We start from the raw sequence: 115,929 nt of genomic DNA on the forward strand, positions 1-115,929 counted from the left end.
TGCTCTAGCATCAGGATTTTTAAAAATTAATTTATATCAAGAGAGCAATAGAGAGTCAGTGTTTCACAACACTTTGCTAAAACCTTAAGTTGTTTTCCATCGTCCCAAAGACAAAGGCAAAGTGTCTTAAGATTTTAGGATTTGGCTCAACCGTTTTCAAGAACACTACCTTCAGCCTTTCTTTAACAAATCTTCTTTACAGCAGTACCTTCTAGAAAGTGGCTTCCCTTTCTTTTTCAATCTAGCTGCTTCTACACCTCAAGACCTACCTCTGTGAAGCCTGCCCTAACCACCCAGACTCTAGCTTTTTTCTAGATTCCTAGAAAAATGTTTTCTCTCATTCACCAGCTAGATATAAAGGTTTTTAGTGCTTAGTACCTACCCAATACAAAGTCATACAAAGTATGTGACTTACACTCATATCAGACAGAGACTTGACAGAGTGGAAGTTTAGCAAAGGTAGTTGATGGGTTAGTCAATGTGCAGAAATTTTCAGAGCCGCCAGAGACCATACGTTATTTCTAGCCTCATCAGCAATCAAAACTGAGGAAACAGCAATGCTCTAATATAGGAAAGCCCGAAGCATTGATATGTGCATGGAAAAATCCCCCCAGATGAAACCAACCTATGTTTTTCATCTTGATCCAAGTCGGCAAGATGCAAAAAAGGTATGAAATGCCAATGAGTGGGAAAGACTAGAAGGGTTTCTTATGAAGGACTATATCTCGACCAGATCACCTTCTTAGCACAGTTGGAGGCACCGTACGTGTGTGTTCACACTAATCTTTTATCTCAGGCAATGCACACCGTGCAAGGATTCTGCTAAGTGTTACTATCCGGGGTCTGCTGGGCAGTTCACAGATGCAGTTCTCATACAGATGAGTCACTGAACTCTATGCCATTGGTTTCTCTTGGCTAAATCCCAAAGCTATGTAAATCTCATTCTCTGCCTATTACTCTGTCTCCAACCCTGTGGCTGGTCATGGGTGGAGAAAAGCCACAAAACCTTACTCACTGGTCTTCCTTTAAATTCATAAGTATGAACTTCAAGTGGTCCCTACACTGTCACCTGCTAATCAGGGTACATTTCCCAAGTTCTAGTCATTCCCCTACTGTCTAGATGACTGCTCACACCATTCCCTCTCTCCTCAGACTTCCAGTATCTTCTTCCCTGCCCTGAGTCTTAACGGATAACATTGCTATTTTCACTGAAAAAATAGGAGCCATCGAATGAAGATTTCTTTTTTTTTTTAATTTTTTTTAACATTTATTTATTTTTGAGACAGAGAGCATGAACAGGGGAGAATCAGAGAGAGAGGGAGACACAGAATCTGAAACAGGTTCCAGGCTCTGAGCTGTCAGCACAGAGCCCGATGCTGGGCTCGAACTCACGGACCGCGAGGTCATGACCTGAGCCAAAGTCGGACGCCCAACCGACTGAGCCACCCAGGCGCCCCCGAATGAAGATTTCTACAAAGTTCTACAAAGTTCTTCCCCGTACCATATACTTTGCATTTCCTCTTGTTACCACGGATGCACTCTCTGTGTTCGAAGGCCAACCCTTCCACATGGCTTTGAATATAATCTCTTGTCAACCAGGGCCATTGCTCCCTCATTTCCCTTCTTTCTTTCCTTCTCTTCCATCAAGTCATCCGGTGTTTTATTTTTTCCCCAGCTTAGGCAACTCTTCCCCAAATCCCACCTCTCCTTCCAGCCATCACCTTATTTCTCTTCTCCTCAAACTAGTCATACGTGATTTCTGTCCCTAGTTGCCCTCCTCTTGATTTCCTTTGAACATACTCCATGTATGCTTCCCTTTCATCACAATCACTCCACCAAAACTGCTCCTATTAATATCACCCCTGACCTTCACATTGCTAAATTCAACGGCACTCATCTTACTTGGCCAACCTATAGCACTTGACACTGGCAATCTCTCCCTCCACTCATCTGTCCATTTCCAAGATATCATACTCCCCTGCTTTCCCTCTTACCTCTCTAACATACTTGCCCAAGCTCAGGCTTTTTTTTACAGGCTTTTTTTTTTTACAGGCTCTCTAACATACTTGCCCACGCTCAGGCTTTTTTTACAAGCTCAGGCATATTGCTACCTCGTGAATGAGGACTGGCCACGGTCACTTAAGACAGTAAGTGGTCAGTTCCTTTTTAGCATAAAGGTGATTTCCTTCCCAACACAGGGCATGTTTGTACTTCCAATGTCATTCTTCATATTCTTGACCTTTATGTCAGTTGATCTACCATGAAGGAAACTAGACAAACATTTGCATTGGTATAAACAAACGTAGGTGGACTTTTGGCTTGAGTCTTAACTGGATTCACCAAAAGACAACTATGAAGGACTGAGGAGTCCCCTGGGTGTAGGTTTATTAGAATTAGCAGGTATAACAAACACAGGACATACAGTTAAATTTGGGTATCAGATAAACAACAAATTCTTTTTTAGTATTCATATGTCCAGTAAAATATTTGTATTTTTTCTGACAATCCTACCCGGGACAGGACTAATCCATTTTTTTTAAATTTGTTTTTTTAACATTTATTTATTTGAGAGACAGAGCATGAATGGGGGAGGGTCAGAGAGAGAGGGAGACACAGAATCTGAAACAGGCTCCAGGCTCTGAGCGGTCAGCACAGAGCCCGACGCGGGGCTCGAACTCACATACCGCGAGATCGTGACCTGAGCCGAAGTCGGACGCTTAACCGACTGAGCCACCCAGGCGCCCCAGGACTAATCCATTTTCAAGAAAGAGCTTGGTTCTGTAGCAGATCCTTAGGTGATGGGAAGAAGGTTTGTTTTCTCACTACGACAACTTCCTCCCAGTTCTGCACCTGCCCATATCTGTAATGAACTCATAACAGAGTCCAGAGGAGGTGGAGGTGAATGCCTTGCTAGAGGGAAGAAAAAAATTCTCAATATACCTGAAGAAGCTTTTGCACTAACAGGATATAGTCAAAAAAGTGGGGGAGGGGGGCAGAAAGTTCTGTGCGCATTCACATCAGAACAGCTTTGGTATCTTGGAGCTGTGCCCTCTGGAAAGTGTTGGTGCTTGGCAAGAGATACTGGAACCAGTGGTGCCCAATGGAAGCCCTGTCAGTGCCCACTAAAGAGAGTAAGGCCTTAAAGGAAGCAATGGTGCCCAGTAAGATATGGCAGTTCCTTAAAGAGGCCGTGCTTTATTTGATTCAGCATAAAGTAACAGTCAAGGGACATCATGAAGAATAGGCCAGATTTCCTTTGTTTCAGGCTTGGAAATAATCTTCTGAGAACTGACAGCGAAAAGAGTGCGTGGATGGTCTACACCGGGCACAACTGACTAATCTGAAGGTCAAAGACCCAGAGGGTACCAAGGCACCAATTGCTGCATCATGTGCCTGTGTCTATCGGCTTGAGATGAAGGATCATGGTTGGTTACAGTATGACTGTCCCATACTTCCCTGAAAATACAAGCAAGCCAGCCCCAAGTAAAGCATAAAATAAAATAAAAAAATTATTTAAAATTCCACGTGCCAGTTTTTCATATATTATCGCCTTTTGCTAACTTCAGAGCAAAATTTGGCATTCAGATGGCTGGAGGACTTTTTTCTGTGCTCTCCCATCACTGGGAGAGTAATGAGCATTATTGTGACCAGGGGGCACTGTTTTGCACACAACAGTCCGAGTTTATACTTGATGTCCTAGTTTATACCTGTTTATATCTGATAGCCTGTTATTAAGGCTCCCTCATTTTACTCTCAAGCGTCCCAGTGTGGGTGATAAATTATATGACCATTTTCATTTGGAGTTACACAGCCATATTACAGAAAAGTTCAGACAAAAGAGCCAATATAGTGGATCAAAAGATTAGGATAGGCTTCACAGAGGGAGGGCTTAAGGTAGACCTCAAATGAGGGGTAGAATGTTAAAATCAAGAGAAAAATGGGGAAACAGTGTGGAGGTTCCTCAAAAAAGGGAAAAATAGAACCACCATACAATCTAGCAATTCCAATTCTGGGTATATATATACGAAGGAAACAAAATCACTATGTCAAAGAGATATCTGTAGCCCCATATTTGTTGTAGCATTATTCACAATAGCTATGATATGGAAACAGTTTAAGTGTCCATCAACAGATAAATAGAAGAAAATATGTTGTACACACATACACACTCACACACATGTACTCACACACGCACATAATGGAATGGTATGCAGCCACAAAAAAGAAAGGGAATCCTTCCATTATGACAATGGATCCTTCCATTATGGATCTTAAGAGCATCACGCTAAGCGAAATAAGTTGGACAGGAAAAGACAAGTACTATAAGATGTGGACTTAAAAAAAACCTCATAGAAAAAGAGATCAGATTTGTAGGGAGTGAGAGAATTGGATGAAGAAGGTCAAAAGGTACAAACTCCTAGTCATAAGATGAGTAAGCGCTGGGGGTGTCATATACAACATGATACCTATAGTTAATTCTGATGTGTGGTATGTTTAAAAGTTGCTAAGAGCATAAATCCTAAAAGTTCTCATCACAAGAAAAAATACACTTTTCCTTTTCTTTCTTTCTTTTTTGGTATCTATATGAGATGATGAATGTTAGCTCAACTTGTGACAATCATTTTTCAAGGCATGTGAATCAAGTCATGCTGTGCACCTGAAACTCACGCAGGGCTGGATGTCAATTATACCTCAATAAAACTGAAAGAAAAAATAAAATTAAGAGTGAAAAGAAGAGCAGGTAGTCACAATGGGGTGAGTAACCTTTGATAATGAAAGATTGCTTTGGGTGGAATAGGTATACCAATATTTTAGAGACAGGACAGCAATGGTAGTTTTTGGCTACATTAAGCAGGATCTTGAATGCAGACTAAGTGATTACAACTTTATCCTTGAGATAATAGAGAGCTTCTAAAATTTCTTAGATAAAAGAGCGATGTGGTAAGACACTGGCCCCTTTTTCAGGCACTTAGAGCTTTTTTCCAGAAGTCTGTCAGGCAGTCTGCCCTGGGAATAACCAGTGGCACACTTCAACATTTTCCCTGGAAAGTCTTCCATGATGGCGCCACTTTTATCATTCTTTATGAAGACTTCATGAGCGCTCTTTCTTAGAGACATGGTCTTCATGGTCCTGATGTTATATAAATAAAGACAGAGACAGTTATTAGGGGAGTATTCAGAGATGGTACTAACCTCCTGGTGTGTCTTATACCATGGAGATAAATCAAGAATTAATTTCTTTTTATGTTTTACATAAAAAAAATGAATACACGTGTTACGGTCCAGTATTTTCTTCCTGTATTACAACATGGTGTCTTATATCCCCCCATTTGGGGATCATGGTCTTTGAAAATGGGAAGTGATTAAAGATTTTAATCAAGGAAGAGAAGAGATGAAATTAGTGTGCTGTGAAAACTATTGTGTGTGGTATGGGTCGAATGGATTAGCATTGGTTGAATTTGCATTGGGTGAATTGGGAAATCCTCGATTACAGAGAGATAAACAAAGGAAGCAATTAACTAAATAAAGGCAGTGGCAGCACTAGTAAAGTTTGTTTTAGTCAAATATGAGAACAATAAGGAAACATGAGTCAAGACCAGTGGTTTTAAAGACTAAGGTCACAAATTTATAGGAAACCTTAATATACAATATTACATTTGAAACTCAGTGGGGGATAAACAGAACAAATACCAGTATCTGATTGAGGACAAAACTATTAGATCTTAGTCATTTGATGAAAGGCATGGCCACAGTTACCAAGGGCACGAGTCAGGTCTAGGACTCAGGTCTGTCTGACTTTTATTCCAGTGGCCTTTCTACCACACCACCCAGCCTGTTGCTTTCTTGGATGCTTATCTTGGCTCTGTGCTGCTGGTTCTGAGATGTGCTTAGTGATTAAGGAACAATAGAAAGTCACAACATACTGGTGTGAAAATGTCAGTAAGGTTTCTGTTGCTTTCCCTGAGAGTTTTATAGACATAGCAATCTCTCAGTCAACCAGACTAAATTAAGAGCCTGCGCCTAAGTTTCACTCGGAATACATCACGGTCACCTCCTTGCAAGAAACAAACGCACTCTACAGATTGATCATTACCTGTGGTAAGTGAAACCCAAAGGTTTATGATCAGGGATCTGTTACCGACTTAACAGATAGGATGGGTGGCATTTTCCTTGAATCTTGGGTGTAGGTTGTTAAAAGACTGAACTCACTCTTTAGAGAATTCCGTCTCAATCATACAATTTAAAACTAAAGTACTAACCTGCATGAGATTATTTTACAAGATGCCATTTTTTAAAAGTGTGCATAGAGCATATGGTTTACCTTGGTAAGATGAAGTTTCAAAGAAATTTAACTGATGGCGACCATTAACAGGAAAAATATTGACTTTCAAAGCTTTTATCAGTTTCTGAGCCAGCTTCACATCTGGCTAGGTCATGTAGCTCCATGATTTGGAGCTCTGCTTCTTGGGGTACCGTCCATAATCCAGCAGCATCAGCATCACCTGAGACTTGTTAGAAATGCAGACTCTTCTCCTGCCCCAGAACCTAGAAATGGCGAAGCAGGTGCTCAATAAATGTTCAATGAATTAATGAATTAACATGCTCCCAGGGTCCAGTGCTTTTTCACAGACTAGTCCTTCCTGTTAGCACTCAGCTCTCTGCAATTCCAACCCCACTCCTCAATGAGTCTGATGAAAATCCACTTATCTTTGAGTCCGAGGTCAAGTGTTATCTCTCATGAGAAGTCTTCCCTCACTAGCCCGAAATAATTTTTCCACTATGCTGGCACTAGCTCAACACTGACTGCCATTCTGGCCACTCTCCTGTTGCATGTGACTAGTTTGCTTGCATATTTATGTAAGGGAACTGGTAATTCCCCCTAAGAAAATAAAACCCCTGGCCTTTACGACTGTTAGAGATCTAGTTACAACCTAGTTAGAGAAAGACTCTAGATCTAGAGATTGTTACGATCTAGTTAGAGAAAGACTCTAGATCTAGAGGTTGTTACGATCTAGCTAGAGAAAGACTCTAGATCTAGAGGTTGTTACGATCTAGCTAGAGAAAGACTCTAGATCTAGAGGTTGTTACGATCTAGCTAGAGAAAGACTCTAGATCAAGAGATTGTTACGATCTAGCTAGAGAAAGACTCCAGATTGAGAGATTGTTACGATCTAGTTAGACAAAGTCTCTAGATCAAGAGGTTGTTACAATCTAGCTAGAGAAAGACTCTAACTAGAGAGAGGAGGGGAGTGTTCTAGCATTCCCCTTTTTAGATATAGGTTAGTCATCTTCCACTTCTGGCTCCCCATAGCCTACCTCCACTTGGCAGAGGTCGTCTGCCCCTTCAGGACTGTCTTAATTCTTGAAGTTCAGAGCCAAAAGAAGAAAGGCAAAATTTTCTAACTCTGTGATCAATCTTCCAACTTCTGTTTGTGTCTGAAAATCTACCAAGTTGCCACCAGCTGATTGATACTGGGAAATAATCAGTATCAATCCTTTCCCCCTTCCATTGTCTCCCTTGTACACCCCATTACAGGCATATGGTCTTCCTCTACAGCTCAAAGGACAAGCTTGTCAGGAGCCTACCCAGAATGTATAACATCTACACAAGAGGTTCAGTAATCGTGTCACTATTTCCACCCTAGATCGGAAGCTCGCTAGAAGCAAGTGACATATCATTTTATCTCATTTTCAAGCTCGGTGCCATTTTCAAGCTTAATGCCTAACACATAATTGGAGGCTAATACTTACGGAGTGGTTTTTCTTTCAATTACAACTTACTCCACACCATTGTAAAGTTAAGGATAGTGTTGCAGTGGGTTGATAGAAATAGGCTCACCCAAATCGGTAAACTTTTGAGAGTGCAGGAATGTTATTTTATTTTTTATTTATTTTTTTAACATTTTTTAATGTTTATTTATTTTTGACACAGAGAGAGACAGAGTACGAGCAGGGTACAGACAGAGAGAGAGAGGGAGACACAGAATCCCAAGCAGGCTCCAGGCTCTGAGCTGTCAGCACAGGGCCCGACACAGGGCTTGAACTCATGGACCGTGAGATCATGACCTGAGCTGGAGTCGGACGCTTAACCGACTGAGCCACCCAGGCGCCCCTGAGAGTGCTGGAACTTTAAACCAGACGGGACAACAGGCATAACCCAGGACTGCTTCAAGCATCCTGGGATGTATGGTCATTCTATGTATAAAGCTCAGCAGTGTAGTCCCATAAACCAACACTGGCTAGGACGAAATGCTGTGGCCACTGCAAGGTCATTTGGGCTGGCATTCAATGCTTCTCACTGGCTTCTTACCTTAGTCCCACAACCCAACCCTGTCCCTTGACTGGCTCCTCTGCCATGAGTCACCAGCAATTTCTCCTCTACTCATTCATTTAAAAGTTCAACTACTGGGCAAATTCCAGGCAACTCTTGACTCCCTGATTGTCTGAACTTTTTCCTTGAGTTCCGCCATCTTACCTTTTCCAGAACTCTCTCTGCTACTCTAAATTTTAATTCATGTAATTCCCTGTTTGTCTCACTATCATTCTTAATTTCTCCCCTCTCCTTCCCTGGCTTTGTTTGCTTATTTGCTTGCCTGCTGTCGTACATCTCTCTTCTTCTGAGTCTTGAGTCCAAAGCTACCAGTTATCTAGATTGTTCTGTTTCCTGTTAGTTCATCTCTGATCCCTCATTAATTAAATTTGACAAAGCCCCTTAATTAACGAAGGAAATGCCCAAGTCACAGTAAAAGGGGTACACAGAAGTCAAATATATTTGGAGATTTGTCTCTTCATCGCATCACTTCTATAAAGATCCAGGAGAAATGGGGTGTAACTGGAAGTGTGTTCAGTTACTACACGACATGCAACTTTTCTTCCAAGCATTGCATTTCTTTAACAGGAATTATGATTTTTAAAAAAAATTTTTTTAACGTTTATTTATTTTTGAGACAAAGAGAGACAGAGCATGAACAGGGGAAGGGCAGAGAGAGAGGGAGACACAGAATCCGAAGCAGGCTCCAGGCTCTGAGCCATCAGCCCAGAGCCTGATGCGGGGCTCGAACTCACGGACCGCGAGATCGTGACCTGAGCTGAAGTCGGACGCTTAACCGACTGAGCCACCCAGGCGCCCCTAACAGGAATTGTTAAAGACACAAATTGTCTTCTCTGTACCAAGTAAGTACTTGGTGAATTCTTGTTGGAATGAGAACACATTAAGGCTTTAGAGTAGGGCAGAATGCTCTGTGATTTCCAAGTGTTGGAGAAAATTCAACACGAAGGGGTTGGCACCCAGGAGGGGTCAATTCTTCCTCTTGCTAAAATATTTCCGAGAGATAGAAAACTTGTGCATACCTGTTTATATATGACCAAATAGTGGGCCCATTCAGGATGTCTTTTTAAACCATTTTGGGTAAACTAATTTTTATTCAGGCTTTCACATTTGGCTTGTCATTTATTTTAAGCAATTGAGTAAAATGTCTATGTGATAAAATGGATGACAGCAAAGTAAAATTACTAGAGCCATGAAAATCTCTAATGATTTTCACTTTAACTAAGGTTATTTCTCTTTATGCTAAACTACAGGACTGCAGGAGACAGGGAAGGAGAATTTCTAATGTTGGGAGGTCACAGAATATGATCTTTTTCCCACTCTGGAAAAATAAAAAAATAATCGCAAAGTGAAGAGAGTGGTGGCTTAATGTTTAAAATACAGGTTTGAACATATTTCCTGTTAAAGGAACTAAAATTGAGAGCATTAGAAACATCTGTGCCACTCTTCCTAGAAAATGTTTCTCTGGGGTAGTTTCCTTAGAACAGAGAATCTTTCTGGTTCTTATTGTAAAAACTCCTGGAGAAGCTTGAAAACAGCAAAGGAAACAGGAAACACAGCTCAATTTGTGGAAAGCTCTGGAGAGAAATTCAAATCACTGAAAATGCGACTCCCTCTGAAGATTCTTAAAACACAGAGGCTGGATAATAAAAAAAGCTGGCATAGAGATGGGTTAATGAGAATGTGGTGTGCCAGTGACCAATTGGGTATGGTTTGAGTTTGTAGGCTTTATTCTAACTTTTCACACAAATTCTCCCCTAACAAATGCCCCCTACCCCAAACAGTCTTCTTCATGCTATTAAAAACAAGTTCAGAATCAAGTTGGTAGAGATCCACCAGAAGTTATTTAGCCTAGGCTAGCAGAGACCTAGAAGAATTTTGAGTTCTAGACATTTTAGACACAAATAAAGAATCTGAATGAGCCAAGACCTTTCCCGCCTCAGATTTCCATGAACAGAATGAGGATAATATTTTTTTCTATGTATCTCATTGACTGAGTAAATTTCTCAGAGCGGTGAGTTTATTGTCACGTTCTAAGGCATATTGACCTGTCCTTTGTAGCCTCAGATTGAGAGATGGCTGAATGATGAATGTCTGTTACACTGGGAGCAGGAGTTGGCCCTCGCTGGTGGCAGCCTGTTGGAGATGTCAGAGTGGGCTGAGGAAATTGCTAGACCTATACGTGTCCTTTATGGCTAGCTGGAGATGTTAGGTTTCCAGAATTGTGCGCCAGGACAATAGGGACGGGTTTCAGTAGCCACCTGACTGCAGTGCCCCTTCGATGATCAGCGCTACAGTGTCCAGTGTCCAGGGGGAAGTCGCATGGGAATACTTGTCTCTGTAGCTCTAACCACCGGTTCAAATATTTCAGATTCTGAGCAAGGGCCGAAAGCCATCTGTGCCACTGTGGAAATGGAGCTAAGGATCCAGGCATGTCTGAGAAAGGGGAAATTTAAAGGCAGACACAGATTATGTGGGGCTGAGTTTTTAGAAACAACTGCACAAAATGTATTTTTCTTCATCCTTAAAGATCTGCAGTGCCAAAGCATCCGAAGACAGGAACTTAGAAACTGCAAGGTGAGGGGGTGAGGGGTGAAGGGAGAAAATGGAGGTTGGAATGCTCAGTGCAAGGTCTGGAATTTACTTGTTTCTCCAAGTTCTGAACTGGGATTTGTAAACTGTAAAGGCACAAACCCAGTTAAAAAAAAAAAACAAAACAAAACAGGAACAAGGCCTCATATTTGAGAAAACGGGATGACTAAATATTATGAGACAAAATAATAATTTCCGTTTATACAGGGAACCATTTGGAAGGAACCACGATAAGTGCTCAATATTAACTATTACTTTTAAAAAGAACTCTGTTAGGGAGACACTATTATAAACCCTGCTTTACAGATGAGGAAACTGAATTTTAACCCAAGGTATTGGACGCCAAGACTCATTGTCTTAATGTATATGCCTCTTTGGATGATTAAGTTAAACTCTTTAGATTAGAAAGCTTATTATGCATCCTTAGTAGCCGTAATTTATATCTTAAGTCTTTTTTGTTGTGATATTTACAGTAATGGTACCCCAGGCACTGGGGTACTACGTCTTCTCCGTCACTACACCTGTACATTGACCTGATAAGATAAAAATTATTTATGACTTTCTTCATTATTGTTTTATATACATACATATGTGTATGTGTGTGTGTGTGTGTATATATATATATGATGACATATACATAGGGATTTATGTAAATCTGATTTATTTATTTACATTCAAGTTAGTTAACATGTAGTATAGTATTGGTTTCAGGATTAGAACCGCTTACATATATGATTCATCTCTTACGTATGACACCCGGTGCTCATCCTTAATGCCCTCCTTAATGCCCATCACCCATCTAGCCCATTCCCCCCCAACACCCTGCCAGAACCCTGTTTGTTCTCTGTGTTTGAGAGCCTCTTAATTTTTTTTTTCTCTTAACATTTATTTATTTTTGAGACAGAGCATGAACTGGGGAGCGTCAGAGAGAGAGAGGGAGACACAGAATCTGAAACAGGCTCCAGGCTCTGAGCTGTCGGCACAGAGCCCGACGCGGGGCTCGAACTCACGGACCGTGAGATCACGACCTGAGCCGAAGTCGGACGCTCAACCGACTGAGCCACACAGGCGCCCCAGAGAGTCTGTTAATTTTTAATGATGTGTGTAAATACGCTTAACTATGACTTCTGTTTCAGGATAATAAAAGGGTGCTAAGGAACATTTGTGATGAAAAACAGGCATTGGGAAGGTTAAGAGCACTGGGTTGGTGAAAAGAGAAAAGCTTTGAAGAAGATTTCAGTTACGGGGCACCTGGGTGGCTTAGTCAGTTGAGTGACCAACTCTTGATTTCTGCTCGGGTCATGATCTCAGGGATGTGAGATCGAGCTCCTGGTCAGGCTCTGTGCTGAGCGTGAAGCCTGCTTCAGATTCTCTCTCTCCTTCTCTCTCTGCCCCTCCCCTGCTTGTGCTCTCTCTAGCTCTTTCAAAAAAAAAAAATAAATAAAAATAAAAGATTTCAGTTAAGATTCTGGCTCAAGGTGAGGAATGATTGGGATCAAATCACCTATTTCCTTGAGTCTCAATTCCTTTATAAAATGCAGATAGTAATTATAACCTAATTCAGGGATGTTATGAATATTAAGTGTTAGTCTATGTAAAGTTCTTCAGCCCAGCGTATAGTAAATGCTGAAAACTACTTGCTAACTACCAAACTGGGGATGATAATATACTTCACAAGGTTATATGAAGCAAGATGGTATATAAAGTGCCTACCTGATGTCCGGTAAATATCATGTTTCATTGAGGCCAAGTTGTAGTTTTATTTTAGGTACAGCCAAGAAAAAAAAAAAAAAACACTTATGGTATAGTTATAGATAGGAAGGCAGATCCCAACTTCAGGAATGTCGAATGTGAAAATTTTCACCCTAGGACCAAAATGTGTTTGTCTCTTCTTTCCTATTTAACTAGTAAGGAGACCATGCTCCCCAGTATCTGGGGTTTTCCTTTGCTAGTCTTTTTCCCTCAGGTCTCCTACTTATTTGGCTATACGGGGTTAATCATAAGCATTACAAGTTTTTTTTAAACGCTATTTAACAACAAAAAGGAAAAAAAGGAACAAACCATGGATGCACGCAATAGCCTGCATGAATCTATAGAATATTATATTGACTGAAATAAAGCCAATTCTGAAAGGTTACATACTGTAGTTCTATTTGTGGGACAGTCTTTAAATGACAAGTTACAGAGATGGAGAACAGGTCAGTGGTTTCAAGAAGTTTAAGGAAGGAACCAGAGAGGAAAGTGGGTGTGGCTTAAAAAGGGCAACAGAAGGAATCTCTGTGGTGACGATACTCTTTTATATCTTGACAGGATCAATGTCAGTTTTCTAGTTTGGATATTGTACTATAGTTTTGCAAGATGTTACCATTGGGAGAAAATGGGGGAACAGGTGAAGGTTCTACGAGATCTCTTTGTATTATTTTTCACATATATTTCTTGCATATGAATGCATAGGTATCAAAATTAAAAAGTTTGATTTTCAAAATCTTGCTTTAACACTGTGATACAGAGATTCAAAGGCCTAATTCTAAGTTCAATATATTTCTTTTTCTTTTTAAAAATTTTTTTCTTAATTTTTTTTTTTTTTTTTTTTGAGAGAGAGAGAGAGACAGACAGAGTGTGAGCAAGGGAGGGGCAGAGAGAGAGGGAGACACAGAATCCAAAGCAGTCTCCAGGCTCTGAGCTGTCAGCACAGAGCCTGACATGGGGCTTGAACCACAAGTTGGAGATCATGACCTGAGCCGAAGTCAGACACCTAACTGACTAAGCGATTCAGGCACACCCCCCCCTTTTTTTTAAATGTTTATTTTTGAGAGAGAGAGCAAGCAAGTGGTGGGGGGAAGGGGTAGAGAGAGAAGGGGACAGAAGATCTGAAGCAGGCTCAGTGCTGACAAAAGAGAACCAGATGCGGAGCTCAAACTCACGAACTGTGAGATCTTGACCTTGACCTGCGCTAAAGTCAGACACTTAACCAACTGAGCCACCCAGGTGCCCCTCTAAGTTCAATATATTTCAATATTTGTTTTTATGCCTTTTAAGGTTGTAAGATGCTTTTCAGATGCACGGATGTTAGAGTAGCTATCAAGAAAAAGACAAGAGATAACAAAAGTTGGTAAGTGTGTGTGGTGAGGGTTTGTTAGGGATTCTATTGAATTGGTCAATTTGGGGAATTAACAATAGTATGTCTCCCAACCCTGAGCACAGTGTCTTTTCGTTTAGTTAGATCTTGTGTAATTTCTTTAAAACACGTTTCATTACTATAAGGTCATTAGTAATATCCCCTCTTTCATCATGGATTTTAATAATTTGAGACTTCTTTTTGTTGATTGGTCTAGCTAAAGATTTATCCGGTGTGTTGATCTTTTCAAAGACCCCACTTTGGGCTTTGTTGATTTTTTCCTATTGTGTTTCTATTCTCTACTTATCTCTGTTCTAATCTTTAGTTCCTTCTTTCTGCCTCTGTTGGGTTTAGTTTGCTCTTCTTTTTGTTTTCTTAAATTTTTTTTTTTTTTTGCACTTATTTGTTTTTGAGAGACAGAGACAGAGAACAAGTAGGGGAGGGGCAGAGACAGACGGAGACACAGAATCCAAAGCAGGCTCCAGGCTCCGAGCTGACAGCACAGAGCCCGATGCAGGGGCTCCAACTCACAAACTGTGAGACGAAGTCGGACGCTTAACCGGCTAAGCCACCCAGGCGCCCCTTCTTTTTCTGTTTTCTTAAGGTGAAAGTTTTGGTCATCAACTTGTGATCTTTTTGTCTTTTAAAACATTTTTTTAATTTTTTTTTAGTTTTCTGTGTCACTTTAATACTACCATGACTCCCCTTTATTTCCTCCACCTTAGTGTGAATTCAGCTGCTCAGCATTGTTAGTATACGAGATAAATGAATATAAAAGCAAAACAAAAATTTCTTCCTAGTTACCTAAGGCCTTCAGTCTAATATTTAGGTCCACTAGCATTTGGTGATGTGTATGTATGCCCTTAGAATGATGGGCATGGTGATCTGACCAGGCACTTCATGTAAACAGACACTAATGAAGCCTGGGAAGAAACTCAAACTTGAAATAAGAAGTGTCAGTTTTCTCTGAAAACAAATTTATGTAACGTGAAAGGTGGTAGAAAGGTCAAATAGAATGAAGGTGGGGACAGAAAACTTTCCCACAAAATAACCTCCTAGATCTCATCAAATGCTCGGGACACTATTTCTCGTCTCACTTAGTGACTAGAGTTAGTAGATAGCTGGTATATTACTTGGATAAGCAAACAAATATACTTTCAGAAAAAATAATAGCAAAGCAGAAATCAAACATTCAAGACAAGTTTTTGATTATTCTCTTTATTTCACTTAGGACACTCAGTGGATATTAACTGGGTTACTTAAAAGTCATTTCAATTAGGTATCTCTTTAGTCCTTCTTCAATTATTTCAAGTGTTCTAGTCTCAAATACATTCCTTTCTTCTACAAATTTCTGAAAGAGATGAATACCTCCACCTACACCAAAATAATGTGCTTTGCTGGCCAAAAGCACCCGTCCGTTTTTATCTAATAATCTGAGGAATGTCTGGTGCAAAGAACCATAGTAATCTGGGTTGTAAATGGTTTCTGAGGTAAGAATGAGATCATATTTTTCAAAGAATTCTTCACTACTTAGTACAAGCTTACAAAACTCAGACCACTCCCCTGAAAAGAACCGGCATTTACATAATTCTTGTGCTACTTTGGATTTCCTGCATCTTTTCACATCTGGTTCGTTGACATCATTTCCTTCTTCTTCCAAAGTAGAGTTAGCCACTACATTAGGTAAGGTTACTTCATCAATCACCATACTGTTGTAATCTTGAAAATGAATTTCTTTGGCCCCTCCCTTGAATGCACGTATACCCAGCAACCCTGCTCCACAGCCAAGATCCAACACTTTTTTCCCAGCAAATTTCACTTGGGCCTTTTTGCAATAAGCCAGCAGGTCAAAGGTACATTCCCAGATTTTTAAGCCTCCTTCATAAACACCTGTAATCAGATCAGAGTGAGAAGAACAACTTTGCGAAACTATGTTTTCTCCAGGGCAGTTCTCTCTCAACAAGACGGTTTTCACTACCGATACATTAACATGGGGGAGACCTGGTAACCTTTCTAGGACTTTATTTTCTAACACTTTCTTGAAATCTTCGGGCATAGCATGCTCTTTGGCAACTCTCATGCAGGGATGTTTTTCACATGGCTCTAAGTTACTTGAACTGTTAGCTGCGCTGAGTGAGTTCTCTGTGTCTTGAGAGGGAGCTGCATTTCCCACTGGCTTATGTTCCAACACATGATCCTGAGGCAAGTCAAACTGTTCGGTAGAACATTTTTTGTCCCTACCTTTTTTACTTTCTGAGACTGAAGACTCTTTGGAGGAATCCAGGGCCAAAACTCCATGTCCAACGGGTGTTAATTCATTTTCCAGATTGTTTTCTATAGTGAAATTAAATTGAAAAGTCATTCTCTCACGAAATGTACACAATCCTTAAATTCAGAGGAAGATTCTTCAGCTTCTGGACAGAACTGATGACACATACATAAACCTGCCTCAATTATTCAATTAGTTTTGCTGTGGGTTAAGTTTTCTTTAGCTGCTTATACACAGTTACAAATATTTAGAGATGTTTCCAAATGACTTCTTAAGAGATCTCTGCTCTTCTTTTGAATTAGGTCTGCAGAAAAAAAAGAAAATTAAAAAGTAAAATGAGGAGTGCCTGGCTGGCTCAGTCCAGAGAGCACGTGACTCTTGACATTGGGGTCTTGGGTTCAAGCCACACATAGAGCTTGCTCACTTTAAAATGAACAAACAAAAAGACTAAGAAAAGGTAAAATGCCGTATTTCACTAAAATTTAACATTAAACAGCCCCCCTCTCCACCATACAGCTGCTTTTGCTGTAAAAGCTGTGAACGGTGAGGGAGATAAAATGATTTGGAAACACAGGGGTGCCCGGATGGCTCAGTGGTTAAGCATCCAACTTCAGCTCAGGTCATGATTTCACCATGCCTGACATCGAGCCCGGTGTGAGGCTCTGTGCTGACAGCTGGGAGCCTGAAGCCTACTCCGGATTCTGTGTCTCCCTCTCTCTCTCTGCCCCTCCGCGGCTCGCATGCTGTCTCTCTCATAAATGAATGAATGAATGAATGAATGAATGAACAAATATTTAAAAAGGTTTGAAAACACAGACACACACCCTTCAGGGTCCAAAAAATGGAGAAGAGAATACACTGTAAAAACTGAAGGACAACAGATCAACAACTAGGGGGGAAAAAAAAAGTCCAAAATTCTCGGGCAGGAAATGACATGCCTGATTGAGTCTTCCACTTAATCATGACCTTGCTCAAACATGTTTACCTCCTAAACCGCCAGAATCTCTTCACTTCAGTCTGTAACTGTTTCAAGTAACAGGTCTTCAAGATTTGATTTTGGCAAATGAGCATCCCTCATAAGAACACGCACAGGGAGGCTCTGGTGTGTGTCAATTCCCCCAAATGAGCCCCGCCTACAAACATTTAGCGAAGACCAGCAGCCCTGGGTGTACGGGAGTAGGAGAATTTTGGAGTACTTAGTAAAGATTCGTTTGGTGGTAGAGAAACACAAAGTAAGGGCACTGACCGGAGAGGCCCCTCGAAAGTGGAAGCAATGTACTGAGCCCCCTCACGGTATCTACCGCGCTGGGTACTTTATACACCATCAGCTTCAATTTGCACAACTCCGGCAGGCGGGGTCTCTGTCCCCCTTAACACAAAATGTACAAAGCCGGGCTGCCCCGCGAAGCGGGTAAAAAGGTGCCTGTTTCGACCCCACCGCGCCTTGGGGCTTGGATTCATTTCTGGCTGCAGGGCCCACGGCCACCCCGGCCGCAGGTGCGCTGTCTCCACGCCCCCGGGGGACAGACGCGAGCAAATCTGGGGGCTTCCGCCCTCACCTCCCCAAAGCGCCTCAGTGCAACGTTTCCGGCACCGCAGCCCTGAGAACGCTCGCCGCCTAGGAAGGGCCCAGCTCGCGGCGCAGACCCTCGGGACCGAGAGCGGGCACCTGTGAGTCGAGTCCTCCGCGGGCCAGACAAGCCCGGCTCTGTTCCCGGCCGGGCGCGGCCCGAGCTCACCGCGGAACGGCAGCAACCCGCCTCCTCTCTATGGTCCTGGTGCCGGCGGAGAGCTCGCAAGGCCCGCCGGGACGGCGGCGGTTTCCGGTCTTGGCGTTGGCGGGACGGGTTTGAAGGCGTGTTCCTGGGCGAAAGATGTCGCAGGAACGCGCGGTCGCGGCGAGCGCCGTCCGGCTGGAAGAGTTAAGTGGCTGGTCGCAGGAGCTATGCCGCCGGGAACTGCCGTCTGTCCTGCCCCGGCTCCTTATATCCTTTGTCACCTCCACCTGGAATGGGGTGTGGGGCGGCCCTTCCAGCCTTTCTCCCGCCTCGTCACGTTCGCCGCTGGGCCGTGTTGTGTTCCTGCGGCCTGAACCCTCTCCTTTCCTCGTCGATTGGAGAGATGAGTGAAGGAGGGGGAGCCCAGGGGACCGGGGCTGCCCAGGCCGAAGGCACGCCTCCCTCCGGCACTGGAAGGGCTCGCAGTGGACCCGATGATTTTGGCAGTGGATGTGGCGGGTTTTTTTCCGGGCGTTTGTGCCTTTGGGTTTTTCTGTGCTCGTCACGTGTAACTAAATGTAAATACCTTTCCTTGGGGTAACGGGGGGGGGGGCGGGGGGGAGGGCAGGTGCTCAGACCTGAGCTGTAAGGTGAGCGCTGACTCCCTAAGAGGTAGATACTCTGACCTCCTGTCTCTCGAATGGATGGGGCATCGGAATACCTTCCCCAGTATTAGGAGAATTAAAAGATGTAGTTCTGCCATGGTGCAGAGTTCCAGTCATTAAACATGTTACTCTTCTTCTCAGAACTCTGTTCCATTATTGCTGGTTAGGAGTTGCTTCCTTTTGTAATTGGCTTTCATCTGCCAGGCTCGAATTAGTTAATGCCTCCTTTGCGCAGGTGCATACTGTTTTGTAGTCGTCCTGCGGTTGTAAATGGCGCCTGGAATCCTACCCCTCTGTGTTGAAAGGTAATCTTTTTTTTTTTTTTTTTTTTTAACATCTTTGAGCTCACCTTCAACATAAAGCCACACTGAAAAGAAAAAAATGGGCTTCACTTTAGAGAGTCTCAAATAATTTTTTACAACTAAAGCCAAATGTAATGTATTACCATTACGCAGAAGTCATTCACATAGGCAGTGGCAAAATCCCACTTAGGTACCAAAGATCTTTCTTAGTCATTGTGCATTGCCATCCTCAAGGATGTTGACTTGGGAAATATAGCCATCCTCCCACCCCAGAACATCTACTGGGCACATAACACATACCCCGCCAGGGTGTTATGCTTTGGGGGAACAAAGATAAGGAACAGGGCTCCTCTTTTCCCCCTCAGGTTTATGGATGACGTCAATAATTGGAAGTCAACATTCCCGCTTGGTTTTGCATCTCAAACTTAACGTTCCAAAGAACCTAAACCTGTTTGTTCTTCCCCCAGTTTTCAACACTTCTTTTTTTTATTATTAATTTTTTTTTAATGTTTGTTTATTTTTGAGACAGAGACATAGCATGAATGGGGAGGGTCAGAGAGAGAGGGAGACACATAATCTGAAGCAGGCTCTGGGCTCCGAGCTGTCAGCACAGAGCCTGATGCAGGGCTTGAACTCATGGACCGTGAGATCATGACCTGAGCCAAAGTCGGATGCTCAACCGACTGAGCCACCCAGGCGCCCCAGTTTTTAACACTTTTCAACAAACGAAAGTTAAGTTTTTAATCTATAGTACCATCATCGAAACCTAATTATTTTCATGTTTTGCGTTTTACATTTATTTTCCAGTCTTTACTTGCATGTCCAGGTAAGCATAACTTATGTTTAATTTTGGAAGAGGCTGGAACCTTTTGGGCCTTTGCTGAAATTTTTCCATAAGACAAATCCAACCCTACTGAACTAAAATGGGTTAGGGGGGTGCCTGGGTGGCTCAGTCGGTGGAGCATCCGACTCTTGGTTCCAGCTGGGGTCATGATCTTGTGGTTTGTGCATTTGAACCCCACCTCTGGCTCTGTGCTCACAGTGCCTGCTTGGATTCTCTGTCTCCCTCTCTCTCTCTCTGTCCCTCCCCTGCTCGCTCTATATCACTCAAAGCAAACGTTGAAGCAAGAAAGATTTAAAATGAGTTATGCCTCATTTTGATTGCTGCGGTAAAATCCATATATGCAAAGTAAGGTGTCAGAAGAATCCATTCTTGTATTAGTGTGATGGGATTATACTTTATTCATTTTTCTTGCTGACATATTCTTTAATTATTATTACGCAGTAAAACATTTCCAACAATTCTTGAGGGTTATAAGTGTACAGTTCATAATGCGATTATTGTTAACTTTTGTAATGAACATAGAGTAATTTTTGGTCACTTATTTGCAAGCATCTGCTGTGTGCAAAAGAATCTCAGACTGATCAGGTTGGTAAGATAGGTCCACAAGTAATATGAAAAGAAGGTAGAACGTGTTGAGTGGCTTTAGACAGGTGCAAATAAAGTGCTGGAGAGGTGCTCAGCAGAAGAAATTTCTTTCCTGTGTTAGAAACCAGAAGCCTATGGATTAGTATAGTATTGTTCCTCATCTGTCAAAGGTATGTCGACTACATGTAGTTGGAAAAGACAGTTTTATCCCTGAGCAATTTTGAAAATATTTCCTTGGGTACATTCATTATATTGTAGTTTATTTACCTAATAACATTACATTTTTAAAAGCAAAATTAGGGGCGCCTGGGTGGCTCAGTCGGTTGAGCGCCCGACTTTGGCTCAGGTCACGGTCCGTGAGTTTGAGCCCCTCGTCGGGCTCTGTGCCGACTGCTCAGAGCCTGGAGCCTGTTTCAGATTCTGTGTCTCCTTCTCTCTCTGACCCTCCCCCGTTCATGCTCTGTCTCTCTCTGTCTCAAAAATAAAATAAAAACGTTAAAAAAAAAAATTAAAAAAAAAAAAGCAAAATTAAGCCAGTCTAATTTCAGTTTGAGTCTAATTTCAATTTCTTACTGATCATTGCTTCAACTTCAAGAAGGCTACTTTTTAGATTGATTCTTAGTAGTGAATATTCTATTACTGTGATACTCGTATCTTCCTTAATTTTTTTACTCTATGTATCAGCATTCTGACAATTGGATCGAGCATATTCGTAAGTAAAATTATCTTAATTGTTTGATTTACCTTGATGTCATTAAGGTCTGAGTCGTATGTATATCAGTAACAGTTTCATATTCCCTTCAAGTGTCTTCTTCTTGTAGTGCTCCAGCCTCTGTAAATTTCAGCTACTTAAAATGACCAATTCCTTCAAATTATTTAAATTCTATTTTGGGTGGATACCAAATCTATTGATAATGCACATGTAAGAAGCACGTTGTAAATTTTAAATGTTAGTTGTGACACTGTTCAGACTTATATAAAACATAATTTGCGGTCTGCTTTCAGGGTGACTTTCTCATCTTCATCTCTGTTCTTAATCTTAGTTGGCTTATTTACTTATTTAGCTGGGAGAAGGGATGAATTAAAGTCTAGACTCCACAGTTTACTCATATATTTTGAGTTAGCTTATTTACATTTCACTTGGTTGTGGAATATTTATAATTTTCAATCTATGTAGCCTGTTGGGTTTAATTTTTTAAAGTAATAATTACTTTTCATCCTGAGTATAAGAGTTATTCATTGTAGAAAATTTGAAACATGCATGAAAACAGAAAAGATAATGGAACACCCATTAATTTAAAGTGGTCAATAAGATTTTGGTATAGAACGTTCTCATCTTGGTTCTGTATATTCTTCCCAGGCTATCTATTATTCATGTTTATATGTATTAAGATTGGGATTATACTATTTTGGAAACTTTTCACTTAACCTTAAAGTATTGTGAATTTTTTTTTATGGTTTCAAATGATCTCTAATAATAATTTTATTTATTTATTTTTAATAATTTAAAGATACCAAATCCTATTCAGTAGATGTACGCACATCCATTAAGTGGTCCTCAGTGGCTGGACATACAGGGTTGTTTTTTTGTTTTTTTGAGTTTTTGTTTTTGTGTTATTATTTCAGCTACTTAATAGTTTCTCTACATAGAATGTGGCATTTTGAAACTGTACAAAGTTCTGGATTAGTAGTACTTACAGATTCTTGGATTTGGGGAAGGAGCAGTGATCTTTGTTGGCTGATACAACTTAATTTTCTTACAAAATATGTTGCTATTTCACTTTATAGAAATTCTAAAAATTATCGTGGAAATGTTTTTACCTCATATGAACCACCTGACATTGGAACAGACTTTCTTCTCACAAGTGTTGCCAAAGGTATAGTACTATTATTATTTTAATCAATGTACATGTTATAAAGGCTGTTTATATCTAGCCTCAATTTTAGATAATTTATTCTTAACTGTGGCTCCATTTTTCCAAGCGTATCACACATATTTGAAATACAAATAAGGTAGTAAGAAATAGATCTCCTGTGAGAACATGGTGTTAGGGTGATCATTAGGTGATTAAAAACTTATATTTTCAAATAGTATAGATCTTTCATTAATTGAATTTATATTATTTGTAGCTACTTTAAACACTCTTGTATTTTAAAGCTATTCAGTGAGGCCTTCCCCGAGTATCCCTGGAAATGGCATACTCAATTTATGAAAACAACGAGCAGAATATATCTGAGGAGGCATTAGAGGGAGAAACTGTGGTGCTCACGTTGGTTCCAGTTAATGAGGAACCTAAGGAAGAACATCAAATGGAGCCAAGTGTTTCTTCAACCTCAGAAGTTGTCATGGAGGTGCCTGGGACAAACGATAAAGTTTGTCATCCTCAAATGAGTGAACAATTCAAGCCTTATCCAAAACATAGCTGTTGTAATACATCGATCCTTCCCTTGCCAACCAGTTTGTCTCCGGTTAATAAAGTATGTTGGGACACATTGCGGAGCTGGTGCCAACAATTTAACTTGAGGACCGATGGCCGGAAAATGGATGTTGATCTGAGGCTCCAAAAACACGCTTACTCTGAAATAAACGAGAATATTCCTAAAATATCACGAGGCCAGATTGCAGTTGTGTTCGACAGAATGCAAGATAGCCTACATTGCCTGCATGTACCTCGGGTTGTTTATTCATTCACATATTAAAAGTCATCTTGGGTGCTTCCAACTTTGGGCAATTATGAATGAAGCTGCTTTATTGTGTGCAGGTCAAAAAATAAAAAAGCTATTCTGTGAAAATTTGGAGATGAATGATGAAGTTAGCTAAGTATCTTCTCTGTAGAGTTTATTAATAATTGTTAAATTTTATTGCCTAGAAAAATGGAGCCAAATTTTATTCAGGAAGGCTTAGAATAACCAAGAGAAAACACTAAGTTCACCATCTACATTATTACCTTTTAGATATAGATATAGATATAGTATACTTTTTCTTTGAAAAGCACAGGCAATTTTCTTTTTTTTTAACTTAGGAAATTAAAGGTATTTTGGTTCCAAAATTAAACATTTTTTGAATGATACCTTATCTCTTATTAGAATGGTTTTCTAAATTTACCTTTGAAGCAGATAATCATCAAAATTCCTGTTACTCATATTCACTTGATTGTTCTCTATCTAAAAGTTTCTTAGAATTTGTTCTTGGCCACCAGAAAAAGATCCAGCTGTTATATAGATTAAAATAAGGATGTTGAGTGTTAACTTGCCTTTGGGAAATAACATCCTCTTTAATTACATTGTGTTGTTATTCTTGTAATGTTTGGACCATTTAAATTGTGAGTATTAAGATCTTAGGATAGCTAACTTCTCACAGACCAAAAAACTTAGTTCTGAGGTCACGTACTGTAGCCCTAACCCAGGAATGGTATTTTGAGTTGCTCAAAAAGAGGAACTGGTTAGAATACAAGTGAACAAGTAGTTCACCAATTCATCATCACTAGCAGAAAATACCCTTGTAAATACCTATATGAGTGTTGATTGGTTAAGACCATCAACTTTTACCGTGTAGAGGAGCACTTACCTTTAATGGATGTTATTAAATAGATTCAAACCACAGAAATGGAAAGCAAATAAATTTCTGTCTGAGGCTTTTTTAGAGAGATTATATCATATGAATACTTTATATATATAAAAACATATATTTTTACTTTAATAAGTGCAGTTGTTAAGCTAGATAATATCCCATGGCTGTTAGTAATGAAAAATTGCCTGTCATTTTTTTCACTTTAAAACTATGTCTTTCCCTTTCTTGTGTTTTCTGTTACTCCTATTTATAATGTGCTTTGTTTTCACAGACTGTGAAATCATTCGATGACATGATGTACGAGTTAACCAGTCAAGCCAGAGGACTGTCAAGCCATAATTTAGAAATCCAGACCACTCTAAGGAATATTTTACAAGTATGTCAAATATATTAGAAAGGGTATAGAGGAGGAGCTTAAACAGTATAAGAATTTTTGTACTGATATTAATTAAGTGATATATCCTTTGTGTAGTGGTCCAGTGCTGGAATTAAACTTATAGAATTAAAGATACGAATGCAAAAAAATAAATGTTGAATTTTTTAATACAGTTTCATGCTGAGTAAACATCAAACGTGTATAAGACAGCAAATAATCAAGATAGCATGACCTACCTGTAATTTCCAAGTGTATATGGAGAACACCTACCATATGCTTTGATGTGTGGGTTAGTATTCCAACTTTTGTTTTTTAACCAAATGGCTAGCTAGTTGTCCCGATAACGTAGTTCTGATAGATTGAAGTTCAATGAAAGAAGGAACAGAGTGTCCATTGTGTTCACTGCTGTATCCCTAGTACCCAGCGTATCATCTGATACCTTTATATGTTTGTGCACAAAAACGTAACTGAATGAAACCTCTTCCCTTATTTCCAGACAATGGTGCAGCTCTTAGCAGCTCTTACAGGATGTGTTCAGCATATCTGTGCCACACAGGAGTCCATCATTCTAGAAAATATTCATAGTCTTCCTTCCTCAGTCCTACATGTAATCAAAAGTACATTTGTACATTGTAAGGTGAGTAATGAGTGTAAGTGTACTTTAAATGGCCTAGAATCCACAGGCAAAAGGGCTGAAGAAAATAGTGTTTGTACATAAGATTTTACATATTAGCCTATATTATTGGAATAAACTTTTCCATAGAACAAAGAACCACGAACAGGCATACTTTGTTTTATTGCACGTTGCAAATAGTGCGCATTTTTGCAAATTGGAGGCTTGTGACAACCCTATGTTTAGCCAGTCTGTTGGTGCCATTTTTCCAACATTTGCTTGTTTCGTGTCTCTGTGTCACGTTCTGGTAATTTTTCCAATATTTCAAACATTTTCATTATTATATTTGTTATGGTGATCTGTGATTAGTGATTATAACTTGCTGAAAGCTCTGATGATGGTTAGCATTTTTTAGCAATAAATAATTTTTGATTAAGGTACATACATTGTTTTTTTGGACATAATGCTATTTCGCACTTAATAGACTACAGTGTAGTGTAAACATAATTTTTATATCCACTGGGAAACCAAAAACTTTATTTAACTCATTTTATTGCAGTAGTTTGGAACTGAACCTGCAATATTTCTGAAGTATGCCCGTATGTAAATATTTGCTTCAAAATAAGTGGTTATAAGGAAGTGATTAAAAATGGGCTTTTGCGGTTTTATGTTTGTTGTTTTATTCTATTTCCTTACTATAAAGAAAGAAGAGAGATGGATTTGTGTTGAATCACAGGAATCCCGAAATTGTTGTGTCATGGCATTGGTGGATGAGATGAGTTCCTTAATGATTGGGTGCCTCTGAAAGGACACCAGCCCTTTTTCAGTCCATCTCTACATTCCTGAGGCAGCTTTAAAGCACCAAAGCTGGCCTACAATTTGTGGGTCTCAGGCAGTTTTGATACTGGTATGGTTCGGTGAATAAAAATCACTAGTTTAACACTTCTCTTTGGTGACAGGGCTAAAAGTCTGCACCTGACCGAATGTTGTGTATCTCCCTTTTAGTTTTTTTTATATTTGCAAGGTCTCAGAAGTCAGAAATCCTATTCTAGGGGCACCTGGGTGGTTCAGTTGGTTAAGCGTCCGACTTCAGCTCAGGTCATGATCTCGCGATCCATGAGTTGGAGCCCTGCGTCGGACTCTGTGCTGACAGCTCAGAGCCTGGAGCCTGCTTCGGATTCTGTGTCTCCCTCTCTCTCTGCCCCTCCCTCGCTCGCACTCTCTCAAAAATGAATAAATGTCTAAAAAAAAATCCTATTTTATATGTGCCTGCATCTCTTGAAGTACACTGTTCATAATGAATGGTCATTTGTTTAATGAATAAATACGTGGTTCAGTAAAAAGCACTAAAGTTATGAGCTCTGATAGAATGAGTTAAAGTAAATTTGGCTCTTGAGCTTTTCATGATTTGCTGTTTCTTTTATTTTTATTTGTGATCAGGATAGCGAATCTGTCTATTCTGGGCATTTACACCTAGTTTCAGACCTTCTCCAGGCTCTTTTCAAGGAGGCCTATTCTCTTCAAAAGCAGCTAATGGAACTACTGGATATGGTTTGCATGGACCCTTTATTAGATGACAATGATGATATTTTGAATATGGTGATAGGTAAGTGAAGAAAACTTCCTACTTAGTATATGACATATATTGACTAAATTGCATATACATTCAGTTACTGGACCCAACGTTGTTTCAAATGATTCATGGTATCTTATTATGTATAAAAAAAATTAAGTACTACCTGATAAGTTTTTAGTCTTCTAACTTTTAGAACTTATAAAATTACTATGTGATGCCTTAACATAGATTTGTGTATTGTCAGTGTTCGCCATACATGATTTTTCCAAGAAAGTTGTGCAACTGTATACCTTGTAAAATAATTTAGATTTTGAGGCAGTAGTTTTTAGAGTGTTTAAAGCATTAGCACAGTAGGAAATGAAGTTTGCATTTCTTCCCAGAACACATCTAGTTACATATATATGTACATGTTTCTAAATGTGTATGTATGCATGTTCATTTATTATACATAAAATAATAACCTGTTTTACATGTTTCATTTTTAAAGAATTGCTGATTGCTACCTCATAATTCTACCACCCAGAGTTTGAAAAACAGCAATATCAGGGCAAAGATTGCATACATAGCTTCAGCATAAAGAGATAAGTTGGTTTTGTGCAGTATGTCAGGAGTACCTCTTGGTCTGTAACAGACCACCCCAAAATCTAGTGGATTAAAACAGCTACTGCTTTATTTATTCACGGTTCTGTGAGTCAGCAGTTTAGACTGGGTTCAGCTTGGACAGCTTTCTCTGCTCCACATGGTGCACCTGTCTCACTTGTGTTTTTGTGGTCAGTGACCTCACACGTATCTGGCTTTTGGCAGAGGCAGAAGCACCGAGCCAGCCCTGTGTGGCACATCGTCCAGGAGACCAGTCCAGGCTCGGTCATCAAGAGAGAATAAGCCCCAGTGTGCAAGCACTTTTTAAGTCTTTGCTGTCCTTATAGTCATTATCCTGTTGAACAAAGCAAGTCATGTGGCTAAGCCCCAGATCAGTGTAGAAGGAAACTGCCCAAGAGTGTGGACACAGAAGGGGAAGTTACTGGCCATTTTTACAAATAAAATGGAAGAGTAGAAGCTTTCCTTAAACACTGTGCAGATTTACTTTCATTCTTCCTTGTTGGGAGTTCTTTCCTTTGCAGCTTATTTTGTCATTTTGGATTAGAATATCTATAGAATATTTCAGTCATAATAGGGCACAACTTTTATTCCACCGAACATTTTAGTTTTATTTAGATCATTTAGTTTTATTTAGGTAGGTGTAAATGTCAAAAATTAATTTTCTGTATTTATAAAAACAATAAATCAAAAGTGTGATACTTATTTTTAATAATGATTCTGAACCAGTTTTTTTCTAATTGCATTACCTAATTTAACAGATGTCAAAATTCTTCGGTAGATATGTTTAAATAGAGGGCAAACTCACCCCATATGACATTTGAATGTCCTAAGAGTTCTGTTATCTTTTTTTTGTAGTTATTCATTCATTGTTGGATATCTGCTCTGTTATTTCCAGCATGGACCATGCATTTCATGCTAATACTTGGAAGTTTATAATTAAGTAAGTTGTTTTTCTTTGCTTTTACTTTTTGTAATGTATTTTCTATATTCCAATTCTTAATTATTTGTAAGTTTTTGTAGATTGCATTTTAAAACATTTTTGTATGGGTATGTATAAATAATGTTTACTGGCGCTGCTGTCTGATAATTCACATATTGTACATGTAGCTTCCACACCAAATTGGACTTATCCACTCTGCTACTTCTAAAATTAAAAAAATATTTAGACTTTGTTACTAGTACTTCTGAAATAATGGGCCGTGGGCCTTAACCACTTGACTACTGCTACTGTAATTTAACCCATCAAGTGTTTTGTTTCCAGGCTTAGGTAAATAGTCATAATTAGAGCTAAATATAATCCCTTTGTTATATGCCTTTGAGTTGTTGAAGTTTAATTTCACTTATAAAGTAATTTTAGCTAGAGTGTTACGAAGGGTTACCAGGGAGAGTACCCATCAGATTCTCGGGGGTGGGAAGAGGTAGACTTGAGATGTAAAATGGCTAAGAATCTCTACTTTATACACACGCATAAAACATTAAAGGCCAGTGTAGTATTTTTAGGTCTTAGATACTTCTCTTGCACCACCAGGAGGTTACTAATTTGCCAACAAGTAAAGGTGCAGTGGTTAAAAGTGTCAACCCAGAGCCCATACTGCATGTGTTTGAATCCATTCTGAAATCACTTCCTCTTCCTGAGCACTCGGACAAGATGGTTAACTTCTCTGAGCCTTAGTTTGCTTATATGAAAATGGGAGTAATAACAATAGCACCTTCTTGGTGGGTTTATAGTGAGAGTTAATTTGAGTGTATCGATATGAAATGCTTACAACTCTGCATGGCACGTAGCAAGTGCCTAATGAACTACCACATTATCATCATTATCAAATATTTTCTACTCCTGGACCCTTCCAATTCATTTGCTAGCCAGTGTTCAGTCTGATCTTTTGAAAATGTAAATTAGATCATGTCACTCTACTGCTTAAAATCCATCCCAGTTTACTAAGAGATACAACTTCATCCTCTCCAGCCTCTGCCTTCTTCACCAGCTCATCTCTGCTGCTCTCTCCCTGCTCTTACTTCCTCAAACATACCAAACTCTCCAATCCTGGGGCCTCCTCATGCTCTTTCCCTCTGCCTGGGATGTTCCTCTCCCATAGTCCACACCTAGCTGACTCCTGCTTATCTTTTCAGTTCGCAGCTTCAGCGTTACATCCTCAAGATAACTTTGATATTCTCACCCTGAGAATAAGTTATTTCAGGTCTCTTTTTTGTAGCACCCTGGACTTTTCTATCTCAGCATTTATCACAACTGTAATTATTCTTAAAATTATGTGATGTTCTCTCTTGTGCTAGACCAGAAGTTCCATGCAGGCAGGGCAGAGATTGTGTTTTCATTCACTTCTCCATCCCCAGGGCCTAGCAGAATATCTGGAGCATTAAATTCAATTAACATTTTATAAGGAGCAATAAAAAAATAGCCACTTACTAAGCTAACATGACACCTTCAGAAGTAGCATCAGCATATCTTAATTATGCCATGTCTAATATATATATGATCCATTGTGATTTTTACATGTTACTTCAAGTCCTAGTTCTTTTTTTTTTTTTTTTTTTAATTTTTTCACGTTTATTATTGAGAGACAGAGAGCATGAGCATGGGAGGGGCAGAGAGAGGGGGAGACCCACAATCCGAAGCAGGCTCCAGGCTCCGAGCTGTCAGCACAGAGTCCGACGCGGGGCTCGAACTCAGAAACCGTGAGATCATGACCTGAGCTGAAGTCGGACGCTCAACCAACTGAGCCACCCGGGTGCCCCTCAAGTCCTATTTCTATGGTCCTGTGTTACTTGATGTATTACTTGCGATTGTTTCTTTTTATTCATTTAGGCAGAGCCTTAAGCACCAGTCGGTTATAAAGAGTCAGCTGAAACACAAAGATATAGTTACCAGCTTGTGTGAAGACATTCTTTTCTCCTTCCATTCGTGTTTACAGTTAGCTGAGCAGATGACCCAGTCAGATGCACAGGTAAAATAGTGTCTAAACAGCACGTTGAACAGTACTTCTTTTTTCCTTTGGCAGTTAACTAAATCTCACTTGAATCTATGGATCGGTTTACCTTAAAGGATTTTCACTTATTTTGTTTTTGTTTTTTTCAATCTAGGATTATTTACAGCCCGTGATTACTTTTCACCCCAAACATTGCATTAGACTCTGCCAGCTCTTATTCCCTCTAGAGACTAGTTGTTCCCTTTATACATAATGACTGGTGGGTTGAGGCACTCCCCTCAGAATCCTTTGATTCTTTTCTACCCTCGGACAAAAATCTAACTCCTTAGTCCTGTGTTCACTTAAGGTCGTCTTGATACAGCCACAGTCAGCCTTTTTTTCACCAATCCATCGCAACCTGTAATGATGTGATATATAACTTTCCTGGGCATATGTATGTATCGGTGTTTTCAGACGTTTATTATGATTTCAGAAAGTCACAGCGTTGAATGGGCATCCCATTCATGAAACATACTGTACTCTAAAAATTTGTAATAAGCTTATTGGGAATTATAGTTCATTTTCCTAAATCGATTTATACATAGTGCCTTTTGTTCTCAGACTAGCCCTTTAAATTTTATTTAACTCATAATGACCCTAAATTATAGGACTGATAGTGGTCAGGACCTGAGAGTTGTATGTAATAACTTCAGTGGGAAAATGAGTTAAATATTTCTTCCTTAAAGTAACCGTAACCTCCTTTCCTGCTGTGGACTTGCTAACTGATACAGGCAATTCCTTTGTACCTGTGCTCCTTCCTGCCTTGCCTTCAGGCGGGTGGGCATGTAAGGATTCATCCCTTTCCTAAGCACTGGTTGCAATTCCTGGGGCAGAGATGATCTGGAAAGACAGACCCTAGGGGAGGATGGGAGTTTGAAACTGAAGTTGGTAAGAACGAACTGAGGAGTGGCTTTAGGAAGGGGCTAACCTTTTCCTTCTTGCTTCTCTTTCTCTTATCTGTTCTCCCCTTACATCCGTTTTCCCCTGTTGTTTTCCATCCCCACTTCTGCCCTTCTAGTGCCCTTGCCAATTCCCCTCACCTTCCTGTGAGGAGGAGACATTTGGTTGGGTATCTTGTGTCAGTAGCAGGAAGGCTGTTTTCTTCTCCACCTTTATCCTCAACCCCGACCTTCTCTTTTCCCAGTTTCCTTCTTGCTTGACTTGACCCCACAGACTCTCCAGCTAGTGCTGGGAAAGTAATAGAGATTGCGGGACAGGAGAGAGACAGGGAGAGCCCAAGCAACAGTATAGTGGAAGAGAAAAGAAGTCCTGAGGCCTGACTAGGGTGGCTCTTTGTACACAAAGTATTTAAGTTCAGCTTGTTAGAAACGGCTTGTATATAGAAATCAAAGAATTTAAATTATATGGAGCGCTTGGGTGGCTCAGTTGATTGGGCGTCTGACTTCGGCTCAGGTCATGATCTTAAGGTCCGTGAGTTCAAGCCCTGCGTTGGGCTCTGTGCTGACATCTCAGAGCCTGGAGTCTGCTTCAGATTCTGTGTCTCCCTGTCTCTCTGCCCCTCCCCTGCTCACGCTCTGTCTCTGTCTCTCTCAAAAATAAATAAACATGAAAAAAAAAAACTTTTTTTAAAGAATTTAAATTATAAACTTTCCCAACTGCCCAAGGAAATTTTCATGTATTCCCTTGTGAAAATTTGGGACTGGTAAAGTGACTAACACTACTGACTGCCCACTGCCTGAAAGGGAGCTTTGAGATGGTCTGTGTAGGTTGTCCGTTTTGAACTCATAGTTTTGGTCAGCAGCGCCCTCTGCTGCTCACTATTGATATTTATTGAGGAATTGACCGATTTATATTAAAGTCCTGAAGCAGTTTTCTCACTTCGTTTTCAAAAACATCAAAATAAAACCACCAGATTTAATAGCTAATATACTACTTTTGGAAGCATACAGATGTATCAGTCCCTGTATCAGGTTCCCTGCGCTGCCATAACAAACCACAAACTGGGTGCCTTGAAACAGCAGGAATTTATTCTCCCATAGTTCTCGAGGAGAGAAGTCTGAGATATAGCAGGAGGACCATGTTCTCTGGAAGGCTCTAGGGTAGGGTCTGCTCCATCTCTTAGTTTCTGGTGTCACTGACATTCCTTGGCTCGCAGCTGTAGAACTCCATGCTCCGCCTCCCATCGTCATGTGGTGGTCTCCCCCAGAGTCTTCGCCTCATCTTCATGTAAGGACACCAGTCATTCAGAATTGAGGGTACACCTACTCCAGTGTAACCTCATCTTAACGGATTCTATCTGTGATGACCCTGTTTCTAAGTAAAGTCACATTCTTCGGTACTGGAGATTAAGCTCCAACATATCTTTTTAGGGGACACAGTTCAACCTATAACAGCTCCTAAGATTGATATTTATTTTCTGGTAAGTCTTGAACAGGTTCAAAAAGAGAATGCCATATTAGATTTTTTAACATACAGTTTTTTAACCACAAATGATTTAGTTTTTCTGTAAAGATAAGGAAATTTATTTGTAAAGCTCTTAAATATAAATTTAATTTCCACTGTAAATGCTACTTTTGTCTATATAATGCTTGTAAAATTTGTATTTAGAGAATATGCTTTTTTACATATAAATATATGGCTTACTCTAAATATGTAAATATAAAATACCTTATTTTTAAATGAAGTATCGTTGACTTACTGTTTAGTTTCAGCTGTACAACAGTGACTTGACATTTGTGTATACATTATGAAGTGCTCAGCACAATAGAGTTACCATCTGTTGCCATGCAGCGTTATTACAATGCCATTGATTATATTTCCTGGGCTGCACCTTTCATCCCTATAACTTTTCATTCCATAACTGGAAGCCTGTGCCTCCCACTGACCTTCACCCTGTTCGGGCATCCTCCTACTCCCCCTCCCCACCCCCACCTCTGGCAACCACCAGTTTGTTCTTTACACTTATGAGCCTGTTTCCGTTTTATTTTGTTTGTTTTGTTTTTTAGATTCCACATATAAGGGACATCATATGGTGTTTGTCTTTCTGTGACTTCACTTAGCATAATATTCTCTAGTCCATCCATGTTGTCCCAAAGGGCAAAATTTCGTTCTTTTTTGTGGCGGGGTAATATTCTGTGGTATATATATTTATATACTACATCTTCTTTAGCCATTCATCTGTAGTTGGAAACTTAGGTTCCTTCTATATCTGGGCTATTATAAATAATACTGCTATAAACCTAAGGGCGCATGTATCTTTTTGAATTAACATTTTTGTTTTCTTCAAAAACCCAGACATGGAATAATTGATTGTATGGCTTCTATTTTTAATTTTTTGAAGAACCACTCTACTATTTTCCATAGTGTCTGTACTGATTTACATTCTGACCAACCCACACTGTGGTCAGTTTGTGTTCCCACCAACAGTGCATGAGGATTCCCTTTTCTCTGTATCTTCACCAGCCCTTGTTATTTCTTTTCTTTTTTTTTTTTTTTATACGAGCGTTTCTGACAGGTGTGACATGATATCTCATTGTGGTTTTGATTTACATTTTCCTGATGATGTGTGATGCTGAGCATCTTTTCACGTGCCTGTTGATCATCTGTACGTCGTCTTTGGAAAAGTTATCTATTCAGGTCCTCTACCCATTCTTAATCAGTTTGTTTGTTTTTTTTGGTGTTGAGTTGTAGGAGTTCTTTATGTGTTTTAGATATTAACCCCTTATTGGTTATATCATTTGCAACTATCTTCTCCCGTTCAGTAGGTTGCCTTTCGTTTTGTTGGTAATAAACGTGTACTTTTATATCTATATGCCTATGCTTAACTTTATTGCACGCTGCATTTAGATTTTATTAGTATTTTTGTTTTATTTAAAGAAAGGATGCTCAGTATTTTGAAACACTGAAAATGATCTTCCTTGCTTATATCTTCACCCCTTTTCGTTGACACTGGGATGCAAACTTTTTGTTTTGAACTATTGAGTAAATCGAGATGGGATAATCAGTTGTACAGTCACTTTTGAAAATGTCAGAATAAAAGCTTTATATTTAACTAGTATGCTTAGTACTGAAGGAAAACTAGATCCTTCAACCAAATCTGTACAATGTCTCCTTGAATGAGAAAGAAAAATTGAAAGTAGGCAAACATCATAAGTAGTGTGTCACTGGCCATTCATTTCATAAGCATTTCCAGAGTGCTTATTCTGTGTAAGTTAGATTTTCTGCCTTCAACAATTTATCGTCTAGGGCAGGAGAAAAATAAACAGGTAATTATAGAATAATTATCTTTGGAGAACTGGGTGCTGGCTTGTGGGAGTAAAGGTAGGAATCCAGTCATGAAGTCAGGGAAGATTTCTTGTGAATGACATCTAAGGTTAACATTTCTTTTTCTTTTTTTAATGTTTGTTTATTTTGAGAGAGAGTGTGTGCAACTTTGGGGGAGGAGCAGAGAGAAAGGGGGAGCGAGAATCCCAAGCAGGCGCCACACTCCGCGTGGAGCATGTCACAGGGCTCCATCTCACACCCGGTCTTACGACCTTGAGAGCATGACCTGAGCCGAAATCAAGAGACACTTAAGCCCTTAAGCTTAAGATTTCTCATTGAGTGTAGGGGTACTGGGTGGCTCAGCCAGTTAAATGTCTGACTTCTGCTCAGGTCGTGATCTCATGGTTTGTGAGTTCGAGCCCCACATTGGATTCTGTGCTGATAGTGCAGAGCCTGCTTGGGATTCATTCTCTCTCTTTTTCTCTCTCTCCCTCCCTCCCCATCTCTGTCTCCCTCTGCCCCTCCCCCACTTTCCCTCTCTATATCTCAAATTAAATAAAACTTAAAAAAAAAGATTTATTAAGTGTATTATAAGGTCAGTGTAGATTCATAGCACTCTGTTAAGAAAATTCATGTTTGTTATTATCAGGAAGGTAAATTTTCATCTAACCTATTTCTGCTGAGGACTGTTTACTGTTTCCAGATATTTTTAATAAAGGTCAAAATGAAGGGTTGTATTTAATTAACGAATCATCCATTTCTGTTTTGATTGGTTTATTTAAGGTTTTGCTGTATTGGAAAGGAATCCAATGTAATCGATTAACATGAAAGTTAGTATATGCTATTTCATATGAAATTATTCTCAGAATTAAAGACAATGAGGAATCTGTTTGGCTTAAGTTTATGGTACTGATTAAAGCTTTTTGGATTATACTGTGTATTACACATTGGAGTGACAAAGCAACCCACGTTTATTGAGTTAAGTTGCCCAAAGTGTCGGGCACTGTGTAAACCTCACTTTAAACTATGGTATAAGCCACACACCGCAGCCTCATAGAGAGGTTTAATAACCTTCTCAGGGTATGTAGCAGTTGTGATAGGGCCAGGATTTCAATCCAGGCAGGATGACTCCGTAGTCTCTACCTCCCCTGCAAGCACATAGCTAACTTGGCATTACCCACTGTTGTATCATTTTACAAATGTAATATATACTCACAAAATCCTCACATGTTACAGAAATATTTAACGTGGAAAGTGAAATCCTACTTTCATCTTCTAGAGAGAACCGTAGGTAAAGTTTTGATTTATTTTTGTGGGGTTAAGAAGCAAATATTAACATTTTATAATGCATTTTAAAATAATAATAGGATTATATACAGATTGTTTTGCAACTTGATATTTTACTTAATTACCTCAGGGCTTTGTATGTCTGTGAAGATAAATCTACCCAATTCTTTTCTTTTTTTAATGAATTCATTTTTAAGAGAGAGCAAGTGGGAGTGGAGCAGAGAGTGAGGGAGAGAGAGGACCCCAAGCAGGCTCCGCACTGTTAGCATAGAGCCCTACACAGGACTCGAGCTCCTGACCTGGGAGATCATCACCTGAGCTGAAACCAAGAGTTGGCCATTTTACTTGACTGAGCCACCCAGGCGCCCCACCCCCAATTCTTTTATTAATAGCTTTATGCAATTATTTATGAAAATACCTTGAATTTATTTACCCATTCTCTAGTTGATGGATACTTGGTTTATTTCAGTTTTCACTATATAAAAATGTTGCATTGCATTTCGGTGCTAGCTAGTATGTATTTCTTCTGTTTTCTTTTTTCTTTTTTTGAGAGAGAGAGCCTGAGCGGGGGAAAATGTCAGGGGAAGAGAGAGTTGTTGTGTTTTAATTCTTGTTTTGTTTTGTTTATCCGTTTTGAGAGAGAGAGAAAGAGCAGGAGCAAGGGAGGGGCAAGAGAGAAACCCAGGCAGGTGCCGTGCTGTCAGTGCAAAGCCCAACGCCAGGTTTGAACTCACACCGTGAGATCATGACCTGAGCCAAGAGTCAGGCTTAACTGACTGAGCCACCCAGGTGCCCTGAGAGAGAAAGAGAGAGAGAGAGAGAGAGAATATGAATCTTAAGCAGGCTCCCTGCTCATTGTGGAGCCCGATACAGAACTCCATCCCATGACTCTGGGATCATGACCTCAACCAAAACCAAGAATTGGACACTCAACTGGCTGAGCCCCTTAGGCGCCCCTGTGCAAGCTGGTATTTCTGTAGGATCTAAGTGGAACTACTACTGTGTCAAGGGAATTCAATACTTTAGCTTTTAAAAATAACAATGCAAAGACTGTATTTTATGCTCCCATGAACGATAAAGTGGGTGTTACCCCACTTCTTCAGCAACTTTTCGATATTATCAGTCTTTTTTATGTTTGCTAATAGTCCGCCCCCTTTCCCTTTAAAAGATATCTAATTAGGTTGTAAATTGAATTCTTTCAATGTTAGTTTATTGGCAACTTGTATTTTCTTTTCTTTGAACTGACATGAGTCTTTTATCTGTTTTCTTTCATATATCATTCTTTTATTGGTTGGAGACTTTTTTGATCATCTGTTTGCTCTCCATATAGCAAAACATAATAAGGTAGTTAAATTTCTTTTACTTTCAGATCAACCAGGGATGACCACCCCTTTTGCTATTATAAAGTAAAATTTATTTTCAGTAGAGTTTAATTTTTTGAAATGTCTGTATCATTTAATGTTTCTGTTGCTCCTAACGATTCAGAGAGTTATGTTTACTTATGCTTATGCTCTGTTTATTAAGAAATCTTCTTAGAAAATACTGTCTACTTATGCTTATGCTCTGTTTATTAAGAAATCTTCTTAGAAAATACTGTCTCATTTACAAGCTTAGCTAATTTCTTACTCTTTTCTTATTTATTATGCTTTTTTCCTTTTTTGGAACAGGATAATGCTGACTCTAGATTATTTCAGAAAACACTCAAATTGTGTCGCTTCTTTGCCAACTCCCTTTTGCACTATACTAAGGTAAGGCTTATTTTGTTAAATGTGTAAATGTGAAATCTATAATAAGTTATAAATTGTCCTGTTTTTATCATTCCTGCCAAAAGATCAATCTGTTGAAGTTATTTTGTGAAGAATATGTTTTATAGGTTTTTTAAAAATACTGTTATTAAATGTTGAGCACCTGTTATATCATTTAAGTTGCTACCATCATCACGTTACTATTTTTATTCAATTCTCTGGAAAAATCAGTTCTTTAAGTATAAATACAAATAAAATTACTTCTATAAGCACAAGTCAGTTATCAGAAGATAATTCAATTTGGCTTTAAATACTGTTCACAAATTACTTTTACTATATTTCTGAATTTTTTAATTATTAAAGTTGAAATGTTCAAAGTTGTAAAGCTGTATAATAATTTAAACTAGACTTGCATATTTGGGAGTCCTTAAGATGGTAGTGATAGTTGAAGATATCTGGATGGAGTAGGTAAGTTATCAAGGAAGATTATTTGGAGAGAAGAGCAGAAAATGGTTATAGCACCCGGTCCAGGAAACGTCACTAATACATATTGGTGATTTAAAAAAAAAACAACTGTTGGTTGTCTGTGTAGAATTTGTCTTTACCTTTGTCTTCCTGTCTTTGGAGGAAAAGATGAGGGTCTCCAGTGACTGTTGATTGTAGCTGGGACTCCCGCGAAGGCACACAGACTACCAGCACATTGCCCTCCTATTGGGTGTGCTGCCCGAGCTGGTCTGGGCATGTGCCGCTTCCCGGTTGGCTGCTCGCACCCTGGGTTCCCTGCAGCTGGCAGGGCCCGTGGTGGGAGGGTCCTGGCACCAATGGCACTTGATGGGTGGTTACCCATCGGATAATTTGCTTGGTGTGTAGGAGGCAAAATTACACCTAATCATGCCGTTTTTAGTCATTTCTTTTCTCTCAGGAATTTTTAATTTTTAAAAAAGAAAAATCAGCTTTTTTCTGTACCCTATATTACACCAGGAACTATTTATTTTACTTCCTGAGAGGTAGCCTAACCATAATGGAGCTGCACAACTGTGCTTGAATCCTAGCCATGCTGGTTTTTAGCTGTGAGACTTGACTGAGATACTTGATACTTTAGCTTTAGCTTTCTGTTCTGTGAATTGAATCTAAGATTTTTGAGAGGACTAAAATTAAATAAAGTGATATGAAGTCACTTGCTGCATGTGTACTGAGCGCTTAGTAGGTTCTCAGGAAGCGATCTCTGCTAATTGTGGTTGTAGTGACAGTTTTAACAGCAAATTAGGTGCTGATTAGCCTCATCCTCCTTGTTGTCCTCGTGCAAGAACCTCTTTTTTTCTTTAATGCAGCACATCCAGGATTTTATTTTATTTTGCATGTCTTTGTGAGGGGATGTGTATTAGAAAACCACAGCTCATTCAAAGAATGAATAGAGTTGTTTTATTTTAGGAATTTCTTCCTTTACTCTCTGATTCTTGCTGCACATTGCACCAGCTTTATCTTCAGATACACAGGTAAGAAGAATGCCATGTGATCACTAAAATGTAACAGTGCCATTTGAACTGTGCAGAGATCAAGCATATGCCATTTAAAATAAAACATGAAAATAATTTTTTTTTTTACTGTTTCAGTAAACTTTTAACTGCTTGCTTAAAATAATTAGATGTGGAAGCTTTTAAAGAATAGATTCCATGTGAGTTTTACTTATTCTTAACTAATATCTTGTACCCGAGTGATGAATAATTGGTATGGTGATAAATACTAAAGGCAAAAAAAAAAAAGTCTCTGTATACATGGATGTATTGTTCTTTATCGTTGTAAATTTTTATTTTAACTTCTGTGAGATTTAAGATGTGTAGTAGTTAACTCCATCTGAGGGAAAACGTTGAAATCCAGAAAAGTATTATTTAGATAGGGGCTGAGCGACATGTGAAATTGACAGACCCTCCAAAGAGCCCTCCGTTTGACATTAAGATACTCTGTCATCTCATTTGTCCAGCAGTGCTTTCTAGTCTTCTGGACACCTTTTTCATACCTCTCCCTCCTCAAATTTCCCACGTCTCTGACACCTCCTCCCCAGTCCCCGTTGCCAGTTAACGTCCTCACTGAGTATGTCACTGAGAAGGCATGGCTTCCTCCGCTCATTGACTGTTGCGCCTGTGTCTCGGTCCATGTGGTCGCTGACCCGTGAGTGAGTGTCCGCGCCCGCCTAAGGCCGGCCTGTACGCGCTGGTCCCCTGAACTCGCCTGCTCAGGGGTCTCTCTCTAGCAGTTGTTCCCTTCCCTCTTGCATCACCAGTCTTCCCTCCTACTAGGCCTTTCTCATCTGGATACCAGCATGCGGTTACTTTCCCCGTGGTCGACATCGTAAGAATACAGAACAACACCTCTCGAGTCCACAGCCTCCTCCAATGCCTTCCCGTTTCTCTGCCTCTGTTTACAGCAAAAGTCCCAGGAGTTGTCGGTCTATACTGCTGTCCTACCTTTTTTCTTGAGGCCATTCAGGCTGTCCATGCCACCACTTCGCCAAAACAGCTTTTGTCAAGCTCGTCAGTGACGGCCACGTTGCTACATCTGGTGGTCAGTTTTAAGCCTCCGCGTATGTAACCTGTTCACAGCGCTTGACCCTCCCTTTTGCACTTCCTTCCTTTGGCTTGTAGGTACCTCTCCCTCTTCTCTTCTGACCTCATGGCTGTGCCTTCTCAGTAGGTCCTCTTCTCAGCTTCAGCTGGGTGGCCAGTCCCCAGGCAACTTCATTCTTCAAACTCATTAGGCCGAAATACCTGGTCATCTCTGACACTTTTCCTTGTTTTCATATCCACGTCTCGCCCAATAACAAATTGTCAGTGTCACCTCCAGTATAAATAGATATGCCTAGTATATGGGTTCAGTATGTATGTATACAGAACCCAGCCAGTTCTCACCACCAGAACTGCTCACATCTGATGTCACCCATTATTGTTTCTTACCTGGGTTTCCACGGAGAGCATCCCACCCACTGTCTCCCTCCTCCCTTGCCTCCCTCTAGTCTGTCGTCCATACCATAGTCAAAGTGAGTGATAAGACATTAAGGAGATCATGGGACTTTGCTGTACAAACCTTCAAATGATTAATATTTGTTATATTATGGATTTACTTGCTTCCTTGTTTGCTAACTGCCCCCCTTCGTTAGCATGTGAACTTTGTAAAGGCAGTGATCTGGTACGTTCTGTTTACCACTGTGTTACCTGCTTCTGGAACAGTGCATGGAGCGTATACACAGGCATTTAATAAACAGCTGTCACATAAATCAATTTAAAAATACACCATTTGATTGAGGGGCACTTGGGAGGTTCAGTCAGTTAAGCATCCGACTTCAGCTCAGGTCAGGCAGTTCGTGAGTTCAAGCCCCGCATCAGGCTCTGTGCTGACAGCTCAGAGCCTGGAGCCTGCTTCAGATTCTGTGTCTCCCTCTCTCTCTGTCTCTCCCCTACTTACAATCTCTCTCTCTCTGTCTCTGTCTCTCTCTCTCTCTCAAAATAAGTAAACATTTAAAAAAATTTTTGATTGAAAAACAAGTACTTGCTTTGATGCTTAGTAGCTATAGTTCAAGTCTGTGGAGTTTCATTACCTTTTATTTATGTATATCTTTCACCTTACTTATAATTTCATCTTCACAGCCACTCTGAATCAACACCACAAATGAAGAAACTGAGGTTCAAGGAGGTCAAATGAATGAGCCAAACTCAAGCAATTAATAATTGACAGACTGTTGCTTTTTCCCTCACACTTCAAAGGCCTCAAATGTGTGTCTTAAGTGCATCCCTTCAAATGCTGTCATCTCCTGCTAGGCAGGGTTTTCTCAAGTACCCTCAAGTTTGCCACAATTAAAATAACATGGCAGAAAGTACTGAATACACATCTTATTTCACATAAGTTTGGCTGAAGTTTCGTTTTAACTGTACCTCCTGAAACATCTTCCATGAAAAAGTCTTTGCATCTTCCTTCAGGACTAGTATACCATTTAATTCTCACAAAGCCCTTGTTTCTGAGCATTATTTCCTAGTAAATTCAGCATTCTGCGTTATTTTAAAACAACTTTTAATAGAAGTGTGTAAGCCAGTATTTATCAGAAATACCTTTCTGTATGTAATGTTTTTACTGGTTATTTGATAATTCATATTTTCATGGTCTTTTTTTTAAGGGCACTGCTGTCAAAATGGTATTAAAATGCATCAAAACAATACCGAAGATTTCTATAAGGTTATAAAACTTAATTTTGTGGAATTATAGTCATGTTACTTAGTTTGGAGGTCCTCATACAATTGTGGTATCAATTTAGTACCTTGAATTTTGTTATAAAATACATGCTACTTATTTTTTCTATATTTTCACTGCTAGAAGATGAATTTACAATACTTATGTCTACCTAAAATTAGAAGAGACCTATTAATGGATGCATTTTTTCCCTGCCTTTCCAGCAAGTTTCCTCCAAGCCTATATGCTGCCAGGATTTCTAAAGCACAACAGGAGGAAATAGCAGGGACTTTCCTAGTTACACTGGATCCGCTCATCAGTCAGCTTCTCACATTTCAACCTTTCGTGCAGGTGGTTTTGGATAGTAAGTTAGGTAAGCTTCAAAACATTTAATTTTAGGGGCGCCTGGGTGGCTCAGTCGGTTAAGCGGCCGACTTCAGCTCAGGTCATGATCTCGTGGTCCATGAGTTCAAGTCCCGCGTCAGGCTCTGTGCTGACAGCTCAGAGCCTGGAGCCTGTTTCAGATTCTGTGTCTCCCTCTCTCTGACCCTCCCCCATTCATGCTCTGTCTCTCTCTGTCTCAAAAATAAACGTTAAAAAAAAAACATTTAATTTTAAACCCTTCAGTAATTGCATGTTAGAGATAGGGTTATTTCCCTTACATAATCAATGATCCCTTTTAAAAATTTTATTTAAAATTCCTTCTATTTTTTTTCAAGTGAAAAATATGTTCCAAGAAAACAATTATGCCTCTACCTTCCTTTACACATCACGATCAGATTTCTGTTGAAATTACGTAGAGTATGTTTTTACCAATTGGTTGTAACGTAACGAATGTGTTCTTATCACGTGTGAGAGCTGCCATGTGAACTGCAGTTCCCGCAGTGTCTTCTGCTGGTTGTCGTCATGGACAAGCTGCCCTCTCAGCCCGAGGATGTGCAGGCCCTGTGGTGCACAGAACACCAGCTCCTGGAAGCGAAAACCAGGTAGCTGACACGGTGGTGGTGATGTTCGGTCATGCTAGAGAGGGTTTCGAATGTCCGCCATTGGGAATGAATTTGAAGTTAAGGTCTTCCAGTTAATTACTCCTGTGTAGACCTCATCTATATTGCTACTTATAAATATAGATTCAAAATATATAAACCTGTAACAGATGCTAAAAATATTTGCAGTGTTTTAGAAGGTTTTGTCTAATACTCAGTGTTATAAACGCTGAGAGTAATTGGGCAGATGCGTTTACTAACATTTAAAACTGAGCTCTGAGAAACAGAATGCTCTGTGCTGTAAGTTCCCTCCCGGGAGATTTCACGCGTATTTGTCCCCCTTGCCACCGCCAGGCAGTAGTCTTACTCCCTGGGTTATACCTGCTGTAATGTCTGCCCTCTCCTCTAGCCCGTGCCGCGTGCCACCCACCCAGTTAGTCCCCCTGACGCCCAACTGTGAGCCTCCTGTTCTCCTCAAAAACAAAAGCGTGATGGCGGAACCGCTTAGCTTTGCATCTTAAGTCCATCGCATTCTGCCGCCATCACCCATTTTTGCTGCTCGTCCTGTCGCTTGCTTGCTCGCTCTAGTCATGCTGGTTACTCCTGCCTGCCTTTTCCTCGTGCTTTGTCTTCTCTGCCTGTTTATATTTTGCCTATTTCTAACTTGTTATTTAAATCCTCTATGAAGATTTCTTAAATCATTTCAATCTTACAATGACCCCTCTATCTTTTTATTTTAATGTTTATATATTTTTGAGAGAGCAAGAGACAGAGTGTGAGTGAGGGAGGGGCAGAGAGAGAGGGAGACACAGAATCCGAAGCAGGCTCCAGGCTCTGAGCTGTCAGCACAGAGTCTGACACGGGGCTCGAACTCACAAACCACAAGATCATGACCTGAGCCGAAGTCGGATGCATACCTGACTGAGCCACCCAGGCGCCTCAGAATGACCCCTTTCTTATACCTATTTTCTATTTTATATAGAGTATCTAATCCATATTTAAATTTCAGGTTCTTTGATGACTTTTGTCTGTGACTTTGTGTAGTTCAGTACTACGATAAACATTTGGTTAGAAAAAAAAAGAAAAAAAGGTACAGAAAATTCTTTTCCTTTAAGAAATTTGTCGAACAGGGGCACCTGGGTGGCTCAGTCGGTTAAGTGTCTGACTTCAGCTCAGGTCATGATTTCGCGGTCTGTGAGTTCAAACCCCGCGTTGGGCTCTGTGCTGACGGCTCAGCCTGGAGCCTGTTTCAAATTCTGTGTCTCCCTCTCTCTCTGACCCTCCCCTGTTCATGCTCTGTCTCTCTCTGTCTCAAAAATAAATAAACATTATAAAAAAAAAAAGAAATTTGTCAAACAATGATTATATTTGGTTTTTATGGTTATGTATTCACACACAGTGGAAACTGTTGTTGATACATACCTCTTGAGACATTTTGCTTTGCTAAAATAACCCTCCTTATGTCATATTATTATTATACCTGCTAATTATTAAAATGTTCATAACGTTCAGTGCTCTCAATGTCCCTGCAGGGTATCTCTATTCAAAGCCATTTTCTACAGTTTTGAGCAGTGTTCTGGTGAACTCTCTCTCCCTGTTCACCTACAAGGAGTAAAGAGTAAAGGGCAAGCGGAGGTTGCTGTCACCTTGTATCAGCATGTTTGTGTTCATCTGTGCACATTTGTCGCTTCCCTTCATCCCTCACTGTTTCCTGAGCTGGTAAGTTTGCTATCTGCTGGGCCACACTGAGACTACCCTCTACTTTCTTTTCACTGAAGTTTTGATTTATATGCAGAAGAAAGGAACAGTTAATGTTTTCAGATGTCATTCTCTGACTTTGCACATTTCACCCTATAATTCAGTTGTGTCTTAGGAAGTGGTAATCCTAGAGCCCTGTGGTATTCAGATGTAATGGTCAGCCAGAACATTTGAGAAAACATTTTAGGTGGCAAGATACGGAAATATGGAGTGAAAAGAGAAAAAATGTTCGGACTTTACCTAATTCTGTTCCATAAAGAGAAGGAGAAGTAAGTAGTAGATTGTAGTACCAAGTCTGTAGATCTTAGGCATAATGTTGATTTTCTTTAACGGAATTAAATTAGAAAAGATGTTGAGACAATTGTGGGGAAGAAATTCTTAGGATTTACATAAGGATCAGTATCCTTTAGGATGTTTTACAGTGGTTAATATCTAGCACTAGAATCTTTGTGGATCCTAATGATTGAGTAAACACATTTAAAATCACTTTGGAATCTCCATAGCCCAGCATAATGCTTAACATACAGTAGGTGCTCATCAACGTTGAGGCAATGGTGCTATAGGTTCTTTCAGATACTAGAGAGTTGAACCTTCCCATTGAGGATCTGTTGTTACTTGGATTGTGATGGCGTTTTGTTGTTTTATTTTGAGAAATGTAATAGTAATAATTTATCATGAACTTTCTGTTTTTCATTAGGATGTTGCTCTGTTGAATGCTGTGCTTAGTGCTAATCTGATCACCTCTTTGTTAGCTATGGATACATGGTGCTTCCTTTCACGGTACGATGTAGTTTTTTGGTTTTTGGATTGATTTATAGTAGTAACTGAGAGTAAATGATGTTATAATGTAAGCTTAAAGAAAATTTCTGTCTCAATAACGCTTTACCAGCTGCCCAAAATGGTTTGATTTCATAGCATAGCACGAATTAGGAACTAGGTTCCCATTTTTGTTTCTGCGGTTCAAGCCGATAGATAACTGTTGCCTAGGTAGTTTTGTATATTGTGCTGTTCCTTGGCCATGGATAAAATTGCAGGTTAGAATATTTAGTGTTTTTTAGAAGTTCATCTCCTTGCTTTTCTGAATAATTGTATGAATTATTTCATAAAGATTGTCTTCTCTTAAATCACAGGTATGGGACTGCTGAACTCTGTGCACACCATGTCACCATAGTGGCTCATCTGGTGAGGAGAAGTACAAGGTCTAAAACACCTACTTTCCATGCAGTTCCTTTAAGGATACGATAGTCTTAAAGAATGTGAATATCAAAAGGAGAAATAGTTTGATTATCTAAATTGTTTTGGCAGTTTCTTTGCTGTGCTTTAATTCTGACGTTATTGAGAAAGATGTATCAGAAACAGTAAAACTGCGGAAATTGTCTCATATTTTCAAAATCCTACAGGATTTCATTAATTGGTCTGAGAAAGAAAGACCAGGTTAACTGAGAATAAATTTAAAATTGAATGCAAAGTCGAAAATATAGTTGTAATGTTGCTTACTGAGAGTTATTCTTTTCTTTCTCCCTTTAATATAACTTAGACAAGGTGCCTCTTGATTTTATTGTCTCTCGGTCAGAATGATTTGAGAGGAACTAATGTGACAGAAACTTATGCCTTTTGGGAAAGAAATCATGCTTTGTGAACGGATATAAAGAGAAAATGATGTAGTGATGATTTAATCTTTTCAGTGTTGATCTTTTTTTGTTTTCAGATTTTGAGATGTTTGATATATTCCATATGATATGGTCATGATTTGTTATTTTGGGTTTTTTGTCCCTGACCTGTGATAAAGATCTTATGTGGGTCCATGTGTCTTTCATTTCTTGGTAGCTATTATGCCATATATTTCTTAGTTTACTGTTGAAAGATGTTGTAGACTAAATCCAGTGAGGTCCAGTGACCTGAACAGCTGGTCTGTATGTCTCCATGGCTAGCGGTCTGGAGCACTTACCCACTTCTGAATCCTTAGCACATCTTGTACTAAGCAGATCCATAGTAGTTTTTATGTTATGTATATTATTTTTCAAATAAAATGAAAGCTCTAGTACATTATGATAGGAATTGATTGCCGGAACATTGATCTTATAAAATCTTTTAATGGAGCTTCTGTCTTAGAGTTATACCTGTCTCTGCACTGTTGTGCTTAGATCTTACAAAATTCCATGAACTGTCATTGAGTAGGGGATTAACATATCAAGTTATCATCAAAATAGTGATTCAAAATAGAAATCCCAAAGGGTTGTTTTTATTTTTCTTTATTTTTCCTTCAGATTTTTATTTAAATTCTAGTTAGCTAGCATGTGGCGTAATATTTTCAGGAGTAGAGTTTAGTGATTCGTCACTTACATATAACATCCAGTGATCAACACCAAAGGGTTGTTTTTAAATACGGTGTCAAAACCCTTTTCTCATAAAAATAATCTAGGTTAATGAAAGAAAAACAACTTATTTAAGAAAAGCTCTAAATAAAAAATCTGAATTATTTATAATCTTATATTCCAAAAGAGCTGCTGCTAATATTTGGGCATATGAAAGCTTGTAAAAACTATGATTTTAAGTCTACTCTCCTCTCCTGTCTTTTCCCAGATAAAATCTTGTCCTGGAGAATGTTACCAGCTCACCAACCTATCGATACTATTCAGGCGGCTCTTTTTCTTCATGGCCCCACCCCAGCAGGCAAGGATATGATCTTAGTCACTGTCTTTGGGTAGCTGCTGAGAATTGGATTCAGACTCTCTGAAAGCTTCCCATTGCCCCATTTATGGTACATTTGAATGTTGACATGATCTGAGTATAAATTTTTAACGTATTGATTGCTTTGCTTATCGCTTTTAGGTGGGTTTAGATTTTGATGTTGTTAAAAATCAGAGCCATCCAGTGTAGTCAAAGTGATAAAAGTGGATTTTATTTTGGGATTGTTGCTATAGGGAAAAAGAGGCCTCAGTGTAGAACTGGGCTCGAGTCTGAATACAGCACAGACTGGGAGGGATTCGTATTCAGGGAGCAAGGTGTAGGTCAGGAGGTGAAAACTGCTGAGAGGAAGTGGTGATTCTTGCTAAACACAGACCAAGGTGATAAAATATCAAGGCTGAGGATGCTTTCTAAAAGGACTTAGCAGAATTCTTGCTAAACCTGGATGCTGCAAGCCCAGGGATGGACACAATCCCAGATGGAAGCCGAGTTGAGAAGAGGCTTGGAAGAAGAGCCTGACTTAAGTTTGGTCAGGAGAGAACCTTTGTCGCTGTCTTTGCTGCAAGTTACAGACAGTCATTGTCTTCCCGAAATATATCTTTCCCCTTGTTTCTCAGCCATTTAAGATATTGACATGAGAAAGTTCTATATGCCCTTCTTCCCCTTTTAATTTATTGTGAAGACCGAGAATATCTGTATGCCCTTAATGATGTCTCTTATTTTTTACGGCAAATAAGCTGAACTTTTTTGGGAAAATGGAAAGTACGATGAGCTTTAGTTGATTGCTCTTGTGAGGAAAGCCAGCTTTGCCACAATAAAGGAGAGTCTCTGGCTACGGACACCTGTGTCGGCCAGTGCAGTCCCTTGGACTAGCGCTTTGCAGCTGTTTCAGGAGCTGCTTAGGGCTTTTTGAAACATCTAGGCTTCTGGACCTTCTCCTGTGAATGGGGTGGGTGCAGAGTGGAGGCAGTACAGTGAGGCCCAGGCATTTGTGTTATTATTGTCGTTGGAATTCCTACATGATTCTGACATGGATACGAGCTTGGGAACCACTAGGTCAGTGAAGGGGGTTTGAATCCTGTCTAACTGTGACCTTGGGCACAGCATCCTTTCCAAACCTCTTTCCCTGTCTATAGAATGGCGGATACGTGTTAACTATTTTGAAAAATTTTGTAACGACCCAGACGTAATATAGGCGAAACACTTAGCATAGTGCCGTGCTTAGAAGGGTGCTCAGTAAATATTGGGAGTCGTTTCTGAATAGAGTATTTGCCTCAAGTCTGTGTCTCCTTTCCTGCCCGAGAGAAGCTGGACAGGCACCAGAGGAGCCGTGCTGGCCTCCTAGCCCCCTTCCTTGCAGGTGGTGCCGATGCCGAAAGCACACCAGGCCCACCTGCTAGCCTTCTAGAAAACACAGAAGTGTTGCTCTTCTCCTTTCCAAAACCCCCAAAGAGTCATCTGCTCCACGTCCCTTCAGATTTTAATCCCTTTTATTCCCCTCTCAGGGGTCTTCTCTTGGTTTCTGGGACACTGTTCTTCACAGGGGCCCCGTGAACTGGGAAGCCCTTCCTGAGGGTCCGTTTAACCTCAGTTTTCTCATTTATTAAATGGGAATAAAATTGTCCTTTTCCCAGAGTTGTTGTGAAATTTTAACTTGTAGAATACTACAACTCAGGATGAATGATCTAAGTGAAGTCTAGAAACGTGGTTGTAAATAAACTCTAGTTAATGTTTAGAGACTTCTTAGACACTCCTCAATTGTCTAAGTTTTTCCAAATAATTGAGGCTATCAGATTTGGAAGTTAGGAATATTTGAGAGGTTACTTTTAACTTTTTCCCTCGGTTATCAAAAATACTGGTTTCCTCGTCAGCTTACTGTGCTTAAATTTAAAGGGACATGTCTGAATTTGAATCTTGTCTGACAGTCCGTGGCATTTAGCTAATCCTAAAACTGAGGTACTAACTAACCTTCCCTAGATAGAGCTGAGACTTGAGATTCGGAACGCGAGCTGCTCGAAGGGAACACTTCACAAGTGTTCCTTCTTCTGCCAGGCTCTGCTCTTTCTCCTTTTCCCTGAGGACGTGATCCCTCCTCCTGAAGGAAGGAGGGAGGGAACGGGCCTTCTTTGAGATGGACTGGGCTGCGTTCTGGGCACTTCAGTTCTTGGAGTTCCCGCGTCAGCCTGTGGGTGGGATCCGTGCTGTTAACGTTCATTCTGCACGTGAAGACACAGTAGCTCAGGGAAACTCACCATGACAAACGGCTGGGTCGGGATCTGTGCCAGGTCCGTCTTACTCCATCCAAAAGCTGTGCTTGTATCGCCCCGGCCCCGGCTCCTGTCTCAGCTCTTCTGCAGGCGGCTGTTCCGGGGCTTCCTGTTCGCAGGGTGCCGGTCTGCCTCCTTGTCCCTGTAGCTGTGAAATCTGCTTTTCTTGTTGAGGTGTGTAAAGCTCTCCGTTAATTTTTAGTAGTGCTTTGTTTAAAAGAAAAAACTTGGAAACCACTGTGCTATATATCATGATACCAGAAAGAACATAAAATCTGGTAGAAACTACAAATTTATTAAAGTGCTCATGGTGAAAGGTGCTACGTAAGGAGTACCAAAAGTGGCACAAATCGGGTTTTGTTGGGTGTTCATAGCTTAGAAGATCATTTGTGGGGAGGTATGGGTGGGAACAGGGGAATAGGGGAAGCTGTTGGAGATGGAGGCATTTGTGACATAGGCTAAAGGATGGGGGAGGAAGGGCGGCTGGGACAGGGGTGAAGGGGGGAGAGCACGCGCTGGGGAAAAGGAGAGACAAGCAGCGAAGCTGGAAGTAATTACTGTTTGCACACAGGATGGTATCTTTTTAAAAGGTGAAATAAAAACCTAGATTTTGTATTAGTGGTGCAGCATTAACATAGTGAAAATAGTTGATCCCAGTTCAGTGATGTTTTACTTAAAAAAAAAAGTGTGGCAATAATTTGGGGGGAACTGCCAGTAACTAGGGAGATTAAAATGTGTTTCTGTTTCAGTATGGAGAGTAATTATTGATATCCTATTATCTCTTTCAGTGTGTAACTGTTAATAATATTTCTGTTTTATAGAAACGAGCAAAAGTACAAGGTTACTGAGAGGAAAGGATTTAATATACCTGGTTTAAGTAGACTGGTAGTTGTGTTGCCATTTTTATCTAAAATAAAAAGTACTATGAAAAGAAAAAAAGTAGTGTCAGTATTTGCATTTTAAGCCCACTGTTGTATTTTTCCTCTCTTCTCAATTTTAACAAGGGAAGTCCTAAGTCTCTGCAAATTATTCACTTCTACTTCACTCCTTATGAACTGTTGTTAACGCTGGCAGTTTTAAATATATTTTTTTAAGTTTTATTTATTTATTTTGGGAAAGAGAGAGAGAGCATGGGGGAGGGGCAGAGAAAGGGGGAGAGAGAGAGAGAGAGAGAGAGGGAGAGAGAGAGAGAATCCCAAGCAGGTTCCACATTGTCAGTGCGGAGCCCAATGTGGGGCTCAAACCCACAACCACAAGATCATGACCTGAGCCGAAATCAAGAGTCAGACACTTAACTGAGCCACCCCAGTGCCCCTGAATATTTAAAATTGTATTGAGACTGGGGTTTTCAAACTCAAAATAGTAAATAAATCACTTTTTCTATGTAATAAATTTTGTCAACACCTACCCTTTTATGTTGTCCAGGGCATTACTATTTGTATTTTCTATTTTGGCAAGGGAACTAGTTCATTCAGTCGCTGGATTTTATTATAAAGAAAGGTCATGTTCAGCTGATGTCTATCAGTTGGCACATTTCTCTTGGCCCTCCTGATGCAGTTTGGTTTCATGAATAAAGCTGCTTATTATAATAGACACATAGCTCATCAGAGGGTCCATTTTTCTGGCTTTATCAGCTGTCCCAGAAGATAGCCATACAATTTCTCCCTTGTTTTGACAGCTAAATATTGTCTGCAAACAAAATCCAAATATAAATGTAATACACAGTGTGAGAAAATTACTCTGTCAAATTTAACATGGTAGGGTTTTGTTTTTTTTTTAATATAGGAAGTTTTCATCAAGTAGATTTGAGATACTACAAATTGAATTATTCCTCTTAAAAAATTACATTAATATACTTCCTAGGTTATATTTCATTTAGAAATTCAGTGCACCATTATTTTTGCTGTTTTTCCACTGGAAACTATTATTTTAACTTTTTGTTTTTTTAATGTTTGTGTTCTGTTTTTAGCTAGTCTGCTGATGCCTCATTTTTAACAAACTAGTGCTGTTTTTCTGTTAACTTGGCAAAGGCTTTGAATTATTTCAGTGGTAGAATGGATTTGCTAGCCACATAATTCTGAACTGGTGGCTTACGTTTGTGAAACAAATTCTGTGTGTCCTCTGAGAGCAAAGCCAACTAGCCTAGTGGAAAATCGAACCGATGAGCTTTGCTTCTTTCTATAGGTCCTTTGTTCCAATCAGCTGAGATAACAGTAAGCCGCCAGGGTTGGCCGAATCCCTCTTTTGGCATACCTTGGAATATTACTTTTGACTTAACAAGGTCACGAGCACACATGTTCTTAGGAAAATAATAGACTTACTGGGTAGGATAAAACAGCTACCTTACTAATAATGAAATAGATTATTTTTAACATCTCTCAGTGCCTACATATCATGTTCCACTTAAACTGCGTTTTGCATTTGCAAACAAATGCAACAACAGCAAATACAATAATGCATGTTCGTGTCATTTACCTTGGTCTGGTCCTTGTCAGTTAAAAGCTTTTTAAAAACATAAACCATGGGAGCCAGTTCTCCACTTTTGTGTATCCATTCATCAGATCGTCTTCTGTTACTCTTCAATTTTTTTCAGGTGGAGTTCATCCAGAAATTTTCCCCCAGAGAAGCAGAAAATCTGTCTCTGTGGCAATATATTTCCTTCCAGGCGTTACCTGCCGAGCTTAGGAAACAAGCCGCACAAGAGGTCGTCGGAGTAGGCATTGCACGGTGTACGGAGTGGCTAAGCAATAGTCGTACTTTGGGAGAGCTTGACTCTCTGGTAAGAAAAGAATTTTGATTGATTTGGTTCATTTAGTAACTGTTTATTGAGCACTACTTAAGGTACTAGTGATGGGTTGTTAATAAGAAGGATACAGTCTCTGCCCTTAGGTTAGAAACTAGCAAGCTTTCAGATTCTACATTGTAAAGGGGTCTGTGAGAAACTTACTCCATCTTGATGTAAATTACATTGGGGGCTGAGGGTCTGCAGTTTAAGACACACTGGACCAAGATGAAACTCAGTATGAAATATTTTATGTGCAGTGATTTTGCTGACACATCATTAGATTAGGCAGACATGACTCTTCTGTTTGACAAAATGCAGCCCCCGTTTTAGACACACCTATTCTGAGTCTTTATGTAGTTCTTAGGAGCTTTATGTTCCCTCTTAATGAAACGTAAAAGAAGTTCATCTAGAAGAAGTAAAAACTACATGATTTTTTAAAATTGATTGAAAAATTGACTATACTACATGTGGTTCAGTTTTCCAGTTTAGTATCATTTTCTCCTCATTTATTTCATCCAGCAAGCATATTTTGGACACTCTTGTGTGCCAAGCACTGTTCTAGGCATTGGGGATAGAATAGGGAACAAAACAAAAATTCCTGTTCTCATGAACTTGTACTCTAGCTCAGCTGTGGACAGTAAAATAAGTAATGAATATATTTGTAAATGTTTTAGATCAGTTTGGGATAAGTGGAGAAAAATCAAGCAGGGATGGGGACAGGATATTCAAGGAGCTGGGGGTCTATTTGCAATTTTAAATTACGAGGTCAGGGTTTTTTCAAGGCTTAGATCTCCACACTGAGTGTAAGTGTTCTGACGCTCTGTTCTATTCATGGCACTTGATGATAATGAAGTCTAAAGGAGCTGAGGCCCCAGAGGTTATGAATAACTTCTAACTCTGCGTAAAAACCTGTGTCAAATTTGTATTCTAAGACCCAGTGCCATCTTTTCAGCTACTTCATTAATACATTTTATTAAAAAATAATTTTAATAAAATAAAATTTTATTAAAAATAATTTTTTAAATTATCAGGATAATTTAAAACATATACACACATTAAAGGAAATACAAGTTTTTATTTGCATTTATTTTGAGATAACTTTGAAATACACAGGAGTAGCTTAGATTGTTCAGGTTTTACATTTATTGTGCACTGATTTTTGCAGTTGAAGATAAAAAAATTTTTGGAGTAGGCAAAATAATGCACCTGTTTTCTAAACTTGAGTATATCTTTGCCCTGACCAAAACTTTATTTCAGCAGGTCATTTTACATGCTTATTTGTAGAAGGAAATAGGTAAATCTTAAATAAAAAGCTGTGCGCTAATCCTTCAAACTTAAATGTTGTTGAAGTATAATGGGTTAAAGGCATTGTTACTAATCATTACGTGCAGCCCACTGCACTCCTGGCCAGAGAGAGAGATTCCATATATAGATAAGAGCAGATCCAGATAAGACGGTTTTTAGTTTCAAGTTCTAGATAGTGTACTTCTCAAGTATTGTATTTGTTTATTGAATGCAGTGTTGTTGAGGAATTTTAAAGGTTAATTATGAAACAACAGCAATAATAAAAATCTAGTAATGGTAAAAGATTGCTAGGTGCATCATGTGAAAAAAATAGAATCTGTAGTTGATGAATATTATAAAATTAGCTTGATTATATGGACAGTCTGTATCATTGTATTAAAATACAATGCTGTTTCCATTTTGATATTAAATTTTAACCTAAAAGGAAAAAAAAAATATGTAGAAAATGAAGCAGATGTTTGTCTATAAGGAAAATTATTTTTAATAAAATGTATTAATGAAGTAGCTGAAAAGATGGCATTGGGTCTTAGAATACACATTGGCCACGGGTTTTTATGCAGAGGTACAAGTTACCCATAACCTCTGGGGCCTCGGCTCCTTTAGACTGGGATCTAACCTCAGTTCTTTCCCTCTGTCTCCACTTACAGAACACACTGCTTTCTGCTTTGCTTGCTGTGTGTAATTCTGCTAGTGAAGCTTTGGATATTGCACAGCAGACTGCAATTCTGGAAATCGGGAGTCAGCTTTGGGCATTTTTAAACACTACGCTGGTAAGGAAAGCAGCTGATAATTTCTCCGGAGAACAAATAAAATACTGAAAAAAGAATAGCACCAAAATTTCCGTGTGGAGTGAAATGTATGTAATTTCTTTAGGTGCTTGATAGAACTTGCAATCAGAACTTAAAATACCTATTTGTGCTCTTTCAACCAGTTCTTTTTGAGTGTCACAGGATTCCACTAGTAAAACTAGAGCTTAGTAGAGTGACTGACAGTCCAGCTATTTTCATGACCATTTGGACCCTATTAAAAAAAATCAAACCCTTCTTGGTATTGTTTCTCTTCTCTGTTGGGTTAGTATAGACTGTTTCTGTGGTTCTGGGGTCTTCCATGAAATCTTTTGGGCAGTGGAGAGTGACCTGGCCTAAAGGCGGCAGGGACAAGTGGATGGCTATGGCTGCTTTGTGTTCCTCTTCCCCAGCGATGGCAGAGGCCAGGTGACAGGCTAGAATTGGGATGATGGGTGTCCCACAGATTATTGTGGTTTCCAAATGACATTTAGTTTAAAAATCTAAATAGGACATTTGGTTTCTTTGAGTAGTGCCAGCTGCTGGAAGCTGAAGGCAACATTCACACTTTTGGTAAATAATAGAAATGGTTTTGCAGATAATGTTTTATCATTAAAATTTACGTATGGTTAAATTTCCCTTCTTTAGTATTTTAACTTCAGGAAGTGCTTTCCCCCAATCCTCACAAATCATTCAGTAAATATTCATTGAGGATCTCTCTGCTGGTGATCTAGCTTACCGTATCATGATAGAAACCACAGTTACAGAGAAGAGAAATGGAATTTCTGGTCATGGGATCTTGAGCAAATTATTTAACCTCCCTGCCCCTTTTTCTTATTTTTTGGTAAAGTGAGGGTAGTAAGAGCTACTTCGTAGAGTTATAAGGTATATGTGAGGTAATATAAAACACTTAGCATATTGCCTAGTGTATAATAAATGTTCATTAAAAGGTAGCTATTTTCATGTAATTGAAAATTTTCACCAAAATTATTTTGTGTTTCTTATTTAAGGTAACAGGTCAACCTTATGTTCAGCAGACACTTAGCCTTTTACTTTCACTGTTGGGATTTTTCGTTCAAACTCTAGATCCTCATCTGATAAGTCAGGTAAGGACAGTGAACAAATTGTTGATACTTTGCTGAGGAAATTATTGAACTGGTATGACCTAAGATAGCTTTGTAGAAACAGCCCTTTTTAGCGATCTGTTGCTCAGTTTGCTTGTTCCCCCTTTCCTGCTGGACTGAATGTAAACGTCACAGGTTTGCTTTATCTTAGGGCGGTCCCCTCGTTTCTTTCACTCATCCAGTAGAGTATGGTTAGGATACAGGCTGTTGGCTCAGCCCATATCTGTTCTTCCCTATCTCCCTGATGCCAAATAGTCCAAGCTTTAACTGCCCCAGAACATCCCTGAGGCCAGGAGTCATAGCTCATGTGTGAACTTTGCATGCATACCGTGCTCAAATGTATTTCAGCAGCTGTGGGAGTGCGGAATATAAGCAATGTGGACTTAGGGACCGTCTTCACGGTCTCTTGGAAAGCATGATTCTGACGTAAAGGACTACTGAATTTTCTCTCTGGCCCCCAGCCTGCATGGCTGGAGCCGGCAGGACGAGGTCACTGTCGGGGGGATCCTTTTGATGCTGCCTAGTCACTGCCTGCCTTTGGCGTTTCTAAGCCGATACAGAGAGGAGACGGCAAAAGGCCTCCGTCTTCTCTGAAACGATTCCAGAGGCTTTGGAATTAGTCCATCTTGGACAGAACTGATCCCCCAAATCGAGAGTTGGCTTAAGCTTACAGGCACATTAAGAAATAAACAGTTACGAGGTAAAACTAATCATTCCTTGGAGGAGGATGGAAGGAATAATACCTTATCACAGGACCGTATATACTGGAAAGCAGAACTGCTAACACTTTGTTTTTAGTAGCTTGGTTAGTGGTTGTGCACATTCACAACTTGGCATTAACAAATACATACTAATGAGGTGCAGTTTTAAATTACATATTTATAAAAAAATTACATATTTATATATGCATAATATGTATATGTGTATGTATATGTGTATATATGTACCTATGTATATGTATTATATTAAATATATGTATATATGTATTATAGTAAATAAATTACACATTCTATATGCATAACATGGATTAACTAAATTACAGAGAATGAGAATACAGTAAAATCATTGACTCAGACTTTGTGGATTCTGAAGTTTCTAATAATCTTTTTTGAAAAATCATATGGATAATTTTGATAGAATTGTGTCTACCTTTAAAAAACCCACATAACTAAAGTTCTAAAATTTCAGCATAAGTAAATTGTTCATTTAGGTGTTGCTTCTTTTATAGGAGACTTTATCTCTGTGTTCCTTTAAACCAGGGATTGGCAAACTATGGCTTCCTGGTTAGGTTCTCCCTTCCTGTTTATAGGACAAGAGCTAAGGATGATTTTTACATTTTTAAAGGTTTGTAAAATAAAAACTAAAAAACAAAAAAAAAACAAAGAGTATGCAGCAGGGAACATACTACCTACAAAGCCTAAAGTATTTACCACCTGGCCCTTCATAGAAAGTTTGCCGATCCCTGCTTTAAATAATGAATTTCCGTCACTGTAATTTATAATACAGAACAACTATTAAGGATTTGAAAGGAGAGCACTGGTATGTAGTTTTTCAGGAAGACACTTTTTTTTTTTTTTTTTAACAGCAGTTGGGAGGATGAATACTGTAATAAATGGGTCAGGCATTTGTTTGTTTTCTTCAAATTCCACTTGTGAAGTGTAGGCTTTGTTGAGTGTTCAGCTGTTTTGGGTTTTGTTGTGTTTTCCCTTCCACACATCCATCAAAATCTTACTCATTAGGTCTCTACAAAATACTTGTTTTCATTTCTAACTGTTCTTTGGTCTTTGCCACTTTAGGTAGTAACTTTGCAGACCTCACTGCTTAAATTAGAGCCTCCTGACCATGTTTGTTTGGCAGTGCTCGATTTTGTATCTTCTCTGGGAAATTTTTTTATACCTCAAGCTATCCAGGTAATATTCTTCATGCTTTTGTTCCCCAAATTCCTTTAATTCTTTTGTTAACAAAATCTCTGTAAGAATTAGTAAAGTTTTCAGGCTTCTGATTTCTGTCTGAAATTCTGTGGATTGTTGACAATGAAAGTTGGGGGGGGGGATGTATTTTGTGAAGAGAGGATGACTTTGTCAAAATAGAACTCATTGTAAGTTTTTTTCTTTTTAGAAAAATACATTTTGACATACAAATAATTTAGAGTTGGTGGTAGCCTGAGAGTCTCATTCCAGTTGGCCTTTAGTACACAATGTCTCTGAGGAAGGCAGACATTTATGTCTTCTAGGGAATAGTATATAATGAGGAAATTGGGTAATTTATCAAACTGTATATACTCTTGGTTTTATATCCATGAAAAAGAACTTGTTTGTTAAGACAATGTTTTTGAAAATGTTGCAAAGTATATATAATTGGCAAATGGATATTTACTTATAAATTATACTGCAGGGGTCTGACAATATACTACTTAATTTCCAGATACAACCTCCTGAACTGAATTTTGCCTTCCTTATTACTGTGGTCAGTCTAGATAGTTGGCTTTTTTCACGCCCATGGGTGATGACAACCTTGTCATGTAATTGGAGCAAAAATATGATGGATGTTATCTCAGTAGATATTAAAATCTTTGCAATAGAAACATTTAACTGGCTAGTTTCTAAAGGGCTCTTATTTGCTCACAAGTAAATGGTATCATACTATTTTCACCACACAAGGTTATGTTTCATGAGAGAAAGGTAGATGTTGACAGCTTCTTTTAAACTCTGGACAGAAGTATGCAAAGATCTTTGCATTCGAGCTGTCTTCTTTTTAGCAGAAGATAAATTCCAAAATACTGTCTCATTTATGAATAGCTATGCACCCTGATGGGCCCAGATGTGGAACAAATGGTTTATTAGCAGAAATTATATATTCCCCGGAGCAAAGGCCTGAAAAATTTGGTGGATTCATCGGCGTATAAGAGCCTTTAAAGCCAGGAGATGACATTTTATTCAAGAAAAATATTGCTGAGTTTTTGCTGTGTGTCAGGTGCTGTTTTAATCACTGGGGATTCATTAATGAACAAACTAATAAATATCCACCCTCAGCCTGTCGGAAGGCAACTAAGAAGGAGTGACGTAGCATATGAAATAGTGCATGTGCTCTGGAGAGAAAGCAAGCAAGGGTGGGAAGGAGAGAATGTGTATGTGGTACGGTTTTAAACGGGTTATTGGCAGTGGCGTCCTCACCGAGGTGAGCTGTGAGTAGAATCCTGAAGCTGAGAGAGCAAGCCATGCAGGTATCTGGGGGAAGCGTCCTGCACGTGGGGGAAATCGTAAGCCTGATCCCTCTTGAGAGCACGTCTGATACATGGAGGGAAGCCAGTAGAGCTAACACACCGGTAGTGGGGCTTTCCGGGCCATTGTAAGGACTTCAGCCTTTACTCCGAAGGAAATGAGAAGCTGTTGGAAGCATTTGAACAAAGGAGTGACATGACCTAACGTGGATTAGTGTGTGCTCACGGGGACAGAATTGGGGAAACCTGACATTAAGAATAGTGAATGTTGGAGCGCCTGGATGGTGCAGTTGGTTAAGTGTCTGACTCTTGATTTTGGCTCAGGTCATGATCTCACGGTTCGTGGATCTCACGGTTCATCGGGCTTCCTGCTGACAGCGTGGAGCCTGCTTGGGATTCTCTCTCTCCCCTCCCTTCTACCCTTCCCCTGCTCACTCGTGCTCTCTCTCAAAATAAATAAAGAAGAGTGAATGTACTCTACTGAGATTTTCCTCTAATAAGGTTTGGTTCTCTTTGTAGGACAAAATTCTGCCCAACCTATCTTCTATTTTTGCCTTACTGTTAGCTGACGGGAACTGGATACTAGAACAACATACGTTAGAGGCGTTTACTCAGTTTGCCCAGGTAATTATAAGACCAGCCTATCATAATGACCTCCAAAACAGTTTAATATTTGCAATATTTTAAAACGTTCTAGAAACATTTATTGAGCTACTTTTGATCTTGGTCATTAAAATTTTCTGCTGGAGGAAGTATTGCTAACAATCTATTTTACAGGATCTAAAAATGAAGCATAGAGAAATGAAGGGACTTTCCTAAGGTCAAGGGTGGTAACAACCAGAACCGAGCATTCAGACCAGGCCTACTAACTCGGACACTGTCTTCCAGACAGTATTTTTGAGTTTGAAATCAGTAACACGTTTCATCTCAAACTATCGTAGGAGTTAGGGAGATAAACACAGAGCCCCGCGAGCTCAGGTCCATGGAGAAGGTGAGCCTTCTTGCCTGTCGCTGTGCAGTCACGCCTGTGCTCATAAGGGGCCCAGAGACCGGGCAGAGGTGACTAAAGCTCACAGTGCCGTGCCCGTGCAGAACGCTGCGTCGTCCTGAGGCGCCCTGAAGGGACTGTGAGCTGACGGTCTTCTGAGTGTCCTCGGATAGTTTTCTTTTAAAATGCATTCTTAAGTTGCTCTTAAAACTCATGTATTTGTCTTTGCAAGTTGTTGAAATACATTAAAATCGATCTCGTTTATCAATCTTTTGATAGGGAACAAATCATGAAGAGATAGTCCCACAGTGTCTCAGTTCCGAAGAAACCAAGAACAAAGTTGTATCCTTTCTGGAGAAGGTATTTATTTATGTAGATCAAAATAGTGGGATCACGTATTTTGTCATTTTTTAAAATTGTATGATTGTAACCGACTTAAGTATCTTCTTAAATTGTTCATAGCGCTCAGCACACAGGTGACACAAGTTAAACAGCCGGGGCCAGATGACAGGTCAGAGACCGGGCGGAGTCGCTGTGAGTTCAGGCAGTGAGAGGACCGAGGGGCCCCGAACGTTACCCTCCTAGATTCGCATGGAGAACTGGGGGCCTGAGAGGCCGCGTTTACTCCTCTCATTTACGTAGAATTTTACGTGGCTTTCCTGCGCCAACAAAAGACCTAGTTTTCCAAACTGTGACATTGCTAAAGCTGTTTTTAATAGTTAGAACCCAACTGTTGAGTCATTTGGCTCCCATGTCTGTGCACACCTTGGAACTTCTGTGGGGGCAGTTCTGGGGCATAAGGGGCTAATTGCAACACTAGCAGGACATTAAGCCACAGATTTCGAAGACCAGAGAAAGTGCATTATGCTCAACTACTGATTTTTTTTGTACCACGCCCATTATTAAACGGGGCCATGTGGCTGTTTATACGCACGTATACCTCACACATCAGCTGGTGAAGTATGTGTGTACATGTTGTTTTTACCAGTTTCTCACCCTGTACAATGAAGGTTCGCAGACTATCAGTTTTTCCTGGAAAGAAGACACTTTGGCTTTTCTGTGGGGAAGGAGAACACTGGAGAGTGATTTTATCCAAATTACACGAAGATGGTGCATTTACAGATGAGTCCACCTTCCAAAACCTGCCCAGCTCACAGGCTAAGCCAGAATAGTTTAATACTGGGTGCTTACACACACATGCACGGCGTCTTCTCATTTTCTGAATATCACAGCATTTTCTGTCTGTCAGAGAATGCTTGGTGTTTACTTGATTTTTCACGATTTGTGGCAGACTGGGTTTGTAGATGAAACCGCGGCTGCCAGGGTGGAACGTGTGAAACAGGAAAAAACCATTTTCTGGGAACGCTTTGCTAACGTCGCTGTAGAAGAAGCAAAGCGGTCGTCTTTACAGGTATGGACTTTATAGTATGGGTCAAGCTTTAAGAGAAATTCTGCCCTTCTTACTGATAAAAGTGAAAAAAAAAACCAGGATGGTTCCTGGCCTCCTATTGAATATCAAAATATAATCACATCGGGGCACCTGGGTGGCTTAGTCGGTGTTAAGCGGCCAACTTTGGCTCAAGTCATGATCTCACAGTTTGTGGGTTCGAGCCCCCATTGGCTCTGTGCTGACAGCTCAGAGCCTGGAGACTGCTTTAGATCCTATGTCTCCCTCTCTCTCTCTGTCCCTCTCCCACTCAAGCGCTCTCTCTCTCTCAAAAATAAGCATTTTTAAAATATAATCAAATAGATCTAGAAATGTAAAATTCTGTTTTACAGTAGCTGCTCTTTAAAAAATCACATTTCTTCTTTCCTAGCAGGCTCCACATTGTCAGCACAGAGCCTGGTGTGGGGTTTGAACCCACGAACTGTGAGATCATGACCTGAGCCGAAACCAAGAGTCGGACATATAACCAAATTTAGCCTCCCAGGCACCCTTGCAAATAAGTTTTAACATCATACTGTCCCTGCTCTTTCAACAGGACTTTCAATTGTTTGTAGTAACTTTTGGGAAAGTTCTGTATTTGTTATCAGTGAAGTGACAAACAGTAGTTTCTGAACCACGGAAAACCAATGAACTCACCTTCCAAGATGCTTAGGCTGATCCCTTGCTTCATTCATCAACCCAGCCGGATAATTCTGGGCAGTGTCTAGAAATCACATCTACCTATTAAAAGGCAAAAATCTGATACCCCTAAGGATATTCAGAATATTGTTTTGAGCACTGATATACACATGTATATAGAATCATAGTCCAAATGAACGATATTCTGGTGAGTTTAGTTATAACTTTTGTAAAAAGAAAAGTTTGTTTATAACTAGTCTTCAGGAAAGACTTAGTTTTACAGATTTCAAGCCTGAAAGTTACATATCAGTGTAAATAAGCCCTCAAGAATTTATTATGACCATGGGGCCCTGGATGACTTAGTTGGGTGTCCGACTCTTGGTTTTAGCTCAGGTCACGACCTCATGGTTTGTGAGTTCAGGCCCCACATTGGGCTCTGCACTGACTTACGGAGTCTGCTTGGGATTCTCTCTCTGCCCTTCCCCTGCTTGTGCATGTTTTTTTTTTTTTCTCTCTCGAATTTATTATGACCTTCCTTAGGAAGGCCGTGATCACAAAAGGTGGCTCAGCCCCAGTTCCCACCCCAGTGCGGTGATGCTAAAAGCCTGACAGTTTCTGGAATTGGCCGTAAAAGTTTCCGAAAGACCACAGCTCTCCTCATTTATAAACTTAGCATTAAAAAGTAAACTGGAACCATTTAGAAAATTCATACTTGGGGCTTTTTTGTCAGGACAGATTGCAAGATAATCCCAAAGAAACTCACTGGAAATGACTGGATGAGGCAGGCGTTTCTCTTAGTTTCCTTGGGCGCTAATGTTAGTGGAACTAACCAGAAATGCCTTCCCAGAGTTTTCTAGGTGATTGTAGGGGTGGTGGTTCACTCCTCCCCTGGTGAACCAATGACTAAATAAAATTTGCACATAAAACTTCACAGTTCAGAACTCCAGAAAGAAAGTTCTTTATCATCTTTGAGATGGGTATCATGGCATTACTTATCGCAGCTTATTCTCATTTGCCAGCCTTGCGCAAAAAGAGCCCGTCGTGAGCTCCCTGCGGAAGAAGAGTGCGGGTCAGCACTACAGGCAGCATCCGTGGCCTTGGAGGCGGTGGAACTATTACTCCGGAAGTCTCCTGCTCCGGACTGGCTTGTAGTGAAACTGGAGATGCTCCAAGAAAGGATGGATAGGCTAAAACGACTTGTACTCTCAGGTGGCCCCTGAATGGACCGATCCCCACCCCCCCGAATCATCTTTGTCAGCCTGCTCTGTGTTTTGTAAATGAATGCACTGATGGAACTATGCGTTTTCTAGCACATATAAAACAACTTTTGTAAAGTTGAATCTAGCGAAAATAGTCTTTATTGGACATTTATTTAGAGAACAGGTCGAGGGGGGAGGTTTCTCATGAAGAGCTTTGGTACAACGTGATACATGTGGAACAGTCAGGAACTGCCCAGGTCCCCACAGGGCCCCTCACTCGTACATCTGTAAACAAATAAATAAGCTGCCTAAGGAAACCTCAGCAATCTAAAATCATTTATATACTTTATAGCTAAAACTTTTTCAGTAAGTTGTATCTCGTAGTAAAGCTTACTCTTTTGTTAAAGAAATGGCACAGAATTAAGCTAATCAGCTTGAATTTTTGTATTTATTTTCTTTACCTCTGGAATTGTCCTGGAAAACAAGCAGTAAATTCAACCTTTCCACGGCTGCTTGCCCTTCACAGAAACTGGCCTCAGGCAGACGCGCCCAGGCCCCTCCACAGGACCGGTGCCCGGGCGCCGCCACTCGGGGGCTCACGCTTCAGTTGGCACAGGCGGGGAAAACGGTGCTTCTGGGTTTTCCGGTCTGCAGAGCCCGCTTTTGAGGTATTAGTTGGATTTTTTAAAGAAATCCTTTGCCCTAAAGTTCCGCCCGTTGTCACCAGTTGTGATCTTCCCAGTTCAGCTCCCCTTCGTCTCCCCAGCCTTCGGACTCTCCCTGCAGCAAGATAAAGCAAACCAAGGGCAGCCTGCTGAAACCAGTCATTTCTGAATCAAAAGGAGCCTAACGCTTGCCTTTCGACGCCAGAACAGACTTCCTCGTGCTCAGTACACTCCCTCCCTCCCTGTGAACAGGAAGCCGAGGGGAGGCTCGCTTTGGTTCCAGAATCATAAAGCCGCAGCTTTGTAAGGTAACCTCCCGAGGACCGTATCAATCCAAAATCAATCTGAAGACACCCTATTCTTGGCTTCATCCCTCTCCCCATAAAGAGGTTATCCTGGTCATAACCAGTGGCCAGTTAAAACACTTTGCTGAGCACGCTACATCCTTCTGGGGAAGGGAAGCCCTCGGGTACAGGAACTGCCCGTATCCTCATTTTAAGCAGCTGTGCGCGTCAGTCGCTTCCCTCCCTGGGAAAACGGCAGGCGTGACAAACGAGACCGGGCAACCGGCACGGACGAGGACACCCCGACGCTAGCGACGCGATTTACCGATCCTCACCTCGGTAAGGTCTGCTGCAGCGAATTTCGAGGAAAACTGCATCGCTGGTGGGACGTCATCCTCGCCGGAAACCATCATTTCTGTCCTCAGTTCAGGCAAAATGAGAATAGCAGCCGAAGGCTTAATTTCTGGGATCATATCCGCAAACCAGTCCAACTCTGGATCTCGTACTGGCTTCTTTTTCACTTGAATGGTAAACTCCTCTCCTAAACCCAGTTCGGACGGAACCTTAAGGCGTCCTTCTGGTGACACTTTTGGGGGCTCGGTGTGGCCCGGGTCATCCCCGCTTGGCGCAAGACCGGCCTTCTGGCACAGGCCGGGTTTCGAAGGCTTGGGCTCTTCCGTGAGTGAAAACGAGGCAGGAATGGGCTCAGGTCCCCCTGCGGCCCCAGGTCTCACAGCGGGGACTCCTCCTCCCGCGTTTGTTTCACTGTCTAAGCTGCTGGGCTCAAAGTCATCCCATGACGCCTCCTCCGTGTTCAAGTTAGGGAGCGGGGACGTGGAGGCATCGCGGGGTTCCGCGGGACCAATCTGGATGCTGACAGCTTTGTTTTCAGGCTCCTCCGGCTCGCTCCAGTCGGGCCACTCCTCAGACTTCTTAGAACTTGATGAGAAGTTTTCACGGTCTCCTGAGGTACTTTTCACATCGGAGAGTCCGTTCATGGGGAATTTGATAGGCTGAGAATATTGATCACCTGTGGCCATAAGTACAAAAGTTACCCTCATAAAATGTTAAGAGCAAGCCATATATTTAGGAAAAGGTTAACACGCACACAAGGTCTGGCTCTCATTTCGTAGAAATATCCAGGCTACTAAACTGTAGCTACAGAAGAGAATCCCCGCAGAACGTAACAGAACTAAGTTACTCAAATGCTTAACCCACACTCTGAGGGAAGCACACCAAGCAGCAGGCGGAGCGTCCGATCCTTTCCCAGATGTTCAACGTTTGTTGGCGTAACTGTCTATAAACGGATAGAGAAAGGTTCTAAGCCAGGCAGTGTCACCCCCAAAAAAGTGTCATGTGCTCAACCGGACACACCCTCATTTTAAACAGATTTCTCAAACGTGGGCAAGGCCGTGGAGTCTGGTGCAACGCGGCCGGACGCTACTCCTAACGCTTTCCCAAACGTAACCACGCCACTCTGTCTCTCACGGAAAACCTACTGCCATCTAACAAAACTGTCCTCCTCGGACCCAATTTGGAGAATGCTGCACCGAAGACCCGTCACCAGCTCTCCTCACCAGTCACAAAGAAATTGTCGGCAGGTACCCTGTAGTCCAGGAAAAGCAGATGTGACCCCAGGTGACTACAAAGTCCAAAGTGATACGAGAAATCAGCCTCAGTATTCCCGAGGTGCCCTTAATTTTCAGAATTTAAAACTTAATACTCAGGAGAACATTCATCCAAACAGTGGAAAAGCTACATAAATTGAGTATTTCTCCCTGTCTGTGTAAGAGTATTGGAACAATCGCTCTGCACATGCTTCTTGCTGCTGGACGTGCTGCCAGAAAAACCCCAGAGGAGGGGTTCTCCAAGATTGGCGCATCTGAGCCTGCTGGCTACAGACGATGACGTACACGGGACAGTATGAAGATACATAAAAACTCCCCAAAGTAAAAGGGCTAAGAAATTGCTTCTTGTTCTAACAGGGTAGGTGAGCAACAGTTAAGAGAAATGGGTGTATTTAACACAGACAAAAGAGAAGTTGCAGGAAGAGAGCATCTTCAAATATCTGAAGAAACACCTGTCCTCCGGGTGTTTACGGACGGGCTGAGTGTCTAAGTGGCGGTAAGGGACTCAAAAGGATTCAAGAGCTAGCTGAGAAGCTGGATTAGACAGAACCTTTAGGATACCTACTTATAAGAGTTAACGGCTTTTGAACACTTTGGTGATTTAAAACCATAATTGATTCTACTAAGAATAAAAGTCCGAGAGTACAAGAACGCCAACGTGAATGTACTTAATGCTACAAAACTATACAGTTAAAATTGGTAAATTTTATGCTATAGACATTTAACTTCCAATTGGGGAAAAAAATTGTTTCCAGAAAATGCAGTCTTTAACAGTTTACCTAAAAGTTCATATTCCACCGTGGACATTGGTCAAAAAGTTTCTAGCAAAATTTTTGGCTTAGTACTTCCTCTTCCTGGAAGGGCCTGGGGTAAGTCATCACAGTGAGGCCTGCCGGGCCCTGCAGGGTCTGACCTCTACAAGCCCAGCACCTTCTTGCTTGCTTCTGCTACCATCCTCCCCGCGAGGGCCTACCAGTGTCTCTTACCAATGTTCCCTTCTCCAATTCTCTTCCCTTTTCATAAATCTCACTATTATCCCATATTCTTAAGTCTGACCATATAGGTAAACTGCAAGGGAGCAGAAGGAGGAAAAAAAAGTCCAAGGGTACCCTCCTATGGACATGCTCCTCCCCAGCATTCCCCCACGTTGTTCAGAAGAAGGTCCACTCTTAACTCTAAACTTGAAATGCTTCAAAAAATGAAATGCAGGCAGTCACCAGGGCTCGGCAGCCATCTTGGATGAAGAGCTCAGCTAAGTCACTGAAAGTCTTTAGAAAAATCTATTTTAGTAAAAATTCATCCCGGGGCACCTGGGTGGTTCAGCTGGTTAAGCGGCCGACTTTGGCTCAGGTCATGATCTCGCGGTCCGTGAGTTCGAGCCCCGTGTCGGGCTCTGTGCTGACAGCTCCGAGCCTGGAGCCTGCTTCGGATTCTGTGTCTCCCTCTCTCTGACCCTCCCCTGTTCATGCTCTGTCTCTCCCTGTCTCAAAAATAAGTAAAACGTTAAAAAAAATTAAAAAAAAAAATTCATCTGTTCTACTTTGGTGCCTTTTCGGTTTCTTACTAAGATTATAGGTCAACAGTTTATAGAAAGTCCACAATTAGGAAACTGCATCCAATAAATAAAACAGATTGGAGTGGGGACTCAACATGCAACAAAGCTGCCCTCGGACACCGATGCCCCCAGCCTTATCCCAAAACTGCATCCCAAAACCCTTCCTCCCCTACAGATTCCTCTGGTATGAAATATAAATAAATCTCTCATTTGCTGTTTGGTGTACTCGGCTTGAAAACAAAAAACAAAACAAAACTACCTGGTACCACACAGACTCCATTCACTCAACGTGCTCCAAACATATCCTAGTCAGTGAGCGAGCAGCTTCGTCACCCTCGAGTTCCTGACTGACAATGATTTATTTCATCAGCACCAAGAAGAGTTGGACCTATCAAAACCTCAGGAAGCCAGCGTTGCTTTAAAAACCCTCCTGGAACCACAAGGAGGTACCACCTCCCCCCTGTCAGAATGGCTAAAATGAACAACTCAGGAAACAACAGATGTTGGCGAGGATGTGGAGAAAGGGGAAGCCCTCTTGCACCGCTTGTGGGAACGCAAACTGGTGCAGTGCTCTGGAAACCAGTGTGGGGGTGCCTCAAAAAGCTGAAAATAGAACCACCCTACAATCCAGCACCTGCACTACTAGGTTATTTATCCAAAAGACACAAAAATGCTGACTCAAAGGGGCACACGCACCTCCATGTTTACAGCAGCGCTATCGACAATAGCCAAAGTATGGAAAGAGTCTTAAATGTCTATCGACTGATGAATGGATAAAGAAGGTGTAGTAAATATATACAGCGGAATATTACTCGGCGATCAAAAGAATGAAATCTTTTTGGAACTAAAGTATGCTAAGTGAAATAAGTCAGAGAAAGGCAAATATCATGATTCCACTCGTGGAATTTAAGAAATAAAACAGATGAACATAGGGAAGGGAAGGAAAAAGAAGATAAAAACAGAGGGAGACAAACCATAAGAGACTCTTCAATACAGAGAACAAACTGAGGGTTGCTGCCACGGTGTTGGGTGGGGGGAGGGGCTAAATGGGTGATGGGCATGAAGGACGGCACTTGTTGGGATGAGCACTGGGTGTTCTATGTAAGTGATGAATCACTAAATTCTCTTCCTGAAATTATCATTATACCATATGTTAACTAACGGGTTTGAATTAAAAAGTTAAAAAAATAATAAATAAAAAAATTAAATTAAAATAAAATAAAATAAAATAAAAATTCTCCTGGCATGAGAATTAGAGAATAGTCTATCTGATAGTTCTTTTCTACTGTAACGTTTTCCGTGCTAATTCACCATCCGTGAGAACTGAATCAGAGATCCGCGTTTCCTAACAAGGTCACCATCCTATCAGGGTTGTATCAAGGAACAAAGAAGCAATGCCGTTGATATAAAATTTTTATTCTTGACTTTTTACAATCTATAAAGACCAACAATTATTGCTACGTGCCATGTAATATCCAATTGGAATATGCCAGAAATAAGTATTTCTTGAAGTTCTTAAAAATCAACAGCTACTTACCTAAGAGGCCATCAAAATCAAAAGGACTTAAACATCTAGTGTTGTTAAGAGCTGCTACAACCTCTAGAAACTGACAGAGAGTATCCATAAAACTTTAAATACATTCTTTGACCCAGTAAGTCTACGTGTGGGACCTTATCCTCTAGCAATAAAAGGCAAACTACATCAAGATACAAGTACAAGGACATCTACTGCAGCAATGTAGTGCTTAAAAATCCAGAAATGAAAGCAATATCCATCAACAGGGAAATCACTAAATGAAACGTATTCAATGAAATATTAGGCAGCTGTCAAAAAAGTGACATTTCTACGTATTGACCTGGAGACGAGTCCCTGAAAAGGCACTACACGAAAAAATTAAGTTGTAGAATTGGGCACAGTATTTTCTCATTGTTTTGTTAAAAAATCTGATATGTGGGTGTGTGTGTGTGTATACACAGATACCTGTGTATCTTTATGGGCCTAAGAAAAGGAAGAAAAGATTCCCACTGAACTATTAAAACTGATTACCTTATACACCCAGAAGGAACCGGGAGAGGGAAATTATGCTTTCTTTACAGTTGTCTCTATCCTCCGACTGAAGACAACCCACCTGCCTTACTTGTATAATGTTAAAAATTTCGTTGAAACAACAATATTTAAGATAAAAAGCTAGCCCATTTAATCATTCTTACCTTCTGGGGAAAGGTCCACCATTTTAGTAAAACTTGGGGCAGTGCGTTTGAAGATCTTGATCCTTTCACCTCCCACAACCACCTCTGGTCCAAGTAAGGACACCAGCACTGCTAGGCTATGAAGAGTAATTGCCACAATGGAATCACTGGTATCACGCAGGCCCAGCAAGACCTAGGAGTAAATCAGGTGGTAAGTGTACGCGACCACACGGCCTGTCTTTTTCCCCATCAGCCAGCACCTGGGCTGCAATCAGACCGCGCTTGTTCAGATGACTTCATTTCTTACACACGTGCTCCGAGTCGGCAGCTGTCAAACTACTGGTGGGCAAGGCCCAATAGGTCCCCCTCCCAATCAATCACAGACCCACACATTGTAGAAAACACAATAAAAGCAAAAATAAATCTATTGGAAATCGCATAAAATTATTGTGTTGAATTGCTATGAAAGGTTCTAGGCTTGTTCGTGATGCCTGTCAGCTCCCGCCCCAGGACCAAAGGCAGCTGAGTGCTCTGGAGATCTCCAGTCTCTTAAGCCGACAGCACCCAGTACTCCCAGGACGCCTCCCAGCAAATACCAACCAGGCCTGACCCTGCTCAGTGTCAGATCGGCTAAGACGGGGTGTTCAGGGTAGTACTGCTGTAGAGGATTTTCCAAATTCTTGGGAGAATCTAAATACTCCAGTCAAAAGACACTGAGTGACAAGAGTCCATAACTGTGGCAGAGGGGTTAACTGCAGACACCTAGACTGACCAATCGTTTAATTTTTCTAGTTTCTAGTTTCCTCATTTATCTAAGATCAAGACTTCCAGCAAGACTAAGATGATGTTCAGGTCCAATGCTAACAAATCAGGCACGTTCTCAGAACAAAGCTGTACAAATAAAGTGTTTCTTTCACAAATGATGAGAATTCCATCAAGTAGGCTAACTGTACAATAACAAACCACCCAAGCCACAAACCTCAGTCATCCTCAAGCCTCTCCTCTCTCGTGAGCAGCTGCGTCCTACCCTTCTACCCTTTATATGTCCCTCTCCCATGACCACTGTCATATGTCCCCCAGACATTGTCTTCTCTTAGCTGGACTATTCTAACAGCCTCCTACCTCCTCTCCCCTCCTACGGTCCATCTTCCACACTGCTACCAAAAGGAACTTTCTAGCACATAAAAATCGGCCAAGCTATTCCCCTACATAGGACAGAACTCCAGTGAGAGTCTTCACGGTCTTTCACGTGCTGAAAACCTACGCATTCTTTGACCTCAACTCAGGGCCAATTCTGAGACGTAGGAGGACTCCTCTCAGAGAGAGGATGCTTCGTCCCTCGTCTATATGTTCAGAGACCACTACATCAGGGTAACAATTGCTGCTGCAAATGTAAATACAAAGTGCCATGTTGTGCTTGCTTGGCCCTAAAGCCGGCCAGGCCCCCGTGGCCCCCAGTATCCATGCCCTATGCAAACCCACACTTAATGAACCTCAGCTGACTTCTGCGACTCGCTCGAACCAGGAGAACATAACAGAAGTGACACTGTCCACTCCTAACCTATGCCTCCAGAAGGCTGCTCTGGCACTTCTGGTAGCCCCGGGCAGCCCTGTAAGGAGTCCACCTCCCTCGCTGGAGATGGGACGAAGGGGAACAGAGGCCCCGAGACATCCTGAGACCACCTGGGGAGAGAGACCCAGCCATCCCCTTCAAGGTGTCAAGGAACCGTTTTCCGTGCATCAGCCTCAATGGGCCCCAGGGGACTGCTCATCAGCTGACATCATGTGGAGCAACAGAATTCCCAACCTGAGCCCAGTCAATGCAAAGAATTCTGAGAAAAAAATGACTTTTGGGGCATGTGCATGGCTCAGTCGATTACGCATCCGACTTCAGCTCAGGTCATGATCTCATGGTTCACAAGTTCCAGCCCCACGTCAGACTCTGTGCTGACAGCTCAGAGCCTGGAGCCTGCTTCGTATTCTGTGTTTCCCTCTCTCTCTGCCATTCCCCTGCTCATGCTCTGTCTCTCCCTCTCTCAACAATGAGTAAATGTTAAAAAAATTTTTTAAATAAAAAAATGTTTCAGGTACTAAGTTTTGGGGTGGTTGTACAGTAACAGGTGACAAACACCTATCTTTCCCACCTCCCAGCTCCTTGAAAGCAAGGTGTGTTATATACCCCTATGGCCCCAGGACCTATGCACAAGACCTGGCATAACACCAGGCCTTACAAATAATTTATAAATAAATTAATCTCATAGGAAAACAAATTATTTGAAAGATACCACATGGCTGACAAAATCTTTTAAAACCTCATACTGAGGGAGGGGCCAAGATGACGGAACAGCAAGGAAAGTTTTTTTTTTGTCTCTTGTCCCTGAAATGCAGCCAGATCAACACTAAACATCTTGCACACGTAGAAAACCGATTTGAGGGTTAACAAAACGATACGCACAACCTGAACCACAGAACTCAGCAGGTACATGGTGCAGAGAGGTGAGCTGGGGGAGAGAGAAGCCGCAGAGGGCAGGGAGCTGTTTTTGCTTGTGGAGAGAAGAGGAAGAGTACACAAGGGACTGAACAAAAAGGGGGAGAAAGGAGAGGGTTTAAATTCCATTAAGACTCGGGGCGCCTGGGTGGCGCAGTCGGTTGGGCGTCCAACTTCAGCCAGGTCACGATCTCGCGGTCCGTGAGTTCGAGCCCCGCGTCAGGCTCTGGGCTGATGGCTCGGAGCCTGGAGCCTGTTTCCGATTCTGTGTCTCCCTCTCTCTCTGCCCCTCCCCCGTTCATGCTCTGTCTCTCTCTGTCCCAAAAATAAATAAATGTTGAAAAAAAAAAAAAAAAATTAAAAAAAAAAAAAAAAATAAAATAAATTCCATTAAGACTCTAAAAAGGGGGAGCGCAGAGTCTGAGGCTCCACAGCTCAACACCTGGCGGTGCTGTGGTGGGAAGGGCGAATCCCCAGGGGTAGAGAGTGTGGCCTGAGGATGCCACGGGCCACAGAAGGAGAGGTGGTTCCCCTGCTGGGAGGACATTTGGTAGAGGCTGTGTGGCCCCCACACAGGCAAAGGTGCCACCGGACCCTGGAGAACCACATTCACTGGAACAAGGATGATAAGGGGGAAGCTCGGTGCCAGATGTGCGTTGTGATTTTCCATAATCACTGAAACGCTGCTACACCATCACGTGAACTTTTTCTGGGGCAGGTGGGCACCCGGCCATTGCTTGGTGAGACCCTCCCCCGGAGGGTCAGAACAGGTCAAAGCCGAAGTCCCTCAGAAGTGAGGGGTTGGGAAACACAGCCACCATCTGAGATAAAACTCAGGAGGAGGTGCCGCTTGGCAGCCTGATGGCTTGGTCAAGAACAGTATAAAAGCGGGGAGTGGACAGAAGTTGGAGACAAATGAGGCTTGATTGCCAGTTGGGAAGAACACAGAGTTCTGATACTAGAGACAGGGTGAAACCGGGTAGCTGGGTTATGCCATTTTCATCTGACCCGCACATGCGCATACATGCCTACGTGCGCCAAAACAATCCTCCCCAGTAAGTGAAGCAGTGCCACCTAGTGGAGAATGGAGCCGTTACACTAAGCCCTGCTCAAAAGGCAACTACACATTTGAGGAACACCAAGAATCTCTCCGCCTGCTTAGTTTATGCACTACAAACTTCATAGTTTGACTTTTAGGGGAAACCGATGTAATTTCAATCATATTTCAGTCTCTTCACTGATCCATCTATTCAATCTTTTTTTCTTATTTTTGAATAAAGACAAAACATTTATTTTTGTTTTCCATTTTTATTAAAAAGATTTTTAACTTTTTTCTACTACGTTTTTTAAAATTTTTTAAATTCTATTTTACTTCCATCATTTCATTTTATTCTATTTCATTGTATTCATTATATCTAATTTTCAAACGTTTTCCTTTTTTTTTCTTTTTTCCTTTTTCTTTTCTTTTCCTTTTTTCTTGAATCTACCAAGCTCCTTTAAACAACCAGACCAAAATACACTTAGGATCTAGCATTATTTGATTTTTTTGTGTTGTTTTTACTTAAAAAATTTTTTTTTTTACTAATTCCTTTTCTTCCTTCAAAATGATGAAATGAAGGAATTTACCCCAAAAGAAAGAATAGGAAGAAATGACAGCCAGGGACTTAATCAACAAAGATACAACCAAGATGTTTGAACCAGAATTTAGAATCACGATAATAAGAATACTAGCTGGGGTTGAAAACAGATTAGAATCCCTTTCTGCAGAGATAACAGCAGTAAAAGCTAGTCAGGATGAAACAAAAAATGCTATAACTGAGCTGCAATCTTGAATGGTTGTCACGGTGGCAAGGATAGATGAAGTAGAGCAGAGAATCAGTGAGATAGAGGACAAACTTATGGAGAACAATGAAGCAGAAAAAAGAGGGAGACTAAGGCAAAAAAGCACGATTTAAGAATTAGAGAATTAGGTACAAGGTTTATGTGAGCAAATCATAGAGGAAAGCTTTCCTAAACTGGGGAAAGACACAGACATCAAAATCCAGGGAACACAAAGGGCTCCCATTAGATTCAACAAAAAACTAACCATCAACAAGGCATATCATAATCAAATTCACAAAATACTCAGACAAGGAAAGAATCATGAAAGCAGCAAGGGAAAAAAAAATTCCTTAACCTACATAGGAAGACAGATCAGGTTTGCAGCAGACCTATCCACAAAAACTTGGCAGGCCAGAGAGGAGTGGCAGGATATATTCAATGTGCTGAATTGGAAAAATATGCAGCCAAGAATTCTTTATCCAGCAAGGCTGTCAGTCAAAATAGGAGAGATAAAACATGTCCCAGACAAACAAATATTAAAGGAGTTTGTGACCACTAAACCAGCCCTGCAAGAAATTTTGAGGAGCATTCTCTGAAGGGAAAAAAGATGAAACAAAAAACAAAAACAAACAAACAAACAAACAAACCAAATAGACCAAAAACAACAGACTAGAAAGGACTAGAGAACACCACCAGAAACTCCAACTCTGAACACAACATAATGGCAATAAGTTCATATCTTTCAGTACTCACTCTAAACGTCAGTGGACTAAATGCTCCAATCAAAAGACATAGGGTAACAGAATGGATAAGAAAACAAGACCCATCTATATGCTGTTACAAGACACCCACTTTAGACCTAAAGACACCTTCAGATTGAAAGTAAGGGGATAGAGAACCATCTATCATGCTAATGGTCGCCAAAAGAAAGCTGGAGTAGCCATACTTATATCAGAAAATCTAGACGTTAAAATAAAGACTGTAACAAGAAATGAAGAAGGGCATTATATCATCAAGGAGCCTATCCACCAAGATCTAACAATTGTAAACATTTATGCTCCAAATGTGGCAGCAAACAAATACATAAATCAATTAATCACAAACATAAAGAAACTCATTGATAATAATACCATAAAAATAGGGGACTTCAATACCCCACTTACAACAATGGACAGATAATCTAAACAGAAAATCAAAAAGGAAATAATGGCTTTGAATGACACACTGGACCAGATGGACTTAACAGATATATTCAGAACATTTCATCCTAAAGCAGTGAAATACACATTCTTCTCCAGTGCACATGGAACGTTCCCCAGAATAGACCACATATACTGGGACACATTTCAGCCTCAACAAGTACAAAAAGATTGACATCATACCATGCATATTTTCAGACCACAACGCTATGAAACTTGAAATCAACCCCAAGAAAAAATGTGGAAAGATAACAAATACTTGGAGACTAAAGAACATGCTACTAAAGAATGAATGGGCTAACCAAGAAGTTAAAGAGGAAATTAAAAAGTACATGGAAGCCAATGAAAATGGTAACACCACAGCCCAAAACCTCTGGGACACAGCAAAGGCGGTCAGAGGAGGGTAGTATATAGCAATCCAGGCCTTCCTAAAGCAGGAAGAAAGGTCTCAAATACGCAAACTAACCTTACACCTAAAAGAGCTAGAAAAAGAACAGTAAATAAAACCCAAAACCAGTAGAAGACGGGAAATAATAAAGATTAGAACAGAAATCAATGTTATCGAAAAAGAAAACAAAACAAACAAAAAAGAAAACAGTAGAGCAGATCAATGAAACCAGGAGCTGGTTCTTTGAAAAAATTAACAAAATTGATAAACCCCTAGCCAGTTTGATCAAAAAGAAAAAGGAACCAAATAAATAAAATCAAGAATGAAAGAGGAGAGATCACAACTAACACAGCAGAAATACAAACAATAACAACAGAATATTATGAGCAATTATACACCAATAAAATGGGCAATCTGGAAGAAATGAACAAATTCCTAGAAATATATACACTACCAAAACTGAAACAGGAAGAAATAGAAAATTTGAACAGACCCATAACCAGTAAGGAAATCGAATGAGTAATCAAAAATCTCCCAAAAAACAAGAGTCCGGGGCCAGATGGCTTTCCAAGGGAATTCTACCAAACATTTAAAGAAGAGTTAACACCTACTCTCTTGAAGCTGTTCCAAAAAAGTAGAAATGGAAGGAAAACTTCCTAACTCTTTCTATGGAGCCAGCATTACCTTAATTCCAAAACCAGACAAAGACCCCACTAAAAAGGAGAACTACAGACCAATTTCCCTGATGAACATGGATGCAAAAATCCTCAACAAGATATTAGCCAACCAGATCCAACAATACATTAAAAAAATATTCACCACGACCAAGTGGGATTTATACCTGGGATGCAGGGCTGGTTCAATATTTGCAAAACAATCAATGTGATACATCACATCAATAAAAGAAGGGACAATAACCACATGATCCTCTCAATAGATGCAGAGAAAGCATTCAACAAAATATAGCATCCTTTCTTGATAAAAACCCTCAAGAAAGTAGGGACAGAAGGATCATACCTCAAGATCATAAACACCATATGTGAAAGACCCAACGCTAATATCATCCTCAATAGGAAGAGAAACTGAGAGCTTTTCCCTTAAGGTTAGGAACAAGACAGGGATGTCCACTCTCACCACTGTTATTCAACATAGTACTGGAAGTCTTAGCCTCAGCAATCAGACAACACAAAGGAATAAAAGGCATCCAAATTGGCCAGAAGGAAGTCAAACTTTAACTCTTCGCGGGTGACATGATACTCTATATGGAAAACCCTTAAGATTCCACCAAAAAACTGCTAGAACTGATGCATATTCAGCAAAGTTGCAGGATATAAAATCAATGCGCAGAAATCAGTTGCATTCCTACACACCAAGAATGAAGCAACAGAAAGAGAAATCAAGGAATTGATCCCATTTACAGTTGCACAAAAACCCTTAAGATACCTAGGAATAAATCTAACCGAAGAGGTGAAAAATCTATATACTGAAAACTATAGAAACTTATGAAAGAAATTGAAGAAGACACAAAAAAATGGAAAAAGATTCCATGCTCCTGGATAGGAAGAACAAATATTGTTAAAATGTCAATACTACCCAAAGCAATCTACATATTCAATGCAATACCTCTCAAAATAACACCAGCATTCTTCACAGAGCTAGAACAAACAATGCTAAAATTTGTATGGAACCAGAAAAAACCCGAATAGCCATAGCAATCTTGAAAAAGAAAACTGAAGCTGGAGGCAACACAGGCCCGGACTTCAAGCTGTATTACAAAGCTATAATCATCGAGACAGTATGATACTGGCACAAAAACAGACACTCAACTCAATGGAACAGAATAGAGAACCCATAAGTGGACCATCAAATGTGTAGCCAACTAATATTGGACAAAGCAGGAAAGAATATCCAGTGGAATAAAGACAGTCTCTTCAGCAAATGGTGCTGGGGAAACTGGACAGCAACATGCAGAAAAATGAACCTGGACCACTTTCTTACACCAGACACAAAAATAAACTCAAAACGGATAAAGAACCTAAACATAAGACAGAAAGCCATCAAAATCCTAGAGGAGAAACCTCTTTGACCTTGGCCACAGCAAGTTCTTACTCAACACGTCTCCGGAGGCAAGGGAAACAAAAACAAAAATGAACTACTGGGACCTCATCAAAATAAAAAGCTTCTGCACAGCGAAAGAAATAATCAGCAAAACTGAAAGGCAACTGACAGAATGGGAGAAGACATATGCAAATGACATATGAGATAAAGGGTTAGTATCCAAAAAATCTATAAAGAACTTATCAAACTTAATACCCAAAAGACAATCCAGTGAAGAAACGGGCAAAAGAAATGAATAGGCGCTTCTCCAAAGAAGATATCCAGATGGCCAACTGACACATGAAAAAATGCTCAACTTCACTCATCATCAGGGAAATACAAATCAAAACCACCATGAGATACCCCCTCACACCTGTCAGAATGGCTAATATTAATAACTCAGGCAACAACAGATGTTGGCGAGGATGCGGAGAAAGAGGATCTCTTTTGAACTGCTGGTGGGAAGGCAAACTGCTGCAGCCACTCTGGAAAACAGTACGGAGGTTCCTCAAAAAATTAAAAATAGAGCTACCCTATGACCCAGCAATTGCACTACTAGGTATTTATCCAAGGGATACAGGTGTGCTGTTTTCAAGGGGCACATGCACCCCCATGTTTATAGCAGCACTATCAACAATAGCCAAAGTATGGAAAGAGCCCAAATGTCCATCGATGGATGAATGGATAAAGAAGATGTGGTATATATACACAATGGAGTATTACTCGGCAATCAAAAAGAATGAAATCTTGCCATTTGCAACTATGTGGATGAAACTAGAGAGCATTATGCTAAGCGAAATAGTCAGAAAAAGACAAATATATGATTTCATTCATATAAGGGATTTAAGATAAAAAACAGATGAACATACAGGAAGGGAAGCAAAACTAATATAAAAACAGGCAGGGGGACAAAACAGAAAAGACTCATAAATATGGAGAACAAACAGAGGGTTGCTGCAGGGGTTGTGGGAGGGGGGATGGGCTAAATGGGCCAGGGGCATTAAGGAATCTACCCCTGAAATCACTGTTGCACTATATGCTAACTTGGCTATAAATTTAAAAAATAAAGAAATAAAGAACTCCTACTGAGTCGAATATTATCTCCTAAAAGTTCACAGCGACCCAGAATATGGCCTCAAAATGAGGTCACCCTGGGTTAGAGTGGGCCCTAAGTCCCACGAAGCGGACGGGCCTGAGTTACGAGCCAAGACACAGCAGGGACCAGCGGGAGTCAAGCTGACACCTGGAGTTCAGACCGGCCTCCAGACCCGGGGGAGAACTTCTACTGCTTTAAGCCATGCAGTTTGCGGTCATTTGTTAGGTCAGCCATGGCAAACCGACATAAACCGGAGCCCCAGAGTGGGTGACTCATTACCTGGTTCCCCAGAGGCTGATAGACAGTCTGAAAACCACTGGTAGGAATAATCTCACCTTCCTCTCGGTTATAATTTAATTTGTTGATGGTATTTAATTATGGACACGTATACTTCCTGTCACAAAACATCCACAAAGGGTTCTTGGTCCTTTCCCCAAGGGATCACACCTGGGTGGCTCAGCCGGTTAAGCGTCTGTCTCTTGACCTCAGCTCAGGTCCCGATCTCACAGTTTGTGAGTTCGAGCTCCACATCGGGCTCTGCGCTGGTAGTGCAGAGCCTGCTTGGGATTGTCTCTCCCTCCCTCTCTGCCCCTCCCCTGCTTGTGCTCCCTCTCTCTCTCTCAAAATAAATAAATAAACTTAAAAAAACAAACAAAAAAAAGAATTAGCAAACAGAACTACGGTTTTTCCCAGCTTAAGACCAAACACCTTAGTTTAATCGATCTGCCTATGTGAATGGGACGGAAATGTAGTCTGAAATTTCAGCCCTGGGTATCCGAGGAGCTTTTCAACCCGACGGGGGCCTCCCGACCCCCTAACCTATCACCTCAGCGCTGCGAACCCGCCCCCTCCTTTCAGCCCCCAAACGAGCAGCGGCCGTCCAGCCTGCGCCCGCCGGCCGTCTCTGACCTGTGGCAGGATGACTTTCTTCAGCTGCTCCGGAGTGAAGTGCTCCACGTAGGCCTCCAGGTGAGACAGCAGCACCATCCGCACGTGCTCCTCGTGCACCTCAAACAGCTGCAGCAGCACAGGGATCACCCGCGACCGGAACAGGGCCGGCGACAGCAGGCAAGGCACTTCTCCCCGCGCGCTGTCTACCCCGCGATCAGAGGCGGTTCCGCGTGAAGAAGCAAATGGTCATTTCAGCGAAAGGAGCATGAAGGATAATTTAGAAACTGAGCCCAGAGCTTCCCACACATTCTAGGCCCCAAAGCAAAGGACACCTTTCTGGTTGACTCAGATTACTCAAGGGTCAACGACCTTAAACACGCTCTGCCTTGTGAAATACTGTGCCACGCTGAACCTGCAACAGAGAAAGCTTGCGTATTTTAAGGGACTCCTGAATCAGGAACTCTTTATACATCCGTGTTTAACCAGTGAGGAATTTCATATACTAGGGTAGATCAAGGACCGTGGCTGCAATTTCATCTGCAGAACCAGGAGGTGTTAAATGTCACAATGGGATTTGATGCCGGGCGGTCCTCTCTTCCTGCCAGTTATGGTAGCGGTGATCAGAGATCGCCGTCACAATCATGTGGGGGCCTTTACAAACAAATAAATACTAAATACATATATAGTCCTGCCCCGGCTGTCCCACCATCAGTGGATCGGCCATACAGGCACATTTTTAAAAAGGTCCCCGGGTGATTCAGAAGCACATCGCCATCTAAGATCTACTGAGTAAAGGGATGGCAGCTGGGAAGAAAAACTCCAGGACCTGAGACGGATGTAATGTGTGTCAGCTACCGTTGAACTGAAAACAGACACAGAAACAAAAACCCTCAGGGAATAACAAAGGCTGTAACAAAGTTCTATGCTGTAAAACAGTTACCTATGCTGCTGCTTTGTTGGGTGGAGATCTTTTAAGAAAATAAATTCTGAAAATAAATTCTCTAACCTGGTACGTTCCCATCTACAGTGCTTATGAAGTTATAGAGTATCAGAATAATAACCTTAATTGCACATGCAGAAAAAAACTGAAGCTCCAGGTAGGAAAGTCATCTCCCGCCTTTCAGTCCTTCCACTGAAAATATAAAATAAGTGGGTTGCTCTTGGGAAGCCAGAAGGCACAGGCCTAGGTGCGCCTGGGTGGCTCAGTCAGTTGAGTGTCCAGCTCTTGATTTCAGCTCAGCTCATGATCCCAGGGTCATGGATTGAGCCCTGTGTCGGGCTCTGCGCTGAGCGTGAAGCCTGCTTAAGGTTTTCTTCCCTCTGCCCGCCCCCCGTTTACACTCTCTCTAAAAAAAAAAAAAAATTAAAGGGGCGCCTGGGTGGCTCAGTCAGTTAAGCTTCTGACTTCAGCTCAGGTCGTGATTTCACGGTTCATGAGTTTGAGCCCCACACTGGGCTCTCTGCTGTCAGCACAGAGCCCGCCTCAGATCTTCTGTTCCCCTCTGTCTCTGCTCTGCCCCACTCACGTGCACGCTCTCAAAAATAAACATTAAAAAAATACATTAAAAAAAAAAAGAAGGCACAGGCCTAACTGCAAATGCAAAAGCCCTGTGAGGACGTACGCCTTATCTTAAAACTTCATGTGCGTTGCATACTTGAATCTTACGTGTTTATGTGTGTGTGTGTGTATGTGTATATGTATGGTTTTTCCAATATACCACCTTCTACAATAAATCTGACTCGCCAAGAAGATGCTCCTTATTTACCCCGCGGGCTCTGGTACCCAGGTTTGAGTCAAGTAATCACCTCAGGGACCAATGACTCTTTTGGAGCCATACTCTAACTACACCACGCAGTAATCTCAGTCTGCTCAAATAAGGACTAATAACGCCCGAACTCCTTAATTACCAATAATCCTTTGAAAAAAATTCACCTTTTTTGGGGCCAAGCAGATGAGGCAGAAAACTCTTAACGGCTACTGGCTCTGCAAACACCAACTGATTAAGCAGAAGAGGCACCAACCGCGAGGCGATCAACTCCTCGGACAAGCAGCTGACTCTGTCCAGCAGGAATCTGAGGGGAAAGAAGAAAAGCCTGGGCAGCCGGTGGTGCCACTGTATCCACTTGCTCGTCCAGTGTAGACACACGCAGCCCTCCCCTACTTCAGTCAGAAGGAGGCACGGGGAAACGTGGCCAGAGGAGGTGAACGGTCGATGCAGGGGGCGCGAGACAAGGCCGCCAGCGCGCACACAAGGTCCCATCCACGCTATGAAGGATGCAGGATGTTAGATTATCTGAAGTTTCCATAGGAAACAAAATTCAGGCTTTTCTTACCAACTCCCTAAGGTCACACCCGTCAAAGCCCTCTGTCAAGAACACACAGGTAATGGGGGGGCGGGGAGGACAGTATCACGGCCCCTGCACAGCCACCATGTGCGGACGGTCCTGCTCCTGCTGCGCGGAGAGGCCGTCAACAGGGCTCCCCCGGGCTCCTTCCGTTCCCGCCACCTCTTCTGATGGCCACCCCCACGCAGCTGTCGCCCCAGCATCCCGGCCCCTTCCAGGACCCCCAGTGGGGCTGCCCTCCTCCGCGAGCCTGGTGCCCTGGCCCACGAACGTGCTCACGGCTCTTCTGCCCTTAAAAAAGTCCTTCCCGACTCCATCCCCTTCTTCGGCTACTCTCCGCCAGCCCTTCTCCAAACCTTCCCGCAGGTCTTCCCCAGTGTCCGCGCTCTGGCCTTCCGAGCGCATCTCCGCCCTCCACGGGCTCGCCACGCCCTCAAACAGCTCCTCAGACGGGGCGCTCTCCGGGAGCCTGACGGCGTCCCCTGCCCTTCCTGAGCTCTACTCTGCCGGGGACACCAGCCTTCCCGGCCTCCCCCGCACCTCCTCCGGCCATCAACGGCTCCGTCTCATTCCTCGGCCACCGTCTTAGAAGGCTGGGTGGGGGCCCCAGGGTCAGTTTGGGCCTGCCGTGCCCCCCATGCTACCGCTTTCTCCGGGAAACCGTCACCAACGGCAGGCCGGTGAACCCCAATACTCCTCTCCGGCTCAGAGGCTGCGCGCGTCTCGCCCGGGCTTCAGAGCCACCTGGTCAAAGGCCCACGCGCATCTCCGTCTAGAGTCCCACGGCCCCTTCACGCCGACGCCCTCGACACCCAGCTCCTCACATTCCCTGCGCGCGAGGGCCTCTCCTCGGGTATCCTCCGGCGCTCTTGGGGACGATCGCCGCGGCCTTGCCAGCGTTAGAAGCGGGGCTCATCTGTGTCGTCCTCCTCATACCATCGCCGCCTCACCTCGGGCCTCCCATCGAGGCCCACCACAGGCCACCGGCCGACCCGAGTGCCGTAAGAGATCACTCTGCGCCCTCCAAGGGCAACAGAGGGAGCCGCCTCCGAGGAGATCCGACCGCTTCACAGCCCGCGTGCACCGCTCACAGACAGCGGCAGTGCTCCTCACGGCCGCGTCCGAGGGTGCCCACCCCTCTCACCCACTGCGGTGTGGGAACGCGCGGACTCACCCGCCCGCCTGCCGCTCCGTACACGAGGCGCACACACGCGCCTCCGTGCGTTACTTCGCGTTGCCCTCTGCCCGCCATACCTCTTCTCTAACCACCTCCTCCCTCGGCCTCTGGGCCGTCGGGACGTCCCCCGCGAGCTCGGTCACCGCTTAAGCACTAACTAGCCATCCCAGGGCCCAGCAGAAAGCCCGACACGCAGGCAACGTTCGAAAAACTTTGCCCAAGAAAGTAAACGTCGGACTCATCTCTCCGGAGAGGAGTCATTACGCGGACTTAACCCAAATTACTGAATTTTAAGCCCTTAACTTTCTGGACTTACTTGAAGAATTCAGTTTTTTCCTCTTCACTCTTCAATGTTAAACTTTTCAAGAAATTCACAACTTCTAGAAAATCATTCCTAAATGCCAAAGAGAAAAAAAAAACATGCAGGATAGCAAATTAGAGAAGGTGTATTCAATACCGAAGCCATAACCACAGACCGGGCTGTAAAAATACTCAAGGAAACATTCTCCTCTGCCAGTTAGAAGACTCCATTATATAGGGGCGCCCGGATGGCTCAGTTGGTTAAGCATCGGATTCTTGATTTCTGCGCAGGGTCACAATCTTGTGGTTTTTGAGTTCGAGCCCTACGTCGGGCTCTGCGCTGGCAGCACAGCCTGCCTGGCATTCTCTCCCTTCCTCTCCTTCTCTCTCCCCCTCCCCGCTGCGCGCACGCTCTCTCTCTCCAAAAAAATAAACGAACGTTTAAAAAAAAAAAAAACCTCTTAAAAAAAAGAAGACTCTATTATAACTGAGTCGCTCAAGAGACAAATACTGCGAACGAGCCCATGGAGCATCCGGCGTCTTAAGAACAGCAAAGAGATGCGCGAAGAAGATTCAGGCTCCGGCACACACGGTGGGCACACCGACGCCCGCCACCTCGGCAGTGTTTTTGCAACCACGGTCACGGGAACCTGCACTGCCACACGATGTGGTGAGCGGAGCCGTCCTGGCAGAAATGGAAGCGATGCAGTGAAGCACTGCAAAACAGCTACTGAACCTCAAGTCCGCTCCGGTGAGAGCCGTGAAAGGGGCCGGGGAGACCGGCATGTCCGTGCCAGTCACGGGAGGCTCCCCATTTCTCCTGCCGGAAGCCGTGCAGTCATCTCCTCAGCCAGATGGGGGGGCGGGGGGGGGGGCTGTGGGCCCCCCGGGGGGAGGGCGGCTTGCATCGAGTCCGGCGGGAGGAGGCTGCCAGGCCGGGGGGCCGACGCTTCAGCACACGGCCCCACCGCATGGCCAGCCACCTGGGGCTCCCCATTTACACCTGCACCCCTTTCCCTCTGGCTTTAGTAGCAGAAGAAAAGCACAAATGTCACAACCGAAGCCTAATCGAGTTCGCGCAGCTGCCTCGGCAAGAGATGCCGGCCCGGGTCCTCCCGCTGGCTTCTCCTCACGGGCAACCATCAGATTTCACGAAGGGGGAGCTGGTGTGCGTTCTGGCTTTCTCTCCCGTCTCTGTTTAAAACACAATTCTTGGGGGGCACCTGGAGGGCTCAGTTGGTCAAGCGTCTGACTTTGGCTCTGGTCATGATCTCATGGTTCATGGGTTTGAGCCCTGCATCAGGGCTCTGTGCCGTGTGCGCGGAGCCCGCTTCGGATCCTCTGTCCCCCTCTCGCTGCCCCTCTCCCACTCGCGTGCTCTTTCTCTCTCAAAAATAAACAAACGTTTAAAAAAAAAAATACAAAAATACAATTCTTACTAAACAACTCTTTTATCAAACAGTGGAGAGAATCTATTTGCTATGAAGGATTCTTTGTAGAGACCTTGTATCAAGGTAAGTAAGATATTGCTATGAATCCTCTAAAAGGACACAGAAACACCTTGGTTAAGACTCCTGTAACGGGAAAGGTTTTGAACAGTTTCTTTGAAACCAGAGTGGCCAATAAAATCCTAGTAATTATAGTGAAACTACCCCTCTGCCCCATTTAATAACATGGACCCTAGTCCTATGGGAGAGGTAATTCACCCCCTCGGAGGAGAGCACCGGCTTTCCCTCCGCTCCGGTTTGTCTCGGGCTCTCCAACCGCTGACACGTAAGGATCCTTAGTTTCAAAAGGACATAACATCAATTTTGCTACTAAAAGTCATGAATGTGAAATTAACCCGTGCGGAATTTCTGCGGTCACGGAAATGAAGAAAAGGAGGACGCGTAACTCAAACTAACCTTGAAGAGAGGTCCAAAACCATCTCTGAATCCAGCGGCAGTATTAACCTTATATTGTGCCCCTCCCTCTAAATCGACTTCGGTGCGTTTCCATCACGCATTACCAAACAAAGACGACAATCTTCTTGCCTGAAGACAAAGGAGCTCCTTCCCCCTCCCCCAACAAGAAAACTTTTCAACAACAAACTCCTAGAACACAATGGCAGCAGAAAGGAGCGGCCGTGTTTATGAAGTTTCTCGATTACCTGACCAGTGCCACCCACTAGATGCAGCGTGGCTTCTAAGGGCTCTGGTTGTAACTTCCAGACCCAGGCCTTCACCACAGTTAAAGATTTCTAGAACTTCCTGTGGTAGGAACCCGAGAGGCAATCCACTCTCGCCCCCTATCCTCCCATGCGGATGTGACTTGACCTCTCCTATGCCAACAGAAGGGACCGTGTGACCCGGGGGCCCCGAAACCCCACCACGGGACGCGGCACCTGCGAGCGGCCGGGGAAGCCCGCCGGGTGCCCTCACCTGAAGAAGTCATGGGACAGTAAGGTGCGGAGCGGCGGCCGACATGTGGGGATGGGATTCAGCAGGGTTGAGTGCAAGGTCTGTTGGAAGCTGGAGAGAACGTCCGCTGAAACTGAAATCCAGAGGTACAGTTAGTTTCCAAGCCTTCTCCCTCCTTTCAGGACCTCTATAGCTGGAGACTGACGGGAGCAAAAACCAACCTGTAAAAAGCCCAAACAAACAAAGCCCTGGCTGTTGCTAAACAGCTTCCGGCTCACCTGAAGCCACACTCCTTGGCAGGTGTAGAAAATTCATCTGCCAACACATCCAGCCCCACCCCCACAGGCCTCACCTCTGTGTCCTTATCTCCCAGCGGCAAGTGTAACTCAGCTCGGGCCTAGAGGAAGTTTAAGAAGTGGCTGGTCGGAGGGCCTTATGGACCAGGGTTCCCCACCCACAGAACAAGAAAAGTTATCTGAATGACTATGTTTTCTATTCTCTCCAGGATGGTGCATAATTACCACCATTCTAGACACAGAGGAGTAGTGAGTTCATTCCCCACAGGGCATGCCTTAGGGCCTTAATGGGGTTTAATTCTCAAGTATTCAGGCTGAGACAATTTAGAGAGAGCAGCCGAAGGGTGCCTGTAACTTGAGGATGCTGCAGAAGCCTGGTAAAAGAAGTTGCGTTAGAAGTGCCCCAAGCGGGGCGCCTGGGTGGCGCAGTCGGTTAAGCGTCCAACTTCAGCCAGGTCACGATCTCGCGGTCTGTGAGTTCGAGCCCCGCGTCAGGCTCTGGGCTGATGGCTCGGAGCCTGGAGCCTGTTTCCGATTCTGTGTCTCCCTCTCTCTCTGCCCCTCCCCCGTTCATGCTCTGTCTCTCTCTGTCCCAAAAATAAATAAAAAACGTTGAAAAAAAAAAATTTAAAAAAAAAAAAAAAAAAAAAAGAAGTGCCCCAAGCTTCGGCAAAGTGCGAGCCAGGCCAGGAAGGGGCCTATCGAGGCATGTACCCCCCGCCCAGGCCCATTAACGGGCAGACAACCTAAGGCCTGGGGTGGCTGGACCGGAATGAAGCAGGCCACCAGGCGCACCATCAAAGAGCTCGAAAGAGAGAAGAAAACAATGTGTTCAGGAGCCTGGGCTCTTCGGGGCAACAAAAGAAAAGGTAATGAGTAAATTACATCAAGAAGAAAAAACTCAAAAGGACTTGGAAAGAATAAAGATAAGGAAACGTCCAGCTTGATTCAGATTAAATAAAAAGTGCCAAATCCTCCTCTCTTCTTCAGATCATTACATATAAATCGGTAGCAGCACTCATTTACTTGGCTGACTCAATAAGGAAGAGTCTTCAGACCACAAGTACCAATACCGATTGATAAGATTATAACACGTGATATAAACAGAGTCGAAAGTGGTTCCTACTTAAAGTTCTTTAAAACTCTGCAAAGAAATCAAAGCTTCTTTCCTCAGTGCTGTTAAGATCTGCCATACACAAGTTATCTGGTAAGCAACAGGTTCCTTACTATGGTCAAAGACTGTGGTCCTCTGAACCCACCCAGAACAGGCTGTGAATGACCTTCCTGCTTATTCTGTGGATGTAACAGTGCAACAACTCACCCTGTCCACTTAAGACTGTGAGCAAACTTTCCACCAATGTCCCAAATGAATAGGCATCCCGGGCATGTCCATGTGACTCTGGCAGAGTTGTGAATTCTGGAGACTAAAAGCAGTAAAGATCATTAAACCTAGAGAATCTGCCTTAGAAACCCGATCTAAATTTTCTCTGAAGCACTCTCTCCCATTTTTGCATTGATTATACTCAAAGCCAACTATAGAGTACCACACACTGGCTTACAGGCTCTTAAAACCATGAGGGAATGCAATTTATCAAAGATTTTAAAATATCAAACAAGGGCCAAAAGAGAAAAAGGGCCTAAATATGATATATGTCTGCGGCTTTCAAAAATATTTTTGACGGACGGCAACCCACGTTTTTAAAAATTTTATTATTATTATTATTATTGTTAGTGGTGGTAGTACACACACACACGCACACACACAAATACACATAATGGAAACAAAACTTTTATAAAACAATACTCAGACTTACTGATATTTTCCATTTTATTCCTCCTCCCCCCCCCCCCCCCAAATAACTGTCAGGACTTCTAACTTGATTTAAAACCCACAAGTCAGTCTGAAAAACACTAGTACATACACATAGTACTGATTTGGAACAACCTGATTTATTTCAAGTCTTAGGTCTATATTCAAGGTTATAGTTGGGTTGGTATTTCCTGTATGTCTCTGGGGATCGTGGTCTGTTTTACGGTAATTGTAAGAAAAAATTTAGAGGGAGCGACGGCCTTCGCGTGTCCTGGTAAATATAATCTTTCTTCACCGGCAGCTGGTGGTGAAGATAAGAAACAAAAACAGAATAGAAAGGTTCATCAACCTAGGGGAGAGATCTGTAGATGGACCTTTGTCAGACAAGATCATTAACGTCAATAATCACGCTTGCGTGCACGTTGGAGCCCTACCTCACGACCGGCGGGCAGACGAGTGGCTTGGGTGCAGCTCAGGGACGGCTAGGGCTGCTGCTTCCCCAGCTCTTAGGGCTTCCAACAGAACACCAAGACCGTGAAATGGGGATGAAGCACCAACCCTGTTCACACTGAGGTATTTAATGGTAACACAGGGGTCTGTACGACCCAAAAATGTACGCAGACTGTCCAGAAAAAGGCTCCCTGCTGTGGTGATAAGATTAATCTCAGACGCCGTCACGGCCAAAGGAATTATGAGGCATCTACAACTTAGCCAAGAAAGAGGGGGGCAGACGAAAGGTTCTTTTAAGTTTCATACAAAGAAGCCTTCGTTACAGCTGAAGCGTATCATCTTACCATCTCTTCAGGAGGGATAGATGCTGGGTCTCTTACTGACTGAATACTCCTCAGAAACTAGACAGAGAAATAAATTAGGGAAAATAATTCATACACAGGTTTGGTGAACCAATGTCTTACACCAAGTTACAGAAGCAACCAGCAATGCAAAAAGCAGCAATGAAGCCTTCTAACTGACGCACATGTTAAATACAAACTTAAAATCTTGCTACTTAAAAAATGTGAATACAGTACCTGGCACAGCACGAGGCTCAGTAGAAAACACCTGTAAGTGCCCTTTCCTCTCCCCTGCAGCTGGTTTAGGATGCCCTCTGCCGGTCAGAGGCATCTCTGCACCCGCTTTCCTTACACTGATAATTAGGAATACTTCTTTCACATCCTGCAGAGTTATTAACGAGTGAAAGCCTTTTCTAGCATAGAACAAATCTATCAATAATCTTCCTGCTGAATTAGGTCAATCTTAAGGCCTGCTGCCACATGAGATATAAAAGTTGAGGACCTTGTCAACTACGGAGATAACATCCACAGAACAAGTACATTCATTCACCGATTCAAAGATTAGTTTTCAAGTGCTTCTATGTCCCACACACCACTTAGGGCACTAGGAGCACAAAAGGAATACGATACAGTCCCTGCCGCCGGCCAGGTGCTCACAACCTAGAATGTAAACTGAGAACCGCAGTAACAGGTGCTGAGTGCCATATGGAAGCACAGAAGGAGAGACTGAGTTCGTTGGGCGGGGAGTACCCAGGGGAGGGCTTCACAAAGAGACTGAGCTAGAACACAGACTTCAGCTTCATCTCACATGCCACAGAGAGCCTGTGGGAAGAAAGCATCTCAGCGACAGAAAGGCACACACAGGAAGAAGCGGGTGAGAGGCACCGCCCACCCAAGAGCACAGCTGAGCTGCGTAGACCGGGGTGCGGGTGCGGGTGCGGCCGGAGAGGAGCTCGGTGACTGTAAGTGTAGGTCGAGCTGAAGGCAGGCTCGGGGAGAGCCTGTGAAGGGCCTTACACGCCATGGTAAAGAATTTGGAAGAGAAGTCAAGGAGTGAGTTACAAGCCATTATACTGAGATGTAAGGTGAATTCTGAGAAGAAAGGGACCACCTGGGGCAGAAATCGTCAGAGGAACACCTCTGTGGGGAGAAGGAGCGTCTGACCTCGGCGAGAGCCCATGAAGGTGCGCATTCAACATGGCCCCCCTGTGGAGGCCCCACGAGAGAACGGGGAACCGGACTGAGTCAGTATGCCAGTGAGCCAGCACTTTAGTAGGCTACCGTGATGGGACTGGGTTTGTTATTGTTGTTGTTGTTTTTAGAAAGAGCAAGTCTAGTGGCAACGTGCAAAACGATTAAAAACAAGAAACAGAACAGAAAGGTTCATCAACCTAGGAGGGCAACGTGTAGAACCTGGTCAGGCAAAACCATTAAGAGGTACCAGAAGCAGCAACAACACAGCCCACGAGGAGTTGAGATGTACGCGTCCTAACTCCGGCTGTCAGCGCACGATGGAGGACTTCGGACAACTTGGACGCCTGTTAACGAACATTTCCTGACTACCTAATGCGTGCCAGGCACTATCCCGGGTGGAGATGTAAAAATAAGCCAAAGAGACTCTCGCACCCTCAAGAAGCTCAAATACTGGGGAAGAAATCAGACACACAAAGGTAATTTCAATATTAAACATTAAGTGGTGTCATTAAGGACAGGGTATTACAGGAATAGAAGGGAGGAGCATTTCATTAAAAATCTGACCGAGCCATTTTACCCCTCGGTCTCGAGTTCCCGAGCTACCAATCGAGGAGACGAGAATAAAGGAAGCCTCTGAAAGAATAAACTCCTACAATTCTGTGAATCTGGCATCGACAACAAAGTCCAGTGTCCAAAGCTAGGATCACCCGAACACCGAAGGAGGGTCCCGAGGTAAGAACCGCCCACTAAAATGCTATCCGATTCCGGGTGCCACAGAGGGCCTGTCCCCTGGCTTACCTCGGGTGTGGCCTGAGGAACTTTGCAGACGGTCTCCATCCCCCCCAGCTTCCAGTGGCCGTCCTCACTCACAAACACAGACGACAGGCAGACGTTGTTGTGTGTCAGGTGTCCCTGGAGAAAAAGAAGAGGAAGAGGCTGCCGCTAGAATCTGTGAGGCAGAAGTTCTAAAGAACTAAAAACTGATCACTGAAAGAAGCTAAGGCAAGTCCGCCCACCTGTGGCATAATAAACGAAGCACAACTTTAAGGAGTGACAAACCGAACAAGCCTGCGTATGCATTACGAGGTCGGAGGGAAGGAAAAATGCGATGGACAGGCTTCTGTTCTCTCCCCTGCCCAGTGAGGCAGGTTAATGAAATAAAGGCATGACAGCAGGGCACAGATTCTGCACGTCCCCGCCTCCACGCCAGGCAGGAGGGGTGGTACGCACACAGGTACACGTCGTCATGGCCCGGAGCGTGTGCCTCCCTTTAAAGGTGAAGTTTATCTTTGCTCCCCTAGGCTGCTGTACTAACTCTCTCCTCTAAATTCTTTCTCACCTACATTCTAGCACAAACCCAGAAATCTTCCCCTGAAATCTTGTCAGGAGGCCTTAAAAATTTCTGCCGGAAGAAGAGGAAAATGGAATAACGGTAAGGCCCACTAGAAATATCTCACAGAGCACAGATGTGACAGAATACGGGACCAGAAAACATAGTACAGTCAAATAAGTAAGAAGGAAGAAGGCAATGAGAACAGAATTCAAGTACGTGTATGTTTTTTCCCCCAAACTGGAAATCATTTCAGTAGACAAGTGCGTTTTAAATATCCTACTTGCCAGAAAAGTGTGTACATATTTTGACATAAAACATTCCAAGATATATATATCCGTTTTAAAGGAAGGTTCAGAATAGTACAGATGGTATTTTTGCATTTGAGAAATAAAGGAGACTAGGCGTAGGGACATTTGCTTTATGCACACACGGAACATGTCCGGACGACCAGGCTCATCACCGTGGTCGCCCCTGGAAGGAGGTGGGGTCCAGGACTCACGGTGAGGGGCTTGCTCTTCCCTCTACGTGCTCCCACACTGTCCAGGCTTTTCACCACGTGCACACACTTTTTCCAACAAAGAAAATATACCTCCACATGAAGCCCTAACAATTCTTTAATGTTTGTTTGGTTTTTTTGTTTTTTGGGGTTTTTTTGAGACAGAGAGAGACAGAGCATGAGCAGGGGAGGGGCAGACAGAGAGCAAGACACAGAATCCGAAGCAGGCTCCAGGCTCCAGGCTCTGAGCTGTCAGCACAGAGCCCGACACGGGGCTCGAACTCATGGACTGCAAGATCAGGACCTGAGCTGAAGTCAGACACTTAACTGACTGAGCCACCCAGGCGCTCCTGCAATTCTTTATATGCATCTTAGACAAGCTTTTAAGAGATGATAAATCCAAAGTGATATTTGGAATCTGTCCCCCATTAATAGGCAAAGTGAAAAAAACCCAAAAACATACACTGAGATGAGTCATATGCAAACGTTTCTAACCTGTGACTGGTCATTTTAATCTTGGAGGACGACCAAAGGCTTTCTTACTTCAGAACGCAAATTCCACTAAGAAACAGCTCCGTAATACTGTCCAGAAACAGACCAGAAGTAAACAGAGGAACTACCCTTATCCCCGTGACAGTGAACCTGACCGCAGTGTTACCAGGCTGGCTCTCAGTGGCACCACCTACTCAAAAAGAAGGGAAAGTCTCTTCTGAAGAAATGGTCATTTCCTTCTTCAAAATCTAAAATGGAACAAAACTCCTGGAAATGCCCACAGCGGCATTAGCGTCGAGGCTTTCTCTCTGTCTTAAGAACAGTCATACAGCTGCAGCTATTTTTAGGGAAAGGCTTACCCCAAACTCGAGGGAGACCGTCGTCAAGGGAGTCAAGTACTAGGAAACACTGCGCAGGGTCAGAGGGCTGGCCGCCCGTCCACAAACCATCTGTCTGTGGCACCCCCGTGCCTTCCGACGTGCGGGTTTCCGTCAGGAAGCTTCTGAGTCAGAACGGTGCCTTAGGATTTTGACACGTCCCGTGACTGCCCCCGCCCCCCAACCCGGTCTACACCAGAGCCTGTGAGCACACTGCGTGAGGGCCGCTTACTCTGTCGTGAAGGAAGACGAGGGCCAGCAGTACGTCGTAGATGCCGGCACACACCTCCGCCGAAGACAGCACTTCCAGAGCCACTTCCAGAGGCTGCACTCGCTCGGTGACCAGATGGATCCCATCCGCCTCCACGGTGCACGATAAAAATCTCAGCAGGCAAGGGTGACGAAGGGTCTTCAGATGCTTTAAACACACAAACAGAAGGGGTGGTGAAGTTAACGACTCGAGACCAGACTGACGGCAGTCTCACGTAAGTCGGGGTGAAAGTCAGAAAACGTATCCTCGCAGTCAAGGTCCTGTCCAGCTCCCCTGCCCCCAAGACTCCAAACAAGGCGAAGGAACATCTGTGACCTGTTCTGACTTTACCAACATTTAAGTCACTCTACGGAGACCTGCAGCTCCCTTAGGGCAGTGTGAGCCCCCCAGGAGCCCAGGCCTCCCGAAGATCACTGCTATCGACTCTGAAGCAGGTGCCCAAAATAATGACCGGAGAACTCGACAGAGCACTCAGATTCCGGAGCAGAGTCAAAATGAGGAGAAGACACATTGTGGGGGTCCACGTCCTGGGTGAGGGATGGCACTTCTCGCAGCTGCGCACGACGGCGGGCCCCGCTCGCACAGCAGTGCAGCAAACGTGACTAGAACTCTGACAGAGACCCTGCCACCTTTCCGGCCAGAAGAATGACGGGAAGGAACCAAGGCAAGCCTGAGTCCGAGGCCATCCCAGAGGCGAAAGGAGTGGAGAAGGAGACGTTCGAGGTGTCTGTCCGCGCACAGGTCTCAGACCAAGTCCCGAACCGACGTGGACAAAGAGGGCCGACACCAGCGCAGCAGAGTTTTGAGAAACGACCTGGGGTTTGAGCACCACGCACAGCAAGAGCGGGTGGAGAGTAGCTGGAAAACTTGAAGCCTGAACCTGAGGGGACTGACGGCCTGCAGTCAAAACCTCAAATACCAGAAACACCAACAATCTCCGGAGGATTAAAACAGAACCAAGAGTCTATGCGACAGGACATTCAAAATGTTCAGTATGCAATCCAAAATGCTCTCACTTAACAACAACAAAAAAAGTGAAAAGACAATCAACAAATATCAACCCCAAAATACACCGGATATTAGAATTATCACAAAGAATTTAAAACAGTGTAACCATTATATTATAACCATTCTCCCCTAGAGGTAAAGGAAAACAGTTATGAAATAAATAGAAGTTCTCAGCAGGAAAGAACTGTTATTTAAAACAAGTGGAAGTTTCATTATTTTTTAAAAATAATTGTTTATTTTTGAGAGAGAAAGAGAGAACATGAGCAGGGGGAGGGGCAGAGAGAGAAGGGGACAGAGGATCCAAAGCAGGCTCTGGGCGGACAGCTGACGCAGTGCTCGAACTCACGAACCGTAAGATCATGACATGAGCCGGAATCGGACGCTTAACTGACTGAGCCACCCAGGTGCTCCAAAATAAGTAGAAATTTTAGAAAGGAGAAATAAAATATTAGAAACTAATTCAACGAGAGAGAAACAGAGCATGAACAGGGGAAGGGCAGAGAGAGAGGGAGACACAGAATCCGAAGCAGGCTCCAGGCTCTGAGCTGTCAGTACAGAGCTCGATGCGGGGCTCGAACTCATGAACCGCGAGATCATGACCTGAGCCGAAGTCGGACGCTTAACCGACTGAGCCACCCAGGCGCCCCAAATGTTCTTTTTTAAAATAATCATAGCCTCGGGAACCTATGTGACAATAACAAAAGGTCTAATGTATATAACTGGACTCCCCCACCCCCCCCCAAAAAAAACAATGGGGGCATAAAAATTGTAATGGCTGAGAACTTTCCAAATTCAGCCAAATACTAAAGTTTACAGATTTAAAAAGTTCAATGAACACCAAACAGGAAAAAGCAAAGAAAACCACGGCTGTACATGTTATCATCAAACTGGTGAAGATCAGATAAATAAAAAACCTCAGGAGGCAGCTAGAGGGAGAAGCCTGTGCAACCTGCAGGACACCGAGCAAGGCTTGTAAACCTGTCATCGCACGATGGGACGGGGGGCATGGAAGACGTCACTTGGGACAAAAACCCTCAATATAATGTTCGGTTTCATCTCATAAATGAGCACTCAGCATGGAACATTCCAAAATACCTTCTTGGAAGAATGCGAGCTCCCATAAGAGTCTGGAACACAGTGCTGGTTCAAGGTTTATATCAGTCATTTCAAACTAGCCTATTAGGTGAGACCACAGGAGAATCTTCTGAGGAAATGAATTTGCCCAGTTTCTTTTCTTTTCTTGTAATAATCTCAAACTTCGACAACTCTAGGAATAGCTCCAGTAGGATTTCTTGTTTGTTTTTAAGAAGAAAGCTGTTACCCTCCCTGAGTCACTCTAATAACAAATAATTAAGAAAACTCTTGGGGTGCCTGGGTGGCTCAGTGGGTTAAGTGTCAACTCTTTGTTTCAACTCATGATCTCACCGTTTGTGGGTTCGAGCCCCACATCAGGCTCTGAGCTGACAGTGCAAAGCCTGCTCGGGATTCTCTCTCTCTCTAAATAAATACATACATACTTAGAAAATTCTTTAATTCTTAAACTAATAGTTTAAATACGAACTATTAATTCGTACATATAGACGCAAATACAGCAAAGACCCAGATGAGCCAAGAGTCATGCTAGCAAGTTGGCTGAATGTCTGAGCTTAAGTGGACAGAACTGCTTGCAAGGGTCTTTTGAGCTATGGTTTCTGAGTAAAATTATGCAACCTCTTTCATATTTTTTTCATTTTAAGAATCATCTCAAGTAATCTGCAAACCCAGCATGGAACACTTTTGAGTTTTTACTTTTGCCTGTTCAGGAAAAATTATTCATTCAGCTTTTATTTCTTAAGACTCTAATTATTTTCCTTTGGTTGTACGTAAAAGAAGTTTTATGCTTCTAGTAGTCAGGGCAGACTAGTAAGTCAGAAGAAATATCACCGGGCTGAGTACTGGCATTAAATACAGAGTCAGTGAATTTCACCTAATTAATACATGAAATAATAAATTGCAATCTGCTTATTTTTTTAACCCTACATTCCCAGGAAAATTCTTAGTCCAAAGTGACTTGTGCGTTTAATAAAGGCAGAAAGGAATAACTCATAGCGTGATTCTGAACACGGCACTTAACTGGCCGAGAACGTCATGTGTCTCTCCCCTTCAGCACACACGATATTTTGCATAAATTATGCATACAGACTCACAGGGAAGTCAGCAATTACGAATCAAATAGAAACACTTCTTGACTCAAGATTCTGTTGCTGCAGAACAGAGGGGGCGACAAGATGCGACCGGGAGATGTTCTCAGGGAGCATCGACCAAAGAGAGCAACAGCTCTTGTGGTGGAGGGAGGCGACTTTGTGGAAGGAGTGCCGAAAGTACCTGCCCCTGAGTCACCACATCCCAGTTCTGCCCATTCTGCTCCAGGCGAATCCTCTCAGACAGAGGATTCCGAGCAAGGACTTTTATCGTTCAACACGAGCAGCACTGGATAACCTGTCAACATCTGTACTTATCCAGGCCCACACAGAGACGTTAGGTGTGAGAGTCAAGTCGTGAATATAAACTACGTCTACTTTTTAGGACGGGTTAGGACGCAGCTATCCAGAGAATTAATTCAAGCCTTAGCGGCTTAACTTTTCATTACTGTAAGTTCTATCTCTGGTTCGCTATTTCACTTTGGGAACTGCACAACATAGTAGTTACCAGCTCACGTCCACCTGCAAGTTTTTCGACAGGAAGCAAGCCATAGTTTCATTCTGTTAAAGAAATATAACAAAGTAACCAGGACGCCTAAAACGAGAGAGCAACAACTCTCAGGGAGAAATACTCTGGTTGCTTCTGCTGAGCTGCAAATCTGAGACAAAGACAGAAGCACGCTCTGTCTTTGAATGCCCACGAGCTAGAGGTTAGATGAGACACTAGGAATAAAACGCAGGAAGACGAAGGGCTAAAGAATCCTGTGTTGGAAAGCGTGTACCTGAGGTGCTAAGGGAGTATCCAGGTAGAGATATTCCACAGGCAAGTGGGAATGTGGACCTGGAGCTGAGACCAGAGGGCTCAGCAGTTACTTCGTCGGGGGCAGAAGGCCAGACATAAGCACCAGAAGAGAAAGGACGAGAACCTGAAGTCTGGAAATTGTTGGGGAGAGCCGAGGCTGGGAAGGAGCCTGCGCCATCTGGAGGTGGCCCAACACACCTGGGGGATGGGGGCACTTCTTAAGTTCTTCTGAATGGATGATGATCAGGAACCTTGGAAGAGAACCATGGAGGGCGGTTGATTTATTAGAATAAGGGTTGTAAACAGCACAGAAAAGGGCGAAGGGGGAGAGGAACAGAAAGAGCATATCAGTATATAAGGAAGAGCAGTAAAGCATTCCCCAAGGGGAAGGCAAGCGATCTTCTATTTCTTCCTCATGACCACACACTGTGCAGCCCCAAATATATTGACCAACCCTTCCAGAAAGGGGCCTGAGTCATGGAGAAGAGCACAGTGTCTCCCAAGGCAGGTGCACGGCGTCCACAAACGCACTCCTCGAGCTAACGTGGCTGCCTGGTTACGAATACACTCAGGGTCATTCACGAGCTTGTCCTCACCACGAGGTCCCACCTAAGCACTGGGATTAGAGCAAACTACGGGAACCACACTCTGACTTAGGAGTTATCATTCCTTACTATTCCTCAGAAATGAGTCCTAACCACCGGTGAGAAAATTATACTATTATGGCTAGTGGATTCAAGATAAAATGATAGGATCTGATGGACTTGAAGAACTTTTAGTATCGTTTTGTTCAACTTTCTTGGCACACATATCATAAAGAATAACATAGTGCTAAAAAACCTTGGGGCTCAGTTGGCTAAGCGTCCAACTTCGTCTCAGGTCATGATCTCACGAACCAGGAGATCAAGCCCCACATCAGGCTCTGTGCTGTCAGCACAGAGCCTGCTTCAATCGTCTGTCCCCACCCCACCCCCACCTCTCTGCTCCTCTCTGCTTGTGCTCTCTCTCAAAAATAAACAAAACAATGTTAAATAATCTCATGAACTTATTTAGAAAAAAAAGCTGAGAAAGATGATAAATCTCTAGTACTTCACTAATAACAGTCACCCTCATTTTTTTACTTAAAAAACGTGCTACCTTATGAGATGAAGATAATAGGAAGTATGTCAGATATTAACTGCAAGTAAGAATACGACAGTGAAGCAAGGCATCTTTTGCAAAATTACAATAAAAGAAGTTTTAACAGGGGCAGCTGGGTGGCTCAGGTGGCTGGGTGTCTGACTCTTGATTTCAGCTCAGGTCATGATCTCGCAGTTCGTGGGTTCAAGCCCTGCATCAGGCTCTGGGCGGTCAGTGTGGACCCTGTGTGGGATTCTCTCTCTCCCTCTTCTCTGCCCCTCCCCTGCTCATACACACTTGTGTTCTCTCAAAATAAAATGAATTAAAAATAAATAAATAAAGACGCTTAGGGTTGTTCTATTGAATTATATTCCAAGGTACAATCACGTTTTCTAATCAGAGGCTGGGGTCCCCCGACAGTGCACAAGCACCTGCTAATACACTGGTCCCCTTCCAGGATCAGCATCTGGAAGGTGTGAGCCAGGAGGACCCCCTCCCTGAAGAGGAAACTGAAGCCTCTAAAAGTGAATGAAGCGACTAAGGTCCCTCAGCAAGAACCAGAACCCGGGCCAACATTCTTTCTGGGACATCGCAATACTCCTGGAAAAGAAAAAACAGTACCTGCAGTTTCTAAACTACTTTATTTCTAGGTCCGTCATCAATACGCTAAAGGCGAGCACAGCATGTTGTATAGAGAAGGTGGATCAGTATGTTGTACGCCTGAAACTAACACTGTCAACAACTATACTCAAATTTAAAAACTGAAATGCAGAAACTAAAAAGCTAAAAATGAAAATTTAAAAGACATAAAATAAATATAAATAAACTTTACAAATTAAATCATATACTTACCAAAATGTCAACACTTACAGATTTTTGCTAAACTCGATTAAACTCTACCTTAATTTAGCCATGGAAAATTACCTTCCGAACTTCCTCACTAAAACAATATGATAAAAGCTCTCACCCTGCGTTTTCCGAAGCTTTTTGGTTCCAACATGTCCTGCAAGTTGGAGATTTTCCCACGAGGGAAGGACAACTACGTTCTTTTGTTGTTGTTGTTTAATGTTTATTTTTGAGAGAGAGAGAGAGAGAGAGAGAGAGAGAGAGAGAGAGAGAGAGAGAGAGAGATACAGAGCATGGGCATGGAAGGGGCAGAGAGAGAGAGGGAGGCACAGACTCCAGGCTCCGAGCTGTCAGCACAGAGCCGGACGTGGGGCTCGAACCCACGAACCGCGAGATCATGACCCGAGCCGAAGTCGAGAGTCTGACGCGTAACCGACTGAGCCCTCCTTCCTCCCCGCCCCCGGCGCCTCAGGACAACCACGAAGGTCATGAACAAAAACACGAGTCCTCAGGATCGCCCTCCTGTGACCCTCGTTAAGTTCCGCTTCGTATTTCTTAACAGGACTCGAGCCAGTGACCCCCCCCCCCCCCCCCCCCCCCCCACCAAACGCGAGCGCCGCCGCGCACGCGGTACCTTGGCGGCCTTGTTCACGCGGTCCTCGTGGTCTCTCCGGTACACGAAGACCGAGGCGCGCCGGCCATCCTGCAGCGCGGCGGGGTGCACGGCCAGGCCGGCCGGCAGGGTGAACGCGGGCTCCGTCAGCGCGTAGCTCTTCAGGGCGCTGCTCTCCGAGCCCATGCCTTCCGCCGGGAGGCCCGGCACAGCTGAGGAAGGAGGAAAACACCTGCACACATAAGCCTCCACCTGCGGGGGGGGGGGGGGGGGAGGGAGATCACTGCGTGCGGGGACCCCGCCGCTCCCACCCACCCACCCGGCCCTCCAGTCCCCATCGGCCAGGCCGCCCACAACAAGGACGCCAAATGCTGGCCAAGTGCTCCCCAAGTCACCGGCGGTGCCTGTCAAGGAACAACTGAGGCTCTAAGAGAAAACGCACCTACCAGGCCACGTGCAGTTACTGCCCCTCGCGACCCTCCCCCCCACACATGTGCGCGCACGCGCACACACTCACTCACGGAACGGTCACAGTGCCAGCTGATCAAAATCAGAATAAGATCACCCGCGCTCCCTAACCTGCTCGCATATCCTGCCTCACAGGAGCCTGTTGCAAAACGTCATTATTCACCAATGAGAAAACTGCTGTATGTCTATAATAACTTAAAATTAGAACAAGAACCAAACAAACTGGAGACTAGTTCTCTCAATGATGAAAAACGTGTTAACAAATGGAGAGTTCACGCGCCGGGCAACGGCCCGGGAGCACCAGGAAAAGAGTGGGATAGAGACAACTCTCTGAACGCGATGACAATAAACATAAGAAAGAGGGTGCCTGGGTGGCTCAGTCTTGGGACTCTTGATTTCCTGCTCAGGTAGTGATCTCCTGGTTTGTGGGTTAGAGTCAGGGTCAGCGCTGGTAGTGTAGGGCCTGCCTGGGATTCTCTCTCTCCCTCACTCTCTGCACCTTTCCTCTCTCTCAAAATAAATAAATAAACAAGAAGGAAGGAAGGAAGGAAGGAAGGAAGGAAGGAAGGAAAGAAAGAGAAAGGAAGGAAGGAAGAAGGAAAGAAAGAAAGAAAGAAAGAAAAGAAAGAGGAAGGAAGGAAGAAGGAAAGAAAGAAAAAGAAAAAGAAAGGAAGGAGGGAAGGAAAGGAAGGAAGGAAGGAAAGAAGGAAGGAAGAAGGAAGGAAGGAAAGAAAGAAAAAGAAAAAGGAAAGAAAGGAAGGAAGGAAGGAAGGAAGGAAGGAAGGAAGGAAGGAAGGGTGCGCTCCCACTGCTCTTCAAAGTCGGGCTAGGTAAAAAGGGGAAAGTGCAAAACTGTATCATCACAGATGCTAAAAAACCCACACAGACAGGAACACCTAGAAAACGCAGTGATAGAAAACAGATGAGTGGTTGCCTGGGTAGGAGCCCCGTTACAGGGACCAGGAGAGGGGAAAGGATTGCAAGGGGTGTAAGGAGACTTGTGGGGGAACAGATTTATTCACTAACTTGATTATGGTTAAAGGTGATAACAAATACCAAAACTTTTAATTGTAGGGTTTAAATATGTTCAGTTTATTGTACATCAATTATACCTCAATAAAGTTGTATCTGTGTATGTGTCTATATACATACAGATACACACAGACATAGAAAGGCCTGAAAAAATGCTCAAGTATTAACAGAGGTTTGCTGTGTTGGATCACGAGGAAGTCACAGACAGACATGCACCTGCATTTCCAAACCTTCTACACTAAGCACACACCTTTCTTTACAACGGGGGTACAACCTTCCAAGGCTACAACAGGCATTGCAAAGTGGCCCCACAGTATTGGGGGAGGAGCAGAGGGCCCTGCGTGCGACAGGCACCTGCTGACAAGGCCTGCACTCTGCAGGGAGCGGCCGTCACAATGTCCCAGCCAGGCCTGCCAGATCAGGTCATTTATCATAAGGATCCAAGAGCCTGAATATTTATGTGGAAATCTCCGCATTTTTCAGTGCTGGCTCGAATGTGTTTAAACCTGTACGGGCCAAATAACACACGTTTGAAAAATCTGTGGCAGTCAGTCTGCAGTTCTGGCTTTACCATAATATAAAAAATAAAACATAAAAAGAGTTCTTACTAACTCTGGTGGACGTGGTAAGAAGTTGCCAGTTCTAAATAACATGGCCAAAAATTCTACCGAGACCTTTAAAAATTTCAGTTTAAAAATTGCACCCTTTGAACAAACACACACCCAACAATCATTATACATAGACCCTCTACTTAGATTTTTCTGTTCCACTTTGGAGAAGTTCCACACAACACTTTCTGTGTTACCAAAGTATGAGGGGCTGCTGAAGACACATGCCTAAAACAGAGAATTCCAAGTGCTTACAGACCCACACACATCGTTATATAAAGAACACAACATGGACAAAGCTAAAACTATCTAAAATTGAAACTGTTCAAAAATCCAAGAATACTTCTGAGGATAAGAACGAAGTCGTCTTCGTAACAAATCCACTGGGCTCCTCCCTATTCTGCAGTTGACCTCAACAGCAGGGGGATAAACAGTATTAAAAATGCCAAGTATCCAAACTATGTGTAACGCTCACCTTTCTACCGGGACTACAAATACAGTGTCTACGCGGGCTCACGGAGAAAAGCAGCTCCCGTTAACTCCCCTGTTCTGGAGACGGCATGGTACCTGTGACAACACCCCCGCTGAACAGCGAAGGTCACGTTCAGCAGTTGGAGGTTGCCCCTCTCCTCTAGGACACAGTTAATGGGTCAGGTGCCTACCCTGGGCCAAAGGGCAGTCAACTCACACATTAGCCATCTCTAGGACCCACGGCCAGGTCTTTATCTGCCTCGGGAATCTGAACGCGCAAGACATATTTCTATTTGCAGAAGGTAAAAGGATGCCATGAGGTGGAGTCAGGGCCACGGCCGGCCAAAGCCACGAAGAAGCAGAAACTTGGCAAGCACAGAGGAAGGCAGCTGGCAGAAGGAAGAGCAAACACTGGGAGTAGCTTCGTCAGATCTGCAGGGGCGCACTACTACCCTCCATCTCGAGGCTTCCAGAAGCCCAGCTGGAAATGCACTTCCTCACCGCCAATGGACAGCCTTACAACCAGGGCTGGCATGAGGGGACAGCTTGGGTGGTCCATGTTCTTTGACCCCAGCTGCCATTTCATCAGCAGAAAATGCCTACTTCTCTAGCACCCCTCTGTGAGAACGGAGGCATTAGTCAGAGAAGTGTTACTTTGAAGAGTGTGTAACAGAGGCCAGTCTAACTTCCTTCTCTCTTAGCCGCAAAATACAGCTTTTCAAAACCAACACGGGGAACTGCAAGAAAATGAAAATCCTCTTGGGAGGAAAGCACGGTGTTCGTGTAGTTTTAGCATTCGTCCTCAAAGGAGATAAGACGGCCACCAGGATGCAGGGGCGGTGCTCTGGCTGACTGGATGGCACTCGGCAGAGGCACAGCAAGGGACATATAGTTTACTCGGTCATTTCTCAATAGCAGACTACGTCGTTGCCAGAACACTGGGCCCAACAACACCTAGAGTTAGGAAAGCTTTAAGCGGTTAAAACCAGTAGTTTTTCTTAGCAGTGGATATATTGGGTCTAAGACCCCAAGAAATACAACTTAAAAAAAAGAAAGGGGGGGCGCCTGAGGGGCTCAGTCGGTTAAACTTCTGACTCCTGGTTTCAGCTCAGGTCATGGATCTCATGGTTTGTGGGACCGAGGCCGTGTCAGGGTCTACGCCGACAGCACGGGGCCTGCTTGGGATTCTCTCTCCCTCTCTCTGCCCCTCTGCTGCTCGCACTCGCACTCTCTCTCTCTCTCTCTCTCTCTCTGAAAATCGACAAACATTAAAAACAAGAAAAGAGAAAGAAAAGAAAAAAGGCAAGACGAGACTCCCTTTCTGGGGACAAAGGCTGCCATTTTACTGTTTTGAAAGCGTGATTAACGTGGACAGAAGTCTTCCCACGTCAGGACTGCAATGCTCACAGAAGAGTAGGATTACAGCCTAAGTGCAGGGCAAACTTCATCAGGTGGCAACAAAAAGATGTCCTGTTGTCTGCTTTGAAGTCAAGAAGTCACGAGAAAAAAAAAGTTACAAGAAGACAGAAAAGGAGAGCGTGGATATTCTGCAGAATTTACCATCCCCTCTCTCTCTATAATTATGATGTTGGGTCGGCAAGCTCTGCTCTTTAAACATGGGTTCACCTACCTTCCTCCACCCTTTGGCTTCCTTGGGCAGCCCATCACATTTCTGGGCCACCTGTGGACTATGCAAGCGCTTGTCTAGGTCACCCGGCAACTCCTACTAAGAAATCGATGTCATCTGGGGAACTCTCTCTCCCTCTGTTCTTCCACAGCAATTAATCGAGATGATCTTGGTTCTAGCTCTCTTAGCTTGGAGGTTCCAAAGATAAAGGCTTGCACCGTGAGTTCTAAGGACGCCCTATACTCATCGATACTTTGGTATCTGGTGCTAACATTACTCGGGCCCTTTGCTGTGATCTGTTTCAAGTACACGTCCCCCTGTAATGAACTCAGTCCAGCATTGCTAGCTGACCAGCAATACGTAAAGACGCCTTTACGGACCAAAACAAGTAAGTATGATTTCAGCTAGGATTTGAAATGTCACGTGGGTACGCACACAGGTCCTTAAAAACAGCAGTAACGGTGATTCCAGAATTCAGGACCCGACTCAGTATTCACATGGTTTCCTAAACACGCTCTTCCGAGAAATGTTTCATCTTTATTCTTTAAAAAAAAAAAAAAAAAAGGCACGAGGCAAGGACACAGCCGGCTGGGCCTCCGGGGGCCCGGCACTCGTCTTGGAGCAGGAACGCAGGCGGTTTCCCGGCGCGGGCGCGACCCCCGGCTCCCTCCGGCGGCACCGCGCACACTCGCCCGACCCGCGGCGGGGATGGCTGCCCGGGGGCCAGCGGGGTCCCACCGCGACCCGGCTCGGGGTGGGCGGGGACGGCGCTCCCGCTCGCCGGCCCCTCACCTTCCACACCTGCCCGCGAGGCCCGGCTCCGCGGCTTCTTTCGCTGGCTCCGGCCGCCAGCAACGCGCCGGGCGGGGGTCGCCCCCGAAGCCCAGAGGCGAAGGGCGCCCCGCACCAAGCAGGGGGAGGCTGCGCGGAGGCGGAGGGCACAGCTCAACCGGCAGCGGCGCCGCGCCGAGCGCGGACCCGCGAGCGGGGCGCGCGCCCACCGTCTCCGCGCCCGGCCCGGCCCCTCCCCCGCGGCCCGGTCCCGCACGGACGGAGGACGCGGCGCAGGGCTCCCTGTTACCTGCGGGAGGCCGGCGGGGGAGGCGGCCGAGGGTCTTGGCTCCGGTCCCCTCTTCGCCCCCTGTTGACACCAGCCACCCTCGCCTACCCTGTGAGGCTGTGGCCACTACACCCACAAATCTTCGGGGGGTATGCTCCCTCCGACACCATAGAGACGGGTCCGGAAACCGGACAGAACGCCAGCCTTCAGCCCTCCGACGCCACCACTGAGGCGAACGAACCCGGAACCGAGAGAGAGAGAGAGAGGCGGCACAGGTGACGCTCAGGCCGGCGCCATCTTGAGTGTGGGCGCCGGTGCCGGTCGGCACTTCGCGCCCTGCTCCCAGCGGCCTGGCTGGTTTGTGAAGATGTCTCCTCTCTTGGCGTTTGAGTCGAACTCGCGAGTTTGTCTTGATATTAAGTTTTAGGCTTTTAGCCGCGCGGTTTTAATTTGACACCCGCCCGAATCCAAAATGGCCGCCGTCGCCTCCAACAAATAGTAAAGGGGCTGGTCGCAGAAAAGAAGTATGGAAATTGGCCTGGACTTTTAGGAGAGTGACGTCACTCACCCCCGCAGCCGCGATTGGTTGCGCCGCGTGGGCTGAAGTCGTGCGGAACTGCGGCTGAAGCTGGCGGAGGTGATGGTGGTTCAAGCTTAAACCTTTGAGTCGGGAAGTTTGAAGTTACGCTTAATTCAGCGTACATTGGGCTTAATCATGTTAATGGTACCTGTTAATGGTTTCTACTTAATAGGATTCTGTGTGTGTTTCCCTGTTCTCATCTGTATGATCGCAGTAGTGGCAGCCATCACTACTGCTTAATACAACCTCACAGTTGACAGCTGACCTCAATAATTTGATCATCCAAAACTTGTAGTTTCTTTCTGGGAGCTGAAAGTTTCTGGTCGCTGAAAAGGTTTAAGATGGATAAGGACACCACAATTTCCTCCTGAGGTTAAAAGAAAGCAACTAGGCCTAATTTTGCTCCATATTCAGAAATGTATTAAACGCATGTTTATTGGGAGGTAGGCACATACAGTATTTAATCTGCCGGATAAGCTTGACAAAGGCTGAGCTGTCTATTCTGGGTCAGCACTGGCCTATAGAAACTGAATTCAAGCCACATATTAACTTCGCTAGAAGCCACCTTAAAAACATTTCATCTTTTTAAAACTTTTTAATCTTTAAAGAGTTAAGTCTTTAAAACTTTTAAATCTTTTACTAAAGAAAAAAAGATGAGGTGAAGTTAATTTTAATATATTTAAACACAGTATATCCGGAAGATTGTCATTTAAATATGCATTCAATAGTAAAAAAAAAAAAAATACTGTGTTACTGACATTTTTTGTGCTGTCTTCAAAATCTGCTATGTATATTTTACAATTTGGACTAACCATATTTTAATGCTCAGTAGTCACCTGTGGGTAGTGACCATCATTTTGGAGAATACAGCCCGAGGCCGTGTGACCACCACCTTGCACTAGAAAGTTGAGAGGCAGAAATGGGTTCACCTACCTCCCTCCACCCTTTGGCTTCCTTGGGCAGCACATCACATTTCCGGGCCACCTGTGGATGATGCCACATAGTCACCATCTGGCAACCAGAGATCTTACAGACCAGTGGTAGAGCCAGCACCATTAGGGATGCAGCCTCCAATGGAATCTCCGAAGGCTGAGGACACCTTGAATTTTTAGACCCTGTTCATTCAGATGTGGAGAGCATTTTCTAAAATATTTTAAACAATTCACCCAGCTTGAATTCTTTTGGGAGCCCATTTCTACTAGTCATCATGATAATTAATAAGTTGTTACTTTTGCCAATAAATACTCACTTCTGACACTCATCATGATAATTAGCAAAGCATCCAGTGCCATCAGCGATCCAGTTGGCTAAAGTGTTTGTAGCTCCATCTCTGGAATGTAGCCTTTCTGGAATGATTCCAGCTAGCAACCTCTGGAGTGTAGATTCCTGATTACTAGAGTGCTGCGTCTAGGGCATAGCTTCAACCAATTAACCCACGCAGAATATTCCACTGTCAATGCGGAAATAATTTAAATCGCCAACAGACATCATGACACCCATGCTTTAAGGAATATTGGCATCGCTTTGGAAACTGTGAACACTATACAAATGTTGCAAAATTTAAACTTCATGTTGTTACACACTAATATTTATTCCACAAATATTTAACATATACCTTTTCTGTGTCATGTACTATGCTGACCACTAAGAAGGAAGAAGACACAATCATTGCAAAAACGTGGGTTCAAGGGGCCCAAATAAAACGTTTTTTTGTTTTTTTTTTCCTTTTTAAGTGATTGAGGATGTGTGAGTAGCTTAATGCTAGAAAAGTTATCTTAGTTTTGGGAAGTTCCCTGCCCCGGCTTCAGTATGTAAGTTTCAAGCTACTGTTGTGTGAGGCTAGATAGGAACTAAATGACTCTACACTTCCCTGATTCCTCTAAGGCTTTCCTGACATTTGCTCCTTGTTTACTTAGTACAGCAAATACTTTTTTTCTAATGTTTATTTATTTTTGAGAGAGAGAGAGAGAGAACGCACAAGTGGGGTAGAGGCAGAGAGAGAGAGAGAGAGAGAGAGAATCTGAAGCAGGTTCCAAGACGCAGGGCTTGAACCCACAAACCATGAGATCATGACCTGAGCCGAAGTTGTATGCTCAACTTACTGAGCCACCCAGGCTCCCCCAGCAAATACTTTATAAATGCTCATGGTGTATCAACCTCTGCTGTAAAGACTGAGGAAACATCGGCAAACGAAACAAGATTAATTCCCTGTTCTCACAGGCCTCAAATTTTAGGGGTTTGACGGATGAGGGGAGAAATAGACACTAAGTGTATAAATGAACAAAGGTTAGTTTCCACAATGGTAAGTTCTATTAAAAAACAAAACAAGGTGTTGAGGAGGAGGAATTCTACTCTGCTCTTCAAGATTCTTCCAGCTCTACTAAGGATTAAATTGACATGAAACAGATGAACAGGAAAAAATCAAACAAAAGTTTAATAACATGAGTACTTCCTATACACATGGGAAAGACCCAGGAAAACTAAGTAACTCACCAAAATGGCCAAAGCCATCACCTTAAATCCCATCTCCAGCTAAAGACAGAAGGGTTTGTGGTGGGGGAGACATTTCTGGAAGGTTACCAGGAAAAGTCCAGTAAACAAGGATAAGGGTGGTAGGTAGATTTAAATCCATTTCTTCTCCATTGATAAAAGTTTCTAGAGATTTAGGGTCATCCCTCTTTTATGAATGGAGATTTCCCTTCTACATGTAAATATCTCTTACAAAAGGGTAATTTCTTTTTTTTTTTTAATTAAGTTTATTTTTGAGAGAGGGAGAGAGAATATGCAAGTGAGGGAGGGGTGGAGAGAGAGAGAGAATCCCAAGCAGGCTCTGCACTGTTAACATCAGAGTCCAATGTGGGGCTGGAACCCATGAACTGTGAGATCATGACCTGAGCCAAAATCAAGAGTCAGATGCTTAAACGACTGAGCCACCCAGGTGCCCGCCCCCCTCCCCCTTTTTTTAAAGAATAGTTTTCCAGCCCCACCCTCCTTCCTATAAAAAAAAAAACAACCTTCCCTTTATACAGCTTTTCAGAGCTCCCCTCTGCTTGCTAGATAGTATTCTGCCCCATTCTGGAATCGTTTAAGGAAGCCGGCTAGATCTCCAAATTTATTCGGTCGAATTTTGTTCTTAACAGAATGAATGGAAATATAGAAGGATATCTACTAGTCTGTTAATGGTCCCTGTATAGGGTTAGAGAGGGGATTACTTCTTTTGCAATATGTATCTGCATATTGCTTTGTGTGTTACAGTGAGCATATGTTACTTCTATAATTTTGAATTTAATAAAGGACTGAGGAGCTGAAATGTAGACTTAGATTGGAAGCTCTTGCGGTCTTACATCTATAAAACTGGCCTCGTGATTCTTCATTATGTGGTAACAATGTTGCAGGGGGGGCATGCAATAGTAGCTGAGAAGCATTTGATAGGAAAGACGGAAGGATACAGCACGTGCACATTTCCTGATAAGGTACAGATGGCAATTGAGTTAATGTCACACACTTAAGCCGAGAAATAGTGATGCATGATTCTCTGCGATTTTCTCAGTTGTCTTCAAAGCTGCACTTCTAGCTCAGAATAAGTTAAACATTATTTGCTCGATTTCCTTAAGAAAAAAAAAAAAGTCCCTCTTCTTGCCACTCCCCCGAGTCTTCCTGAGTGACTCCTGCTACCTCCCGAGTTACCCCCTGCTCCCTGCAAACACTCACCCCAGTCTATGTTCTAAATCGAGGAAGAAGCATCGAGATGGAACAACGGAGTGCTCAGACGACAAACGGAGTCCGCACAGAGTCTGTCCCATGGTCAGCAGACATGTTTTTAAAAAAAAGTAAGCAAAGCTCTCCCAGAGATTTCAGAGCTCCTCCTGCAGGCTTTGGCCCCCACTTTAGGCACCAAAGTTCTTAAAAAATCATTTTCACTTTTTCTACCAACGTTTTTCTTCACTGATCCTCTTGATTCTTTCATTTACTTTTTCCCACCGTATGGGGTAAATAGAATCCAGTGACACGGTCACCACACTGGTTTGGACAACCAAGTGGACAGGAAAGACGCCTGTGTCACAAAAGTGCAAAGGATGGCACCACCACTGCTTCCTGTTCTTTTTTTTTTTTTTTTTAATGTTTATTTATTTATTTTGAGGGAGGGGGCGCAGACAGAGAGGGAGAGAGAGAATCCCAAGCAGGCTCCACCCGGCTGTGAGCATAGAGCCTGATGTGGGGCTCGATCCCACAACTGTGAGCTCATGACCTGAGGTGAAATCCAGTGTGGGATGCTTAACCGACTGAGCCACACAGGAGCACCCCCCCCCCTCCTCTTTCCAGAAGAGGCAAGAGTGGAAGAAGGGCTCATCTGCCTTTCCTACCTTCAAGACACCGAGAAAGACCTGATGGAATCAGGTAGACGAGGGCTGAGATCAGAGTAACCCTACACAAAGTTTGTAAACAGGCATTTTAATAATAGAAAATCAGACCAAGGAAGAATGACTAGGTATTATATGAAAACGTGACCACACGAAAGAGTTTGGGGAGAGAACAACTAAAACAGAGGGAGACGCCATCAGACAAACTCACAACAAAGGCAAGGCTGGGGAATAAGCTTGGTCAGGTTTCAGATGGGGGCTCAGTACCCCGGCACTCTTCTGCTCCCCATGGTGGTAACCAAATCGCTTAGGTAGATGGGTGCTCTTGGAACTTTACTGTGTCTTCATTCTGAGTGCTGTATTGCTGCCTAAGGGGTGGCGACAGTGATGAATGGAAAAACAAGATGTGGTATATCCATACAATGGAACATCATTCCTCCATATAAGAAGTATTGATACATGCTACAACACAGAGGGAGCCTGAGGACCTTCTGCTCCACGAAAGAAGCCAGACGCAAAAAGCCACATATTGTCTGATTCCATTTCTATGAAATGTCCAGGACAGGTAAATCCATAGAGACAGAAAGCAGACGAATGGTTGCCAGGGCCTGAGGGTAGAGGGGAAATGGGAATTGTCAAATGGTATGGCAATTTTGGGGGGGTAATGAAAATGTCCTGGAATTAGATCATTGTGAAGGTTGCACAACCTTACGGGTATACTAAAAAACACTGAGAGAACAAGCATGAGCAGGGGAGGGGCAGAGAGAGAGAGAGAGAGAGAGAGAATCAGAGAATCCCAAGCATGCTCCGTGCTGTCAGTGCAGAGCCTGACACAGGGCTCGAACTCACAAACCTGAGCCGAAATCCAGAGTGCGATGCCTAACTGACTGAGCCACCCAGGCGCCCCTGAACTGTACTTTTTTTCTTTTTTAAATATGGAAGCTTCAGGAATTTGTGTGTCATCCTTGTGCCGGGGCCAGGCTAATCTTCTCTGTATCGTTCCCATTTTAGTATATGTGCCGCCCAAGCGAGCACTGAATTGTGCATTTAAATGGTGACTTTTACATGAATTATTTCTCAATTAAAAAATAAAGCCCACGTAATGTGTGTGAGCAGGCACAGGTGTGCATGTGAAGGAGAATGGATATATTCATCAGGTCATTGTGCAACACTTGTAACAAAAGAGAACCCTACATTGATAGCAGGGACTTGTGTCATATTCTGTGTTATTGTGACTGAACTCACGTGAGTTCACAGCGCGGCAAGTCCCAGATAGAAACTACATCAGGTGGAGTTGCCGCACAAAGTAAATTTATCTGCAGCACATACAGAGATCACCGGGAAAGGTTTCCAAAGCCGTGATTCCTCCAGCAAGGGTGGATGGGTTAGAAGAAACCCTCTTTAGGGTTAGAACGACTACTCAGATAAGGAAGCCTTGTCCTGGGATGTAGGGGCGGGCCTAAGGCTGCGCATGCGCCTTAAGGAAACAGGCCTATACATACTTTGTATATTACGTAAACGAGGTTTGTGCTCCTTCTTGGGCGGAGATCTTAGTATTATAATGAGGTACAGGTAGTTGTCAGTCATTCTAGTGGTCGCTCTATCTGCGCAGGCGCCAGTCAGGGGTTTTGCTCACACCGGTCTGGGTGGTCCGGGCCTGCTGGAGGTCGCTATCAGTGGAGGGGCAGTTTCAGTTCCACTTGACCTGTATTAAGAGATAAGCTGGAGGGGCGCCTGGGTGGCTCAGTCGGTTAAGCGGCCGACTTCGGCTCGGGTCATGATCTCACGGTCCGTGAGTTCAAGCCCCGCATCGGGCTCTGTGCTTACAGCTCGGAGCCTGGAGCCTGTTTCGGATTCTGTGTCTCCCTCTCTTTGACCCTCCCCCATTCATGCTCTGTCTCTCTCTGTCTCAAAAATAAATAAACGTTGAAAAAAAAATTTAAAAAAAAAAAGAGATAAGCTGGAAAGAAGAGCTGAAGGAAAAATGTGGGACAAAGGTCGGTGAGTACCGGCAGGTGGGCGGTGAAGGTCGGGTCTTGGGGTCTAGCTGGTGACCTTGTTGAAAATCAAGTGTCAGAAAAACGGAAAATTAATTGGCAAGTCATAAAGATGGCATTAGAAATGCTCCAAGTAGGTAGACTGAACTAATCTCAATGAGAAATGATTGCCAAGCTCAGATTCCCTTTCCAAAGTGTCTCATTGCATTTCTGGAGTTTGCAGATACCTAGAGCTCCCCAAACTTGCGTGGGTCTCCTTTTCAAAATCACTGAATTAAAACAGATTCCCTCATACCCAGCACTGGAAGTAAATGAGCTCTGAAAGTTAAGCGAATCGAAAAGCAACACTTCCTTAGCCAGCCCTCCTGGGATCTAGGCCTTGACGGGCAGCCCCACGTTCACCTGGCGCAAGCTCGGATATTCGTGTTCTGTGGGGTTTGACTTAACAGTCACACACTTGCCCAGTGCTCATTACACAGCCCACTTGAGACGTTGGTAAATTGCAGGTTAGGAGGAAAAAGCGGACTCATACGAGATACTTATTCTGCTTTTAAGTAGCAGTTACCAACCTCCAGATTCCAGAATCATTTCCTTCAGTTCCCCAAACTGCCAACCTAGCAAGATTAGGAGCCTTGGAAGAGAAAAGGAGTAGAGGAGGTGATGTGCATGTTAAACATTTCTTCTCACAGTTAATGAACTGCAGAGTTTCTATATCGAGTGGTCATGATGATCAAATACAAATATTTTTTAATTATTTTTATTTTATTATTATTATTTTTTTTACAGTGGAAGTCCTGTATATTGGACACCTGGCAAACAAGATCTTTCTCAATGCTTTCAGAGATCATGATTTGTAGTAACTGATAATTTTGCTGAGAGATGAATTTAAATTATTTGCACTTCAGAGTGGTAGGTTCTCTAGTGGTCTTCATTTGGGTAATAACTCTCATGAATTCATAATCTTCGTTATCTATGGAAAATACCTGTGGTGGTGATGGATGTGAAGAGAAAGTGAAAAGGCTTAAGGAAGTCCTAGTACTTGTGATTTGGAGGATTTCTATAGGCCTTTGGATGTATCCCTGATAGAAGCAACTGTCGCATCACAAACTTAGTACATAAGACACCGCGTACTTTGCTCACAAATTTGTAGGGTTTGGGCAGGGCATGGTAGGGCAGCTCATCTTGGCTCATGTGGCCTCAGCTGGGGTAGCTTGAGGGCTGGGGGCTGGGATCACCTGAAGCTCGTTCGCCTCTGCCGGTTGACTGGTTGTCTGCTGGGACCTCAGCTGCAGCCACCTGCTGAAGCCCATACACGTGGCCTCTCCATGTGGCTTGGCCCTCTCACATCATGGCAGCTGTCTTCCAGAATGAGCATCCCCAGGGAAGGAGGCAGAATTGAAAGTATTTTTATGACTTAGCCTTCACCTTTATGACTTCCGCTTAACTCTATTGGTTGAAACAGTTTAAAAAAAAAAAGTCCATCCATGTTCAAGGGGAAGAGGCATAGACTCCATTACTAAATGGAGGAGTATCAATATCACTTTGTAAGATGAGCGTGTGAGATGGAATATATGGGGGCGGGCATCTTTTGAAAATACAACCTGCCTCATCAGCCCAAAACTACAAAAATTGAAACAACAGCGATTTATCATTTTTCACAGAGAGTCAACTTTCTGTGGTTGGCTGGGTGGTTCTTCTTCGGGTCTTGCTTGAATTCACAAGAGTGTGTTTTGGTGAGAGGTCAGCTGAGGGAGTGTGCTCAGCCGAGACGGCAGGGCTTCTGTCTCCCAGTTTTTCACAGCATGTCAGTCTCAGGGAGCGATCCACAAGGGCAAAGGCAGAGGCCGTGGGTCTTATTGAGGTCTAGGCCCTGGACTCCTACGTCGTTTCTGCCACATTTTGTTGGTCAAGGCAAGATACAGGGTGAGCCCAAATTTAAGATGTGATGAAACAGTCTACCTCATGATGAGAAGAGCTGACGAATACCACGGCCATCTTTTTCAATCAATAGACATTGCCTTCTGGCCCCAATGATTGACTTTCTCTTCCCATGCACAATAGGCTCACCTCTTCCCCCCAAAGTCTCATATCATTGTGGCATTAGGCTCTGGCTTGTAGTGAAAGATACCATCGTAAACTCATATTCAAGTGAGGATGAGGCTTCTTGGGTGTGGTTTTCAGGGTCTCCTCTAGTATGGTTCCTCTTGATTCAGAGACTTGTGAACTGAAAGAAGTTAACTGCCACCTCCCCTGTCCACTCCCACCCAACACACAAAGGTGAGACAGGGACAGGATAATCACCAAGGATACTTGCATTCTGAAAGGGGTGCAATGGGAAGTTATTGTTCATTGCAGATCTGAAATCCTGCCAGGTACACCTGCAACTTACTCTGGGGTCACAGGATATTCTTAGGGCCACTTAATGTCAAAAGTCTGAGCGCACTCTGTTTCTTGGAAGGCATTTTTTTCTTTCTTTTCAGGATTCTTAAGGAAATTTCAGTTCATTTTCTCAAGAATTCTTCCAGAATATGTCAAGATAGATGTCACACCCATTTTTTAAAATGATTCATATGTTGTAGGGAAAAAAATCCTTTTTAGCTCAGGGATGTTTTCTTCTATTATCTTCTTGGCTATTGTTCCTATACCTTTTTATTTATTTATTTTTAATGTTTGTTTATTTCTGAGAGACAGAGAGAGAGAGACAGAGACAGAGAGAGAGAAAGACTGAGCACGAGCAGGGAAGGGAGAGAGGAAGACCTAGAATCTGAAGCAGCTTCCAGGCTCTGAGCTGTCAGCATAGAGCCTAATGCAGGGATCGAACCCACAGACTGTGAAATCATGACCTGAGCCGAAGTTGGACATTTGACTGACTGAGCCACCCAGGCACCCCGTTCCTATACTTTTTAAAAGGACTCTTTTATTGGAAAATCAACCAGTCAAATGTTGGTGCTCTGATTTTTACCTTCTATATTATTCATATTTAATCTATGTTCTTCTCCTCTGCTTTCTCAGAGAGCTTTTAGAATTTTTCTTTCATATTACTGATTTTTTTTTCAGTATTAATTCTATTCTTTAATGGCTCTCTATTTCCAGCAAGTCTTTATCCCAAACAGTAGGGAGGTTCTGCTGTACTCCAAAGAGAACGTATGTTGATGCCTAATGCATTATCACTCCAATTTAGTAGGCTTTCAAGAACGTGGCTAAAATGTATATGTGGGATTTTTGATATCTGAGGACATACCAGTGTTTTCTACATTCCCATTAAACTAGCAAAAACACAAAACTAGCAAAGACACAAAAGAATCCAACAACTCACCTCACTGAAAACCTCAAGGTATCCTCAAAGACAGAATTTGGGAAGACTTTTGCCAATAATCAAGAACAGCTGGGTGGATTTAGACAAGACCTCTCCAAGAAACGCTTGGAAAAAAGTAGGAAGATCAGTTTATCTTTCTCTTATTCTCTGTTTCATGACTAAAGACCAGGAGGTTAGTCACAGCTAATCTTGTTACAAGAAACAAAGACTCTAAAAGCAGCCCTTCAACTGTGTTGAAGAAAAACCATTCTTTTCTGTGGGACCTTCTGACCATCTGGCTTAGGCCTCTCCTGAAGATTCTTAGCATACCCCTCATGGCCTGGAGCGAGCCCTGGCACGCGAGGCCGAGTGACGGGCTTCTGACTGCCAGCTGTGATCAGAGCTGCAAGTGGTAATAGTACCAGGTTACTTTGTGTGATGTACCCCACCTGTCATTTCTGAAGCTTCCATAAAGTCATGGCAAAATTTATAGCTTTCAGTTCTCTGCTGTGCAGAGTTAAGCACTAGGTGCTTATCCCGCGTATGGAAGGCGATAGGAAGGGGTAGAGAGTGTCCTCCTTCCCCAAGTCCCGACTGGACATGGTAGCTCTCCCATGTGGTAGGCATCATGAATCTTAGGAAGGTGACCAACACAGATGCAGCCGTGGGGAGACAGGAGGAGGAAACCGAACATGAGGAACCTATTCCTGGCCCTACGTGAGAAAGGACCTTCGGGAACTCTCAGAAAGAGCAAAAAACTCATGAGGAGAAATAATTTCCAGCTATACACCAAGGCCTAAAAGCCATGGCAATTTAGTCATTCAAGTAAATGTGACTTTAATCTGTAGTCAAAATTTAGTGAGGCCAGGATATTTGACTTACATATAAATTGTATTTCTAAAAGTGCCCAAGGCCAAAATCTTTTGTTGTCTGAAGTAAGAATTTTAGATATTCTTCCTTATTCCTTTAGTAAAATATTCCTTCATAAATAACGTAAAGGTAAACCAGCCCCTGCCTGAATGGAGAGTTCACGATTTCTAACTTTGTGAAGTTCCGGAACTAATGCAAAAAAACCGAGAGAGAGAGAGAGAGAGAGAGAGAGAGAGAGAGAGAGCACGTGCAGGTAAACCTCAGGGAGCACAGCCCTGGAAATGTTAGGAATCGTTGGTGACGCTCTTCCTAAATCAATTTACAATAGTATGAGGAAAGTTACATGTTAGAATGTTTGCTTTATCTTTCTATTAATGTCACTTATTATATTGCATGTTTTATGCTTTGTAGGTATGATAAATAATATTTAGTATTGAGGTTACTGCATTGGAAACATGGAGACAGGTCATGTACTGACCAAATATATAAGCTTGGTCAAGTCTTTTGATGTCTCCTGGCCACAATTTTTTCAGCTGAAACAGCACGACAGGGTTTTGCATCAAAGACCCTTACCAGCTTTAATATTGTGTGGTTAAAATGGAAACTAAGACAAATAAATGTATGC

General features: G+C 42.8%; 3 protein-coding genes and 1 non-coding gene across 19 annotated transcripts; 1 reads left to right on the top strand and 3 right to left on the bottom strand.

The window, feature by feature from the left end:
- Positions 1-15,257: 15,257 nt before the first annotated feature.
- METTL18 (methyltransferase like 18) lies at positions 15,258-18,172 on the bottom strand. 5 transcript variants are annotated; one of them, XM_042926403.1, is made up of 3 exons: positions 17,868-17,967; positions 16,281-16,612; positions 15,258-15,929 (listed from the first exon to the last, which is right to left on the bottom strand). In XM_042926403.1, exons 2-3 carry the CDS (start codon positions 16,399-16,401, stop codon positions 15,295-15,297), a joined length of 756 nt encoding a protein of 251 aa, XP_042782337.1. In that variant the 5' UTR covers positions 16,402-16,612; positions 17,868-17,967; the 3' UTR covers positions 15,258-15,294. The 5 variants fall into 5 exon arrangements, with proteins under 5 accessions (XP_042782337.1, XP_042782334.1, XP_042782333.1 ...); XM_042926400.1 differs by lacking the exon at positions 17,868-17,967 and adding an exon at positions 17,978-18,172 and having other exon boundaries at positions 15,258-16,612; XM_042926399.1 differs by having other exon boundaries at positions 15,258-16,612.
- Positions 18,121-62,921, top strand: CF3H1orf112 (chromosome F3 C1orf112 homolog). Of its 3 annotated transcripts, none has more exons than XM_042926385.1 (26): positions 18,121-18,293; positions 21,095-21,134; positions 22,211-22,299; positions 24,265-24,369; positions 24,866-25,006; positions 26,423-26,588; positions 28,014-28,098; positions 29,983-30,121; positions 35,603-35,657; positions 36,951-36,997; positions 37,321-37,401; positions 38,830-38,894; positions 41,841-41,989; positions 42,473-42,602; positions 44,132-44,318; positions 45,055-45,137; positions 45,488-45,539; positions 46,941-47,030; positions 51,906-52,091; positions 54,050-54,172; positions 55,198-55,293; positions 57,108-57,221; positions 59,051-59,155; positions 59,799-59,879; positions 60,811-60,930; positions 62,604-62,921. In XM_042926385.1, exons 1-26 carry the CDS (start codon positions 18,183-18,185, stop codon positions 62,802-62,804), a joined length of 2,841 nt encoding a protein of 946 aa, XP_042782319.1. In that variant the 5' UTR covers positions 18,121-18,182; the 3' UTR covers positions 62,805-62,921. The 3 variants fall into 3 exon arrangements, with proteins under 3 accessions (XP_042782319.1, XP_042782320.1, XP_042782321.1); XM_042926386.1 differs by having other exon boundaries at positions 36,984-36,997; XM_042926387.1 differs by lacking the exons at positions 35,603-35,657; positions 36,951-36,997 and having other exon boundaries at positions 18,122-18,293.
- Positions 62,922-63,217: 296 nt separating this feature from the next.
- On the bottom strand, positions 63,218-105,731 carry SCYL3 (SCY1 like pseudokinase 3). 10 transcript variants are annotated; one of them, XM_042926397.1, is made up of 13 exons: positions 105,715-105,731; positions 98,957-99,147; positions 92,329-92,514; positions 90,197-90,310; positions 88,208-88,264; positions 86,925-87,027; positions 85,329-85,440; positions 82,925-83,002; positions 81,019-81,158; positions 79,104-79,288; positions 69,127-69,298; positions 64,068-64,762; positions 63,218-63,563 (listed from the first exon to the last, which is right to left on the bottom strand). In XM_042926397.1, exons 2-13 carry the CDS (start codon positions 99,119-99,121, stop codon positions 63,504-63,506), a joined length of 2,067 nt encoding a protein of 688 aa, XP_042782331.1. In that variant the 5' UTR covers positions 99,122-99,147; positions 105,715-105,731; the 3' UTR covers positions 63,218-63,503. The 10 variants fall into 10 exon arrangements, with proteins under 10 accessions (XP_042782331.1, XP_042782326.1, XP_042782327.1 ...); XM_042926392.1 differs by lacking the exon at positions 105,715-105,731 and adding an exon at positions 104,223-104,652; XM_042926393.1 differs by lacking the exon at positions 105,715-105,731 and adding an exon at positions 104,223-104,652 and having other exon boundaries at positions 98,957-99,167.
- Positions 105,732-110,070: 4,339 nt separating this feature from the next.
- LOC122212549 lies at positions 110,071-110,177 on the bottom strand. Its single transcript, XR_006199218.1, has one exon. It is a non-coding gene; the product is annotated as a U6 spliceosomal RNA (small nuclear RNA).
- Between the last annotated feature and the right edge of the window lie 5,752 nt (positions 110,178-115,929).

The sequence above is a fragment of the Panthera leo genome, chromosome F3, assembly GCF_018350215.1.
Source record: "Panthera leo isolate Ple1 chromosome F3, P.leo_Ple1_pat1.1, whole genome shotgun sequence".
Classification (NCBI taxonomy): Eukaryota; Metazoa; Chordata; class Mammalia; order Carnivora; family Felidae; genus Panthera; species Panthera leo.

Excerpts from the sequence above, each read along its gene's own strand:
- METTL18 (XM_042926400.1), bottom strand. The coding sequence starts at position 16,401 with ATGACTTTTCAATTTAATTTCACTATAGAAAACAATCTGGAAAATGAA.
- CF3H1orf112 (XM_042926385.1), top strand. The coding sequence starts at position 18,183 with ATGTCGCAGGAACGCGCGGTCGCGGCGAGCGCCGTCCGGCTGGAAGAG. Across the intron at positions 22,300-24,264 it reads TCTCACAAGTGTTGCCAAAG|ACTGTGAAATCATTCGATGA; the intron begins GTATAGTACTAT and ends TTGTTTTCACAG. Across the intron at positions 36,998-37,320 it reads ATATAGCAAAACATAATAAG|GATAATGCTGACTCTAGATT; the intron begins GTAGTTAAATTT and ends TTTTTGGAACAG.
- SCYL3 (XM_042926388.1), bottom strand. The coding sequence starts at position 103,179 with ATGGGCTGCCCAAGGAAGCCAAAGGGTGGAGGAAG. Across the intron at positions 92,515-98,956 it reads GCGTGAACAAGGCCGCCAAG|CATCTGAAGACCCTTCGTCA; the intron begins GTACCGCGTGCG and ends GTGTGTTTAAAG. Across the intron at positions 90,311-92,328 it reads TCGTCTTCCTTCACGACAGA|GGACACCTGACACACAACAA; the intron begins GTAAGCGGCCCT and ends CTTTTTCTCCAG.